The sequence below is a fragment of the Emydura macquarii genome, unplaced genomic scaffold, assembly GCF_026122565.2.
Source record: "Emydura macquarii macquarii isolate MOO-44397 ecotype Brisbane River unplaced genomic scaffold, CSIRO-AGI_Emac_v2 contig_3506, whole genome shotgun sequence".
Taxonomy (NCBI): Eukaryota; Metazoa; Chordata; order Testudines; family Chelidae; genus Emydura; species Emydura macquarii.
Window position 1 is genome coordinate 4,414,175 of NW_027133643.1, and position 138,364 is coordinate 4,552,538.

Sequence of the window (138,364 nt, forward strand, 5' to 3'; positions counted from 1 at the left end):
TACTTGGATTGCTATGTGGTGGCTAGCTCCATAGCCTTTGTGAAATGATTTTTGTGGTCTCAGAACAACTTCCATCACAGTTTTGTCCATTACCAGAAGCCATCACAATTTGTACTAATTAACAACTTTAAACTTCAGTTTCTCAACTGGCTGAAGACTGAATGAACAGCTATTCTCTGATGCAATGAAGTCTCTCACTCAAAATTAGTGACCTTCAGTAATGCCTAAAGAAGGATGAAGAACTGAATCTTTTTTTTTTTTTGTATTCCTCGCTTTGGGCCTGATTCAATCTCTCACTAGCATCATACATTGGTAGGCATACTGATTTCAGAGGGGTTACTTAAACCTTGGGGTAAAAGCAAAGTCATGCCCTTTGGTTTTTATAGGGCTTAGATATTGTGATAACAGACACAACAGTTTCAGTGTAAAGAGACTCATCATACTTCCTGGGCAATCCTAATTTCAGATTATATTCAATTTTCATATAGTAGTTCAGAATGGATGTTAATATGGACCTCAAACTGAAATCTGATGGTTTAGCCGGTGCAGCCAGTATGAGTAGGGTCACCTGCACTGAGAAGTGATGCAGTAGAAGGCTGAAACAAATATTGAAAGAACTGTTTTTCAAGTACAATAACCACATGGTTTAGATCAGCCCTTCTCAATCTATGGGGTGGGTCTGTGAAGGGAGGTGTGGAAATGTCTTTGTTTTTATATATATTTAAAAAAAAAACCAGCTTGGGCTGTCAGGGCTGAGAGGCTGGGGCTTGTGCAGAAGGGCTGGGCACATGTGGGAGCCAGGGAGAAAGAGGCCAGCCACAGGCTGGTCCCCTGGGTTTAGGCTCTCCTTCCTCAATCCCTCATCAAGAGGCAGTGAGGCTCGGGCTGTCAGCCCCAGGGTGGCAGCAGCAGTACCGAAGTAAGGGGGGGGGGTAATGGGGCACTAAGTCTCCTGTGAAAAGTGATATTGACAAATACCACTCTTCACCTTGTCACCTTTCTCTACTGATGCTGCTGCCTTCAGCATTGGGAACCCAGCCAGTAGCCTCTGAACTGGGTGGCAGTGTATATATAGGTGGGGGGAGATGGTGTAAAATGGCTACAAAGAAGGGGAGAGGGTGGGTGTCTGATCAAGTAAGTTTTGAGAATCACTGCTCTAGATTGTGTGGTTGTCATATGTTCTCAGGTGCCCAAAATACTTACCTTTAGGCACCAGACTAAAACCTATGCTCTGTTGCACTGTGGTGTTTATTTAAAGTGGGGCCCTGCTCTGCTCTTGTAAGTGATTATGTATTTCTTATTGGGCGGACCTGATTCTGTACTTTATGCTTTTACCTTTTTTTGGTTGTAAAACTTAACTCTAAGGGCTATCACTAGCCCTTCGTTTCACACCAGTGTGTCAAGGAGGAGAATCGACCCTATGACAGCTACTGTTTTTGTATGCAATTAGCATTTTATGTACTCAGCTTGGTGACTCGTGTTAGCCCTCCACCCCCATTCACCTAAGGGAGGAGGAGGTAAATTGTTTCTTTATGTGCTTTATCAACAGCATTGTTTAGGAAGTTCTTTTTAGGCCAGCCTAAGGATCCTGGGGGCAGTAGGACTGCATTAAAGTCACTAAGGGCTTGCTTTGATGTAAAATATTTGCACTGGGGCTGCTGTACAAAAAGGAGAGAACCCACCTTGACTGAGCGGGGGGGGGGGCAGTTATAAAACTATATCCCCCCCCTTATTTGCCTTGTTCTTTTTGAGCTGTGAGGGGAGAGGGAGGTCATATTTGGACGCTTTCTCCACAGCCAGCGGGGCTAACAACTGAGTTCTTTCAGAATGAAGGCTGAAATCCTCCCCTGTGCCCGGCGCTGTCGGTGCTGGGGTGTCAAGGAAAACACGCATGAGCATGAGACTCTCCAAGCCTGCCTGGCTCGTTAATGTGTAAGGCAGGAAAGCGGTGAGAGACAACGGCACAGTTAACAGGCCGGGCTGGCTGTGGCTGAATAGCCGTAGCCCCCGGTGCAGTGATGGGTTTGAGGGCGCGTGTTCCTCTGCAGCGCACGCTGCCCACGCCGGCCCGGCGGAGTAGCGAGGACTCGGCAGCCCTGAACCCCGGTCTGTAGGCGGGGCGAGGAGAAGGAAGCGGCGCGTTCGTACGGCCCGCCCTCATGGGGCTGGAGGGAGAGACTCGGCCATCCATTGCTCTGAAAGAGCCGCCCTGGGCGGGGCTCGCCGCATCCACTGCTCTGAGCGCCACTGGGGGCCCTGCGCCGAGCTCAGTTAGCCCCGCCCCGGAAGTGAGCGGCTGGCGCCTGCGCTGTGGCCGGGTTTTCCCGGGAGCGAGGCGGGCGGGGGGTTGGTTGGTAGGTAGCTACAAGCGCCCGGCTTGGCGGAGACAGGGGCGCGGAGAGGGCCGGGGGTGTCTGCGCTCCTCGTCCTTCCCCGCGCGGGGCCGCCGCCCGCCCGCCATGGTGCGGTTCCTGCACGTCCAGAACCGGCAGCGGGCGCCGCCGCCTATCTGCAGCGACTGTCCCGCTGTCCAGGTGCGGGGCCGCCCGGCTCTGAGGGGCGCTGCGGGGGGGTGGTCGGGGTCCCTCTTCCTTCTCCGGGCCGGGGTAGCCGGGGTGATCGCTCTGCTGGGCGCTCCGGAGCGCGGAGCCGCCTGCGAGTCACTGGGTTCGGGGCTAGTCCGTTTCTTTCTGGATCAAGCTCTTCTCCTGGGGTCCAGACCTCGGAGAGGTTCCCGCGTTAAAAAAGGAATAATTGACTCTGATAAAAGGCTGGGGGCGTTTGAGTTGTCACGGAGGTGGCCAGGGTGGAGGTCCCTTTAAATCATGCCTGTTACACATGACACATTAATACCGCACAAAAGGAAGTTAAACTGGACTGCTCAGGGTGGGAGATGAGTGCATTTGATATAGGGGTGGAATGAGGATGTCTGGCCTCTATTAACATGCAGGTTATTCTGTCTGACAGTTTATCTGGAGGAGCATCCACAATCAGAAGCTCCCCCTAAATGGATGCTTTCTTGGCTACACAGCAAGAGCATTTTCAGTTCAGAGTCTGAGACTGCAGAACTTTTTCATAAAATTCCTGTTGATGTCAAGGTGTGAAGGGCTTGCAGGTTTGGTTCCTTGAGGTCTGCCATAATAAGTGGCTGTCTCAATCTCTGTAATGCTCCCCCGTTGTGATATATATCAAGTTAGCAGTGGGGCTGGAATATTTTGCCTTAATCTGAATTAACCGTTGTGGAAGTATTTTGGTTGGCTATCATGTGTCTTGTTAAAGTGTGCAGGGTTTTTTATTTGTTTATGACAGGCTGAGGCATCTCCATACTCTTTACTTGACATCTGCTTGAAAGCACTGACTGCTGACTTAGAGAAATTTTGTACGGAGAGACAAGATGGAACACTATGCTTGAAAGAATCTGAAAGACTTCCCCAAGAAGTAGCTGATCGATTGCTACAGACTATGGCATTTCATGGTAAGACAACTGTCTTGGGATCAGCAACTATAGATCTGGTGTGAAATCTGGATGTCTGGCACATAAGCCATCTGAGTATTTTTAACATTTGAAATCTTGGAGTACCTCCTCAAACTTTCTATTCCACCGACATATATCATCTGGAAATCTGATCACCGCTACCTTCAGAAAGTTTGTTCTTTTACCTTGCCCCAGAAGTAATTTCTCTTGTCTTGATTGCATCTTGTTTCTACTTTTACATTTTCTCTTATGCTTTTCTTAAATCGCAATTCTCTAAATTTGAAGGCAATCAATATTTCCCCCCACCTATGATTTCCCCCCAAGATTGTAAAAGATTTTTATCTGTGTCCCCTCTGCTTCTCTGAAAAATGTGGGAAGGATGGAAACTTATTTTAAAATATTAGTTCACAGCATTTATTTTGGTTCTATCTTTTATGAAGTGTTCTAGGAAAGGTAAGGAATGGGGGGGGGGGGGGCAATAAAAACATCTCTATACCACCCCATGTTAGAAATCTGATACATTTTATCTCTTTAAATCTTGCTTCTTTTTTTCTTTCAGCTAGTGATGACTCTCTCTATCTGTTCATATTCTGATTTTATACTGACTATGGAGGAATTTATATAAAAATAAACTAGTGAAATTTTACATTATTTTCATAGCACACAGGCCTATCAGACTTAAGGAATTTAGAGCAGTAAAAAGGGACTTATAATTGTTTGCCATCCTGTAGATTATGAAAAAGTTGTGTGGCTATTTTGCGTATTCATAAGATTGTTATCCTTATCTGTAGTTTATATAATTGTCTGATGCGTCTCATTAAGAGTTGGAACCTATGAATTATCTGGTTTTTGAATGGTCTTAAATCATACTTTGATTAAAGTTCCTTAGCAAAGTCATGGGAATAGGACTTAAATATAAAAGCTTGGGAATAATTACCAAATTTGATGTATTTAAGTATTGTATATTGACTGCAATAAGGAAAGCAAGTTATGTTATCAGCTTGTGACTTATTGGTGAACTGGCTCATTTCTGGTTAACTAATGCCCTACTTGAATTGCAGGATGACTGTCAAAAAATTGTGGCTGAGTTGCAAACAAGCTATGGAAAATTGCAGAAAAGTCGTAATGGACCTTATTATTTGTGGTAATAAAGTCCATTATTACTTTTCTGCGATTTTCTGCTGTTAGCTGCCCAGGGCTGAGAACGGGGGCCCCCACTGTCAAAATTGCAGTGGATGCCTAATATTGCAGAATATGCAACTTCTGCAATATTTCAAGTAGGGCCTTCTGGTTAACTAATTTACAGTTACATTTTTATGTTTTCCCTTGTTGGCAAAGTAAAATATGTCCCAAGCTAGTCTGGTCCTCCTCTCAGACCCATGTGCGTGGTAACTGGAGCCATGTGCTTCTAAGGTCCCTGGGTTTGGGTAGGAACTGATCATTGTCTCTCAAGCATACTTCTTGGTCTTAGGTCTGGTCTATGCTTAAAAATTAGATTGACCTGACTTCATCAGTTGGGGCTTTGAAAGAGAACCATAGTTAGGTCAACCTATTCCCCAGCATTGACATGGCTGCCTTGACAAAAATATTCTTCCGTTGCCCTAGTTACTGCCTCTTGGAGAGATAGATTAACTACATTAATGGAAAACTCCCTTCTGTTGAGAAAGGGACAACAACAAAGCTGCAGCATCATAGGCTGTGCCACTATAGCGGCTGCATTGCAGACATACCCTCAGGAAAACAAGAAACATTCCCTCTCAATGTTACCTCACCATTCCTTTGAGTCCTGGGTTTGGTCAGAGTCCTTCAGCTCAGCAGCCCTTCCTGTTGTCTGGATTTCTTGCTTCTGGTGGTGGAATGGCCCCCCCTTCCTCGGAGAAGGAGCCTCCTTAAATAAAGTATCTTCTCTTTTGCCAAGTGGTCAGGCTGGGCAATTGCAGCTCTTCCAGCTATGTGTTTTGAACAGGGGATTCTAGCTGCCCTACTAAGAGACCGGTTTCTGCATAGAGCCCACTGCCTTTCGAACGCACCAGCCCCGACTAGCAGCAAGCCAATTCTTCCATTAGGATAGTCATTCATAGTTCATGGCCCTGGATAACTCTGTCATTATTAGCTCCGTGGGAGGTATCCCAGTGCCCAGAATAGACAGACAGCCCTTGGTAGGATTTGAAGGGTTTTCAGTTCCACCTGGATGTCTTAACCCAAGATGGAGGTTATAGACAAAATAGGGTTCACAAAACAAAATGAAGTGTACAGTTTGACACAGACATATCTCCCAAACTGTCTAAAGGCTGTAACTACCAAGGGAGGAAAGGAATTATTTAGGGTAGTATGAAAGTGTGATGTGCAACAGGGTTCAGTCTTCTTCTTGTTCAATGTGTATGTCACCTGCTGGTTGAGATGGAGACTTTTGACCAGGGGTGTCAAACATCCAGCCCGCGAGCCGGATATGGCCCACCAACCTTTTTGGTCCAGCCCCTGGCGGCAGCATGCGACCCTGCGACATCTCGCGGCGTTGTACTCTCTGGTGGCGTCGCGCGGTGTCGTGCGCTGCCGCAGGATCTGTGTACTCTGGTGGCAGTGCTTGGAGCGCTGTGTGCACGAGACATAGCGCTCCAAAAGGCAGGAGAGGGACAGTGTGGTCTTGGGGCATCGCGCAGTGCTATAATTCTTAATCATTGGTCGATTCTTTTAATCATAAAATAGTAGTAGTTGTAGAAGTGAATTTACTGCAGTTTTTATATCACTGCTATCTAGCAAATAAAATATAATTCTACATAAAAATGGTTGTGCCTAGTATTTCAATTTATGGTATGTATGGCCCACGTGAAGTACATTTAATTCAAATCTGGCCCACCATAGCAAATGAGTTTGACGCCCCTGCTTTAGACTGTTAAATTATTTTTGGTTTGGATGTTTTAGGAAGGACAAGTATCTTACAAAAGGTAAGACAATGAGTATTGTGATTTTTTGTTTGTTTGTTTGTTTTTAATAACCTTCATACAATGGGTAGGTACTTCCTATCATGGGTTTTCTGACATTAAATGTTTAGAAGTAATAGGATGAAACTAAGAAAAGGACAAATTAGGATGCAGAATCATCTCTTAAAGTCAGTGGTGGAAGCCCCTTCAGTTGGGACAATTAAAGCAAGATTGACCAGAACACTAGGAAAAAGCAGTGCACAACACATGCCAGTATTTAGCTGCTAATATTCTAATCAATAGAACTTATACAACAAATCATTAATTAAAAATTCTAACATCATCTCTTCCAGACTAACCCTGAGAATTCTGTCTCGTCTTTGCTTCTGCTTGCTAGTTGTGTTTTTTCTTGATGTTTCATTGGTTAACATCATGGATTAAATGCACACCATGGCTGAAATGATAAGAAATGCATTTCAACAGATGTTTAAAAGTTATACCATACTTTCTAGTTTAGGGAACAACTTAAACTTATCTTAACAAAATTTTCCCAACCTTTCAAAAAATAATTAAGGCTTGATGATCTAAATGTTGCCTGATTTTAAAATGGTCCTGTTTAAATATGTATCAGACATGATGTTTCTCACATTTTTTCACATAGGCCTGACTGTGTCCATAATTTCTTTTCCTGTAGAGTATGTAGAAATGATGTCCTGATTTACTAGGATATAGGTATAGGGTTGAAATTTTATAAAGCTAACTAACAGTGGATGCTTGAATTTGAGGGACAGCTAAAGGACCATTAATTTATTCTTTCCCCTTTCTCTTGCTCTTCTCACAAATACACAGTTGTGACCTTTAAAGGGGAATTTTTATGGTTCTGTTAGCTCTCTAACAAGCTGGAATATCAGAGTGCGTATCTACCATTTAACATGAAAATAGAATATCAAGGAGTTTGTACTTCAAGTTATAGTATGGTTTTTACTCACAAATACTTATTGTATTATGAACAGTATGGAACATGATGAAGATTTTTAGTCAAAATAGAGAGTTTAGCAAGCTTTAATGTATTTAATAACCGTATTTCTACCAAGCACACAAAGGTGAGGTGCCTGCATCCAACGTAAAAAAAAAATGTATTCCTTGCCATATACGTGTTCAGGATATAATACGTGTTTTTATTGTGAGGAAGGCTACAACACTTGGCCAGTTCACTGCCATAAGCCTCTTTGAGGATTCAAAACATGAGGAAGGAGAAACATCAAAACATAAGGAAGGAGAAACATCTCATTTCAAAATCCTAATGCAGAAAGAGTCCACCAACAGAGTGCACAGCTGGCAACTACAGCTTTATATTTTAGGACAGGCTGAGTTAGTTCTCACTAGAGTCTTGGCAGCAATGATGACTTGCTGCATAATTTTAAATTGAGAGCTGTACATATGTGATGATTCCAGAATTGTTGTATGTTCTCACTTTCTTCCATTTATTTTTCTCGGTTACCTGCTCATAGATTGTTTCATTACCTTCTAAAAATAATCCTTACAGTTTTCTTATGTATGATTATACCTCCTGGCTAAAGTGTATTGAACATGAGGAATGAAATAGGAGCACTTCTTTTTTTTGTTCCATTAAGTTGCTGTCTGCTGTAACAGACTTATTGCTGTTTCCCAATAGAGCTGCTGAATGATGGAACCGTGGGCATTTTCCGAGGTAACCAAATGCGCTTGAAACAAGCTTGCATCCGGAAAGCAAAAATATCTGCACTATCTTTCAGAAAAGCATTCTGCCATCATAAGCTAGTAGAACTCGATGCTACAGGGATGAATGCAGACATTTCTATTGCAGATATTGTAAGCGGACTTGGTAGCAATAAGTGGATCCAGCAAAATCTTCAGTGCCTTGTGCTGGATTCATTAAGACTTTCCCTGACAAATCCATATGAAAGGTGCTTCAGTCAATTGTCTGGGCTTCGTGCTTTGAGCATTACCAATGTTCGCTTCCACAATGAGGACTTAGTGGAGATTGCTTCACTTCCAAGGTTGGAAAGTTTGGATATATCCAACACCTCTGTCACTGACATAACTCCACTTCTTGCCTGCAAGGATCGACTTAAATCTCTCTCTATGCACTATTTGAAGTGTTTAACAATGACTACGGCCCAAGTCTTGGATGTTATACGAGAACTAAAGTATTTGAATCACCTGGATATTTCGGACGATCAGCAGTTTACATCTGACATACCTGTCTCTTTACTAGAGCAGAAAGACATCCTACCTCACCTTGTGTCTTTGGACATTTCTGGCAGTAAATACATTACTGATGAAGCAGTAGAAGCATTTGTCAAACAGCGACCTGCAATGCAGTTTGTGGGACTACTTGCTACTGATGCTGGATACACTGAATTCCTTTCGGGAGAAGGAAACTTGAAGGTTTGAGTTTAAAAAAAAAAAAAAAAAGACATATTTGCACGCAAAAGGAAGTGTGATCTACTGGGTTGAGTGTAGGAAGCAGAGCCAGGAACTCTGAATCCTAATCCCAGTGGGGCAAAGAAAGAATGCAGGAAGAGGAACAAAGATACATTATTTGACTCTCCTTTGCCCCACTTTTCTCTGACTGATCCTGTCCTCTTAAAGAAAGTAACTTTCTAAGAATAATCTAATAAAGGTCAAAACAGTGTGTGCAGTTAACAGTTGAGCTTGTTGAATATTGGGGATAGGAAAAAACAAAAATTTTAAAAAGTCATTGATTAATTCAATTAAAAAAACAAAAGAAATGGTAGGGTAACATTACTAGTGTTTGTCCAGCTCTGTTCTGCCATCAGACGGATAAATGAGCAAAAATTGAATTGAGACAGATAATTGAGTTGAGGTGGGATTAGTTTTGTTTAGTGGCCATCCTAGATGCATTTATCATCCATATGGAGCACTAACAAACTGCAGTGTTGTATCTGAACTATTTCACACTGCTGTAAGTAGAGCCTGGACGGAGCTCTGGTTTGAGGTATTTGAACAGAGGGCTCTGTAACCAAAGTATTTGCCTGGAGAATTTTCTAAGTGTATTCTTAGATTAGTACATGTGAGTTATATTGTAGCTAGATGACATTTTGCTCATTGTAACCTTGCATTTTGAAGGGTTTTGGATGAGACATAATTTATTTACACAATTTCAAAAGATTCAGTTTGTCGAAGGCAACATGAAATTTTCCAGTTACTCTTAAGTGTATTAACTATTGCGTGTTCCCAGGTATCAGGAGGAGCAAATGAGATTCAGATTTCTGAAGCTCTGAAGCGTTACAGTGAGCGGTCATACTTTGTGAAGGAGGCTTTCTTTCGTCTCTTCACCCAGACGTGTTTTATGAGAATAACTAAGCCTGAAATCTTAAAGGTAAAAATGAATTGCTGATGAGAGTAAATATTTTTAAAAGTGATCATTGCTATAGTATCTAGGTATGTGCATATAAAAATCTGTAACCCATTAGGTACACACCCCAGACTCTTTACCTTTCCCTTGAGATAGCTAATATGCTGAGTGGGGTTATTTCAGAAGTAAGTACACTTGCATGAATAACCTAGGGTACTATAGTCTCCGTTCCTGTTGATCATAGCTGTTGCAGCAGGTAACAAGGGAAGAGGTAGATTTCGAGAGAGTTCATGCTTCTCTCTTCCAGAACTTTAGAAATTAGGACCAATACCTTTTAAATGATTTGGAGTTAGATGGGGAGCCAAAGAAGACATGCTTTGTTTTTGTTTCCTCCATTTAGGATGCTGACTGCAACATGATGAACAGGCTGTAGCTTTTGTGGTCAGTTCTAGGTAGAATGTGTTGAGTAGTCTAGCCTATTAGCTGTGAAAGTCTGGGTGGTGCTGTGACTAGGTCTTCATCTGGAAGGAAAGGGTGCAATTTTGTGGTTAATCAAAGATCACAGAAGACATTCCTAGCCACTTCTTAGGTGTCCTGGAGAAGCAATGAAGGACTGCCCTTTTCCCATCCCCAGTACTCATTGTCTATGGCAGTGTTTCTCAACAACCGGTCCATGGACTGGCACTGGGTCCCTGCGATCTCCCTGACACAGTATAGGAAGCCTGCGATCTCCCTGACACAGTATAGGAAGCCTGCGATCTCCCTGACACAGTATAGGAAGCTGGTCCCTGGTATTAAAAAGGTTGAGAAACACTGGTCTATGGGATGTCAGATGCCATCAATAAATGGTGCAGTCATAGATTCTGCCTCATCCCCAAGGTGTTCCCCCCGTTCACTCTAAGCATCTCCATCTCCCCCCAAATGTAGTTTGGGTCACCGTCCTTTCACATCTTATCCTACTGTACTGCTCAGAGGGTGTCCTGTTGGGTTTTCTTGTTGCTTTCGGTTAAAAAACTGTTTAAAAGATTAGTAGTCATAATCAGAAATTCATCATGACTTGTACAGTGTAGTATTGTGACTGTCTTACAAAATAAGAGAGATGAGATCTTATTACATGAACATAACTTTTATATTTCAGCTTGTAATTACTGGAATGAGAAATCACCCCTTGGACTTGGCAGTGCAGTTAACTGCCAGTGCATGTTCTCTTAACTTAACTAGACAGGGTCTAGCTGCTGGCATGCCTGTTCGTCTGCTGTCCGATGTGATCCATTTACTACTCAAGGCTGTGGAAAACTTTCCTGAACAACAACAGGTAAAGGGGCAGGGAGCACAATTTTAATTTCCTTTTCCTAAGAAGGAGGAGGGCTATTATATAAAGACAGAACAAGTACGTTTCTGCTCTGAGAAGGCGTCATCAGCATTGGCGTACTGATGTTTTGTTTAAATCAAATGAAATGCCATGATCAGTAGAAGAAAAGACCAGATTTGTAGAATCTGGGTTTTTCCCCTAATCTCTCTCTCCCGCTTTGCATCAGTACAGACCACACTGAGACTGGATGACTGGTGCTCTCTACTCGCTTACTAGTTATAAAATGTGTGTGCCATTCATTTGAACATTCAGATTCCTTTACAGTTTTAATCTTGCCTTGTCATGTTTCTTTGATCTGTATTAGCAGATTTCTTGTATGTCAATTAATGCAGCATGAGTACACTTAATTACAAAGAAGAATAAATAGAGAATAAGTAATCTGAAATACATAGAAAGCGGTCATCTTGATTGCATGAAAATACAGGAAATGCAGCTTGGGCTCCTGGGAAAGTCAGGTTACTGACTCGTGTTACAAGGCATGTTTATTATTTTTAATCGATATTTGTGAATTGTTGTAACTGGTTTATTGCAATAAAATTACTCCTACATTTTAAAAAAGAACAAACAACAAAAAACTCTGCTTGCATTACCTCTGCAAGTCTCCTGCTTTTTCTATGCAATCAAATGTGGAGCTGCATCAGAGTTGACTTCCTATGGGAAATCTGACTAAAATCTCAGTTCTCACTGAGACATTGGCATCATTCACAGCTAGGGAAATACTGAAGCAATGACAGGCGTTTTAAACACTGTACTGGAAACAGGTATAGTTAGTCAGTAGATATTTACTAATCTAAATTACTTTTCAAGCTAGCTCTCCTCTGTACGTTGTAGACATCTCTCGCTGTATAAAGAGACTTGCAGTATTCTTGCTGTCAGATGCGTTTTTAGTATTGGCATAATTTAAAGAGAATTATTAGAAACTTGTCTTTCAGCAAGCAAATTAAATTGGTCTGGCACCAATTCAGTCATTGCTTCCTCCATAGCCATTTGATTTCTTTAATTTCTGTTCAGAGACAGGAAATAGCAGTTCTAATACTTGTAATTCCACATAGAGAGCTGATGCGTAATGCTCTCTGTGTGGGCAACTGAATTTGTGGTGGCTTGAGTTCTCCCACTTATTCCTATTCTCTTGTAAGTCAAAAAAGCTAACAATGCTAGGAACCATTAGGAAAGGGATAGCTAATAAGACAGTAAATATCATAATGCCACTATGTAGATCAATGGTACACCCACACCTTGAGTACTGCATGCAGTTCTGGTTGTTCCATATCAAGAAAATGGAAAAAGTTGCAGAGAAGGGCAAAAAAATTATAAGGAGTATGGAACAGCTTCCATATGAGGAGTGAGTAATAAAGACCTGAGGCTGTTCATCTTGGAAAAGTGATGACTAAGGGGATATGATAGAGGTCTATAAATGGTGTGGATAGGGAAGTGTTATTTACCTCTTTCCATAACCCAAGAACCAGGGATTACCCGATGAATTAATAGGCAGTAGATTTCAAACAAACAAAAACAAGTACTTCTTCACACAATTCACAGTCAACCTGTGAAACTTATTGCCAGGGAACATTGTGAAAGTCAAAAGTCTAATTGGGTTAAAAAAAGAATTAGGTAAGTTCATGGAGGATAGATAGGTCCATCACTGGCTATTAGCCAAGATGGTCGAGGTCGCAATCCCTTGCTCTGGGTGTCCTTAAACTTCTGACTGCCAGAAGCTGGGACTGGATGACAGGGGATGGATCAACTGATAATTGTTCTGTTCTGTTCAGTCCTTCTGAAGCACCAGGCATTGGCCACTGTCAGAAGACAGGATACTGGGCCATTGGTCTGACCCATTGGTCTGGCTATTCTTAGGAGATAGCATACACTAAGTAATAGTTTGTGGCAGCAATATTCATGTGCTTTTCTTTAATCCAACCCATGCTGATAGCAAAGGCTGTCAAAGAAATGCTTTAGATCCAAAGCTGTGATACAGCGAACTGTAATCTTGTAGGCTGGTCACATTCTTGCAACACAGAATTCGTACAGCTGATACTGACCCTTGGGGAGAGGTTAAGGCTGGTAATGGGGATTTGGACTGAGATTTTACAAAGAGGCCCAACTCTTAGACTTCTTTGAATAAGAATTTAAAAAAATCTCACAGCCAGATGCAATTTAACATCTTCCCCACTCCAAAAACCTCCTTATATGATAAAGTTAAGGAACAAAACTGGACTCATTAATACCATGCATTCTAGAGGAGAGTGCATTTTCAGTACTGCAGAAGCCTTCACGTTGTTTTAAGATGAATTGTTCATTGAATCTCAGTTCCATCCATGGCTGATTTAATTGTTTGAGTCTATTAATAGAGTACATGGTTCCCTAATGTTTAGTGAACTGCAAAATTATTATAAAATAAAATATAAGAGAAGCCTGCTATAACTTCATAAAATCTTTTTCTCTCCTCACAAACAGCTGCAGAAGAATTGCCTGCTTCTACTGTCTAGTGTAAGGATCCTTCAAGACGTTCCATTTAACAGGTAAGTGACAACCCAATAAATTGAAATAGGACGTCAAGCAGCATTTCAAATGTTTGGTACAAAAGTTTAATTCTCTCTCCTTTTATATTTTATTTTTTTATCATAACTTTCACCCTTAAACTTTCTTTTGCGGCTCCTCAGTTAACTAGACTTCTGAATTGTCATTAAGCTGAAAGTAACTCCGCTGAAGCTGATGGTGTTACATTTGTACAAAGCTGGTGGGAGATCAGACTGGGAGTAAAATCTTGGCCCAATTGAAGTCAATGGCAAAATTCTAATTGACTTCAGAAGGGCCAAGATTTCAAGGTTCTTCTTTGAGTGATTGCTCATGTCCATTCCATTACAGGTGAGTGCATGCCACCGTGCACGGTTCCCAGAACTTTTTTCCCCTTAGCAGACCCGTAGGGCCATCTCTGGTGCCCCCTGGAGTCCTGCGCACATGACGCGGTTTATGAGGCACTGCTGGCCCTATGCCCCCTCGGTTCCTTCTTTTTGCCTGTGACAGTTGCTGGAACTAGCCTTGCTCTCTGCAAGTGCAATTCCCCTTGTTTGAACTCTTTGTTGTTCGAAGTACTTTAGTTAGTTTTAAGTAGTTGTTAAGTAGTGTTAATTGTAGTTAGATAGGAAGTCCCTGAGGGACTTAGGATGGCCAGTCGCCTGGGTTTAAGCTGTGTGCCTCCTGCAGGAAGGCTTTCCTGCTCAGCGACCCCCATGATCAGTGCCTTAAGTGCCTGGGGGGAAGAGCACAGGAAGGATAAATGTAAGATTTGCAGGGCTTTTAAACCACGGACCCAGAAGGACCGAGAGATCCGGTTAAAAGCCCTGCTCATAGAGGCAGCACTCCGCCCAGCGTTCGAGCCGTCCCGCTCCATGGCACCGAGTGTTACCTTGGTGCAGAGTGCACCGCCGGCACCAGGATCGACTCGGCACTGAGCAACATCCCCAGTGCCAAAGAAGAAGAGGCAGAGTGCGGACACTCCCCTGCACCATCGGTACAGGCAGGGTTGAGTGCGGAGATGCATCGGCCACGGCCCCGTCGAGTCTTCTCCAGTGCCTGCATCTCCGAGCAGTGAGTCTCCCCTGACTCCTGGGAGTGGGAGAGTGCCCTTGCCAACGCCGTCGACACTGGAGGCATTTCAGGCGGCAAGAGCCTTGTTGGCCTTGCCCACAGCACCTCTGCCCCCATCTCCGCTGAGGGAGAAGGGGCCGATGTCCTGGGGCAAGCCCACATTGGTCCCGCTGAAGGGCAGTGGAGATCCCTGGTATGGGGAGGAAGATCTCCTGCCGGACAGCCACCAGGAGTAGAATGAGGACGCTCCCCCAGCAGTTGCTCCAGGTCGGCGTCGTCGAACTGGCCTGCTTCGACTCGGGAAGTGGAGTCTCCCTCTCGGCGTCGACGTCGGTCCCTGGCACTGGAGGCAGTGCAGGCCATGAGGTGGCACCAGTCGAGGTCTGCCAGGCAGGGCTCAGACAGCTCCGGCTCTGCATCCACGGCACCAAGTTTGCCCACACCGAGGCGCAGAACCTGGTCACCATGGGAGGATTCGGCACCGAGGGGCCACCTCAAACCTGGTCGCCATGCGAAGACCCTGCATCACACAGTCCCCGACACGGAACCCGGTCACTGGAGTCAGGGCAGTGCTCCAGACAGCCAGTGACGTTGCTGACTTGGCGGGTAGGGCCATAGCCTCCGCCATCTGTATGAGAAGGTGCATGTGGCTGCAGTCCTCGGGCCTGTCCCAGGACATGCAGCAGTCTATTCAGGATCTCCCCTTTGATGGGTCGGCCCTATTCTGTGATCAGACCGATGCGAAGTTGCACAGTCTGAAGGACTCCAGGGCCATGCTTCGCTCCCTGGGCCTGTACACACCCCAGGCTTCCAGGCGGCAGCTATGGTCCCCATCTAGACCGTTTCAACCCTGTAGAAATAGGGACAGGAATAGGAGGTTCAGAAGTAGGAATCAACCCCCCAGCTCATCCTCAGCCCCCCAACAGGGGTCTCCCAGGGGGTCGGACAACAGTTAAATAGTTTAGCTCTGCCGTTTGGCCTACCCACTGGTGGCAGACTCCCAGGGCAATGATGAAAGGTGTTCCATTCAAGAAATGTCCAGTCGGTCACCCTAAATTCTGGCGCTTCCACTGTAGGATGGGGAAGCCCGCATCAGTGCCGACCCAGGCAATCAGAGGCTCTGGTCAGAGGAGGAGAAGCTCCTGCACAGCAACGTGAAGGAGCTGAGGGCCATTCGCCTAGTGTATGAGATGTCCCTCCGATTCCCGACAGCCAGAGTGGGGCAGGTGCTGACGGACAACACCGCAGCCATGGTTTGCATAGACAGGCAGGGGGGAGAGCGCCCCTCGGCCCTCTGCAAGGACTCCCAGGAGTGGGGAACGATGAGGCAGATAGCCTCAGCAAGTCGTTCCCACCCTGCCATGACTGGCTGTTGCATCCAGACATGGTGGCGATGTTCTTCCAGAAGGGAGACCACTGCTCTCCCACCCTATGTTGGTCAGGTTCCTCACGGTGGTGGAGAGGCTCTACCCGCAGGTCTGTGATCCGGGGCCTCCCTAGGGTCTCAACCGGGTCCTCTCAAGACACACGGGGCTCCCCTTTGAACCCATGGCTTCAAGTCCCCTGCTCGTGCCTTCAGGAAAGGTAGCCTTCCTGGTGGCCATTACCTCAGCGAGGAGAGTCTCCGAGCTTAGGGCCTTGACCTCTGAGCCCCCTTATACAGTATTCTATAAGGATAAGGTGCAGTTGAGGCTGCATTCAGCCTTCCTGCCCAAGGTGGTTTCCCAATTTCATTGTAACCGAAATAAATTTCTCCCCGTGTTTTTCCAAACCACACAGTTCGGAGGAGGAGAGGAGATGGCATCTCCTCACGGGTTACATCATGCATCAAGTTCTGCGACCCGCAGGCAAGGGTGTCCCTTCCGGGAACCATCACAGAGCACAACCAGAGCTCAAGCGCCATTGCCCAGCAGACGACAGAGGACGTGGGATTCGGCAGAGCTGTGCTGACGGCAGCTGACCGGTAACTCCTACCCACCTCCAAGGTATTGCTTGTTAGTCACCTATAGTGGAATGGACATGAGCAAGCACTTGAAGAAAACAAGGTTACTACCAGTAACTGATGTTCTTCGAGATGTGTTGCTCATATCCATTCCACAACCCGTCCCCGCTGCCGGGGTTTGCCGAAAGAAGGGACTGAGGGGGCGTAGAGCCAGCAGTGCCTCATATATCACGGCATGCGCACAGGACTTCAGGGGGCACCAGAGCTGGCCCTACGGGGTCTGCTAAGGGGAAAAAAGTTCCGGGAACCGTGCATGGTGGCGAGCACTCGCCTATAATGGAATGGACATGAGCAACACATCTGGAAGAACATCAGTTACTGGTAAGTAACCTTGTTTTTCTAGCTCCCTGGACATGTTCATCTCTTGGAGGAATAGGCAGTGGCCTTGTATCACTTGAGTGATTTTTTTTTTTTTTTTTTTGATCTGGCACTGGTGTTAATACACTATTGATGACATTATTGTATAGCAGTGTTGTGATAGCCATAGTAGTTCCAGGATATTAGAGACACAAGGTGGGTGAGGTAATATCTTTTATTGGGCCAACTTCTGTTGGTGAGAGAGACAAGCTTAGCTCTGTGTAGCTCGAAAGCTTCTCTCTCTCACCAACAGAAATTGGCCCAATAAAAGATATTACCTCACCCACCTTGTCTCTCTATTGATGATATTGGCAATTGACTGCCTGGAGAGAGGGATGGGTGGAGGAAGCAGAAGGTACGAGTGGAGGATTCTTTAATCTCTGAGTGGAAGAAGGGGAACATTTCTTCAGATAAGGAGACAGGGTTCAGTGGTAGTTCTCCTGTTACTAACAAAGGCATCACTCATGCATTAATAGTGAGTTATTTACTGTTGCTCAGTTAATCATTCTTTAGATAACCTTTTAAAACGAATGAATCCTTTTTAGCATATTTCTTGTGGCCTGATCAAAGGCTTCCATAAATTAGTCTTTGTTGTTGCCCATTTTGGTGGGGAGGATATGCAAAAAAGAGGCTTGTGCTTTCCTGTCCTCTGGAAACTAAGTATGTTTCCTTCAGTTTCCAGAGGCTGATATGAGAAACCTAGATTCTGAGATGTAAGATGAAATTTAAGTTTTGTATAACTTACGGTTAACTGTCATAATCTAGGTTTGAAGCTGCCAAACTTGTTATGCAGTGGCTGTGTAACCATGAAAATCAAAATATGCAAAGGATGGCAGTGAATATAAGCTCTATTCTAGCTTTGAAGGTATGTGAATTTGGTAAATTTGGAAGTGTTCAAACTTTTGTTTTCTAATTTTCAACAGATTTTTCAGATATTCATTTAACATTTTTTGCTTGCAGCTTTCATCTGAGCAAACAGCTCAACTTAGTGCAGAGCTCTACATCGTTGTTGGGGTGAGTTCACATCGCTATGTGTCATTCTTTATCCCCATGTATTAAACCCACAATTGTACAGCACAGAGCATGATGGGGCTTAAGGTCTTTTGGTGCTTTCATAATATAGATACGAATGTCTGCAACTAGAATCAAAGCTGAAATCTAGAACCTTATTTTTTGCATTTTCTTTACAGGAACTTCTTGAAATAGTTGAACAGAAGACAAATCTGAATGAAGTAGATACTACTTTCATGTTTACACTTAGTGCACTTTGGAATCTCACTGATGAATCCCCTACCACATGTAGGCACTTCATTGACAACCAAGGGCTAGAACTCTTCATGAGAGTTTTAGAGGTGAGGGTGTAACTGTTTGTGGCAGATTGCTAGCATACGTTGAAACTCTATTTAATGATTACCTTTGTTTGTCTTGACAGTGTTTTCCATCTGATTCATCTATACAGCATAAAGTTCTTGGCCTTCTGGTAAGAGCAGAATCAAGTTCTGTTTTAAAAGAAACATTAGTTTTCTATTTATTTAACTTTGAATTAAGAAATTACCTGGAGGGCATGTTGACTTGGCTTAGTAAAAAAAAGATTTTCTCCTTTAAAATTTGAGTATCAGCTTGTATCCTTATGCACTAAGCTTCTCAGCATTTTTACACTACACTGGCGGTTTTCTGAAAACCAGTTTACAGTACATGGATTAAAATAATAATGACCATTAAGCAGTCAGGGCACTTTCTTCATTACTTCAGCAGAGGACAGGGGAGCAAGTCAAATAAGTGCAAGTACCCGAAAGAAGGTAAAGGTCCAATTCTGCTACTGCTGAACTCGATGGCAAAACTCTTGTTGAATTCTGGATTGTACTCAAAATTAGGTAATATAACAAAATATATACTGTAGATCAGGGTTTTTTTGGTTTTTGTTTTGCTTCAATTTGATTTTAGGTATGGAAGCTTTCAAAGAAACAACTGTGTTATGCTAGAAAATGGGAGGTATAAAGGTATCCTTCAGAAGAAATGTATTTATCATAATGCTTATGAATGTTGTATATGCTGTTTACCTTATGCACACTAATTTTTTTCACCTATTCTGTCTTACAGAATAATGTAGCAGAAGTGAGAGAGCTTCAGTCAAAGCTAATGTGGAAGGACTTCATAGACTGTCTCAGTGAATTATTGTGTAGTGCTGAGATAGAAGTCAGTTACTTCTCAGCTGGGATTATTGCTCATTTACTAACTAGAGGAGAGCAGGCCTGGACACTGAATCAAACCCAGAGAAAATCTCTGATTGAACAACTGGTACGCTGGCTAAAATTGATACCCTAGTTTTATCCGAGTACAATATTTGTGCTGTTTACTGTAAATATTACAATACTTAGTTTTGTATCTTTACAGCATTCAACCATTTTGAAGTGGCCAACACCAAAATGTAAGATGGTAGCATTGGTTGCCTACAGGTAATGAACTCAGAATGTCTTGAAAATATTAACTTGTACTGTGTTTCTGAAGTTCGTGTACTTACTGTATTTCTTCACCATACGGTTCTCCTTTATGAAACTCTGCTTGGGTAGCAGATCTCTTGGACATGTTCGAGTAGGTAATGGAGGGGAGAAAAGCCATTTTGGAGCATGCTGAAATACTGTTCTGATTGGTTCTTACCAGCTAAAATAGCAAATACCATTCTCTGGAACCAGATTTGAGTCCTACACTTTGAACTTCAACATCTCAAGCTTTTTTTTTTTTTAGGCGCATATGAATTGCTATACTGCATTACACTAGTGGCTTACAGTCTAGTATCCTGTCTGTGAGAGTATCCAGTACTTACCAGATGTTTCAGAGGAAGGTGCAAGAAACCCCAGAACTGAACATGTATAGAATAATTGACCTGTTAAAGAATGTTTCTGCCTAACTTTCATCAGTTAGAAATTGGCTTACGTCCTGAAGCATGTGGTTTTAGCTCTTTAAAATAATAATAAAACCCATAACCTAATGTAGTTGTGGATGCTCCCATTACCCGTATGGGTGTCTAAATTTTTATAAATCCTACTAAGCCGTTGGCCTCTCATTAATGAGTTCCATAGGTAGCTTTTGTTGAGGTTTTTTTGTTTCTATTTTTTCATTTTCCTTGTATCAGTGTTAAAATTCATGGTTTTCAGTTCTGTCCTCTTGTTTTCTTATTTAGAATATAAATAGGAACATAATTTTTTTCAATATACCATTAATTATTTTATATATCTTTATCCCTTCTTGTTCATTTACAGTCTAAACTAAACAGTCCCTATCTCTTCCTGTATGGAAGTCTTTCCATGCTGCTCATCACCTCTGACCTATTTACAGAATCGTAGAAATGTAGGGCTAGAAGGGACCTTAAGAGGTCATATAGTCCAGCCCCCTGAGCTGAAGCAGGACCAAGTAAACTAGACCATCCCTGACAGGTGTTTGTCTAATTTGTTCTTAAAGACCTCTGATGATGATGTGGATTCTACAGCCTCCTTTGGAAGCCTATTCCAGAGCTTGAACGATCCAAGTTTTTCCTAATATCTAATCTAAATCTCCTTTGCTGCAGATTAAGCCCATTACTTTTTGTCCTACCTTTAGTGGACATGGAGAACAATTGATCACCGTCCTTATTATAACAGCCCTTAACATATTTGAAGACTATTATCAGGTCCCTCCTCTGGCTTCTTTTCTCAAGATTAAGTATGCCCAATTTTTTTAACCTTTCCTCATAGGTCAGATTTTCTAAACCTTATTTCATTTTTGTTGCTCTTCTCTGGACTCTCTCCAAATAGTCCACATCTTTCTAAAATGTGGTGCTTAAAACTGATCACAGTACTGCTGCTCAGGCCTCACCAGTGCCAAGAGTAGTGGGACAGTTCTCTCCTCTGTCCTACATTCTCTGTAACTTGAAGTCTTTAAATCATGATTTGAGGACTTCAGTAACTCAACCAAAGGTTAGGGGTTTATTACAGAGGTGGGTGGGTGAGGTTCTGTGGCCTGGAATGTGCAGGAGGTCCGACTACATGATCATGATGGTCCCTTCTGGCTTTAAAATCTGAGTCTATATGATATTTCTGTTAATACATCCCAGAATACTAGCCTTTTTTTCCCCCCCAACTGTGACCACATTTAGACTACATCTAGATCGCATTTCCTTAGTTTGCTTATGAGAAGGTCACATAGGACTGTGTCAAAAGCCTTATTATAAAATCAAGATGTATCATGTCTGCTTCCCCCTGCCCGCCCCCATCCACTACGCCAGTAATCCTGTCTAAAGAGGAAAATTAGGTTGGTTTGGCACAATTTGTTCTTGTCAAATTACGTTAGCAATTACTTCTTACCTTGTTATCCTCTAGGTGCTTACAAATCAATGGTTTAATAATTAGTTCCACTATCATTCCAGGTATCAAAGTTAGGCTGACTGTTCTATCATTCCCTGCGTCCTCTTGGTTCCCCCTTTTAGAGATGTTTGCCCTTTTCCAGTCATCTGGAACCTCACCCATCCTCCATGAGTTCTGGAAGATAATTGCTTATGAAACATTTCTATTGCTGCTGCTATTAGAGAGTGACTAGAATGGGCCACATTATCCCAGAGGAGGGTGTATCATTGACTTCCATAATAGTATTATAATATCTTCAGTAGTACTTCCTATCCCATTTGATACACAGCCTCCCTCTTTAGTCACTTTTTTGACTGCCACGCTTGAATGTTTCCTGAGTGTTTATAGTAGAATCCAATAATGTGAATGAGAATACCTAAAGCTTAACATGCAGTGACCACATACTTACTCTGAAATAAAGGTATCTGGTATCACCATGACTTTACTGAAAATATATTTCTCTTTTTAACCCATAGATCCTTCACTCCTTTCTATCCATTACTTGACTGCTTCACGATATCTGGGGTTCAGCTGTGGGCAGTGTGGGCCATTCAGCATGTCTGCTGCAAAACTCGTATGTATTCAACTTTACAGTTTAATCTTTTAAAATGAAATTTGATGGTTCTCATGTTCACCTGTAAGCCTGTTGGATAAGTTTAACTCTTCATTCTTTGCTGTAGCTGCGAACTCTTATTCATTTAGGGTTTATTTTGGATATTAAACAGTATTCTCATTACATTCAATAACTCAAAACATTGTAACAACTTTGGATACAGTACATTGGTTTTTAAAGTGATCTGTCTTTGGGGACAATAGGATAGTAAATAAAATGGCCAGTCAGGATGAATTTTCTTTTATATAAATCTCACAAGTAAATAATGCAATTCTGCAAACAATGCATTCTCTTTAAATTGAAAAATCAATCCCTTAAGAGTTCACAGATATATTGTAACTAATGATTCTCATTGCTTGCTTTGTTTTTTCATGTGTGAGTTGGTGCATGTCATCCCTACCCATCACGTTGTTTTTGGGACATTGCCATTTTGCTCCTGAGCATTTCCTAAGGTTTTCTCCATACTGTCATACTGAATGCTAATTTTAAAGAAATTGCATTTAGGCTGTTTTTATGAGGATTACTTCTGTGCAGGGGAGCAGTAACCTAAAGTATTTGAGATGTGTTCATTTTGATATCCAAAATGTTTGGAAATTTATAATGTGTGGTATGTATACCAAGTTTCTACCTTTAAAGTGGGGGTAATGGCAGGATACTTGCTCTCAGGATCTGTGAGAGATGGGATCTGTGGCAACATTATACTATAGGAGTTGCAGTGAGTTGAAAAAGAGGATATAATTGAAACTGCTATTGAGCCAATGCCCCGACGTGTGTTCATTTCACTGTTCTGTTGGAGGTTCTCTGGGTTAGAGGAAACTTTAAAACTAAAGTCCTGACCTTATTTTTAAAAAAATTCTGTAATCTTCTTCAGAATAGGGTTTGACTTAATATTTCCTACAGTGTCAGTCTGGATGCTGTATTCATGTTCTCTTCCTGCCCTAAACTGTTGTGTAGCATCCTATATGCCTTATAGCACCTCAGAGGCAGCTCTAGCAGTGCGGAGTGAAGTGGTCTTTATAAATCTATAGTAGTTTATAAATTTGTAAAGGGGATTGTGGACTACAAAATCACATATAATGTACATCAAATAATTAAACAATCAAAGAGCAGTAGTGTATAGTCAGCCAATCTGCATATGTATGAACTAAAGTCAATGTCTAATTAGTAGCCTGTTTACAACTCAGTTTTTAATAAACTAGTTTGATTCAAAATCCTGTTTATCTGGGAAATGCTGACCCTCCCCTTTATACTCACCATTCTTAGAGTAATAAAATTATTCCCCAAAGCACTTCCTGTTAGCCTTATTCAGAAGTCGTCATAATGGGAACAGTCAGTCAGTCCATTGCTGAGTGCTATTTAAAATCCTATCTTAATATTGTGCATGTCCATTTAACTGCATCACAAAGTATGTAGTCTAAATATTGGCTGGAGTAAGAGGCAGTGTAACTGTATTTAGTTAACACTTGGAATTTTTCTCCTAATGTAAGTTGCCATTTTGGCACTCTCTTAGCAAAGTCTCTAATAAAGACAAACTCTCTTGCTTTCATTTCAGCTGCCAGGTACTGTAGCATGTTAATTGAAGAAGGTGGATTGCAGCACTTATATGACATCAAAGAAAACAATCAGACTGATCCAGACGTCCTGCGAATCAACACTGAGATACTAGATAGTGTAGAGATGCACATGATGTACTATGGGAGACCAAAGTGTTTAAAGAAGCCACAAAGCAAAGCAAATGGATAGCTGTAGGTATAACTAACTGTAATTTTTCCTTTGTTATAACATTCACAAACTGTACTGGGAATATCTGGTGCTATTGATCATGGCCTAAGATGGTCATTCCTATAAGATTACTGCTACTTGCACTGAGGAGGACTTGTACAGCCAGAGTCCTCAAGGAATGGCTCATTTTGTGACTTGACTTCTGAGGCAGGACATGAGGCTTTGGGATAGATTTTTAAGAGTATTTAAGGGTGCCTAAAGATGCAGATAGGTGTGTAGATTCTTCTGAAAATCCCACTAGACGCTTATCTGCATCTTCAGGTGCCTAAATACATTTACAAATCTGGTCCTTCACCCCTTCAGTTACTATTTGGAAGCTGCTCCCGTTTGATTTGTCAGGCAGAGCATGAACAGAACATTATGTGCTTACAAGTCAGCATTTTTTCACTCAAGTCTTTGTGCTCACTTCTCATTATGACCAAAGTGTGCCAATTCAAGGGCCATCCCCAACTGAGTCTTCAAAATCACTTGTTCTGTTTCTTGTAAGTGATGTCCCAGTTCTACTCTTGCTAACACTGGACACTATCCTATTCTTTCCACGCTGCATCAACAATAACGGGATCAGCTTCACTGGAGGTATGCAACAGGAACGGGCAGGAGACACTTTAAAAATTAATCCAAAATTAGGAGTAGAGAGCCTCTGCATCCCTTCCACCCCACCCCACCCCTCAAAAAACAACCCAAATCAAACAAAACTCAGTGGGCAAGAAAATACCTGTTCCCAATATAGTACCCAGAATATTTGGTCTCCTTACAGAAAGACGACCGCTTGCTTTAGTGTTTCCAAATTTTGTCTTTAGCAGTGCACACACTTCCCATTGACTTTTAGTGGGAGTGAAATACTAGTCTTGGGAGAGTAGAATTTGGCTGTTGTGCAGTGAATTATATCCTGAAAGAATTATAGTGCAAAATATCGCCAACATTGTGTGTAAAGCCCTGTGTAAATCTCATTGCTATGAAATTGTAAATTAAATTTTTTTTAACTATAAAGGGAATCTTCCAAAGGATTTTTAAAGTTTTCATATAATAAAATATAAAAGCAGGTCTAAGAATAGCACTTACATGTGTGGAAATTGGAGTTCTGTTGAACAATGGAGACTGAACAACATGCAAGTATCTTGATTAAAGTGTAATTGCTGAAGTAAATGGTGCCATAAATTCAGATTTCTGTTGTTTCAGTGTTCCATAAGTGTCAACTTTCTGGAAAGAATATGTGGATGAGGGACCCCTAAGAGGTTGCTCTCTATTGGCTGAGTACTGGGAAATTCCAGCATGGTTTCCCTACCCAACTCATCCCTCCTTTTTTTAATTCAAATCAAAGTACAGTAAAAATACATCACACTTACATGGTGATGCTGGATGTTTTGCACATTTATGGTTACCAAGGCAGCGAAGTAAATTTGATAAAATTCACTTTTGTCTCACTGTTTATGCTTTGTTCATTTTTTGCATTGTTCAGGTGAGTCAGCTTTCACTTTCAGCTTGTTAGAAATCTAAGTATTGTAGCACTAGTAGTGCAGGGCATTCTTCAATAATTTCAGTTAAGCCAGGTAAAGCCTTCCACTTGTTGAGATTCTTTAATTAAATTAATTTGGGGGTAGTTTTTAAATTCTGGAGCTCTGCTCCTAGGAGCTATTGTGGCAGTTTCAAACACCTAGCTAGGAAGAAGGGAACTATCAATTTGTGGACTCCTTTTATTTAGCTGTCTTTTAGCTGCCTACTATTAACTATATATTCCAGCTCTTGGCTTATACTCCTAGAATTTAGTGACATGGACTTCTAGAGACTAGATTTCTAGTTAATGACTTCAAACTAAGTAAAATAGTTTCAGGTACTACTCGTGCCCCTGTCTGGTTGATACTTTTTCCACTAACATTTTCTGATTTTTATTTTTTTTTTTTAAATGTGCATGGAAACTTCTGGCTATAATATTGCAGCAAGTTACTTGTCCTTAGCAGCACCAAGTATATTACAGCACACCACACAGAAAATTAAGGCACAGAGTTTATTTGTGGTGTACATACAACACAAAGTGGAAACATGAAATAACTTTGCATTCCAAAAATTGGTAATGAAGAGTTCTGAGTGTAACACTGCCAGAAATTAACTTAGGCCTGATCCCGTTAGGTATTCAGGCCTGAAGGGGAAGGCATATTACTGCTATTGCTATGTGTACTAGGTATAAGTCGTTTAGGCATTACGTTTGTTTACCCTTTTGACCCCTCTGTTGAAGTTACAAGCAGGTGGTGTGTTCATTTTAAGTGGGCACTATTCATCCTTTCATCTGGACCACTGGTCCTTCATTCACTGTGAACGTGTTCTGGATTTGGAACAGTAGTGAAAGACTCTCTCCTGCCCAGTTTAGGATACAATCCCAATCTCCCATATGACTCTGGTCATTCATAGCTTTACTAGTCCAAAAAGCATTGGTTTTTTTGTTAGTGAACCTGTACAACCTTATTTATCCTTTCACAACTGTCTCCTATGGAGTGTCCAGGAATATATCAGCATCCATGGCAAAGAATTAAACCTATAGAATTTAATATTTAACAATTTCAATAAGTTTAAGGTTGTGCTCCTCCTCCACTTTACTTCCTAAAGAATCATGCCCTGAAATAAGGAAAGCTTTGAAAGGCTATTCCCCAACATAGTGGGGTGGACGTTTCTCCCTGAAGGCAGCCATCCCTTCCTGCCGGTCTCTTGTAGGAATATTCTGCATTTTAAAAAAAAAAAAGCAGTTTCTTTTGTAAAGGTAGACAGTCAATACCGACTGAGTTAAAATCACTGTCAATATACTTAGAAATAAAAGCTTTTATGAATATTAAATCAACACCTCAGAGATAGGTAGGTCATCTGCCATATCTTACAAGGAGAAAAATGTAAAGGTTAAATAACTTTCGGTGCAGGGTACAGAATGTGAGTATCTGATACAGTGTAATAGACAATGCTATTGAGTTTAACGGAACTGTCCTCCATTACATATAGTAAGATCCATAAGCCCCAATTAACTCATTTTGAGGATATAAAAAAAACATTCTACTGGAAGAAAAGTCTTGCATGCTCCTGAAATACTGTTTTCAGCCTAACCAGAGGCCTTCCACTACAGTGCAACAGGAATCTAGTGTCCAACTCAGCCATCCTCAAAACCATCACAGTATAAGGGCCCATGCTAGAAATTGCATAGGTGGGTACATATGGCTAAATCTGGTAAAACATGCAATTCCTCTTCAGTAAAATCAAATTGGGGCCCTGGACCAAATTCAGTCTGAGGCAGAAGCAAAAGTCCAACTAGTATTTAAGGGAATCCTGTGTTAATGGGAAGGTAAAACTAAGAACCGTGTTTATGGGCTTGTCTATACAAGAAAGCTTATTGTGAAATAAGGCAGGGTGTGAATTTAAGAGAACAGCTATTCAGCAAAGACAGTGTGGACATTCTTATTCCAGAGTGAGTGCCTTTTTGTGATTTAAAATTAATCTATTTCCAAGCTAGTAGAATTAGTTGAACTAATTCAGAATACGTGTCTCCATAGATGATTATTACAGGATATTTATTCAGCAATAGCCACTATATAGACACGCCCTAAGAGACTTCAGTAAGTTTTCAAATGTTTGTATGAGTTTTAGCCATAAAACTTATTGCCTCATAGAAGTTGAGGCTATTACAGTATTTAAGAAATGTACAGTTGTGATTTAAAAAAAGTTTAAGGTAACATACCTGCGCATAACACATTCCCTCAATAGCCATCCCCGATGCAATATCCACCTGAAGGGGGAAAATGATCTCTGAAGCATTCAAACAGCAGTACGCTTTTGAGTATTTTCCATAATTAAATGTTAGTAATTAATACTAACTAACCCTAGCATTACTGTTTCAGTATTTACAGCTAATGTGGAGTCAGAATCCTGCTCTGCCAAACTGTTAATTTTGTTCATGCCTACAAAGTCAATCTTACAAGGAGGCTGATCCATATTGAAAACTGGGATTAGACTCCATTTACAGAACTTTGTCCATGACTGTTCTAAATATTTTTACTGCAATTTTATGAGTGGCTTCTAAGCTTTTTGCTTCATTGAATATTTTACAAATATTCTCTTGAAAAAAAAAAAAAGTTACCTCTATTCCTCTGTTTATTGCCACTTTACCCATTTTCACAGCTATCGGAGCCTTTAACAAGAAAAAGATAATTGAAGTCATTTAAGGGCACGCTAAAATGCAGTAGTTCATAGCTTCCAAGGACAAAAGGGACCATTGTGATCTAGTCTGACTTCCTGTATAAACAGTCCATAGTACTGCCCTAAAATTATTCTTCCAACTAGAGCTGGACAAACTGTTTTGCATGCTGTTTTCAGCAAAAGAAATGCAGATTTGGCAACAGTGAAACATTTTTAAATTCGTGTTTAGGTCTTTCTTGATGAGGACCTCCATGCCCCCGCACCCTAAAATGAAAATTCATTCATTAACTAAATTCATTAATTAAAATTCATTTTAACATTTTCAAAGAATGTTTCAACTTCGATTCAAAATTTTTTTTTTTTTTTAAAAAGGTAGAAGTAAAAATTGTCTGTTTTGACAAAATCTATTTGTTTGGAAATTTGAAGATTCAGTTTGTTTCACCCAAAGCAAGTTTTGGGTGGTGATTTTTTGTTTTTTGGGTGTGGTTTTTTTTGGGTGGTGGGAGAAACTGTCAGCGAACTGAAAAGCCAGATATTCAACCAGTTCTTTTTCCAAAGGGAGTCTCTTCTTCAGGAATTTGCAGTAAAGCTAATACTATATATAGCTTTAAAAAAACCTTAAGACTATCTACAATTCATACCATACTATGTACTTAAGTATTCAAGCCAAAGTTTTCAGACTAGAGTGCCTAAATATGCCTTCTTGCCTAAATGTGTGACCTGGTTTTCAGAGGTGCTGAATACCCACAGCTTGCACTGAAATAGCTGAAATGCGAAGTACCATTGAAAGGCGAAAATTATCAAAACAAAAATCAGAGCAGATTGAAAGTTCTCTCTATTTTAGGGATGGATGTGTACAGTGCCACCACTTTAAAGAGAGCAGTCCCAGTATATTATTTCAAACAGTGGATGATGGTCATATTTGTTTGATGCACAGAACAAATATATTCTGTACTCTAATGATAAGGAACCATTAGCTAAATCTCCCACCATTACTAACAGAAGTAGAATAAAACAGCTAATGCAGTGGGAGAAGTTGAAGGCTATTTTGATGGTCATACAGATCCCATTCATGAATATGAAACAAAAATAAATGTTCTGTTTCTCACTCTGAATTTCAAAGGTCTGCTTTTTCAGAGCTGGCCTCCTTTTGGCTGGTATAATGACACCTGGAGGTCTGATTGTGCCCCCAAGTCAAGGTAGTTAGAAGTCTACATTTCATCATTTGCACTTGCATTGAATTAAATCTGCTTAAAGAGAGGTTGGGTTGAAGATGCTTTTAAGAAAAAACAGTCCCCCAAGATTAATATTTCATAGAGCTAGCCAGATCCCACAAAGTAACCAAAACACCTTCTATACATGGAACACATGAGCCAAACAAACAATACTGACCTGAGGAAGAATTTCTTTAGCTAAAATTAATGCTCTCTGGTAAGCAGCATCCCCTTCATCATTCTGTGGCACTGAGTGGTTTACTAATCCTATTGAGAATGCCTGTTGTCCATCAATCTGCCTGCCAGTGAAAATGAGTTCCTTAGCAAGACCTATTCCAATATAGCGGGGCAGGCGTTGGGTTCCACCTTAAGACAATATATCACATGGATTTGTGAGAAACAAATAGCAAAAACCACTCATGTATTTTACCTGTTTATACAGGTGAACAACATGAAAGAGTGAAGTACCATGCACCCACCATCTGCGGAACTGAACATTTTACACATTAAGTTGCAGCACCTCGGTGGAGCGAACAAGTGTTCACCTATTTTCTAAATGGGAAAAAGAGGGTGAAATAATTTACCTAAAATCACAGGAAATCAGCAGCAGAGCTCCGACTAAAATGCTGGAATTCTGCCTCCCAGCTCCTTGCTCTCACTACTAGATAACACTTCCTTTGTATATAAAAGGATTTTCATTGAGTGCCCTATAGTAAAATTCACAAGTAGGTGTGAAAATATTAGACAGAAGATTTAATGAAGCTAGGTTACCTGCACCTGGAAGGAGTCCTCGGGTGGTCTCAATCAGGCCCATTTTAGCTGATGAAGCTATTTTTAAAGAAATTTTTTTAAAAGTTACTTTCTCACAACCAAAGGAAGCTGTTAACACTACACTAAGATCATTTTTCACTCAGAGAATGCAAGTGGATGACTAGCCACCTGACACCATTGACTTCAGTGGGAAATTCCTTTTACACTAAAAATGCATCATTTTGTTTTGAAAGGTATAAAATGTAGCTAAAATGAGTGTTTAATATAACTGCATTGATTAGTCACTCTGCTATTTCTATGGACTTGCATATGACTGGGGCATACCATTTGCTGGACATACTTGAGCTATGGATCTTGGCCTAAACACTTTTCTGACACGTAAGTTTGTTCCACAAAAAGAAGAGGTACATTTTGATGCCAGCTTTTGCTGAATAAAAGTCTGCCTAACGCCTTAGCACCAGCTGGTAAGTGCAAAGTGGAGCTCTAACGTTCATTCACTCTGGGCATTCTGCAGCCTCAGTTAAAGAACATCCTCAAATGCTAGTTCTTATTAATATTTTTAAGACGTAGGCGGGAGGCAAAACAGCTTTGAGAGGTCTGTTGTATAATCAGAAAATTTCTCTTTTAAAGCAGTTACCAAATGTCATCTTGGGAGATTTCAGGAATAAGATGGGTCTGGTTACAACATTGATAGACCCCTGCTGTTTGCGGATCGTAGATTGGATGCGGATACAAATTTTACATCTGTGCCGGTCTCTATGCATTAATTTCAGATAGTAAGAAAGGATGGGTACTACAGTTAACCAACCCCAACTACAAGTTAGGTGGAGATGAATCTAGACTTAAACATCCTTCCTAGATGACTGCTTCTGGGAAATTTGACTTTTTTTTCCAGGTAAAAGCAGGTTAAGGGTGTGATATGAAGACTCAGAAGGGAGATGGGAATTAGTGTTTTGCTGACTTCTTAAAAAAAACCTTCCCCATTAGTTTATATGCTGTGTGTACTAGAGATATTAAGCATCTTCATGTTGAGTAATATTAAGGAAAACTGGTAGCACTATGAGTGTTGTGTGGGGACACTTACTCTAAAGGCAAGGAGCACTGAAGAAGTTACAGTACTTTACTGGATTGGGAGACAGAGATTCTTACTCCCCCTGAAATGGATGCAAGTGAGGAGGAGGTTTTGGTTTTCTCTGAATTAGGCTTGGAATTAGCCTGAGGTCAGACTTGTGCACACCAGATCACTGGGTGATGAAGTAAAATTGTCACAATGCAAATCACTACATGATCAAAGATAATGGAGCTGTTTTGAAAAGATATAGCAGTTCTCTGATCTTGTGCACGTTACAAATACGTAGGGATGGCCCCATCCCTCTTTTGATGTGCTTTCTAAGGGGTCTATTCTCTTCCATCAATGTGCTAGGACCTCAGTGCCAAAAGTAGGAAGTTAGACCAAGCCAGGGTTTATCATTCACACAATAAACCTGCTGTTAGTGGCCATTAACCACATACCCCTACCACCAACAGGAGATTAACCCCTTCAAAAAGAATTTGTGTATCTCATGCTGATACTTCATCTAAAAATTGTTTCCCCTTTTAAACAAATAGTTTAATCTGCTTTCTCAAATAGTTAAATGTCAATACAATTCTAGGCAAGTGCCTATTCATTTCCTACATTACACAAGTTCCTATGTTAGCTTATCACTAAGGGAACCCAACAGCCTTCACCTTACTTTCAAACATTATTTAAAAAAAATCAGCGATTACATTAATTATCCCATATTTGGCAGTACACATACCTGCTACTCGAAGATCACATGCTAATGCCAATTCCAGTCCCCCACCCAATGCATAGCCTTCAATTGCAGCAATTGTGGGCATAGGCAGTGCAGCTATTAAAGATAAAACATTTTAAAGTTTAATGACAAAAGCAGTTTTTCAGTGACTGTTTCATGTAATTCCATTTCAAATGTGCAAAGTTTTGTATGATGCTGCTGCAAGGATTTTAGTAAGTCAAAAGGTGGAAGGAAACTCTTTTCAAATGAAAAAAGCTGCCCTTTTTTCCTTTGTCGTCTTTAAAAATAATTCCATATTATGAAGCACTGAAATGCAAAAAAATTTATTTTCTCAAACTAAGACTCTGCCTCCTTGGAGATAATTGGATGCTCACATTTAATGTGCTACAATGAAACTGTCAAAGAACAGGTTCCATGTTATGAGGCACTGTCCACATTCCATGTTATATGCCTAAAAATGATCAGCCCCACCTGCTGTCCAATTCAGCTGAACATTATATACTGCATTTAGTACTTTTAGGACTATTAGGTAACCCTCCCCACACCTATCTGAGCTAGGTGAATGTCATTCCCATTTTAAAGTTGGGGAAAACATAGGAACCTAGTGGTTAAGTATCTCTGGCAAAGAAAAAACAAAAAAATCCACAGTGAGTGAATAGCAAAGTTAGGAACAGAATCCAGATGTTATCTTGAAGTTCTTTGTGCTATTAAACACTCTCTCAAACATCCCTTGGCTCTTTGTAACATAAAAGTGCTATTTGGGTGCACATACTTTGTATAATACTTTAATCATCTTATTACTGTTACTTTGCTTGATATTCTAGTCAGATTCATTTGTGTACTAAACATCTAGCTAACATATCTCCCTCCAGGGATAACAAAACAATTAATACAAGAAGATAATTGATTGCACAAGTGATTGCACTCTTGCCTAAAAAGAGGTAAAATCTTCAAAGTCAGCTAGTCCAACTAGCAAATTGACTCAATGATCCAATATCCTTTACTATTCTATATTGGTTCTTGTGTCAAACCCATCCCTGTAGTCTCTGAGCATCTGCCAGTATCACGCATTAAGTGACATGATCAACGTCTGTCACGTGTGGTTCATTCTTTCATATCCTCTCCCATGGAGAGAATTGGGTGTGCTGTGAAGTGTTTTTTGTTTTTTTAAGAGTGTACATGCTGCTTTCATTTCTCTTAGAGAAGGCCGGTCCAAAAAGTGCACCTTGCACTTGGAGCAGAAGGTGTCCGTAGAAGGTTTGTGATGGTCCTTAGCTCCTTAGATGGAAGTTTGTTCCACAGTGCTGGGCCAGCCCCCAAAACCATCTCTTGCATGGACGAGTTTTACCCTTTTAGGGTAGGGATCCTTATAAAGTTTCCCTGATGCAGCACCACTCACTGGCCACTCTCCCCAGTGTGTGTGTGGCCATATATGTGTGTGTGTTTTATAACTGTGACCATTTACCAATTTCATCCATTAAACTTCTCAGCCTGTGAACAAAGTGTCCAACTTCAGTATCACTCATTTGTGCACGCTCCTTTAAGTCAGCACCTAAAGTGGGGAGGAAAACTTAGAATTCAGTGATAGAAGAAAGATAACACAGCACTTGCTTCTCCTGCATAGCCCTGTCAAGCACTGCTGCTCAAGTTCAAAAGCAATTTTGAGATGCCAGCTCTCCAGACTATTGGAGCCTAAGTGCATCCCTGGAATTCAAGCATTCAGACTTTAAGAATGGTTGTGGAGGGCTCAGCTCTGTTACAGTCTTTATTAGACAGTTCGTACAGCAGCACCAATTCCTGTGCTTAAGGAGGTTAAACCTCAAAATTAAACCTCAAAATCTAACTGGAAATAAATGGTACTACAAAGAGATAAGGGCTAGTCTTCAGCTTGTAGCTTGCTCTTCCGGCTGAGGTCTCCATTTTTAAAGCAGGAAGTTAGATATGCCTAGCCAGGACAAGGGAATGGTTTGCTTCTTGTTACCCTACAAAGTCAAACTGGTTTCCTTAAGTTTGTTTTTACATCTATTGCTCAGCATAGTCTAATCTGTACAACATAATTTGAAGGTATCTGTTTTTAATATCAAGTCACAGAATATTTGTTACATACCTGCACAAAACACGCCTTTTACTTCACTTTTAAACACTACGACACGGATCCTTTCATCACAACGGAGACTTTCTAGAGCTCTGAATAGCTTAATCAAGACGAGGAGTTAAGAAAAACAGAATGTGTCAAACATGTAAATTACTATCCAGGTCATGTTTAAATGACTGAAGATTCCTATATTTTGGTAAAAATTTAATTTCCTTGTTCTCTGTGGTCATAGGGATCTCCTAGAAAGCCAGCCTCAAGGATGGCCATTGCTCCACATGTGGTTTTTACAAACCACTCCTGAAACTTTTAGGATTCCCCTTTTCTCAGTCCCATCCACAGAGGCTTTTCTGCATCCCTGAATCTCCTTCCTTTTCAGGGTTGAGCCAGGCTTTCTCTGAAACAGATCAGTCTCCTATTTGACCAGAGGGTAGCTTATGACCAACACAAAGCCTCAACACAAAGGGGATAAGCGGTCTTCTCACTACTCCCCGCTCCTGCTGGCCTGGCAGCAAAGGACCAAGCTCTAGTCTCAGATTTGGATCTCACACATGGTACCTCACTGCAGTAGGCCTACACCAGTGGTTCTCAACCTGTTTACCATTGTGGGACACACAAGCGTCCCACAGTGTGTTATGAGGGCTGCATCCAATACTACCTGTATGGTCCTGAGGATTCTTCGTGGGCCACAGCTATTTGTTGATTGGGCCGCAGGTTGAGAACCACTGGCCTAGACCATCAAGATGTACCCAACCCGGGTTGACCACAAACAAGGGACCTACATGGAGCGTTGCTTTGGGGTGAAGTTCTGATACCTTCCAGTCCCCTTCTATTTGTTGATTCTGAAACCCAGTCCTACTGCAGGGTGGACATTAAGCAAACCAAACACACAACTGGTAGTTAGTCTAACAGTGAATTTACACAGGTTCATTCACTAACAGTATATTGTGTATTTGATTAAAATAATGCACTGGATGCAGCAAGGATTAGTTTGCCAAAGTAAATACAAGGGAGAGATTTCTGAAAGTAAGCAAGATGAGACCATTCTTAAGGCGCACACACATTTTTTGACCTGACAATCTGCCAGAGTCTCTTTAAGTGGAATCATTTAGTTTGATTAAAAAAGCCAGTTGAATCTTGCTCCCTATCTGGAAATAATTTTGATAGTTCAAAGTTCTCCTCTGTTAGGATATTAACAACAATAAATTCCTGCTTCTTCCTTTGGTGCATCTCTGAGTTTATTTTCCCCAGCTGGCAACACAACATGCTTTAAGTTCTTCCTCTTCGATGGACAGAAACTAAGGCTGAAAACCTGAGATCATGAATAGCCAGGTGCTACTAGTGCCCCAAGATGGGTGAAAAAGGAGACACTGCAGCTCTGTAAGGCACATCCAACAAAAACACAACAGTGGTCCTCATCTGTAAAATGGGAGTAACAATACTTAAACTACTTTTGCCAGCCTCTTCAGAGGGGTGAAAATTAGTATGTGTAAAGCCTTCATATTAAAAACAAAAAAAACCATAAATGCCCATATACAAAGTAACTGGGTGCTTAAGTTTTCTGTTCTGCAACTATGATGGTCATTTTACTTCTACAGGATACATTTAGATACTGATCACAGTTCTAAACAATGTTTACAGTCTAGAGACAGAGAAACAGCTATACTTACTTCATTAACAAGGGTTTTCCCCAGTGAATTTCTGGCATGAGCTCTGTTCAGCAGGATTTCAGCAATTCCTTTAGTAAAAAGAGAATTTCAGTTACATTTTGTTTAAAGGTACAATTTATATTTGACATGGCCAGTCTTCTGGGAACAATAGCCTGTATACTGTAGCTCTTCTCTTGAGACTTTGTATAAAGAGTTTTAAAATATAAAGTAGGCTGCTTAAGTGAGTGAGTTTTAAATAGAACAGGCTAGACCACATTTGTTAAATTCAGCATTGTAGAATCTTTGTGACTTTACATAATACTGCAAAAAATGTAAATAAATAATCATTTTAACTTAAAACAGGACCTCTTGTTCAGCTTGGCAGATGTGCTTTGCATTTTTTTAAACCTAAGAACAGAATGGATCCATGTAATAGTTTTATTTCGCAAGCTGTTCTGCTTTTCTCATGTTGTCTTCCTTCTTGGATTAGTTGTTCAGGTATTTTCCTTAATAGAGGAAACTTTCTTCCCATAACTACTGCTTACATGAGAAGAACAGCACAAACTGGACAATCTCAGTAATGGTTCACTCTCCAGAGCCATCTGGAAAATGCAGACCCATTTCTCACAACTAAGCCTTTTGTGTAATCACTAGTTTAAGAATCAGGAGGTCTCGCCTTGCTCAGTGTTCTCAAAGTCCAGCAAAAAAAAAAAAGCACACGTAGAATGTTAACATACAGCTTCTGCCTGTGTCATGCTGTTCTGGAAAGAAAAACAGTCTCAAAATGATATGCTGTAGTGAAACCATTTCCAAAGTCCTCATTGCTGCAGAACAGAATGGAGATATGGGTTCCATCTCCAATACCCCACTCATTCTGTGAGGATGGGCATTAATTATTACCCTCTCATTTATTTATAGGTATTTCTATTGCACTAATCACTTTCGCCAAGCTTCTCATGAGTGAGAATGAATAGGTCTCCCATTCTCACAGGGTGTTGTGAAGTATCATTACCCCTATTTACAGCTAGGTAAGCAAAGAAGAGCAGTGAATTGATTTGCCTAAGGTCACACAGGTATCTGTAGCAGAGCAAGATATGGAACCCAGATCTCCTGACTCCCAGTAACTGGCAGTTGTGAATGTGTACAGTTCTTCTTTTCCTGTTTGGACTCTTACTCCTAATTTCTCTAGTCCTGTCCAGCTCCAAATTCTCTCTATGATCCTGTTGCTGTTGTACATGGAGATGCACAATAAAATCTACAGTGTTAGTATTTTCTACTCTTTTAGAAGATCTCTACATTTAAACCACTGCCTTTGTGATTAGCTGGCTGGTGTGATATCACCACAGACTCATAAGTCAGAAGGGACTGATAAGATCATCATTTGTGACTATGGACCAGATGAGAGAAAAAAGTCATCTAGCAACAAAGATGTGCAGCAGTGGTATAGGGCTACAATGGAATCTAGCACTATGACAACTGTACAAAACCAAAATATGGTAGAAGCTAGAGAACCTATTTTGCAAATTCCAGAACAAGTTAACCTCCTTGAAAGCTAGTTGTGTGGAAATCTTACCTTATCCTCAAGTTGACCTGTAACTCCTTCCCTCCAACCCTAGGGTTTTCCCATCTTTGTTACTGTACATTACTGACAGAAAAAAATGAGTAAAGTGAATTTAGAAGACAGTTTATAGTCAAGTTTATTGCATGCTTCCTGCACAGCTTTTTCCATCTGTGTTGGGTCTTTGTAGTTGTGCCTGTCAGCCAGCTGTGGACCAAGTGAAGGGCACCATATAGGACAAAAAGATTATAGAGAACTTTATGGAATTTGCAAACTAATCAATCACCAAGCAAGGCGTGTCAGCTCAAGTACAAGTCAGTAAAGTTCCAACTGCACTAAGAAAAACTAATGAATCATGGGAGCCAGTTACAAGATATTAGTACCACATATTTAGAACATAAATCATTCCAGTAGAGTAGATGGATCTGAACAGTATTTTAACCAACTTTTTTAATTATACTTGAAGTCTTGCAAAGTCCAAGATTTAAGACTATTCAAGAAGACAGTTGCAATATGGTTTGTTCCTTCAACACAGGGTCAGGAGCTACCCTACTGTAACTAGATGCTCCAACTTGGTTGCTTTTGAGGGGGTAGATGGGAATCGTCTTTTGCCCTATGTCTGCTATAAATACATTAATAAATAAATACAGTTTGACAACCGTTCTGCTACCGGTTCCTGGTTCTGCTCTGTGCCAAGGTGCATGGCCCATACATACTGTGTGGATTGGCCCAGAGTGCTTTAGAACTGGGTTTCAAATAAATGCCAAAGTCCAAGTTCTAGCTGGACTAATGCTCCTTGTTATAATCTGGCTATTGTAGTTTACTCCTGCTTGGACAGGGCGGGCAGATCAGATCAGATCAGATCACGAGTTAAACTGGGCGGTGTGCTTTGTAGGTAAGCAGGGGCTCTCGCTCTACTTTGGGGTTGTTGCAGCTTCCCTGGAGGATAGCGGAACTTCCACAGCCTGCCCTGCATATTTATTTGCCAGCTGCGATTTTAAAGTAGGGAGGCGAGAAAGCACCTTTACAATTACTTCGTGCAGCCCGGAAAACAGGCGTTTTTGTGGGCCAAGACTTGAGTAGCGCAGTGGGAAAGAAAGGGACTGAGCTGATTCTCTCCTGCAGCTACCTCTCCAGGGGACGTAGCGGCCAGGCCAGCACCGGACTCTACTTCTCCTCCGCAGGAGACTGGAGGAAGGGGGGGTGGTCTGGACTCACCGCTCCTTTCCCCTCCGTGCACATTAACCAGGATCTCCTTCCCCGTGGACGAGGATTTCCTGCTGTAGCCGCCAGCCCCCAAGGGGTGAGACCCGCCGAGTGCCCTGCACCCAGCTGCGGCAGCAGCTCTCCCCAGCCGAAGCATTGTGCTATTTTTCAGGGGTTTCAAAGCGACAGCGTAGCAGCGGCTACTTCCTCCCACACCTACTTCCAGCCTACAGAACCAGTTCGGGGAGGAGTCCCGCTCAGCTGCGCCACCCACTGGCGGATCTGCTTCCTGCAGCCACAAGAGGACAAGGGACCCACTACTCCAGCAAGATTGCCACTGGCGCTTAGCTCTGATTTAATGGGAGAGGGAGAGGCCCCACGGTCCTACGGGGACAAAGGTTGCTGATTTATTTAAACGAGGCTGGGAATTAAGATCAGAAACGGGAGGAAATAGTGAGGGACTGCAAGGAGAGGTGACAGGTTATATAGACCTGAAGAACAGCTCTGTGTGGCTCAAAAGCTTCTCTCTCACACCAATGGAAGTGGATCCAATAAAAGATATCACTTCACCCACCTTGTCTCTCAGATTACATGAAAGACAGTTGCCATCTACAAAAACTATGGCTTTGATCTTGCCTGCCCTTTAACTTTAAACATGTTAGTCAGGGTTTATTAAGGATTAATTAACTAATTTGTCAGTGGAATCAGAATGAATGATTTTAGAAAGTATATGGAAATTAATCCAGAAGGAAAATCTCACTGTATCTACACATTTTTATACAAACATTTTAGTCAATTATTTTTTGGGGGAAGGAAAGATAAACTGACACGAGGAACAAAAATCTTTACAATTGATCTGAAAAAATGCTATATAAAATAGTAATTTTGTATTACAAGAATCTGATCCCAAAATATTATATTTACTGTGACAAACCATAGACATGCTATGGCTGTTACCATATGAATGGGAGGGGTGGGGGAAGATATATTCAAGGGCGAATGGAGCCTGTTCTGCAGCCATGGAATACAAATAAATTCTCATGTTAAAAATGGAGCTCCTGTGATGGGAAAATGAGGGGATTGAAAGCGAAAGAAACATTTAACTATCTGTCAGTTCAGTGGGGAGGGGATATATTTGAGCAGAAGAAGGGTCTCACAGACCATAACACAGGAGTTTGGGCTTTGTTTTCTTGTTCTGACACAGACTTTCCAAATGACCTTGGGCAAGTCACTTAGGCACAGATCCTTAACAGTATTTAGTATTGCATCGCGGGAACAATGCCCTCCGCTGAAACCCTTCCGCCGTTTGCCCCTTTTCGGCGGCAGGCTTTGGCGAGGGTGGGTGGAAGGGCACATTTCTGCCAAACTTGCTATTTGAATTTCACAATAGTTACAGATTGCAAAAGGCTCTTTACATTTCCTTGTTCACATTTAGAGCTATTTTGCAGACCTCATTAGGAAAAATGCCAGTCAAAGACGATAAAGTTAATTAATAAGAAAATGTCACAAACCAAAAAGCCCAGCAAAATATGAGAAAAGTGACACCATTGCAAAAATGTACACAAACAGTACATTTTTCTACTCATCTGCACCATAACTGTCATCTCTATAAAAGGAAGAATTTAATATACTGAGGAGCTACTCAGCATGAAGTGCAGCTAAAGGTTATTACACATGTAATACATCAGGCTATGTATTTTTTACTTCTGCATGTAAAATCAAATCCTATAGTTCTATAGAGCCTTTGACCTTGTATGTTAGCTATTCAGTAAGCAACTGAACATTTTTTGGAGAACAGAGTGGCCCACTCTTTATCCTTTAATTCTTAAAGATCAGATTGTCTTGTAAACGTCCCAAATTAATTTCTCAGATGTTAAAAGAAAATTGTCAAGAATACTGTGTTAAGCTTCAATGCTGTAATGAGATCTGCACAAATGGACCCTTGCAGTCAAATGGAGCCCCACTGAAGTCAATATGGTTCTGCGTGGGTCAAGCCCCGTGCAGATACAAAAATGTGGATCTGCATCTGCCAGAATAAACTTGTATCCGACCCCCATTTTATCCACTCCCTATTTTATCTGGGCCCCCACCAAACAGCTGACCGGTGGATATAAAGCAGATATCTGTGGATTTGCAAAGCTCTATGCATAAATGCAGGGATCTGCCCACATAAAACAGTGTACAGTTTCAAGGTTTTTGTTTGCTTAACTTTTTAGTTTATTTCCAGTTATTTGCACAGCCTTGAGAATAGTGTTGGTTAGTTAACTGCTGGTTTCATCAGACCAGTATAGGGAGAATTTTATACATTATTTTCAGGAATGTCACACCAATATAGTGACTTAAAAAACCCTCAAGGATAGAGTGCTGCAGTTAAACATATTTTATATTTAGATTCTAATTATAATCAAATGAAATCTCTCTATAGCATTTTTAATGCTCTCATCACTATAGGAACTATAGTAGTACATATGGTACCTCACCAAGCCATTCCTTATAGTCCCCATCAGAAGCACTCAGTAAACAAGTTGATAAGATCTCTTTAAAGAATCACAGAAGCTCGAGATAAAAAAGACCCATCAGAATTATTAGTTAAAGAATTAAAGAAAAATAGACACGTATGAGACAGGTGAGTTCTCATTCTCCATTTGTCGGATTGATTTAATATATATATATATATATATATATATATATATATATATAATTCCCCCCCCCACACACACACACACACACACCTGGACCTGTTTTTAGGGAGTGTTTTCTAGTGATTAGTGCAGGACATTGCAAATGAGGACTTATAAATTCTAATCCTAACTGTTGATGGCTTATGGGTTTTTTTTTATATCTTGTATTCATATTCTGATGCTTTGCAAATTGCTCCAGGGCTTGAAATGAAAAGGGAACACTTTTAAAAATTAATCCGTTAGTTTAATAAGTATAGTAAGCAGGCAAATTGAAAGAGTTAAAATATTTACACCATGAGCTCGGAATAGCTTTGTTGTTGCCTGTTCACCATGTGACTTAACTGAGCATCCGGTCTAGTTTGTAGTAAATGTCCTGATTTTCAATGTCGTACCAGGTGATTTAATGACATCGATTGTTTAGAGGACACTGTTCACACTCTGACCGTCCAAGGGGAACTTGAGAATTTAAAACGTGTACATGCTGGAGCACTTTTGTGGCACTGTTAAGTGCACCTCCTCTCTGTTGCCTGGCTCTGACCCTCCTCCTGTCTACCAGTCTTCCCATTTCTGACCCCACTATACCCACCTTGACCCCTTTCAGTTGCGAAATACACCCACTCCCCCCAGCAGTCATTTTCCTCTCACTGGTTACACTCCTCCTCTAAATGGTTCTTCCAGCGGTTCTGTCTGCAACCCACATCTCTCTCCAGCCCAGACAACGCAGCTGATTCTGCACAGGTCTACCCTGCACGCCTGAGGAACCAGGGATGCCAGCGAAGCCAACAGAGGCCTGGCTAGGCTACGTGGACTTGGTTGCAATGTGCAGGCGGCCCAGAGCTGCAAAGGTCACAGCCCTTGAACACCCTGCAGTCTGTGAGCGGATAGTGTAGTTCTACGTTAGTTGTGTGTGTGTGTGTGTTTGTGTGTATGAGGGGGGGTGTTTCAGTTCAAGTGAAAAGAAAACGCCTCGTCCCGAAATAGCCCCTCAGCCTCGGGCCCAGCCCGCTCACTCGTTACACGCTTTTATCCTTACAACCAGGTGGCTATTAAAACAACGCGAAGAGCCCCCGCCCCCCACCCGTGCAGCGTTGCTGTGCTGGTTCATCGCCCTCCGGCCGGGTCCGCAGAAAACTTTCTCCCTTGGCACCCTTCCCAAGTGAAGGGCCGTGGCGCGGACAGCCGCAGGCCGGCTAGCCATCGCCTCACGGCGTTAGCGACCCCGAGTCACCGTCAGCCGGCGGGACAAGCAGCAAAGCCTATCTCCCACCCGCCTCCGTCAGCGGCGGTTAAACGTTAGACCAGGGAGCTCGCGACCGCACCCTTCGCTCCCCTCCCCCCACAAGAATCCACAGTCCAAGGGGCCCCGAGCGGGCAATGGGATCTGCCGGTGGGAGGGGCCTCACGCGGCCCGGGGGCTGCCGGAGCTCACGCGCGAGCCCCCCTGAGAGAGGCGCCACACACAGCCGGCAGGGGGCGCGGGGCGGCGGTTAACTCGCCTCAGAAGGCACGTGACTTAAGCAGCGCCGCGGGGCGGGCAGCTGTCACACATTGCCCGCCCGCCCGCCTGCCTCTGCTGTCGGCCTTGGTCGGAGCAGCCTAGTCCTCAGAGACCCCCATCCCACAGGCCCCGTGGCTGGGCCCGCCCTGCAGCGGCTGGCTGGCTGCGACTCCAAACTGCCCTTTGTACCACTGACACCGAGGCAGAGAGTCTAAGGAGGAGACGTTTACCGCCTCCCTCCCGCAAAGCTTCGTTACAAGGGCGCTGCCCCTTTAAGAGAAGGGGCAGAGGCAAGAGATAGAACTGCGCGAGCGACGACCTTTGGCAAGAGGAGGAGTGCGCCTGAGTGGCTACGGGATTGGCGGATCGGGCCTCCCTGCTAGCGAGCGCGGGCGCGTCTTCCTCCTTCCCTTTACTTTCGCCCAGCCAGGGGCTGCTTGAGCGCGCGCTCCTCTCCCGGGCGCAGGATGGCCCCGTCCGGCAGAACGTTTGTGGTGGGAGTCGGGATGACCAAGGTACGCAGGGCGCCGGGCGGCACCGGCTTCGCCCTCACCTGCACCCCAGGCCTCCTGCGTCTCCCCCGGGCACCTGTCGGATGTGTTTCTGCCCCCTTCTCTGAGATGCCCTGCGAAGATGTGTCTGCCCCGCCGCCTCCAGCGCTCAGCTGGACCCGGACCGAATCTGGGGCCGGAGTCTGCGAGAGACCGGGACTGTGGGGGTGGGGTGGCCCAGCTCTCACTCTCCGCCCTCGGTGCCTTTCCCGCAGGGACGCAGCTCTCTCCCCCTCCGCTGCTCCAGCGTTTCCCTAGGGCCCTGCTACATAGCTGGGCTCCCTCCGCTGTCGGGTTTTAAACTGCTGCCCAACACCTCGGTACCAGATAGCAAGTGTGGAAAATTGAGACACTTTTTCGGGTTGTGTGTAAAATTGCGTATATAAGACAAAGCCCTTAACGTCAGGATGGTCTAGTGGATGGTCTGGACATCCTAACTGCGGCACAGGATTTCCACTCCCCTGATCCCTGAATGCTCTGAGGGGATGAGAAGGGGCCAGCTCCCTCTGCAGCAAACACCTTCCACTCACTTCATACTTGAACCCTCACACCGCTCTAGGCTTGACTCTCTGCCCCCTCCCCCCAACTCTCATGGTTAATAGGTGTCCCCTCCCCCCCTCAGGTTGGAGCCAAGCCTGTTCGTCTCTTTTTGAGTTAAGGGAGCATGTAGGAAAGGAATGTATTTTTCTGGATTTGATGAATCAGAAGACTTTCTTAGGCGACTGGATAATTGATATGGCTCCACTAGTAGCTGTTAAAGATCCATTCACAAGTGACCAGTCCTCAGGAATAAACCACCCAACACATTTTTGAAAGAAGTTCTTTAAAACTTATTTTACATGTGTAGTAAAATATATAATCTTTTCCAGTTAAGTTACTGTCTGTGGCACGGAACTTAATAGTGCACGAGTGAGGTTTTTCCTGTATCTGCTCTAATTGAATGTAGAACCTATGGAGCTATTGGAAAAACTTTAATTGCCCATCTCCACTGTTCCAGAGGTTGGGATTTTTGTCTACACTTAAATCTCTACAGCAGCATCGCTGTATTGCTTAAGTGTAGATACTACCTGTCGGTGCAAGTAATCCATCTCTCTGAGAGGCGGTAGCTAGGTCAATAGAAGAATTTTTCCACCAAGCAATTCCACCAAGAATTTTCCCTACACTGTGGTTAGGTTAGCCTGCGTCTCACTCCCGACAGATGTTGCTATGCTTATGTAAGTTCCCATTGTAGACCACTACTGGTTTCCATGTGTTTTAAGCCTCCCAAGTCTGACTAGAGCCTAGGCACTCTTCCTACCTTAGAGCCTCTGGACACTCTGTTGCGGGGGTGAAGATCCTCCTGAGAGCTTAAACCACACAGCTCCCTGCCCCTTCCCTGCAACCAGTGCCTCTTATCCTCCCCTCTGTTGCTTAAACTCACCCTCTCCCAGAACTCCAACTGAAGCTGCATACTTTCTGATTTACCTGTTCAAGGCAGTATGTAATAAAATGTAGCACATAACCTATCCAGACTTTGTATAAGATTCCTGCATTTTATTACTTTTTAATAGCATGAGACCCAAGTAGATCCTCACAAAAATAATAAACCCAACATGCATATTCCTGGCTGTTTTCTCACCACTCCACAGTGGTCTCTTGGCTGGGATCAAAGTCATCTGTGGACATCCAGGTCTTTCTGTTATAGAGCATGGCTTGGGTTCTGGAATTTGGAGCCTTTTGCTGCCCGCTGGTCTCCTCTGACTTTAGCCAGTCCACCACCCTTCCTTCCTCCTTCCCAAAACTTCCTTTGTATCTCTCCAGCTTATATGTCCTGCCACCAACACTTGTCTATTTCTCCTTCTTGGGGAAGGTCAATGAGTGGCCTTCTCCCAAGCAATCCCCTTGTGGCTCTAGGGCAGCCCTGCAAGCAACCCTTCACCTCTGTTTTTCCCTTTTTGTCTAAATAAACTAGAGTATTTTACAAGTTTAATAACATCCCTCCTTAAGGTCCGGTTTATTTACTTAAAGTTAAAAAAGAAACACAAAAGCCTTCCCTCCACCGTTAAGCTGGGCACAGCCCCTAAACTCCCCTGGTGTCTCAGATTTCTTCTCTGTTTTAGCAGGCTGCTCCCAGCCCTTCCTAGGTGGGGAAACCAGTTGGTCTCTTTCTGTCTCTCTGCAGTCTTACTATAGTTTCCTGAATTTCTTCAACCTCTCCCCTCCGCTCCTTATAGGAGAATCTGATCCCTGCTCAGTTGTAGCTATTTAGTAATCATGGTTGGCTGGCCCCAGGCCTCTACCCCTTGAAGGAACAAGCCACTGCTGTTATAGGGGATTTCTCTCCACTTTCCTGCTCTCTGCAGACAAGAGGAAATCTGGGTCACTGATTTGTAGCCTTTAACCTTCACTCCCATCCCTATTTTTTTTTTCATTTGTTGCCCCCTGTACTCACTTGCGGCCTGAGTTCAATGGCTCTTCCTCCTTCAGTTAAGGGGATGGGCCTCTAGCTTTGGGTAGGTCCAGCTGTCCCAATACCTTCAAATAGTCCAGATAAGAGGAAGAACTTGAAGCATCTTCTTCCAGCTTGAAGCAAGCCCATTTTCCCAAGGCACTCCCCTCTGAATGTCACTGAGTTCTAACAACCCACCCTGTGAGTACATGCTTAAAGGCTTTGTCAGCAATGGTGGATGCACACAGAGGGACATTCAAAATATAGCAAAAACAGCGAGAGTCCTGTAGCACCTTAAAGACTAACACATTTCTGCAGGCATAAACTATTCAAAATATAGCAGTTCTCATAGCAACAGCTTCCAGCACGTGCGGAGGAGCACATGGTTTGGACAGACATCCCTTAGGAGAGGATTTATTAAAGGGGATACTATATAGCCTAATAAAGAGAAGGGTATAGAAGTTGATAAAGTACAAGTAGGAACTGAAGAGAAACAGTCGAACAAAAAGAGTCCCATTCAGTTACATCACATGAAGATAGACAACTAAATACTGGCAAATTTTATAAGTGCTTGTATACAAATGCTAGAAGTCTAAATATTAAATGGGTGAGCTTGAGTGTCTGGTATTAAATGAGGATATTGATATAATAGGCATCACAGAAACTTGGTGGAACAATGATAATCAATGAGATGTAGTAATACCAGTGTGCAAAATATATGGGAATCACAGAGTAGGTCGTACTGGTGGGGGAGTGGTACTATGCATGAAAGAGGTTGTACTGTAGAATCTTTCTGGATAGAAATTGCATGCTTGAAAAAGAGTATAGCAGTAGGACTGGGCTACTAAACACATGACAAGGATGGTGACTGATTGTGAAATGCTCATGGAGATGAGAGGTTACAAAGACAGAAACTTAATAATGGGTATTTCAGCTATCACTATACTGGCTGGGTATATGTCACCTGAGGACATGATACAGAGATAAAATTTCTAGACACTGTTAATGACTGTTTCTTGGAGCAGCTAGTCCTAGAATTCACAAGGGGAGAGGCTGATTTTTTAAAATGCTCCAGAGATGATCCTGGCAAATACAGAACAGTAAAACTAACTTCAGTGCTAGGCAAATTGGTTGAAACAGTGTTAGGGAAGAGTGAACATGGCTTTTGTAAAGGGAAATCATGCTTCACCAATCTGTTAGAATTCTTTGAGGACGTCAAAAAGAATGGACAAGGGTGATCCAGTGGATAAAAGTGTACTTGGACTTTCCGAAAGGCTTTGACAAGGTCCCTCATCAAAGGCTCTTAAGCAACATAAAAACCAAGGGTAGGAATAAATGGTCAATTTTCATCATGGAAAGTGGTAAATAGCCGAGTATCCGAAGAATCTGTACTGTGACTTGTGCTGTTCAACATATTCATAAATGATCTGGAAAAGGGGGTAAACAGTGAGATGGCAAAATTTGCAGATGATACAAAATTACTCAAGATAGTCCAAAGCACACTGTGAAGAATTACAAAGGTATCTCATAAAAGTGGGTGACTGGCAACAAAATCACAGATGAAACTGAGTGTCGGTAAGTGCAAATAAATGCATATTGGGAAAAAATAATCCCAATTCTACATACAAAATGATAGGTTCTAAATTAGCTGTTACTACTCAAGAAAGAGATCTTGGAGTAACTGTCAATAGTTCCCTCAAAACATCTGCTCAGTATGCAGCGGAAGTCAAAAAAGCTAACAAATGTTTAGGAACTATTAGGAAAGGATAGAGATAGGACAGAAAATATCATAATGCCACTATATAAATCCATGGCATACCCACTCAATGTGGTTCTGGTCGCCCCATCTCAAAAAAAGTATACAGTATTAGAATTGGAAAATTTACAGATGTGGGCAACAAAAATGATTATGGTATGGCACAGCTTCCATATGAGGAGAGATTAAAAAGACGGGGACTGTCCATTTTAGAAAAGAGATGACTAACGGGGATAGACAGAGGTCTGTAAAATCAAGAATGGGGTGTGGAAAAAGTAAATAGAGAAGTGTTATTTACCCCTTCAAATAAAACAAGAACCAGGGATCACCCATTGAAATTATGACACTGGAGCTTGAGGTGCCAGCTCATGCCAGTCTCAGGCCTCACTGAACACTTACAAATACATAGCTGGAAACCAGTCTTGCTTACCTGTGTATTTATTTATTTATCAAAATGAATCATAGGGCTGGGAGGGATCTCGAGAGATCATCTAGTCCAGTCCCCTGCACTCATGGCAGGACTAAGTAATATCTAGATCATCTCTGACAGGTGTTTGTCTAACCTGCTCTTAAAAATCTCCAGTGATGGAGATTTCACAACCTCCTTAGGCAATTTATTCCAGTGATTAACCCCCCTGACAGTTAGGAAGTTTTTCCTAATGTCCAACCTAAACTTCCTTTGCTGCAGTTTAAGCCCATTGCTCCCTGTCCTGTCTTCAGAGGTTAAGAAGAACAATTTTTCTCCATCCTCCTTGTAACAACCTTTTATCGACTTGAAAGCTGTAATGTCTCCTCTCAGTCTTCTCTTCTCCAAGCTAAACAAACCCAGTTATTTCAGTCTTGCCTCATAGGTCATGTTTTGTAGACCTTTAATCATTTTTGTTGCTCTTCTCTGGACTTTCTCCAATTTGTCCACCTTTCCTGAAATGTGGCGCCCAGAACTGGAAATGATACTCCAGTTGAGGCCTGAGTAGAACGGAAGAATTACCACTCATGTTTTACTTACAACATTCCTGCTAATACATCCCAGAATCATGTTTGCTTTTTTTGCAACAGCAATACACCGTTGACTCTTATTTAGCTTGTGGTCTACCATGATCCCCAAATCCCTTTCTGCAGTACTCCTTCCTAGGCAGTCATTTCCTATTTTGTACGTATGCAACTGATTGTTCCTTCCTAAGTGGAGTACTTTGCATTTGTCCTTATTGAATTTCATCCTATTTACCTCAGACCAATTCTCCAGTTTGTCCAGATCATTCTGAATTATAATCCTTTCCTCCAAAGCACTTGCAACCCCTCCCAGCTTGGTATCATCCACAAACTTAATAAGTGTACTCTCTATGGCATTATCTAAATCATTGATGAAAATATTGTACAGAACCTGAACCCACAACTGATCCTTGCAGAACCCCACTTGTTATGCCCTTCCAGCATGACTGTGAACCATTGATAACTACTCTCTGGGAATGGTTTTCCAACCAGTTTTGCACCCACCTTATAGTAGCTCCATCTAGGTTTTATTTCCCTAGTTTGTTTAAGAGAAGATCATGTGGAACAGTATCAAAAGCCTTACTAAAGTCAAGATATACCACATCTACTGACTCTTCCCTATCCACAAGGCTTGTTACCCTGTCAAAGAAAGCTATCAGGTTGGTTTGACATGATTTGTTCTTGACAAATCCATGCTGACTGTTACTTATTAACTTATTATCTTCTAGATGTTTGCAAATTGATTGCTTAATTATTTGCTCCATTATCTTCCCAGGTACAGAAGTTAAGCTGACTGATCTGTAATTCCCCAGATTGTCCTTATTTCCCTTTTCGTACATGGGCACTATATTTGCCCTTTTCCAGTCTTCTGGAATGTCTCCTGTCTTCCAAGACTTTTCAAAGATAATCGTTAATGGCTCAGATATCTCCTCAGTCAGCTCCTTGAGTATTCTAAGGTGCATTTCATCAGGCCCTGGTGACTTGAAGACATCTAACTTGTCTAAGTAATTTGTAACTTGTTCTTTCCCTATTTTAGCTCCTGATCCTGCCTCTTTTTCACTGGCATTCACTATGTTAGACGTCCAAGTGCCACCAACCTTCCTGGTGAAAACCGAAACAAAGAAGTCATTTAGCACCCCTGCCATTTCCGCATTTTCTGTTATTGTTTTTCCCCCCTCCTTGAGTAACGGGCCTACCCTGTCCTTGGTCTTCCTCTTGCTTCTAATGTATTTGTAGAATGTTTTCTTATTACCCTTTATGTCTATAGCTAGTTTAATCTCATTTTGTGCCTTGGCCTTTCTAATTTTGTCCTTGCATACTTATGTTATTTGTTTATGTTCATTCTTTGTAATTTGACCTAGTTTCCACTTTTTGTAGGACTCTTTTTTGACTTCTAGATCACTTAGGATCTCCTGGTTAAGCCACGGTGGTCTCTTGCCATACTTCCTATCTTTCTTACACAATGGGATAGTTTGCTCCTGTCCTTAATAATGTCTCTGAAAAACTGCCGGCTATCTTCAACTGTTTTTCCTCTTAGACTTGCTTCCCATGGGATTTTACCTACCAACTCCCTGAGTTTGCTAAAGTTTGTCTTCTTCAAATCCATTGTCTTTATTTTGCTGTTCTCCCTCCTACCATTCCTTAGAATCATGAACTCTATCATTTTGTGATCGCTTTCGCCCAAGCGGCCTTCCACTTTCAAGTTCTCAACCAGTTCCTCCCTGTTTGTCAAAATCAAATCTAGAACAGCCTATCCCCTAGTAGCTTTCTCCACCTTCTGAAATAAAAAATTGTCTCGGATACATTCCAAGAACTTGTTGGATAGTCTGTGCCCTACTGTGTTATTTTCCCAACAGATATCTGAGTAGTTGAAGTCTCCCATCATCACCAAGCCCTGTGCTTTGGATGATTTTGTTAGTTTAAAAAAAGCCTCATCCACCTCTTCTTCCTGGTTTGGTGTCTGTAGTAGACCCCTACCGTGACATCACCCTCACTTTTTACCCCTTTTATTGTTACCCAGAGACTTTCAACAAGTTTGGCTCCTATTTCCATCTTAACTTCAGTCCAAGTGTATAGACTTTTAATACATAAGGCAACACCCGCTCCCTTTTTTCTCCTGCTTGTCCCTCCTGAGCAAGCTGTACCCTTCTATACCAATATTCCAGTCATGCGTATTATCCCACCAAGTCTCCGTGATGCCAACTATGTCATAGTTGTGTTTATTTACTAGCATCTCAAGTTCTTCTTGCTTATTTCTCATACTTCTTGCATTCGTATACAAACATCTAAGAAACTGATTTGATAAATGTTAGATGTTAAGTTGTTAAGCATGTGTTTAGTGTTTTTAAAATTGGTTTAGAAATTCCTCTGTCTTGAACAAGTCTGTTATGGTCTTGGGGCCTAGGACAGCTGGAGGCAGAGTCCCTTTCCTTATAAGTGGTACCAGATAGTCTGTGCTGAAGAAGCACATCTGAGAGGCCAGACAGAGACTGGGCTAGAGCCTGCCCAGACCCAGAGTTGCTTAAAGGCATGTGGATTAAGTCTGCAGGTCCAAACCCAGCTGCCTGGTGAGCATCCTGAAGAGGGAGCTTAGCCAGGACTGTGACAACCTCAATTAAAAAATCATCAGGGTCTGAGAAGTTGCTAATATAGTAGTGTAGGTGGAGAAACATCTTTTGAATAAGGGGTGTTATTAAACACAGAATGCGCTAAAGTACAATATTGTACAGGGATCCATTCCCTTTCACTGAATTGTTCTTCTAGCCTTCACTACAAGAGTGTTCTGTATGTGTAGTTAAAAAGAGGCTGGGTGTGGAAAATAGAGATAATAAATGTGAAGGGCCGGAGTTGGGGCTATAAAGGTGAGCATATGCAGATATAGAATCACATTTTAGTATTGATAATAGTGAACACAGATCATTTTAAAAAATTGGGAAGGGGATAATAATGGACTTCACTGCTGTTTTTAGCAGTGATGTTTCTGTTGATGTAAACATGGAAATAAAATCTTTTGCTGACATATTTTATCACTATTTATTAAACATTTGTATGTAGCACATTGATGTTTGTCTCTTTATAGAGAAAAAAAAGTATAGTCCCTGCTCCAAGAATGAAGGCTAGACATGACTTGACATCTAGGTTACATATGACATGATGCATAGTGAGATGCCATCAGGCATAGGAAAGGAGGCTTACATAAAATAACACTGAACTTGCTTACTTTTGTAAGGTACATATTATATGCACATACCCATAAAATTGTGTAAAAGGACAAAACCATTGTCAGAACTCAGTGATTGTATTAATCAATGACACTGATATTCATCCCATCTGCTTCTTCTCTCCTGTTCACAGAGCCAAGAACTCCCTGTCCAATCTCTCCTTTCTGGCCAGTTCAGAGCCAGCATAGAGCACAGCCTTGGTTCTTGGGGGGAGATGAGCCTCTCCTGAATAGTCTCTGCTCATGCTGTACCAATGGTGTGCAAACTTTTCCAGTCATACCCCGCTTACCACTAATGGAATCTGTCTGCCTTCCTTCCCATTACTGCACAGCCACGGCTTCCTCAGCAGTGGAGCTGGTCTGGGGGTAGAGAGGGAATGGGTGTAGAGCTGGGCTGGAGGCAAAGCAGGGGGTGGAGTGGAGCTGGAACTTAACAGAGTAGGGGCAGAGCAGGATTGGAAGCGTGGCGCTCCCTTCCCAGCTTCCACGGGGGCTGGCCAAGGCCTCACTGCATGCCCGCTCCCCAATGTTCCTCTGCATGCCGCACAATTTGGGAATCACTGTGCTGTACTATGTAGTCTCTGTGGAACAATGGTTTTGCATGGGCCCTCTGCAAGAGGGATCTCACCCTGAGGCTATGTCTACACTGATGGAAGCAAAGTCACCGCTGTCAGATCAACTTATCTGGATCAACTGAGTGATCAGTTAAGACCTGCTCAGTCAATCCAGAAATCGACACAGTTAAACCACCCCATCATGGTTCCCACGCAGTGCAGTGAAGATGGCGCGCAAAAGAGAAGCACAGAAGTCAACGGGAGTTACGCAAGTTCTTTGCGTAACTCCCGTCTACTGCCGCCTACTGCCGTCAAATCACCAAGGTAAGTGTAGACCAAGCCTGAGTGTTCACATATCTAAACATAATTTACTCATATGACACCCGAGTGTAGCAATTTGAGCAAAATGTCTGTGTTAATTTTAAATCTTGTTTTGCTTCTTGCCAGTTTGAAAAGCCTGGTGTGCGGGAAAATTTTGATTACCCTGACATGGCTAAGGAGGCAGGTAATTAATGGCCAAGATGACTTTTAGTTTTAACGTTTTATTTTTGAATTGTACATTTCACTCTTTGTCATAATAAAAGGACAAAGAGACAACCGATGAATATTCTTTGAGGAGTGTCCCAATGGGTGCTCCACTTTTGGGGTCCATGCAACCTGTGCCTGTAATCAGAGATTTATGGTAGCAGTGCCTTATTGGGTCACGTGTTGCCGCCTCATGCGGTTACATAGCACTGTGCAACATACCGTCCCTCAGTTTCTTCTGTGGTGCCTTTGGCTTGAATCGGAGCCCTTTGCAGTGCCTCTTCTCTCTACTTAGTAAATAGATACATGATTGTTGTTAGTTAGCAGTTAGATAGTTAATTCTACTCTTCTTTTACACCTTAATTTTTTTTTATGAAACGAAAAAAGATAATTACTATGTCACTAAGAAAATAAGTTTTTGTTTTCCCTGTTAGTGTAGTTTTTCCTTATTGCCTTCCTCAGCTTAGGACAGAAATTCCCTGGCATGCCCAACTCTCCAGGATTCAGAAATCCTGACATGCAGGCTCTCTATTCCTGTTTCACACGGATACACACAGTTTGTCCACTGCCCTGGCAAGTCATATATTCCACAAAAGTGCTCGCATTGCCGTAATCTAAATGTCAGAGCAAGGAAGGCGAGAGACCTCCAACTCCTTATGATAGAGAAATTCTTGCAACCAGCATCAGACCCCAAGTCGAGGATCTTCCCCCAGCCAACGGTTGCCATCAGCAGCCTCTGACGGAGGTCCTGCCACGAAAGCTCCTACTAAGGAGTCCTTGCTTAAAAAGGATACAAAAAAGCGCTCTCAAACTTTTCCACAGAGAGAGCCCGCGAAGAAAAAGTGCTTCTCAGCCAGCAAGACTTCAGTACCATCGGCATCGAGTGCGTCGGACTCTGAGATGCCAGGATCAGCCAGTACCACCAGTATCCAGAGAACAAAAGACCATAAGCGGGCAAGTGTTGATAAAGACTCAAAGGGCAAAAGCAAAGCCCACAGCTTCAGTACCTACAGAGTCGAAAAGACACTCGGCACTGAGCAGCTCAACCTATGGTAGTCAATGGCCCATGGTACCTATGGTGCATAGCACAAAATCTTTGGCACCGACAACAGCAACTTGTATGTCAGTACCACCTGTTATGCTGACATTGGTACTATTCCTCCCTGTACCAGAGCAGTTTGTGAGACCTATTAGTCTCATCTACTCTATAACCTCCACTCTTTGGTACTGATGTTACTCCAGCCCACTCGGTACCGAGTTTTCTGACCATTCCACCCAGGTTTGCCCCCCCCCCCCACACTCTCCAGTGAAGATGAGGAAGAAGGGGAAGGGCAAATACATTCACCTTGTCATTCCTCAACAGTTCACTCACCCAGACTAGGACCATCACACTCAAGCTATGAAGCACCCAGCTGGTATGGGCACCCTTGGGTGCCACCCTCTATTCTATTCCCACCACAATGGCCCTACTGGGACTCCTGGGCTATATACAGGGCACAACATCGGAACCCCCCCAGCCAACCAAGATCGAGGGCACCACAATCAACCATGCCAGGATGCTCAGAACCCCAAGAGGAGGTGACTGAGGAGACCAATGAAGCCTCTGATTAGGGAGACTCATCACCACCAAACCTACCATCATCTTCTCCAGATGAAATAATAATGCCCACACTGCCCACCACGGGGGATGACTTTAAACAATTTCAGGAATATTTCAGGGTAGCAGACTCCCTGGACATATCCTTGGAAGAGGTACCTGAATCTCAGCACAAACTGCTGGACAGTCTCCAAACAGCTACCTCAGCAAAGATAGCATGATGTTGTCATGGAACCTGCCAAAACCATCTGGCAGACACCAGCAATATCACCACTGTTGTGCAAGAGGTCGGACAAAAAATACTACGTCCCCTCCAAAGGACGCAAATTCTTGTTCACGCATCACGCAGCAAATACACTAGTGGTAGATGCTGTAAACAAAAGGGAAAAACAACATCATAACAGGACAACCCCCTATGACAGATTGGAAGAGACTAGACCTATTTGGGCATAAGGCATACTCATCCACTACATTACAATTCTGGATAGCGAATTACGAAGTCCTTTTATCAAAGTATACACACACGTGTTTTTCTAAAATGGCAGAATTTTTTGACAGCTTGCCAGACGAGAAAAAAGAACAATTTGCAGGCCTCACGCAACTCTGCAGACATGGCTACATCAATAGTCATGCACCTTGCATCATGGCTACATCTTTCGGGGTTCCCCAGAGAGGTGACTCTATGGCTACATCAATAGTCATGCACCGTGCATCATGGCTACATCTTTTGGAGTTCCCCAGAGAGGTGCAGTTGACTGTCAAGGATCTGCCATTTGAAGGCCAAAAACTTATTTGCAGCGAAAACTGATGAGTCCCTATGTACTTTGAAGGATTCATGGGAAGCTCTGAAATTGCTAGACATCTAAACACCTGCAAATAAAAAGAAAGAAGGCAGATGTTACACACACAGATTTCGCCCACCTGATGCACAGCCACACAGACAATATGACCAACGTCATAAACAGACAAACCAAGCAATGACAAATACCAAACCAGCCTTCGACGTCTCAACAATCTACTTCGAGACAGCAATTTTGAAGGTGTGGTTCAGAGCATGAGATATCCACGAATTCTAACTCTGGAAACACATGTCCTTTCCAGACCATTCAGAGATCGATGGTCACCCTTTTACTGAGTCTGGCAGAACATCAAAGTAGACAAATGGGCTTTGGAAATCGTTAAGATTGGTTACTTCATCCCTTTTATCTCCATCCCACCTACCTTCCCTCCCTCCCTGTCCCTCTTCAGGTTTTTACTCACATCACTTTCTAATACAGAGAAAGATGGGTGGATGGAAGCCCATTCTAGATCTGAGAAGACTCAACAAATTTGTCAGAACCCAACATGTCAAAATGGTGACATTAGCAACTATAATTCCAGTGCTAGAAAGGGGGGATTGGCTCTCAGCTCTTGACCTCCAGGATGCATATTTATATATAATGATCCATTTATCTCACAGAAGATTCCTAAGGTTCACCTTAGGTAAACAGCACTTCCAATACAAAGTACTTCCTTTTGGACTGTCGACCACCCCAAGGATTTTCTCGAAAGTTTTAGTGGTGGCAGCACATCTACGCAGACATGGGATTATGTGATATTCCCATATCTGTACAACTGTCTGTTAAGGGCACCAACACAGTACAAAGCAATAGAGGCCTCTCAAAGCACAATAACACTCATGAACCTAGGGTTACAAATAAACAAACAAAAGTCAACACTGACACCAGTCAAGGAACTAGAATTCATAGGGGCTTATCTCAACTGCCCAAAAGCTACAGCCTTCTTACCTCGACAACACTTCACCACACTCATTAACTTAATATCGGTGGTTACAGACAGCCCTCAAACATCAGCCAGAACATGCACACAACTACTAGGATACATGTCAGCAACAATATTTGTAGTCAAGATGGCTGCAGTTGGCTTTGAACAGTCTACACGCTACACAGGCACAGTCTCAACAGACACCTCACAATGCCACGCAAGGTAAAGGATTCTCTAAAATGGTGGACACAACCAAAGAACATCTGTACAGGAGTCCCTTTTCTACAAAGAGCTCCAACAATGACAACCATGGATGCCTCCCTAATAGGCTGGGGAGCACATCTATTCAACAACCTGGTCCAAGGCCGATAGTTCACATTGGAATCCAACCTTCATATGAACTTGCTAGAACTAAGAGCAGTCTGAAATGCATGCAGTCACTTCCTACCACTGATCAAAGACAAATCAATCTGGATTCTAATGTACAGAGTGGCATGCATTCTCTATATAAACTGCTAATGAGAAGCAAGATCACACTCCCTATGCACGGAAGCAATTCTGTTCTGGAATTGGTGCATCAGTCACAACATCAACATATCAGCATCATAACTTCCAGGATGTCAGAACACAACAGTGGATGCACTGAGCAGAGACTTTTCACAGAACCATCAATGAGAAATGGACCCTGGAGTTCTACACATGATATTCACACACAGACCTTTTTGCAATACCACAGAACACCAAGGGCCCACAATTTTGCTCCAGAGCGGGACTGGGATTCAACTCCCTAGGTGACTCTCTCCTCATCAAATGGGATGCACCCTTAATATACACTTTTCTGCCTATACCTTTCCTAGCCCGAGTCATTCACAAGATCAGGAGGGACAAATCCAGAATCATCTGAATAGCACCTACATGGTCCAGACAAACTTGGTTTCCATACCTCTCACAAATATCAGTGTGCCCACCTCAGTCTTCCTCAAATACCTGATCTCCTCTGACAAGATACGGGACACATCCATCATCCCAACCTGATAATTCTGCACCTCAAGGCATGGTTACTCCATGGCTCAGAGAATGAACAGCCTGCTCAGAGGAGGTAAAAGGCATCTTATTAAGCAGCAGAAGACCAAATACAAGGAAGACCTATACTCTAAAATGGAAAAGATTCTACACATGGTGCCAGAACAAACAATTTATACCAGCTTCCTCTCCTTTACCAAAAGTACTGGATTACACATTGGAATTTAAAAAAAAAATAGGGGCTCCATCAAATTGCACCTGGCAGCTATCACAGCTTTCCATGAGAAGTTGGATGGGATCATCATATTCGCTCATCCAACAACCAAATGATTCCTCAAGGGCGTTAAAAATACCTAACTTGAGATAAGAACTCCAACTCCAATGTGGGACCTCAACTTGATCTTACGTAGACTCATGGAAATCCCATTTGAACCACTTGCTCTTTACTTCATCTCTCTGTGAAGGTGGTCTTCCTCATTGCCATCATGTCCACTAGATATGTGGGAGAGTTAGGTGCCTTAATGAAAATTGTGTATGGAGGATGTGTCATTAAGGACAAGGTCACTCTAAGCCACACCCTAAATTCCTACCCAAGGTCACCTCCCCATTTCCTTTAGATGAACCTGTCCACTTACCTGTGTTTTTTCCAAAACCTCACATGAACAAAAGAGAAACAGCATTCCACACCTTGGATGTCTGAAGAGCATTAGCCTTCTACACAGACACAACAAAAACTTTTAGAAAATCACCAAGGCTGTTCATTTCTATAACAGAATGATCAAAAGGGGAAGCTATTTTGAAACAGAGATATTCAAATGGATATCAGGATGCATCCACTTTTGTTATAAAATATCAGTTTCAAGCCCCAATGGGGACTCACACACACTCTACGGGAGTACTTTCAACATCCGTTTCCTTTCTCGACAATGTCTCCATTGCAGACATTTGCAGCCACTTGGGCATTTGCCCACACCTTCACAAAGCACTAAGCTATAGAGTAACTGTCACCTTCAGATGCCCTATTCGGACTCTCAGTTTTATCAACCATCATGAGCACAACTCTGAAGCCCCTTCCTTCCACTGAAGGGTACTGCTCGACAGAGACCCCCCATGAAGAAAAAGAGGTTACTCACCTTGTGCAATAAGTGAGATTCTTCAAAATGGTTGTCCCTGTGGGTGCTCCACTACCCTCTCTCCTCCCATATTCTTCGGAGTTGTATATAAGTCATGCTCCTCCATGGTAGAGAAGGAACTGAAGGATGGTTGGTTGCACAGCGTTGTGTAACTTCGTGAGGTGGTGACAACACATGTGGGACCTAACCAGGCATTGCTACCACAAATCTCCGATTACAGGTGCAGGTGCATGGACTGTGTGGACACCTAAAGTGGCATGCCCACAGAGACCACTGTCTCAAAGAACCTCAGTTACTGCATAAAGTGAGTAACTGTCTCACATTCAAGGCAAGAAATTTAAAACCAATTAAATGAAATACTTTTTTACATAGTGCATAATTGACCTGTGGAACTCTCTGTTGCATAGTATCGGAGCCAAGAACATAGGATTCAAAAATGAATTAGATATTTAAATGAATAATACCATATGTAGTTGCACTAGCTAAAATTAATATGTATAAGTGATAGCAACTTTCATGCAAAAGCAAACCAGCTGATCACTTAACAGCCTGGTGGAAGAAACTTCTGTTGTTAAACAATGTGTACTAATGAAATCTGAACTGTGACACCCAAGAAAATGTTGGGCATACATCACAGATTTCAAATATTTATTATATTCCAGCATCATCATCTTATCTTTAGACCTTATGCAGCCATTTTGACACTTTCATTGAAATAATTACTTATTAGACAAAATTTTCTTGTTTTAATTATACCAGTCTTCTAGGGATTCCTGATATAGCAATGAGTCAGTTAGGATACATTGTTTCTTCTTTCAAGCATAGTGGGCCTTGAAGCTTGTTTCTGTAGTGCAGGTGTAATACTGTTTTTGTATATTGTTTACATAGATTCATACTATAATGTCTGTTCTTAGTGATGAAGAATTTATTTTGCAAGATTAGCGTCTACGTTTTTTAGAAATAAGAGCTACATTCAATAAACATTTCATTAGGTTTCTATGCTAGAGCATGAAAAGCTAAATTTTGTCTGTTCCTCCAGACTACAGAAATCTGTCAGAGTATTTAAATCTGGCTCTGTGAGGATCAGTAATATATTGGCACTTGATTTAACATCAATTGCCTCCCTATAACTTCTGTTTGGATCATTTTATCAAAAATGTTTTATTTGCTTTTCTAAAAGTTTTGACTGCTGAATTTTTAAAAAATTCTATCTAGGTCAGAAGGCTTTAGCTGATGCAGGTGTTCCTTACTCTGCAGTGGAGCAGGCATGTGTGGGCTATGTTTATGGTAAGTTATGTTACGTGTTTAGGGTGTGAGTTTGCACGCTTGCTAAACTTTGGTAACACTTACTAAACTTTATGCATATGAGGAGTCCCATCAAAGAGAATGAAATTTGGCCTTTCCTGTACAAGCCTTTGGAGAGGATTAACATTTGCTCCTCCTTTCCCATTCTTGGATCTGTCTTAGTATAGAGCCATGCTTAAAAACTAAGCATCTGTACAATTCTTTGCAAGTTTAGGGCCTCAAGATTTTTAATAAACACCGATTCAAGCCTTAATGACCCATAGAGTTTCTATTTATTTTAATCATTGGTAGATACAGATTTCAAGGAAACTTGGTACATGTATGAGCATCCTAAGTAGCTCCCATTATAAGATCAGGCCCTTACAGTGTTATCTTTTGTGTTTGATATCTACTTATGTGAGTTATACACAATTAATACATTCTTATAATTGTTATAGTAATGTCATTCATTGCAGTAGTTTAAATGACAGTATACCTTTGCTAGCTGGTGCCACCTCTGCAGGTTGAGAAATTATGCTAACCATTTTCTCAGGAGGCATTTCTGCTGTTTTTTTTCCCTTTAAGTAGTGTGAAGAAAAATATATAAAAGATACATTTATAAATTTTCTCTTTTGCAGAGCATGTATGCCCAATTCATCCTGCACTAGAAAGCCGATTAATTATTATTTGGGCAAAGTCAGGTACATTTTGGAAAGGAAAATGGTATAACAGGGAAGTTCAAAGGGAAAGTTAAAATTCTGAGACTTCTTTTCTTAAATCATCCAATTGAGAGTACACGGTAAAACAGACACTGACTGTGTAATTAAACTACTTCTAGGGGTAAGTACCACTAAATAGCCAAACAACATGGCAAAGCTCTCTTTAAAACAAATTAGGTCAGAAAGAGTGAATATCAAACTACAGTCTTTCAGGGTCATTCCAAAGAGGAGGATACAGGTTGAGCATTTGTGCCTTTTTTTTTTTTTTTTTTTTTTTTTTTTTTTTTGGAAGTATTGTAAATATGTGACATTTTATTGATGAAATAAAGAAGAAATAAAACTAAGATGGTTACATTTCTTTGAGAATTTGTGAATTTTTTTTTTGTAATATTAGAAAGTAGCCAAGAACTTTCTTAAAATAGGCTATTAAAGATTTAAATAGAAATATTTCTCAACCTCCTACAATGAAACATTACTAATCATATTAATTAACTAAGAGCTTTGCTACAAATGCTTAGAAACTTATTGAGTAATTTGTTTTGCCATTTAAGAGCAAAACTGGCATTTTGTGATCAAGAGAATATTAACACACATTTAGAGCTAGAACTGAAGAAATGAAAATAAACTCCCTAGATAATCACTTTTCAGAATTTTAACCAGCTAGGAAAAGGCAAAGGTAAACTGGAATCTGAAGAGTTAATTTCTTAGATTGACGAAGAGAACTGCATTTACTGTCTTGACAGACATTTGGTAATGAATACTGCCATTTTGGTGATGTGCTTAAGCACATAATAGGCAAGCATATGGTCCTTCTAGCTTGTTTTAATAGCAACTAATTTCAAATATCATTTTTATTTTAATATCATGCTCCTTTACAGAAAATTCATCCTTGCACACCACTTAATCACCTGTCTTCCAGTAAATGTGTTTGTGATTGACCAGATAATATGAGAAGAAGAACATCTGCTGGGATATTTAGGGGAATGGAGTCCCTGCCTTCTGAACCCAGCTTAGTTTGACTCTTAACCCCTTGTGATGCTTAGTATGTCTGGGAAACTAACTCCTCTAGTGTCATGAATGTATGTATCTGGAACAGGTATTGTACTACAGAGTTATTTGCACAACCTGGCAATATTGACTGGACTGCATTGTAACAATGTTAAGTGCTACTTTAGTTTACCTATTGCTATCAGTTGAGTTGGAAAAATATGCTCTTCAAAGATTTTAGCAGTGTCTTTTCTAGAATTAAAGTATAGCATTACACTTACATCATTGGAATTTTTGTTACTATAAGGCTACTCTCCACTTTCTTTTAAATATTTCATCTTTGTAAAGGTGATTCAACATGTGGTCAACGAGCTATCTATCACAATTTGGGATTAACTGGCATTCCTATCATTAATGTTAACAACAATTGTTCCAGTGGATCTACTGCTTTGTTCATGGCCCGGCAACTGATACAGGGAGGTAAGCTATGTTAGTTTAGAATTAATTAGCAGTGATGTAGTATATATTCATTAACTAATTTTGTAAATCTCTCTCTGAGACGAATGGGGGTGAAAGGGAATAGTATATTCTTCAAATTTTGTAAATTACATTTGTTCTGTTTCCATGGGCAGAGCTACATAAATTCTATGCCTGCCTCCTCAGAGTGGGAAGGATGATGGGTATTGCCTAGAACAGGGGTCAGCAAGCTTTGGGAAGTGGCGTGCCAAGTCTTCCCCCCGCTCCTTTTCCACATGACATAGGCCCAGCACCCTGGCGAGGAGCCACTCCATCCCCAAGCAGCGCCATGCGGCAGCCACTCCCCCCTCCCAGCCCATTCCCTTCTCCTGCCCCCTCCCACATGACATGGGCCCAGCACCACCAAAATTATACAACCCTGATGCATGCTGCTCAAAATCATCTTATGTGCCATGTTTGGCATGCGTGCCACAGGTTGCCGACCCCTGGCCTAGAATGATCAACTTTTGTCATGCCCTATGTGTGAGTAGGAATCCCTCCATCTGGAGTAGATTGCAGGATAGGAGCCTAACTCACTAAGCAACATCGGTTTAAGTAATCTAAATTTCTTTATGAATGTACTTTCATTTTTAAGAATAAAACTTAATGGAAGTGGCAACATTCATCTTTTTTTTTGTTCTGCATTTTCTTTACAAAATATTGACAATTTATGTTGGAATTATTAGTAATATTTGAAATTATTAATGTGGGAGAACATTAGATACTAATTTAACCATAAATTCCTTTATTAAGTCCAGAGCTCAAATGGTATTTTATACAATTGCTCTAAACATACCTAACAGCCAAAAAACCAAACCAGTCACTACACTCAGTACAAGAACAAAGTATTCATAAGCATGTGATCAGTATACTTACAAATCAGCCAGACCTAGAGAAAATCAACTCCAGCATGATCAGTTAGGGTCTGACAAAGAACCTTCAGATTTCTGGCTCTCTCTATACCTTCAGCTAACTTGCTAGCTTTAGCAAAAACCCAGTTTGAAGAAGCTTATCCTTGCTGCTTTCCTCTCTGCAAGGCCTTCCTTTCTTATTTTCTCCGCCTTCCTTGCTTACCAGCAGAACAGTGAGAAGGTGATGTATGTTTGTTTCTTTTAAGACAGTTTTTCTTTCTTTTTATTGCAGCTCTTTATTTTATTAATTACTTCCTTCCTTTCCACACTACAAGTAACAAGTAATACTGCACTGAAAATTCTCTTAGTTAAGAGGATCTAGGAAAGGGGAGAGCCTTTTAACCTTTTTATTGGTATATAATGATTTTTTTCAAGTTTTTTTCTGCTCCTTTTTTTTTTTTTTTTAACTAGAAATATTAGGTTTTGATTTTCAGTTTTACTGGTATGACTCTTTGGAGAACTGAAATTAGTGTAATTATGGCATCATGAGAGACTGAAACCTTGAACCACGGAGAGCAAAAGAGAGTTTTAGTCACTGTTTAAAATTTGTATTGTGTTAACTTAAATAACTCAAACCCTTGACTAACACTTCAAGGAAAAACTCTTTTTGAAAGATACTATATCTACTCCTCTTCAACTGAGGAGTGAGGGAGGGAGGAAGATACATGATATTCCTGATATTTCTGCAATTCAAAATATTAACTCTATTTCAGTATTTGTGGCTGAGGTGAGAACACGTGGCAATGTTAAGAAACTTATCTTTCAGCATTAAAATGATTCTGTGGTTTGAAATGAAGAAATCTGGTTTTGTAAGGTACATTCCTTATCTGACATCAGTAATTTGGGTAACCTCAATACCATTCTCATTCAAACTTGACTCAAATTCAGAAGTGAAAGAAAAGAGCAATGAAAATGTACCAATTTTTGTATATTTTTAGCAAAATTCATATTTACAATACATGATGTTTTTTAGACATTTATTCATATTTTAAATGTCACCTTTATTTTAAGGTTTGGCAAATTGTGCTTTGGCTCTTGGCTTTGAGAAGATGGAAAGGGGATCCCTTACAGCTAAGGTAAGTGTCTTTAAAGTATTTGCACCTTTTTTGAATGTAGTTTAGGAGTACAAACTTTAAAATGTATAAAAGAGTTCCAGGTTCCCATCTACACATCAATTAGTTTAAGATATCATCAGCCATAGATTGCTTAAAGTAAATAACTATTTTGATGGAAAAGTAAATAAAGGTACCTTTTACAATGGTTTATTGGGGAATATAAATAAATGTGCAAATCTTGTATCCACAGAAAACAGATTAGTTTCCCAGGAGATTAATCACTATTGGAAGACTAATAGTTCCTAACACCTGCAGTATGTGACCTAGATCAATGTTTCTCAATGAACTGTTGCTGGTCCCTGAGATCTCTTTGACACAGTTTAGGAAGGCAGCAAACCAGTCCCTGGTATCAAAAAGGTGGAGAAACACTGACTTAGACTATATTAAATACAGAATTGAGGGGAGGTGCATAAAATTACAAATGGTAATACTGAGGTACAGAGTGGTGAAAGTGACTTGCCTAAAATTGCACAGTTAGTGGGGTGGGGATGAGGGGAGAAGCCAAGTCTTCTGACTTCCAGCCCTATACTCAATCCAATAGACCCCAAATGCCCTCTGTCTAAAGGTGTGATTTTTTTTTAAAGGGCTTCCATAAGTCTTTTTCCCACCCCATCTCCTTATAACACAGTTGTTTTTCGGTTTTTGACATACATGGCCTCCTACACTTGGAAATCCATGTTATTTTAGAAGTAGAGATCCTGTATTCAGATGACTTAAATATGGGTGGGGAAGAGATGTCAACATGAGTCTATTTGCATAGACTGGTAAGAGTGATCCTTGACACAGTATATATAAACTCTACTTTCCAATAATGTTTAAATTCATTATTCTTCTAAGTGATAACATTATTCGAAAAGTATTAAACTTAGTTTTTCAATCTGGGAATAAAATTTAAAATATCAAATAATTTCTGAAAAACAAGGACTGCAACATAAATAAAATCTCATCTGTGCAACTTATTACCCACAGAACTGAAGCATCAGTTTTGTTATGTTATTGCTGACTGTCTTCTGCTCACCTGTCCTTTTATACAAATAGGCAGGTTATTGAAATTTAAAAAAAATCCTACTCAGGCAGTCCACCTGAGCTGTTACAAAAGATACCCTTTTTCTCAAAGTCCATGCTATTTTTGCAGGAATACTGTAGTTTATAAAGAAAAGGAATAATTCGCCTTAAGCTTGCCAATTGCTTCATTTACAACTATTTTTACTTTTAGTTCATGAACAGGACAAATCCAGTGGACAAACACATAGAAGTGATGGTAAACAAATATGGCTTGTCAGCAGCTCCAATAACATCACAGTTGTTTGGAAATGCTGGAAAAGAACATATGGAGAAATATGGTACTGTTCAAACTTGTGGTGAAAAATCATATTGCAGAATAATGTATTAGAAAGAGTGAAAAATTTGTTTGGGATCTAATTATAAACAGTTATTGAATTTCTTCCTTTTCACCAAGTACAGTAACTTACTGTATCCAACATCCACAACTAATAGTGTAGTAAAGCAAGCATCTTGATCAAGGGGTATTTTCAGAAAAGTGAATTCATGGGACAAAGTTAAACTTGTGGTGTATACACTATGCTGTACAGTAGTTGTGATAGTGTAAGGTTTGTGTCTATATAAGGTATGTACTGTAAGGTGGCTTAATTTTTAATTTCTTAGTTTTTGTGATTTTGTGCCTGGTATGGTTTGTGTGTAGCAATCTTAACTGTTTTACAACAACTTCTGTGCATTAGCCATATCTCAATTTAGACTCCCAGAGTACCACCACCGCAATTCCTTCAGCTGTCACCATCCAAAAGAATAGCAACACCATAATTGCTTCTAAAACTTAGTCTCTTATTTGGCAGCACATTTTACTGCCTGATGAGCTGTAGAACATATGGTATTTCAAATTTATTTCAGACTGGTTTATGGAAATAATTTAGAAGCCAATATGTGAATGTAATTAAATTACTGTGCAGTGTACAAATAGTAATATATAAACATACCTGTTCAAATTTGGCCAACAAATTGATTACTGTTAGCCTCTTTTGTATTTTCTATGTGTCTTTTAATGACTTAGAATCATAGAATATTAGAGTTGGAAGGGACCTCAGGAGGTCATCTAGTCCAACCCCCTGCTCAAAGCAGGACTAACCTCAGCTATATCATCCCAACCAGGGCTTTGTGAAGCCTCAGCTTAAAAACCTCTAAGGATGGAGATTCCACCACCTCCCTAGGTAATCCATTCCAGTGCTTCACCACCCTCCTAGTAAAAAACTTTTTCCTAATGTCCAACCTAGACCTCCCATCCTGCAACTTGAGACTGTTGCTCCTTGTTCTGTCATCTGCCACCACCAAGAACAGCCTAACCCCATCCTCCCTGAAACCCCCTTTCAGGTAGTTTAAGGCCGCTATCAAATCCCCCCTCACTCTTCTCTTTTGCAGACTAAACAAGCCCAGTTCCCTCAGCCTCTCCTCAGAAGTCCTGTGCTTCAGCCCCCTAATCATTTTTGTTGCCCTCCGCTGCACTCTCTCCAACTTGTCCATATCCTTTTTGTAGTGGAGGGCCCAAAACTGGACACAATATTCTAAATGCGGCCTCACCAATGCCGAATAGAGGGGAATAATCACTTCCTGTGACCTGCTGGGAATGCCCCTCCTAATGCAGCCCAATATGCCATTAGCTTTCTTGACAGAGTGGGTTAGATATCCAAGTTGAATACTTTATTTAAACCTACCTGAATTCCAGCTGATAATCTCTCATCTTGTAATTAAAACATTTACTGACCCAAACTCAGTTTTATTATAAAGAATCCTTAATATAATGAATCTGTTATAATAGAGACTTTAGAGCTAGTGCCATAAGAATTTGAACTGAATACAGCACTTGTTAATAAATTGTTGAGAAAATATTATAGCCTCTCAGTACAGCTTGACTTTTTTTTTTTTTTTTCCAGGAACAAAACAAGAACACTTTGGAAAAATTGCATGGAAGAATCATAGCCATTCAACTAACAACCCGTGAGTTCAGTATTATACTTTGGTAATGAAAATATTGCAAGAAAATCAAATTTGAAAGAGATTGTACAACAGTAAAACTCAAACTTTAAAAAAGTATAAAATAGACAAGACACTTTCCATTATATACAATGAGAACAATACTCCAGTATAAATTCTATGTTCAGTGCCTTACACTTTGTAAAATTACAGTATGAAAGCAATATAGTGGATATAACTATGATTAATGTCTTCTTCCAGAGGTTATGCTAAAATAAGATGTGTTTTTCCTAGGTATTCCCAGTTCCAAAAGGAGTACAGTTTAGATCAAGTGTTGCAGTCTCGCAAAGTTTATGATTTTTTGACTGTTTTACAGTGTTGGTAAGAACAGAACTTTGATACTTTTGTAGGAATAAATGTTGAAGTACTCTATATTAAAAACAAACTTTTATTTGCCACAAGATTACAAGCTGTGGTGTAGACTTTTTTTTCCCCAAATGCCTTACCATCTGACTTCAGAGTAATTAGATGCATTTTATAAATTAAAATGTAAATAAATAAAGCTCAAAAATAAATTCAACCTATTTTGCTCTAAATGTAGATAATCCTTAAAATATAACTCGCTAGGCTAAAGTATACCTCATTTTCCTGTTTTCAGATATTTCTCAGGCCCTGCATAGTCGTGCATTTCTGCTGCTGTTTAACAAGGTTTTTCCCTCACTGCCACCTTTCCTGTCCAGCCATGAAAGAAATTTTCCAAAGTCACCCAGTTCAGCAATATTTCTAATAGAAATTTGAGCAATATGTTATTTTAATTGAAGAAAACTGTTTCAATAAAAGATTTTGCTAGAAAAGTTCAACCAACTTTTTGATGGAAAGGTGATGTCAGCAAACACCTTTGGAATAGTTTATAGATCTAATTTGGTTACATATCAGTTGCTACGGACACGAATAGTGCTCTTTGTCTGGAAAATCACTGTTAATGCCGTGCAATGAGTAAATAATTGTTTTACTTTCAATTAGCCCAACATCTGATGGCGCTGCAGCTGTGGTTTTAGCTAGTGAAGAGTTTGTGAGAAAGCATGGATTGGAGTCAAAAGCAGTAGAAATTGTGGCCCAAGAGATGGTCACTGATCTTTCAAGTACATTTGAGGAGAACAGTTGTATTAAGGCGGTAGGTTTAAATTTTTTCTTTCCCCCTGCTCCCCACATTCTTATGCACATTGATCCTATTACTACAGATGTTTCCATGATAAAATATTCAAATAGCACATCCATTGTACTTCACTATGAAATAAAAATAATCTATGAACTGTACACTTTAAAAAAAAAAAAAATAGGCTTCTAGGACAAAAGATGCAATCCTGGAGTAATGCTAGGAAAACATTATATGTATGTATATGTATTAAGTGTAAAATTATAAAAAGTTTACTGGTACACTGCACTTTTTAAAGTTGTTTAGAACACCAAATTAAGAAGAGAACATAAAAATTGTGAGGCAGTTGCAGCAATCATTGACTAATCTGTTTGTGACTTGAACTCATGTATCTTATTTTCTTTTCAACAGAAGGGTTATTAACCTGAAACCCACTTAACCACCCAATGTGTGGTGAGCATTGCTAGTTTGATTAAGTTGAACCCAGAGGTAGGCCTAAAGTGCAAAGTCTGAATCTAGAGCTTTCTCAAAAGTTTGAGGTTATTGGCACCTGGAATTCTAGTAAGAGTTTGTCTGTTTATGTAAGGACCAAGTTTTGTCCTTTATAGCATAAGTCAATGGAGCTGTGCCAGTTTTCACCATCTGAGAATCTACCCCATAGTAATTCATCTCATTGAAGTCAGTGGGGTTGCATGGGGGTAATTGAGGGCTAAATCTGGCCCATTAGGTACAAATCAAATTAATACATTCCAGAAATTCAATATTTTCTAATCAGACTATTAGCATTAAATTCAAAGATGGCTGGCAGCAGTGGCACAGGTTACTTGCTAACAGATTTGAGGCCAAACTTTCAACTGACATAAGCATTTGCAATTATTCTGACATCTATGGAATTGTACCCATTTATACCAGCAATATATCTTGCCTTTAATGACTAAATAATTTTGGTTGAGTTTACTTTTACATGTGGTGAGAATGAGTGAAGGAGGAACGGAGGGGAGCCATCACTTAAAATACTCCTACAATGAAATTCAGAATTTCAGATTTCTTGCTGCAAATATTATACCACATAATGAAAATCTAAGGCTGCAGTATAAGGCACATTAATATTAGAATAGATTGAAACTTATAGAATCTGGGCATGGGTAACTGGATGTATCATTTGATGATTACCTGTTCTGTTCGTTACCCCTGAAGCACTTGGCATTGGCCACTGTCGGAAGACAGGATACTGGGCTAGATAGACCATTGGTCTGAGCCAGTATTGCCATTCTTATGTTTTTATGTTCTTAGAGGCCAGCTCATTTATAGCACACATTCAGGTCATATTAAAAGAACATGAATGTAGCGCACCAAGCATATTCTAAAGTCTTGAGCTGTGTAACTCATGCTTTATTGTAGGTTGGCTATGATATGACTAAAGAAGCTGCAAAAAGATGTTTTTCCAAAGTAGGTCTGAAACCTACAGATGTGGATGTCATTGAACTCCATGATTGTTTCTCAGTTAATGAGCTCATTACTTATGAAGCTCTAGGACTTTGTGCTGAAGGTAAGAACATTAATTTGAAGAATTTTAATGTATTAAAATGGACATTAAACATGTCTTGTAACTTTCCTGGTTGTTACAAACATTATTGCTGCTTTATTGCATGAATCTATCCTATATGCTAAGAGCATTATTCTGCAACTTCATAAGGGTGAACAAAAGCAAAATACTCAAAGTCAAAAATAAACATACATTTAAAACTGTATTTGGACCAATGACTCTATGTGGCAGTCTAAAGGAATATCAAAAGGCAAATTAATGCATCACAAATAATTGGTGCAAAAATTATGTGGTTAGCAAGTTACAGGGGTAGAGTTCTTTTAAAAGGAAGTTTGTGTGTGTGGGGTGGCGGGGGAGTTGATTCACTTTCCTCTCTTATTTGTGTCTCAGCTTCAGGTCCACCTTTTTCAGCTGCTCAAGCTTCTTCCTTGTTCCTAGACTTTTATTAATTGATCCTAGACTTTGAACTCCCAGCTCCCAGAAGCAGTTGTGATTTACAGAGAAAAACATAACTGAGAGTATGTCTACACTGACGATGGCAAAGTCGCTGCCATCAGATCAACCTTTCTGGATCAATTGAGTGATCAGTGAAGACGCGCTCAATCGATCCAGAAGTTGATGCTGTAAAGCCACCCCCTCAAGTGGTGTAGCGCTGTGTCGTCGGGAACGCGGTTCCTGTTGGCGCAGTGCAGTGAAGACACTGCGCAGAACAGAAGCACAGCAGTCAATGGGAGTTACACAAGCTACTCTGCGTAGCTTGCATAACTCCTGTTGACTGCCGCTGAATTGCCAGGTAAGTGTAGACCAGGCCAGAATCTGTTTTCATTGTAATTCTACCTTTATTAAATTAGTTATTGAATAAACTGAAAAGCTTATATAGTGTACTAAAATGTATATTTGATGGGCAGTGGAAGCAAATTAAGACCCTTTCTCCAAGCAATGTAAGCAGTTAGTGTTCATATTATTTGGTTATTTCACATATGTGTTCCAGAAGTTTTATGCACTAAATTTTCCTGGTTTTGGCTGACACAAAATATATGAAATAATGTCCAGTAGTAACAGTAAGATTAAGAAATGTACCATAAGGTGATTTTTTTACAACCTTTTTCCCCTTGTTAAATACTATTTTATAGGAAGAGCAGGGGAGCTGATTGATAGAGGAGACAATACTTACGGTGGAAAATGGGTGATAAACCCCAGTGGTGGTTTGATTTCAAAAGGACACCCATTGGGTGCCACAGGTAATGCAAATATAGATATTGTATTTCTAATGATTTTGAGATCTGCATGTGGAAACTTAATTTCTCCATCAGGTTCTGAAGGTATCCATGATTATGAACAGTGAAATATTTGTGTGGAAGGAATGCTGGGGTCTGGGAATATAATGTGTCTGTCTAATGACTTTTTTTATTCAGAGAAAGCATTCCAGTAAGTAAGACGTTATCTTGGTATTGGTTGTTTTTTCACTTGCAAAGGTCAAAATACTCTTTTGACTTTAGTCCAATGTTTCATGCAGCATGCAGTTTACTCTTGTTTGCCACCTTTGAGCTATAATGAGTTTTGTATTTGTCATATCTATTTCATTCGTTGACTAAATGAATAGTTCAAATAATAGAGGACAATAGGTGACATAACTTCTGCTTTAAATTAAATTAAAGGAACATTTTTTTTAAAGGAATGGGCTAGAATTTGTTTTTCTTAATTAAAATCCATTTTCACTTGACTTAGTAGCTAGGAGTACAGGACTATTTTGCATAGACCTAATTTATTTGTCTGGAGATACTAAATATGTTCAAGAGAGAGTTCATATTGTTGACAAAGCATACAGAGTTAAGATATATATTTTTCTTTCAAGACCTGAGTATTTACTACTTTCTTTTTGTTTCAATAGACTATACTAGAAATACATGTTTGTACTTTGCAGAGAGTACTTGAATATTTAGTTTACATTGAGATATAAACATATATTTTTCTGATTAGAGTCTACTCCAATCAAAATCAAGCTATTAGTTTTAAAATTTTGTAGTTTTATTTTATATGCAAAGTCTGTCTCCAGCTGCCTGTTCAAACAAACGGATTCAAAGAATATTAGGTGAGGTGAATATTACCTTCTGCATTATATAATTATAATGTGTCCCCAGAAGCCTCTTATGTTTATGCAAGTAATTTAAATCTCAGACTTCAACCAGTTTTTTCATACATTCCTTTGAAATTTCCAGTTTCATTCTTCAGCAGTCTTTCTCAGAAGTTTAATGCCTGTGGTGTTAGAAGTGCCATTTTAGCAAGACATATCCCAACTTTTTTTTTTTTTTTAAATTATTTCAGTTTTTAAGACCATCTGTATTTTCTCTCCGGATTGTAACACTTTAATGGGTTACATTAAATGTTTTCCATATGTATATAGGAAAGCATATTGCACATAACATAACAAGATGTGGTTATTTCATACCCATGTGTTTACCATAATATTTATATTATATTTGTAAATGTTGTAACCCTTCTTTGAAGATCTGTCCAGTTATAATTTAAATGCAAGATGCTTAAAATGTAAATCTTAAGACCATTTCTGTGGTGTTACATGATTCATAGACTCATAGACTTTAAGGTCAGAAGGGACCAATATGATCATCTAGTCTGACTTCCTGCACGATGCAAGCCACAGAACCTCACCCACCCACTCCTGTAATAAACCTCTAACCTGTGAGAAAACTTAAGGAAGTAAAAGAAAATTCTTGTAACTCACATATGAGAGCCACCGTTTGCTACTATTTCACTATCCTAATTTCCCATGCAGTTCATACAGGATATTTATATTCCTTGCTCTAAAGTTTTGAACTTTCATTATACCCACATCAGCTGGAGATGTCCTAATTCTTCTGTTTACTATTATACCTTTTAAAATGTAGATTCAATTTGTAAAATAACTTAGTGCTTAGTAAGGGGTCAGTAGTATTGGCTTGAATCAGACATAGTGTGATCAAATGCAAGTTTTCCCATTGTCTTTCCGCCCTGACTTGTGAATGCCTGTGATCCTAATCTTGAGCAGATACTTCCTATTTGTTTTTATTTGTACTAATGGGACCATATATTTGTCTTGTAAAATAACTGAGGCTTAGAGTTAGGGTTACCAGAACTTAAATCCTTACGGTCTGATTTAGATCCCTAACTTTGGTTTAACTCCAGTGTTGTTTCTAAATTCTTTGAGTCTTAATTGAACCCAGTGTAACACAGAACTGAATTTTGCCTTTAAATAATTTGCTGCATAATTTAACCCCCTATTGGGTGGAATTTGGGTAACTATCTCCCCATATTCTTGTTCCTTACAAGTCTAATTAGGGAGGTTTTAATTTTAACTGTTACATTTCAGTATTCTGATGTTTAGCTATAGTTAAAGCCATTCCTATCTGGGCTGGGGATTTCAAAATATTTATTTAGGGTTTGCATCAGATGTTCAGTTTTCAGTTAGATCGGCTGGCTATTCCCAGCAACATACCACTGGTTCTATGACCTACTACATTTATTTTCAGACAGTATGATTCTTGGATCTAAATTAATTTTATTTAAGTATTCTAATGATTACCCTATTTGGAAACAAGTAGAGCAGTTGTTAGTATGATTGGAGAAGAGGGAAACTTCTGAGGTAACTTACCTCAGTCTAAATATCTGTAGAGAATGAATTTTCAGCAATTGATTCTGTAAAAAGTGTGTAATTTGATCGTTCATGACTGAGAGGGTTGGTTAAAGGGAGTTAGAAAAACTGTGGGGGTGGGAAGCATTCCAAATAAATCAGAACATGAACACTTGTAGTAGGGTATCAATATTTAGAAGCACATGTTTACGTTGTATTTGATTTGTTGTAAATAAGTATTTTTCATTCTTTAATAATGTATGTAGAGTATTTGCTTATGTGTTCATGCTTGTCTTGATTCTCTTTCTGATTGAAAAAAATTAAAATCAGGGAAAACATATCTTGGTTACAAACTGCTCTTCTGTTCCCTTTAAATATTCCTAAAATGATCTGTTCCCTGGGATAGCTTAAATAAATCTGCCTCCTTCTCCTTCCCAACAATGTGACATTATTGGGGACACGGTTTGCAATGCCCAGGACTTGATGTGACTTCTCTCTCCCTCTTCTCCAGAAACTTGTGCCATTCAAACTATGGCTTGGTCTACACTACAGACTTTGTCAACCAAAGTCAGCATTTTGCGCCAAAACAATGGTGTACACACTGAAACTCCCAACCCCCGACCCAACTCCCCTGATTTTGCAACAAAATAAAACCACCTCAGGGAGAGGCATAGAGCTTTTTGGGCCAAACTTTTAGTGACAAAGCATCAATGTAGACACCATGGTTGGTTATGTCACAGTAAATAGCCTCCAGGAAGTGTCCCACAATGCCCAACCTGACTGCTCTGGCCTTCAGTTTGAACTCCACTGCCCTGCAACCATCTGCCCCATCTCCTTTAAATTCCCAGGAATTTTTGAAATTCCACTTCCTGCTTGGTTGGTGTGGAGAACTCGCATGGCAGCTCCATGCACCAAACCCTCTCTTGCTTGGAGCACACTAGAGCTTCTGGATCTGATTGATATTTGGGGAGAGGAGGCCGTGCAGTTCCAGCTCCACTCCAGCTAAAGGAACTACTATACTTGTGGTCAAATTTCTTGTTTAATGGCAGGGAAGGGCTATGAACGGGACACGCTGCGATGCCATGCAAAAATCAAGGAGCTGTGGCAGGGTTGCCAAAAGGCTAGGAAGTCAAACCATCGCTCTGGTGCAGAGCCAAAAACCTGCTGCTTCTTTAAGAAGCTGGAAGCCATCCTTGGTGACGACCCGACCTCCAATCCCAAGACACCTGTGGATACCTCCATGGGCTCAGGGGCAGTGATCACTGGACTCAGCCCCGACAAAGAAGTCTTGGATGAGGAGGTCAAGTTGGAGGACAATGCGGAGCAGGAAACCGAGTCATTTGCTGACATGGGGAGCCAGGACCTCTTCTTGATCCTGGAAGATTTGAGCCAGTCCCAGCCTCAAGCTCTGGCATGTAGGATGCAGGAGAGGAGGATGCTGCTAGCCTTCTGGTAGCTTCTTTCTCTATTCCCCTTCCCTTTAGGGAAGGCAGGGTTTAAGTGGACCTGGAGTGGCCCTTAATTGAGTCCAGGTGTCTCTAATTGACCTGCAGTAACCTCTGCTCTGCCTGCAGGGAAAAGGGCCTTCAGCAGTCTAGGGCTCACATACCACCCCTGGTATACCCTTTTGTAGCGACTGTGGGGCCTACTTCCGTTCCCTTGTGCACTCACGCATCCGGGCAGAGTTCCTCTGGGTGGCATCCGCCGGTTCCTTTGACAGCTTCTGGGAGCAGTGGGCGCTGTCCGGTACTCTCTGCTCAGTGTCCCCTTCTGGTTCCCTTCGTTTGACCCTTTGACCCTCACACCTCTTCTTGTTTTCTCATTTGTTGCCCCCTGCAATCGGTTGAGTCCTGGATCCAGTGGCTCCTCCCCCTAGGCTGGGGGAGGGGCTTTTAGCAGTGGGTGGGCACCCACCCTGGACTCAAATAGTATACCCTTTTGTAGCCGTCTGGTCTGGCTTTACCACACTTCCTTCTTCAGATGATTGTTTGAAGGTGAGGTGGCAGTGAATTTGGGTGAATTTTGATTTGGTGAATTTTGATTATTCTGTTCTACAATCAGTTGTAGATGGATATTCAGATATGATCTCTTGTCATAGTTAAAAATCTTTCTTCTAGTCCAAGGGTGAATGAGCAAAGTCCAAAATCTTGTTTGATATGATAGTGTACCTTAATCTGTTTTCAAATTAGATTTCAGCAAATGGAGTATGCAGTGTTGTTGTACCCGTGTCTGTCCCAGGAGAGTAGCGAGGCATGGGGTGAGCTAATATCTTTTATTGGACCAGCTTCTGTTGGTGAGAGATGCAAGCTTTTGCGGTTATGCAGAGCTCTTCTTCAAGATTGGGCTGAAGAAGAGCTCTGTGTAAACTCGAAAGATTGTGTCTTTCACCAACAGAAGCTGGTCCCATAAAAGATATCAACTTCACTCACCTTGTGTCTCTAGCAAATGCAATGACTTTTTAAAGTTTCTGTTTAAAAAAAACAAGACAAAACCCTTAAGATATGCTTGCTTCTTAGGATTTTGGTAACTAGGATTCTTTAAACTTTAATTTGCTGAAGTGGTAATATGATATAAACCTTATTGTATTTGTTGCTATTGCAGTAGCTGAAATGTTTTAAAATCTGCCTTCTCTGTGTTTGATTGTTTAGGTCTGGCTCAGTGTGCTGAACTCTGCTGGCAGCTAAGAGGTGAAGCTGGGAAGAGACAAGTTCCTGGTGCAAAGGTTGCTCTGCAACATAACATAGGCCTTGGTGGTGCTGTAGTTGTAACATTGTACAGAATGGGTTTTCCTGAAGCTGCAAGGTGAGCTTTCATCTATTTGTGTTTATATAAATCTGTATATAAAGATCATCAGAGAAGAGGTAGCATTATATTTTAGAAGACAGAGATTTTCTGTTTGAGTACAGCTTAAGTAGGATGAAATGTTTAAATGTGGTAGATCCAGTTTGATAGTGCTGAAAAGAAAATGTGCATATAATTGGCTGAATTTGCACATACAGTACAGTTTTTTCAGTACCCTATTAAATAGATTGTTTGGAATATGTTTGCTCCATTACTGCAGGAAAAAATGCAGTTCCTGTATGCAGAACTCTTCCTCAATATTTATGTGCAGCTACTTTTTCTGCAGTCTATTTAAACTTTCCCTGTGGTTTTGGCGTTGGTCAGGATAGCTGTTTTTTTCCTCCTTAATTGTGTTCTCATAAGTATTTGTCTCCATGTCCAAAATGCTAAATTAATTAAAGGGAAAAGGGATATGAAAAACTGGTACTGATACTTTGATATAATTCTTTTAAAACTCCAGACTTTTAAAAAATGCAATTAAATTGCCATAAAGCAGCATGAAAGCTTTAGCAATTCAAAATGCTCCAGTCTGCATGGGCGGGTCACTTTTACAGTTCCTAAGTAATGTGGTCAGTAGCCATAGATTTTTACCAGCTTTCTTTTTATTTGTTTAGACATACAAATAATTGTCATTTGGACAAGCAATACGGAATAAAACAGAGTAGCTTCATCTCTATTTTGTTCAAGAGCACTTATTTTTAGTACTGTAGTAGAAAATCTTAATTTCACAGAAAACATGTGAGTGGGATTTTGTTTTTAAACTAGCAAGCTCCTGATATTTTTCTTTTGAGTTCTTACTTAATGGAGTTTTGCCATTGTCTTGAAGGGGGTCAGGATTTCCATCCCTACTGGCAATAGAGATGCCTGTTTCAAAATCAATGCAGTGTAAGGTTTGTTACTACTTATTAAAGTTTGTTTACTGGGAAGGATTTAATAATCCCCATAATAGATTTTGACAGTGAGGTAGATCTTTGATGGCTTTGGTGATGACAGTTGTGGAATATTTGCATAGGAATTGGGGTTGGTGTTCATGCTTGTACAATATTTTTGCAATAATTGTTGTTTAAAAATGGTACTGAAGGTATAAAATAACCCGTGTTTAGGAACAAGCATTTGTATACATGTTCTTTCAACAGAGAGATAATTGGGATTATAGACATATGAGGGAGTTTCCATACAAAGAGAGATCAAAGGATATAGAATTTCTTAATTCAGATGAGAAGAGTAAGAAAAGATATGCTACAGGTATATAAATTAATTAAAGATATATGGAAGTCTAGTTGGGTTTTAATATTTTTCTGGTCCTATAGTAAAATGGGGTGGTAAAAATTAAAAGGGAACAAAGAAAATGTATTTTTAAAAAATTAATCAGGTAATTATTCTGAGGAACTCTGTCACAGGATTATAGAGGCCAAGAATTTAGTAATATTAAAAATAGTATATCTATATGAATAAAAGTATTGATAGTAGATGTCAGGGTCATCAAGTTTTCACTGGTGAACTGACTATCAGGTGGGGTCACAGAGAAATTCCCTCATTGTATAATACACATATTTAAATGCATTGTAGAAGTTTTATACCTTTCTGTGGCTCATCCAGTTTTGGCCAGGGATGTAGAATGCTATACTGTTGTAAAGGTGTAATTGGTCTGATCCTGTAAAACAATTCCAAACTGTTTTTATTTTTATAACTTTATATATAGTTTTAAATTACTAATATGAACAGTGATTGTGCCAAAATATGCCAGTCCATAAAAATAAAAAGATTTTGGTAGGAGACTTGCTAGAGTATATTGTCCCTTGTTTTCACTTTTAGCCTTGTCTAGAAAAATTGACAGGTTGGTTTATACATATGTAGTGTTATTGTGGCAGAGTTTACTTGCATTATAGCTCAAGTCCCATCTCCATCCCCACCCACTTAACTTGAGTGTGATGGCGCTTTTAATTCTAGTCGACTAGCCTGTCAGGGTATAGGCTACAGCTTGAGTTTCCATAACTTGTCAGGTGCTAACATAATCACTCTGTGCAGCTCGTGTGTTACTTTGTAGTATGGCTGTTCTCATTTGAGCGATGCTAACTTGAGTGTAGATAACTTGAGTTTACTTTGCGATGACAGACAGCCTAAGTAATGTATATGAGTGGTTTCCTTTCATTTCAGCACCCAACGCATCCAGGCTATTCCCACCAGTGCAGCTGTTGAAGGATTTAAGGCCCATCTTGTCTTTAAAGAGATTGAAAAGAAACTTGAAGAGGTAAATCATTTTATTTCTTTTTTAAAAGTCTGTTTAATGGGAGACTTCACTTTTTATTTGTTGCACTTTGGCTTCAGAGATGAGGTTGATAATCTAGCTTTAATTCACACCTCAAATCCTTCACTGCATGTATCCTTGTGTAGTACTGTGCTCTGAATATATGTGAATTCTGTGTCCTTGGATCACTTAGCCACCAAGCAATAAGTTAATGATGAATTGTAGGGTTTACTGTGAATGCCAAGGCTACTGTTAGATCCTTATTTTATTAGAGTTAACCTGAATTTTCTTTGGGTTTACTCAAACAAGGACTTGAGAAGTCTACTTGCCCAGAGTGAAAGTCATTCCAGGCAAGTCGCATCAACTTTTGCAGAATCTATGCGTGTTTTAAAATGAAAGATCTGACATCTTCTTAAGTCTACTAAGAGGATCACTGTGTGTAATAGAGGGAGATAATTGGTTGTCACTGTTGGGAATAGGGTGTCCATGTCCATGTGTGAGTGATTTGCCAGTCAGTGGGTAACTGACAGATATTGCAATCCTGTGCAGTATTTTTGGGGACCATTGTACTAAATTTATGAATGGATTATGTATGATTCTGTTCTACTGTCTGTGGGCGGGTTATCACAACTCCTCCCGGAACTAAAAACACTGGGAGGTAATAACCCAGAATATGTAAACAACTCAAAAGCACCACCTCTTGGGCTGTTTGCATATACTCCTTCAAACTGGGTTTTCCAGAGACTCTTTTGGTATAAAAAGCTGAACTGAAATAGGTCCTACGTACTGATCCAGCAAATGGGCAGGACCCTCTGTCCAAGGGGGCACCAACCCTTGTGGAAAGGTTGGAAAGACTTGGCTTATTAGAGCCCCATAAGACTGATGGGTGACCTCTGGTAAGGTTTTAGCGTGTGTGTGTAGGAACTTTTTATTGTTTTTGACATGCTTTTATTTTAAGACCAAAAAAAATGTTCTCTGCTGAGAAAGCTGCATGGTCACTGGTAAAAACACTGTCATTGTCTTCAGAAAGAAAGCATAGCCCAGGTGCTGGCCTTTAGACGGAGTGCCTTGCTGGGGATATTAGTGTATAACCCGGGGCTTGGCAGCCTTAAAACCCCCTGCAGAAGGGAGTGGGACAAGGGTCCCTGCCCAGAGACAGATGACGTCTAGAGAGCTGAGACCTCACTGAGCAGCATTCCTGGAGTGGACCACGGAGTGGGAATGCAGGTGCAGTTGCCCTGAAACTGACAATAATCACACCAGTAAATGGCTCTGTGTGCAGGGTGGAAGCCACACAAATACTAATTTGGGTTGAGTGAGTGTGGGGAGCTCCTGCCACTTCTACAGAGGATTTTGGGGATATGAGAGGCTGCTGTTACTATGCCTGCAAAATTTCAACCCATTCTCCCTCCACATCTGACAGGTTGCTGGGAGAAAAGATACTCATTACAGGCTTGATCCTGCAAGGTGATGAGTACACTGGCCTAATCTATCAGAGCACTTGAGCACGTGCTTAACTTTAAGCACATAAGTAGTCCAATTCTCTTCATTATCGATTATTCATTGTATCATTGAAACTGATGTGATTGTTGTGAATTTGCTAGGCTAGGCTTCTGGTACACAGAAGGTGAAGTGAGTTACAAAAACACTTAGAGTAACCAAAGACTATCAAACTGATCTTTGTTCTTAAAACAACTTGCTCCCTCTTGCTGGCAGGTGCTAGTAACTCGCTAGTTCTTCTAATTGGCCTTTCCAGTACTCGAGGTTTGCAACCATGGTAGCCCATTCTGTACCATCGTCTGCTAATCTCTTTGTGGATGAATAGTCCTTTTGATCCACACAAGATTGAAAGTTTTTATTGAGAAAATATTTCAGAAAAAATAACAAACAGGTAACCCATAGATTTTTAAAGGGGCAAAGTTATATAACATCCAGGGACTATGTGCAGGTTATCGGGAGGTGAGGGGAGTGGCTGGAAGTCCGGGGAGAATAACGACGGATAATCTGCGGGGTCCCGGATGGGGGGGTGATGGTGTAGGCGTTAAAGGGTACAAGGGAGTATATGGGAATGGGGGAGCGTCACTGAGTATGTTTATGGGTTACTTTTTGGGGGTTTTAACAAATGGAGTAAATAAGTCCATACAAAGTGGGGTGTCCCCCATTAAGTCCGATGCGTCAGCAGCCGCTACATCCATCCAAGATCATCTTTTTCTGCCTCGTGTTCTTCTGTCATCAGTTTTCTCCTCCAGTACCTGTAAACTTGCATCGCAAGCTGAACTTCTTAAAATGTTCCCTGAAATCAAAACTTTGTTATAAAATCTCTAACTTTTACTGAGTTCCAATAATCTCCACTACTTTTTAGCTGGTTATGTGCTTTATCTATGATATTTTCTGAATTCTTCTATCACACCATAATTAGAAGGATTGTAGTTTCATTATTATCTGTTGATTGAATGTCCATGGTTTACAGTTGTAATTTAACACAGACCAAATATAAGTTTTTTATGAGTTGGAATTTAGTCTTCAGATTCTTGTCCCTTCTCATCAGATGTTTATTCTTTCAGAATGTATTTTGTTGTAGCTGTTCTAGTGTTGACTTCAGTATCCAATCTTCTATCTTCTATAATGATACTTCCTAAATAGCAATACGTTCCAGAGGGGTAGCCATGTTAGTCTGTATACAGCAAAAACAACGAGAGTCCTGTAACACTTTAAAGATTAACAAATTTAATTTCTGCAGGCATAAGCTTTCGTGGCATCTGACGAAGTGGATTGCAGCCCACGAAAGCTTATGCCTGCAGAAATTAAATTTGTTAGTCTTTAAAGTGCTGCAGGACTCTCGTTGTAAACAGCAGTAATTTCTCACTTGCTGTACAGCTGTGCCATTCACTGGAATCTTGCATGTTTTCCCAGGATCATTGATACACCTATAATTTTTGTCTTGTCCACATTCAACTCTAGGTCACATTCTTTGCTATATTCATATATAATCTCCACTAACTTCATTAGACCTTCTTCTGAATCAGTCAATAGCACTGTCATCTTCATAGCAAATATTATTCACCCATTTTCCATTAATCTTAAAGCCTTCTATTTCTTCTATTAATTTAATCAAATACTTGCCATAAATGTTGTGTAATGTCACCGACTTTATTCCATGTTGTCTCACACCTCTCTTGACCTTTATTAGATTTTCCATTTTAATCTCCCAATGTAATTGCCTTCTGATTCCAGTTATAATTGCTTTATTACTTGGAGTTTGTTGGTCCCTACCGATCTTAATATATTGAGAAATTTGTAGTGGTTCTCTCAAAGTTTTTTTGGAAGTCAGTGAAACACAAGTATACTGTTTTCCCATTTCTATTGATCTTTCTAAGATGAGGTTCAAGTTCATAATGCTGTTTATAGTGCCCTTTTCATGTTTGATTTCATATTGTTGTTTACTTACTTCCTTATCAATTTTCCCTTGTATTTAGTCTTGAACAACTCACAAAAGGATCCTAGAGGCATAGGACACTAGGCTGATTGTTATTTAGTCTTTATAATCCATAGTGTTCTTTTTTGGGATTTGGATACACAATCAGATTGTAAAATCAGTCATATTCTTCATTATCTCTGCCAAGGCTTTTAACCCTTCATCCCCTATGTTTTTTAACAATTCAGCTGGTGTTTCATCACATCCTAATGCTTTTCCATTCAGAAATATTTTCACTGCTGTCATGATTTCTTCATCCATTATTGGTGGGCTTCCCTGAGTGATCTCTAGTTGAGGTTTTTCAGGCCTGTCTTCAGCATACATAGTTCCTTGATATATTTTCACCATTTCTTATTCTTGTCATTTAGAGTCTGGCAGATATTGTCTATTTTTGTCCTTAAGGGGTCATATTGATCATTTTTTCTTTAATTAAAGGCTTATATCTTTTTGATACAGCTCACTTTGTTCTCTTTATCCAATTGTTCAATTTCTTTGTATTTCTCATTCAAACTTTACTAATTTGCTGCATTTATGTGTTATTTTATTTAGTCTTTGGTATTCCTCTTTTTCTGTTGATCTTTGTGTATTGTGCTCACCAATTACTGTTAACAATTGTAAGCTTTTATTTAGTGTTTGTTGTTTGCTATCTTGATATAATGAAAGGAAAAGATCACATGGCCTTTCTCCAATCTCAAAGCAAAAAATATAATAGGATAAGTCTGTAATTTTCAGGTATTAATATTTACCTGTTTTATAATATTATCTTTGATCTTTGGTTTCAAACTTACATTTGTTAATGGCAGAGGCCTTGAAAGCAGTTATTTGGGATCTTGGAATTATTTATTCTGTCTGTTTTTAGTAGACTTTTATCAGTATGTTGGAAAAAATGGGAAATGATTGCATTAATTAAAGATATAATGTATTACCATTTGGTCTCAAAATTAACAAATATTCAACTTCCAAAGACTATATATTTATGTACAATATCTATAATGCATAGAATCAGGTTTGTGTGTGTTAAATTAAGCTTAGCAGATGAGTTGAATAGGTCTTTAATGACAGAAAAGTTGAAAGATTCATCTATTGCTACAGATCTATAAACATCTGTTAAAACAAATTATTTTAATTGTGCCAAAGACAATGGAATGAAGGGATTGACTTGTCCATCAAATTTAACTTGTGCATAATCATTACAGGAAGGAGAAGATTTTGTCAAGAAAATTGGTGGTATCTTTGCCTTCAAAGTAAAAGATGGTCCTGGTGGTAAAGAAGCAACTTGGATAGTAGATGTGAAAAATGGTAAAGGCTCTGTAGATATTAATTCAGGTCAGTGCTGTTCTCTCTCCATTGTGCCTTTTGGTATAACCTATACTATCAGAATGCAGCCCTCCAGTCCTTGAAGATTAGGTACAAAATATGAACTTATTTAGTTAAACAAGAACTGCATTATTTTTTAAATCCCCACTTCATCATTGACAGAGGAAGTTAAGTTTTAATACTCATTGTATATGGCCAAGATTAAATGGTTTTCTTATTATTATTATTATTCTCCTTCTTCTTCAGTCCTCATGTTTCATATGACACTTTTTTTTAAGGCTTTCCAGATAGATAGGCAGTATTTGAGGAGATTATAACAGAGTCATATGATTCTTGGAAGGACCAATGCCAGAGTAAAAAAAAAAAAAAAACAAAAACCGATAGCTATTACACCAATGGGTGTCCTAGAAATGCCTGAATGGACAGATTGTTCTTGAAACTTGGGGTGTGGCCATAATTGCAGCTGCAAATGGGAGCATGTGTGGCTCATGTCCAAAATTGCTGCACCCACTGATTACTCTTGTTTTCACTTAGAACTGGCATTGGTTGCTGATGATATTGACAGCCAGTGTCACCAATCAAAGACTCTACCCCTTCCTCCCCACACCCAACCCCTCAAAAAAAAAAGACCATACAAGTTAAATGGGATAAAACTGGCTTATTTGGATACTGGGCTAGCAGTCAGCTAACAATCAGGTTAATTTCAAGTCCCATTTAAAATCACCAGGGTTGAGGGAAGGAAAATCAATATTGTCTGGATGGGTAAGGGTACAAAATTTAGTGGGGGTAATTATATATACTGTAAGGTATTACAAAAAGAGTGGTAAGTATTTGATATTCTCCTTTACACTGCTGTGGAATAAAAAATGTGTTTGTTGAAAGTACTTTAGAGAATTGGATCGTTTATGACTTTTGTAATTTTGTCTTTAGACATAGATCTGCAACTGAGTTTGCAGAAATTAAGTAAGGTATTGTTAGTTTAAGAAGAAGATGTTTTCAGTCATTATTCATTCTGTTATGAATGGATTTATTAAATAAAAGTGCTATATAATGATACTGGTCTATCTTTTCTTATAATTAAAATCCATTCAAGAAAGTCTGTGAAAACTTATTGTGGTTACAGATACAGATGAAATAGATACAATTTTCAGCTGGTTTATGGTTAAGGAGATCTTGAAATCTCCTGGGGTTGCACTAATTCAGCAGCTGTGGCTGCGAGCTTTTTGTTGAGAAATGTACAAAAGGAAAACAGAACTTGCATGCCTCCCCTTGAGAAGCTCTGGGCAGGAAATGCATCAGCTTGGAGTTTGTGTAGTGATACATACCTCCAGGAACTGTCTCAGGAGAAAATAAACATCTAATCCAAGTTCAAGTTTTTATTTCTATTTAGAAATTAAGTTCACAATAAAAATCAAAAGAGTGAAACATACGAATCCAACTCCTGGAGTTAACTTTTAACTAATCGCATAAGGATCTGTTTTCCAGTGAATGGGGAATTAAATATAACTTTCCCAAACCTAATATGAAATAATACTACTTAGTTTTCAGCACCTTTCACAAATATTAAAATTCTCTATGTAATCCCAGGTGCAGAACAGGAAATGGCATTTCCCTCCCCTGCAAATGTGCATCAAGCTGGTTCGGGAGGGACTATCTAGAGTAGATAAGTCATGCCTATTTAAAGTGATGTTCTGTGCTGCATTTCTAAGGGTACATCTACACTGTAATAAAAGACCTGTGACACTGCCTTGGCTGGCTAGGGTCAGCTGACTCAGGTTTGGGTTGTGGGGCTATAAAATTGCAGTGTTGATGCTTGGGCTGGAGCCTGGGCTCTGGGACCCTCCACCCTTGCAGAGTCTCAAAGCCCAGCTCTAGCCAGAGTCCAAACATCTATACTGCAACTTTATAGCCCCTGTGAGCCCGAGTCAGCTGACCTGCGCCCGCCGCTGGTCTTTGATTAAAAAAAGATGTAAACACAAAACTCTCAAAGCAGGCGAAGGGAAGGCTTTAAGACGTGCTTGGTCCCTCCAGATCCGAGGCTGCCTGGAGGCTGTGGTGGCTCCCAGGATCTCTGCAGCACTGTATGTTGGATGCCACATCTGATGTTTCTCTCCCACACTTGGCACACCCCCTACAGTAGGGCTTCTGAAGAGGTCCTCAGAAGACCGTTTTATAGTTGTTTTTCTGTAGTGCCAGCAATAGGTAAATCCTCCCCTAACCTGCCAGGACTTTGAGGTAATTTATGTCTGATCCTTTCCCCAGCATAAAGGGGCTGGAGTGTGGTTGAGGATTTCTCCCTCAATCTTGGTTGAGATTAGCAATTGTGGATTATTGTGGTGGACTCTAATCCTTTTGGAATTGGACTATGATCACAATCTCTCTTTACAGGCCCCGGTCATCAGATATTAACAGCTTCCAGTTACCAATGACCTGGGTCTGATCTGAACCAGCAGTCTAGAGAAAGATTTTAAATCTCATTGCAATCCCCCAAACCATCTAATCCCAGTGCCCTTTATTATTAATTGATTTACTTTTGTAGCAAATGCTTTAATATTTAAATCTACGTACTGCCTGACTGTATAGGCTATATTGTAAATCCTTGCCTGGGACTTTTGCTGATCCTTATGTAACATGGTTTCTTAATCAGTTACTTCTGACACTTACCCTACAAATATTGGTTAGTGGTTATGTCATTACCTGCTGATGAGGCTTGCTCATATACATCCTTTCCTTCTACCTTCTGCAGAGCTCTGTTAATAAGCAGCATGTGACGCTATAGACCATGACTTTTTTTAATGCATTCCACTAGCCTATATTCTCAGGAGCTTTAATGTGACTCATGCCTAAAAGTGCTCCATCTCTCTTGACTTGAAGCTAAGCAGTCAAACTCTGTCTATGTTATATGTTACAGATAAGAAAGCTGACTGTACAATTACAATGGCTGATCCTGACTTGTTGGCTTTAATGACTGGCAAAATGAATCCACAGACAGTAAGTAAAATGAAGATGAAATGAAAAGATGAATCTCTAAATTTTTTTTAAAAATTTTACACAGACAATTTAACTGAGGCAACTCACTTTATGGTTTCCAGATCTTTTGGCTAAGTGATGAAATACTTCTTTTTGAAAGCATATTTTTGGACACTTGTTAGATCTAAAGGATAGCAAATATAGGTTTTTATGCTAATGTACTTCCAATATACTTGGCAGAATGTTTAGGTGGCAATCAGTTAGTCAATGAATAAATTTTCTGTTTGGAATTGCTTCATATTCAGCCTTATTTATAACAAGGCTACATGCTGAATAAATGAATAGCAGAAAGTATGCTAGTCACAGAACACCGAAGTACTCAACCATCTAAAGCAAGGCAGTTGTTGTGCCACAATTCTGAGATTCTGTAGGTACTTGCGTCATATATTTAAAAAATGTTATTCTCTCATTCTTGAAACTCTGCTTATTAAAATCCAGCTGTTTTTTAACTGTGCACTACTGGGACATTTAGAAAATTATGGACGTCCCACAGTTCCATAGTTGAGGTTGAATTGAGCATTTTTGCACTTATAGCAGAGATTCAACTAGTTTGTTTTGAAGAATACAGTATATCCTCACCAAAATCACAGCACTCACTTTTTTAATATAGACTAGAATTTTGTGAGAATTTACAAGCAAATATATTAATTAGTTTACAAGGAAACTTTATTACTTTAAAATGAGTCTTTTGAGTATTTAGCACCTAATGTTGGACATTATCTTTGTCCTGAATAATCTTAATAATGGAATAACACAGACGTTTTACATTTTTCTTATACTTAAAAACTCACTGAAATCTTGTGTGCAGGCTATATTTGAAGACAATTTTAGGATTAATGGTAATTATTTCCCTATTCTTCATAAGTGGAATTTTCTCCTTTAGCATGGCTGTGGAGGCGGGGGGGAATTAATGTTCATCTACCTAGAATTTCACATAGAACTGGTCTCTCAAAATGGCTGTCATCTCCCGTTATTTTCAATGGCATTGAAGTCATTGGCTTCTTTCAGCTGGTCATTTTGATAAGGGACTATTTCTCATAATGTTCCTCTCTGCCTTCTGATAATATAGGGGGCTATACTTATTAGAAACAAGTGGTGGCAGTGGCCAGTTTGACTGAGGGGGGCAGCAACGCTCTGTCTCATTGAGAAAACAATGGGAGAAGATGGCCATTGAGAAAGAGGGCAATTCATCAGTTTCTCTGATGATTTTTATGATCCAGCCTCTGTGACAGATAAACTTTCATTAATGAAATAAAGGCAAAAAAGACTATTAATCCTAAAAATTGGTTTTGAAAAGCTACATATTGTACTGGATGTACTTATCAAGTAGACCAGGAGAGGAAATTTGAGGTCTGAAGGTTTCAGGAGAGAGGGAGGGGGAAATTAGTATGTGTATGCAGCGCATAATGGAGTGCAGAAAGGAGGGAGAAACGGGTTGTGTACAGAGAGATATAGGCAGCCATAAGCAGCAGGAGAATTTGGGCAAGAAGAGAGAGAGAAGGAAACAGAAGTACACACTGTAGCTGTTTTGTGCCGCTCTGGTGATGGAAAGCATCTGTAAAAAAAACAAACCAAAAAACCAAAAACCCAGTTGTTGGCCAGTATGCTCTGTCCAATTTGCTCTGCTTCAGATAGTTATCAGAACATACTGGTGAATCTGGCCTAAACGTTTACATTATTTTTAATTTTAAGTTGATACTTTGTATTTTCAAATCATTAGAAATATCTCAGGGTAACATTATTTTTGGGTTTCTTGCTTGCGGTTCATATATAATACTTTTTGTCTGGTACTTTGTACTTATTATTATTAAAATTACTCAAGGAAATTCCTAGACTAAAATTGTGATAAAATAGAGTTAAGGTTGAATTTACCCATCAATAGCTTAGGATAAAATACATTATAGGGATTTTGTAAGTATTCCAGAAAACAAATGTTGCAAACCTAGGAATTCAGAGTTAACCTTACACTTAAATATCCATATACATGAAGGTATGGTAATCCAAACAACCTTAATTGTCCAGTAGTAACACAATATGGGGATGAGAAAAAAAATCCGTATCTTTAAAAATCATTTAAATCTGATCTGGCACCACATACCATAAAGAGCCTTTATCAGAATCATATAGTTACTACATGGTGTCACTACAGGGCAGTTAATGTTGTTTGGGAACAGTAGCACCAATATTGCTCAATCTGGGAAGTCTTTCTGATCTCCAGTGTCCAGTCTATGAATCACTTATGAGGAGGTTTCATGGCCTACAGAAAGGAAGCAATTTGAAAGGAAAGAAAGAAAGGAGTTAGCCATCCCATTTAATTTTGAAATGTCTGGCTTTCTTCATCATTGGTCCCCTCCAACAAATATCATGGTAGCTTGATGAAAGTAGTTTATGAAAATTAACTTCTGGCTTTCAATTGTACACTGGCTTTGCAAAGCTGAGAATATAACCAAAAAACCTTTTTTTGCCAAGCCTGAAAAGTTATTTAGATAGAATATTGAAGTCTTAATTGTTGCAAATGTTTCCAAATACTGTATACTTTTGCTTTCCAATATTACTATGTAATTTATGTCTGAAATAACCATCAACTCTGTTTTGTGGTCTGTAATTGAAATTTCAGGGATTCTGACATGTTTTTGTGTGGTCCAAGTTCTTCTTTATGTAGTGAAAGAGACTTCTGACATTTAATATACTTCATTGCTTAGGGCTGGTTCACACTTACCGCGCGATTCGGCGGCAGTTGACGGGAGTTACGCAAAGTACGCAGAGTAGTTTGCGTAACTCACATCGACTGCTCTGCTTCTCTTCTGCGCACTGTTTACATTGCACTGAGCCTGTTCCCATCGACTCAGCGCTACGCTACTTGCGGGGGTGGACTTACTCAGTCGACTTCCTGATCGATTGAGCGGGTCTCACTGACCGCTCAGTCAATCCAGAAAGATCGATCTGGCGTCGGCGAATTTGCCGCTGTCAGTATAAACGTAGCCTTTGATACTGCAATTGCTTAGCACTATATATAAACCTAAGGAAGAGGCTCACTCAGTCCTCTGGTCCTGAAAAGATTTACATATGTGCTTAATTTTATGTATGTGAGTCATCTCATTGACTTCATTGGGACTGCTCATATGCATAAATGTCTGCAGGATTGGAACCTAATTCTCAAAGGCCCATATTCAGATATTCTGTTCTCACTTCTTCACAGAGAGTTAGAATTGGCTGTTTCCATTATAATCCCATTTTGATTCAGTATTTAAAAGGTAAAAATGTAAAGCAGTCTATAATGCAACATTTTGGCATGGGAAATTGTTGTATGCATATGATCTTTTTTTCTTTCCTTGATTCTTTAACTGAGTCCACATGTAAGTGCTGCAGAGGTGATGTGTTTGGTCTGTAAAGAAATTACAGCCCGTGCCACAAAATCTTTATATTCTGAATTGCCCTACTATTTAAAAGCCTCGGAATATTAAGTATTAACCTTGGATGAAGTGGTGCAATAGGGACAAGACATCATCACCTGAAAGGATTAGAAGCATCAAAACCAAAGGACAATATAACATGCTTCATTTCATCTTTGCAGGCTTTCTTTCAAGGTAAACTGAAGATTTCTGGGAACATGGGCATGGCTATGAAGCTTCAGAACCTACAGCTTCAGCCAGGCAAAGCTAAACTTTGAATTCATTTGACTACACTTCACAAACAAGACTTGATATATACATTTGTTAAAAGCTAGAGTGGAACTAGACTTTGAAAATAACAGTGGTACAGGTTTTTCTAAATGTGGGTAATTAAATCCATCTTTCCTAAGCTTAATAGTGTTAATAGAGATTTCAGTACTGTCTTGCTGAACTCCACAAATCTGTCTATTGCAAAGTAAATATAGTAATTGTGACTTTAGGCTAAACTGAGGCACTCATAGTGGTTACAAACAGCATAATGCAAGGTATTATGTAAACAAAATGTGGTGTTAACCAGTTTGAAATGATTTTTAAAAGTCTTGAATTTTTTTAATGAGAAAAGTCACTTTGCTATCATTGAACTTTAATCTAACAAATTGCTTCTTACATTAAAATGATTTTATGGGAGGGATCTCTACAGCTACAGAACTCTTTGGGGGAAAAAAGCTATATAAGTAAATAAAAACATTCAAAATTAGTGGTCAGATCAAAACTTCCTTTGAGATTCACAGCATTAAATGTAATGCCTCATCATCTTGAAATAAGATTTAGGGGAAAATCAGCTAACATATTAAAATCTGCTTTATTTAAATACTTAATTATTAAACTTTCCTAGGGTTGATAATTATCTTTAAGTTCTTACCTAATACTGTAAAAAAAATTCTTATTCCTTTGGTTTCTGTTCTGGAGAAATAATGTATTCTGGTAAAATGTTTAATAGAAAATTAAATATGCTTTTTCTGTTCTGTGTGGCTTTTTTGTCAGATTTTATTTATAAAAATTATTTTATGGTGCATACTGTAAGAATTAGTGCGGCTATTTTTCTATGGACTCTATCAAGTAGGTGACAGAGTTGTCTGTTATCTACTGTAGGGTTCATTGTAGTTCTGAAAACCCAGTGTCTAGGTTCACATAATGTTCTGATTTATATATTTGTTAGCTAAACTAAACAAGCAAAAAGCATAATATATATATAAAATCAAAATAAAATTGATTAACATAAAATCTTCAAATTAATCTAAGTATCAGATAGATTAAACCATATCAAATAAACCTATACATCTTAATAAGCTTTCCCTAATAATTTGGAAGACAGTCTTAGCTATTAGTCCCAAAATAACAGGACATTGTCAATCTCAATCCCAACTGATATATTTGTCATAGCAACAAGGAGGGTCAGATCACTCCCAGGTTGAAGCTAATGTTGAGACTACCTCTCTGATGCCCACTGAGGCAACCCCTACCCAAATTAGAGATGATTAGGCAACAGCGCTCCCCCGTCCCCCCATCTCCTTTAAAACAGAGATACATGAAATATTCCAATACAATTCAAGATGACACAGCTTATTACACTTAAAATTCAAACTAAAAAATTAGATGAAAATAAGTTTCAGGATTTAAGCACATGACCCCTAACCCCTTAAACATATGTAATCCTTTAGACAGCAGTGATAACCTGTTTTAGGTGTTTGTGGAAACTATTCTGTCGGCATGTTCTCAAATTCTGTGGATTCTATCCACATGCTTCTACCAGCTCTCTGTTGGAGTAAAAAACAAAACAAAATAAAAAAGAAGCAAGGCATGTTAAGGTAGAGGTATTCCTCTACTAGTAAAAAATGGGAAAAGAATACAAAACTAAAAATGCTGATACCTAGAAAGGGTGGTTTTCATTCAGCTTCATGAGGCTGGTTTGTGGTTGACAAGATTAGCCAGTGGGTTTGTTAGCTCAGCTATTAAATGTCGAGAGACTTGTTGACTGGCTAGTTACTTGCTTGTAGATGCTGTATCTCAGACATTGCACATTGCTGCTCTCCTTCCCCTTGACCATTCGAGAAGGTAAAACACAGGCCTTTTTGTCAGGCATGGTGGCCGCCTATGGCAAGAGGCCAGCAGCCATAGCCAGAAGCAATGGTTTCTTCTTTGCCTTCAGTTTTTGAAGATTGCCCTGGCTGGCTACTCCGGGAATTTTTTGGCAAATCCAAATGAGTGACTGCCCGTCAGAAATCACTGCCATTATCCAATGAGGGGATGGTGGTGTTTGAATAGATCACCTTTATGCAAACAATTAACTGCCCAATTCTACTAATTTCAAGCTCAGAAAATTCAGACATTGAAAATATATCCAAATAATCCTCAGGTTCAGAGGTATTTTGACCCATTTGTCAGTCATGGGTCAATCCGCAGATGATATCTCAACTGCCCTAAACAATCCTTACTCAAAAATAATTCAAATTAGCAAAAACTGGAACTGCACTCATAGAAAGCAATCACTTGCATTAAATCATTAACTCATGGCTCTTCTTCTTAAGACTAAGCGACTCTTCCTGTTCTACAAACTTCCCTTTTACATTTTGGTACTCAGCAGATGAACTCTAAACAATTTTTGACACACCATTTCAGTGAAAGGTTGGACTTGAACTCTTTCAAAGCAAAAAGTCTTAAAATTTCAGTTTGGTGCTTCGGTTTTCATAAATAAGGCCTCTATCTGCTGCATAATATGTGCTCCTGATATGTAGGAACTGCACAGTATTTACTGGACTCTTTAGAATGATAAAGGAAAAAGACATACTTCGTATACACACAAGATAAATTATAACAATGGCACATTCTAATTGTACCTAAATTAAAATAATGCGGGCTACATTGTAGCATAGACTTATGTATCATTATACGTGTATAGACTTAAGCAGAACTCCACTCTGGAGTTCTGGGACTGCTCTGCTCAAAACTGAAGCCACAATGTGGCCCAGTGAAACAAAGTAATCACAAAATTGGGAATATTGCAATGTGTTTGTGATACTGTCAGTGTCTTCTATTAATATATGTACTTTCATGTTATCATAGTACCTTATGTCACCACTGTAATTCTAAATACATGAAGAAAAGAGAGTTAAATTTTATGGTAGGCTCAATCTAATGGTTTCTGAAACAATGTTTAAAATGGTTTTGTCCTAACTACGCTTGCAGTTAAAGTTGGTTTCCAGAGCTTGTTCAGCTGCCCCTGTCAGCAATGGATAAACTTCCTACTGTAAACAAGGTAGGTAATGAATTGATATGGATCACAGCAGTTGTTAACAATCAAGAATTGGGACCGACACACACACTTGCCAAAGGAGATGATGCAAATAGCATAAAATGGATATAAAAGGAAAACCTGTTTGACTTGCAAAAGAAATTAGCACAGTTTGGTTCACTTTTTTCAAGTACGCTGGAGAGGGATGCAGAGAAGAAACATTTGCCACTAAGTTGAAGAGCATCATGATCTGAGACCTGAGTTTGCAGAAAAATCGGGGGTTTTACACAAGGCCCGGGTCGTTCAGCTGGAGTATTGACCTTGCTGCAGAGCTCCAGAACAGCAGCCAAAGGGCAGAAATACTTTGGAAACCTCACACTCCTGTCTCAATCCTTCTGCTATTCTCCCCCTACTCATCTCCATATCATAACTTGTATTAAAGGAGGAAAATCCGTAAACCTTCTCCACTACTACGTTACTGGATGTAATGCATATTAGAAACAAATTTCCTTACTGTCTCTTTTAAAAGCCCTCAGGCTTAGAGAATTTCAAGTATCGTATCATCTTTTTGTGTTAGCCTGATATTTCCCCCCCTCTCCCTCCAATCTCTCTGATTCTCCCTTGAGGGCAGTGAAGTATTGCACTGGAAATGTTCAACTACTAGCCTCTTCTGCATAGTGAAAATGTAACTTTTGGCATCAAAAGCCTTTTAAAAAAAAACCCAAAAACCATTTCTCTAGGCAATAAGTTTAGGAGTTTGACTCCTAGTCCTACAAGCAGAAATTTCTACTTCAGAAGTTAAACTTATAAAGTTTCCCCTTCGCTTGTGGGCTTCAGTAAATAATCTTTTTCTTTTTGAAATGTCTTTTTTTTTCTTTTTTGGCCAACTGAAATTAAGTTGTTGATCATTTAACGTTGATAAACACTGTCAGAGCTGGCAGACCTAATCTTTTCATCTTTATATCTGTTTGCAAAGTCCATGTAAGTCTTTATATTTGAATTTTTGTATTAAAAATCTGCAAAACACATGTTTCAATGCATGTAGGAAATCAAATCCATGTCTCCAAGGCTGAGTTGATGAGCAGAGCTGTGTCTAACTCCAGCAGATTTGGCTTGCAGGAGTTTCTGTTAATATTTCACTTTTGGTTCATAGCCCCTGATTTCTTTTTTTTTTTTTTTCCCCCCTTGAATTTTGAGCCTAGCTGTTTTGCCTGGTTTGAATGGTTTCCACCTAAAACCACAGGCCTAACTGCACACAAATTATTAGTGATTTTGGGTGCCCAACTTGAGACACTTCAAAGAGGATATGATTTTCAGAGTATAGGTGCTCAGCGCTTTCTGACAACTATGCCACTTTAAAGTGTCTCAAATTGTGCACCTAAAATCATTAATTGGCTTTGAAAATTTAGGACATACATTCAGTGCAGGATCACAAACTTTTGAGAGTGCCTCACCCAAATACACATTTGTAAGAAAGCCCAAATCAGGCATATTTGCTAGAGCACTCTCCATAGCTGAATGAGTGTGCGTGTACAACAGTCCTGGGATATCTAGGGAAACGGTTTTCAGCTTCACGTTTCTGCAGTTTTATAAATTGTCAGATAGGGCTGGCCCTGTGATTAGCCTGGCCACATGGGCAGTGTGACATGGCCCTTGGGCAGACTTACACACCTGCATAGGACAGTTTGAGGTGAGAACAGGATTGGGCAGATGGATGGATCATTTTTTGTTATACTACTAGGAGTAGGGGCTCATTTTTATAGGGCAGATGGAAGGGTTTGGTGAGTGGTGGAGGGAGGTCAGGTTGCTTGTCACTGTGGTGGGGAGTGTGGATGAAGAGACTCAATTAGCAGGAGTGAGAGGAAGGAAGGTTTATGGCAGCTGGGAGTGCTGGTGGAAGGCCATCATCCATTCTTTGGGGCTGTGTAAGGCATATTGCAGGCTGCTGAGAGCAAAAGGTCTTGGTGACTAATACACAGTCCACACGAGCGTGAGGCTGTGTATAACCATCCACTTGCTATATGATCACTTCGTAGCTGATCATTTTATGTTGTAAACTCCTTGAAACAGGGACTATCCTCTGTTTTATATGCTGCTGAGCTGAATATCAGCTCTCATTAAATGGAGACTAATAATGCCCAGGACTAGATTGGCAGATAAAAGGTAGGGAAAAAATTCTCTTTAATTATGAAAAATCAAAACTTGAGGAAGCAAACCACGTGGAGGACAAATGGTGAAGAGCAACTCAATATGATATGGAACCAATTCCTACCATTCAACAAAAACCAGCTGCACCACTTACAGGAGTGACACCATGGACCATATTGTGCCATATATTTGTAAACAGAATTCCCCATTACCTTCAAGAGGTAGTTCTGCATAAAAACAGATGACTGAATATGGCCCTTTATGTGGGGTCACAACCCAGGAGATGGTAGTTGTTTTTTATAGGTACAGAAAAGTTGCCAATGCTACATCAAATTAATCAGGACATGTCAGATACATAATAGAGCAAAGTACAAAATATACTATCTGTCTATCAACTGTACATGGTCAGTTAAAAGCCACACATAGTTTTATTATTAGGAAGCATGAAAAAAGTATGTCATCTAAGAAAATTACGGGTCTGAACTAAAAGTCACTAAAATCCATGGAAAGAAGCCAGTGGGTTTGGGATTATGTCCTATAGTTTATGCCTTGGATTTGAATACCTGCCTCAGTACTAAATCACACTGGAAACCAAAGTTTTCAATCTTTACGAAAGTATATATGGCAATATACCTGATAGATGCTTTTATAAAAAGTTTGTCTTGGCTTCAACTTTTACTGATGGATTCTCTTCAGGAGTATCAACATTTCTGTAACAAGCCCAGGGTGACTAGGATGGAGGCAAAGGATGAGAGAAAGCAAAGGTAAGCAATTGTTTGCAACGTTTTAGACGGTATTAAAGTAAACTTAATCTAACTAATCCCTCTGTACTCACTCCTTCCGTGCTGCCCACGAGTGAGTCAATAATTCCATGATATATAATCACTTGTAGCTGAACTATTAAAATGTGCACATGTCTAAGATGAGCTGCCAGGTTATCCCACTGCTTGTACCCATTGTCGTCCTGGCCCCAGCCATCTCTTTCCTACTGTTTGTCTCTCACTTATCATGTCAATCTAAATTTATATCGTCCTTCTCCTAAAGCGTTTCCAACTGGCAGGATTAGAAGAGGTGCAGTCCAGGGAGAGGAGATCTATGATGGCTTTAAAGCCACCTTTGTGCCTTCCTGATCCAGGTCTGCTCCCGGGATTGGAGACACCCTGACCTAAATTGGACAGCTCTGGGGCCTATGTAAATTATGGCAGCCTCCTAGGATTGCCCTATGCACTACTGTGTGGCAGCTTGGCCCAATGTGCACCCTATGTCAGGACTTCCAAAAGGGTCCTTCCACAGTGCCTGTGCGAATCCTCCTCTGGCTGGAATGGGCTTTTAGTGGCCCTTTTTGCCAATCAGGCCTTTTTAACCTGGCATTAAGGGATCAGTGCAGAGGTGAGGAGCTCACCCCATAGATCTCTCTTATGTGCTAGATACTTTGCAGAAACACTTTTTGGGTACTGTAAAAATATGGTGCGCAGCAGCTGCCACGTATATGGCTAGCTGTGCTATTAAAAACAGACTGCTTAAGGATCCATATCTGCAAACCTGGGTGACCTGCGGAAGGGATTGTATCACACTTTAAATTTTGGTACTTAAGTTTTTCAGGCTGAAAATGTTCCTTCTAACAGGTGTTAACTGCTAATGTTATCAGTTGGGTAGGGCACTTGTAGAGGTAGGGCATTACACATTAAATGAGTTTGGCTGGAAATATTTTCTGCACGTATTCCTTAGCCTTAGATTGTGAGCTCGTTGTGGCAGGCACAGCTTCCTTGATATGTCTGTATAGGGGATCTGATCTAATCAATGGCTATAATAATTACAGAAGTCTATAAAGCACACTGAAGTCATGCTCTTCAGTTTGGATTAATAATTAGAGCCCTGCACAGATACAAAATTTATATCCGATCTGCAATCTGCAAACATGGTCCACGGATATCTGCAGATTTGCAGGGCTCTATTAATAGTGCACTATAGCAAACTCAGGCTTGGCATGATTAAAGGGCTGGTTTGAGAGAGGGTTTGTCTAGCAGATTCTGGTAATGGAAATGCAAAGGAACCGGAGGCTGAGCCCGTAGGAAGGAGCACTTATGGGGTGTGCTAGAAGAGGATAAGCAAGTGCAGACAGCAATAAATTGGGAGCATCTTGAATCATGGTTAATTTAAAACAAACCTCAGGAAAAATACCATTTCCAAGAGGGAGCAAGTCCTGTCCCCTCTCACTTATGTTTTTTTTTAAAAAGGATTAATAAATTGGAATGCCATCGACTTCCTGTTTCTCCTCCCCTCATAGTCTGATTTTCAGAGGCACATGTTACTCTCAGAAAAACTGCACCAGACCCCACCATAATTGTCTTCTGCTCCCTGAAAACAGATTGCTGCTTTGTGTTGCCTTTATTGTGTGTGGTCTAAGGGTCACAATGGGGATTATGGAGAAGGAGGGTGGGGAGTGCAGAATAAATCCTAGATCTCTGAATCATTTTAAAACGCAGCAGCCAATTTTTTTTTAAATAAAAACACACGCTTCCCACACTGACTTTTGGGAACCTGCTCATGGTCCAGGGTGGATCAGTTCCAGTTGATGATACAAGCCTGGAAGAAAAGGGGGACAAAACAACTTAACTGGTGTTAACTACATGTTCAGCTGGAGTCTGAAGGGAAGAGTCTTTTTTTGGAGCACAGCAAGGACCAAGAAGGCCCTTTTCCGAGCAGGGAGAGCTCGCCTGCAGGTTTCTTACAGGTACTGTACAGGGCACAGAGTCCATTCACACAACAGATTGTTTTCCTTACAGTATATCACCTCTTACTGGAATAACCCACTCCCAGTGCAAAAAAGCCATCACATTGCCTAGAAATGCTATTGCACTCAAAGCTAATTGTGTTATGAAGAGTAGCTCATCTCCCTCCTGCAAAGAGGAGAGTGAACAGAAAATGCAATGATCCTCACCAAAACTGATTGTTCGGGGAAGCGGGGGAGGAAGGGAGGGTGAATGAAATGCCGGAATGTGGAGGGGAGAAAGATTTACTGGGGTAGAAGGAAGGGTGTTTTTTTTTGTTTGTCTCAGATTTTGGAACTATATCCTGAGGTATCTGGGATTTTGCAGGCTTTCTCTAGTCCCTGAAGATCTGCTGATGGGGTGAAACCCAAGGAGAGCTAGAGAGAAGAAGAATTCATTAATTTCAGCCAGCCCCAACAGCAGGGTGGGGAGAAATCGAGATGTGAAACCCAGAATTTGACTTGCTCCTAAAATAAATAAATGAAGTTGCATTGACAATGTAAATACCATGCAGTGAAATGTTAAGCATGTATAGCCTCTGCTTCCATCAATTCCAGCACTTTAAATCGCTCCTCTTTTTGGCATCTTTTGCTGGTCTTGCAAAGTGTGCTGACAAGAGAGACGAGGTTGTTCCTTGCCCAAACCTTTATGTTCAGACTGGAGCTGCTTCCCCCCTTATCTCTGCTCACATTTTCCCATATGGTAACCTTGGAAAATTCTTCTCCTATTTCACTGGAAAGGGCAGGAAATTCTCTTTGGGAGACGGTTGCCTATTTCTCTCTCTAGTTTTGCTGCTCACATCTGGAAAGCATCTGACTTGGGAAAGGGAAAATAACTTTCTGAGCTCAGCGTGTGTAACTGACATGGCATGAACTAAGGGAGCCTTTGGGGGCAAGAGAAACGCTTTTCTCCATTCATTTGATCTCTGTCAACAACGGTGAGTTGTTTTTGCACTTTATTTTGTAACAGCTTAGTACACTGAGAGCATTGAACAGCTTGCCTTTTAGCTACATACAGCCTTTAGAAAGGACATTTAATGCAAATAACAAATACACATGACCTGCTGATCTTAAAAACAAATGAAGATCATGTTTTTTAAAATTGAGACTGGCTTGTAAGGCTGAATGTGGAGAACTGTAGACATGATGGTAAAATATACAGAACATGCTTATGCTGTTTGTTCAGATCATCTTCCTTACTGTATAATGTATGACTCCTGAAACTTCACTTGATTGACTGCTGAAGCACTGTACTGCTGGTACTGCAGTGGCTGATGGTAGCTGCAATGTGAAGGAGTAAATTTTGGTTCTATGTGGGACAATACGTAATGAAATCAGAAGGGTGCAGCCACAACCAGTGGAAACTCAGCACTGATTTCCCATAGAATTGCAATTTTGTTCTGAATCACAGGGCCTGATCTGAAGTTCACTGAAGTCTCTCTATTGACTTCAGTGGGCTTTGGATCAGGCCCTTAGTAAACTAATGGATTTGGGATTAGGCTCTTAGTGACTTTAATAGAGTTAGTCTCTTCAAGCTTTCTTTGAACTAAGAGAAATCAAAATCCATGCCCAGATTTACTTCCTGAACTTCGGGAGCAAGCAGATGTTCCTTATCCGAAGTGTCACTCTGTAGCACCTTAGCAGCTATCATTTCAAAGGCATTGCAGCAGAAAAGCACATATTGATGACAGCAGCGTGAGACTTCCTCTTACATATTAGAGCACAATACCAGATTTCACACTGTCACATCGCTGTATTTAACTGCTCTCTATGTAAACATGCACTCTTTTTAGTCCAAAAACTGTACAGTCAACTACAGCTCTGGTGTAAGTTGGTGCTACTGCATTGACTTCAATGTAGTTACACCAGGGCTGCCTCTGGCTGATGTGTGAAATAGTTTAATTAGTCCTTTTTGTCAGTTGTAAGAACAAATCAATATATAATTTAAAAAATCAGCAATTTTTGTTTGTCTAGCTTTTCAATAGTTTCATAAGAAATCGGTACAGCTTGGCTCACAGAGATGGATTGTAATAAACCAATTCACTGTGTCAGGTTTCCCAGGCCAGGTCTGGGAATAGAATTCTATCTGCCTCACTGCTAACAGACGCACTGTGCTACGTTTTGATCTCACACAAGTGTAAATCTAGAGTAATTCCATTCAAGTCCATGAATTTATTTTAGATTTACACCAATGTAACTGAAATCTGTCCCATTTACTCCTGGAGTGCCTAAAGTTCTGTTAAAAACAAAGACGCACACAGCACTTAAACATCAGGAGTTGGTCTGTTTCAGCTGCCTCGTGCTGGGGCTGCAGGGCTGTAAAATTGTGATGTGGACATGCAGGCTCGGGCTGCAGCTCAGGGTCTGGGACCCCACCAAGGAGGAGGGGCTCACAACTCAGGCTCCAGCCTGAGCCAGAATGTCTACACTGTGGTTTCACAGCCGGTAGCCTGAGCCCCACAAGCCCAAGTCAGCTGACCTGGGCCAGCTGGAGGTGTTTAATTGCAGTGTAGATATACCCTGAGTCAGCTGACCTGGGCTAGCCATGGGTGTTTAATTGCAGTGTAGACATACCCAATGAGTCTGAGGTCCAGATTCTCAGTTGCTCTAAATCAGTTGGTCTGCCACTTCACACCAACTGAAAAACCTGGCTCAGAGAGATTCTGAACTCAAAAGAGAAGCATTGATTGTCTGAGCTGAATGGAGTATTCGTGTCATGTGAAGAGTGACAACCCACCATGTGTGGATCTTGAAGGAGCAGTATCCATATGAACTAGCTGTCCAAGAAAGGTTGTTCCATGACCTTCCTTGTTTGGAGCTGGCTGGAGCATGAAGTAGATCCTAGAACACATTGTCTCCAATGCTGAATCCCCTGCAGGATTTAAAAAAAAAAAAAAGGGGGGGGGGGGAGAGAAATAAAATACAAGCCACTAGCAGCTCTTACTGGAAATCATCATCTATGAAACCTGAGAAGTGCAAAGAATGAAACAGAGAGCAGGGCCTGGGCCAGCTGGCTGATTTGGCAGATATTTAACTTCTGTTCGGGTTATTCTAACCTGCAGCAAGAAAGATAAAGGTTGAATGATAGCCAAGGCTCTAAGGTTCAGATCAACATTGCTGTCCAAAATCAATAGAAGATCCAGACCATATTTTACTTCAGTAGCTCAGGATTTCATTACTGTTCAGTGCATATAAAACAGACCAAGTGTAGGACCATCCTGACAGAATGAGTCACTATTTTCCAGCACACCTTGTTTACATTAACCAGGGTAGTATGTAATGATGGGAACTTACTTCCATATGCAAAACTTTCTGGAACATTATGATCAACAGTTACATAAAAATAACATTGCATAACCTCATATATAAATCTTCTTGAGGACCAGGTGTTTCTCAGTTTGAGAAAGGGAAAAAGTTACTTCAGTAGCAACGGCTAGTTCAGATGCTGCTGCTATGCCTGCAGCCCCAGGGGGCCGGGATACCCACTCTCGGGACAAGTTGAAACAATAGTGCAGTGGTTCTCAAACTGTGGTCTCTGCATGGCACGGCCCATTCACATGATCTTGACTCCTCTCCTTGTTTCCAGCTCCTCAATCGTTTTAAAAGAAACTGAAAATACATGAATGGAGAGTAAGGATGGGCCAGTGGTTAGGGTGTTTGTCTGGGACTGGGAAGCTCAAGGCGCAAGTCTGAGCTTTGTGACAAACTTCTCTGTGTAACCTTGTGCAAGTCTCTCTGTGCCTTAATTCCCCATATGGGGGTAATACTTCTGCCCTAGCTCATAGGGGCACTGTAAGTATAAAGACGGTGAGGTACTCAGATACTATGGTTATGTGGATCATACAGAGATACCTTAGCTGGACAGATGAAATGCTTTCCTAATGCTCCATCTTCACAGGGATGATATGTGATCACAAACGGGAGGGGACAGTGGGTCGGTATCTATGAAGAGTGCTCTGTTGAATCAGCAGTGCCACTGCTCTGTAAGTGAGATTGCTGCATTATGCATAAATAGTTAATAAAGTCCAGCAGAGGATGCTCAAGAATACGTAGCATACTTCTGAGTTTTGTAGGACCAATAAAACGCCTTGTGCACTGCAAATGGCTTCCTCTTGACAGCCACCTTCTGCACCACTGGTTCTTCAGTCTCTTTTAGGCACTTACTGTAGAATTCCTAGTCTACCCAGATACGTCTGTGTGCTTAAAGAGGCAGACCTGGTAGGCCCTGAGGCAAAGCATTGTGAGAAACAAATTAAACATGCACGGTTGTAATGCCATGTGGCAATAATACAGACGGGTGGAGGGTTTCCACAGCTGGAGAGGCTATCTGAAATAGGCTGCAGTGTTGCCCAGTCTCACAATTTCCATTGGGCCTGGGGTCAGTCCAGTGGTGATGCTAGAAACTCTAGTCCTCTCCTGAATTTAGCTGTGCCTGGAGGAGGGAACCCCCTCTGAATGGCTGCTTTCCCTGCTCCTCTGGCTCCTCTGGAAGGGCAGCCAATCAGGGCTGCTGCAGGAAGCAGGCTGAGCTCTCTCTACCTCCCTTCCTTGCAAACTGACACCCTTCTCGATGTGGGGTGCGGGTGGGGGTGGGGTGGAGGAGCAGAAATAGCTCAGGGCAACTCTGCTTCTTCCGTCCCTTCCTATGAGCAGAGGGACAGCTCCTCCCTTTCCCTCCCAGACTGGGAAGGGACGGTAGGGGGTGAAAAAAATGGGGGGGGGAAGGGAATCCTGCTGCAGGCCCCTGTCAGGCCTGGGTGAGGGGAGTGACAGAGTCCAGGAGCTGCACACGGAGCAGACGTGAGGCTGGAGGGGCAGCACACAGGGAGTTGAGGGGGCCGAATTAGTCGCTGGACAGGGGGACAGGTAGATGTTAGGGTGAGAGCTCCTGCAATGGGAGCCAGAATCACCTTAATCAATTTAGGACTGAAAAGAGAAAAGCACAATATAACTTTTTTTTAAAAATCTCATTATTTTTTGCCAATAGCTTTATTGTTGGGAGGCTGACTCATGATTGTTTAATCTGTGGGGCTGACAATACTGATGCTGAAAAGTTAGTTTGGTTGCCTGCATGGCAATTAGACCCATACTGCTATTTGGTGTGATGTTACTGTTTAAATCTCCTGCTACATGGCAGTCACCCACACAGGATTAGGTCCTTTACCTTCCATTTACAGTTTGGGTTGGGCTTTAAAACAGAGCTTGCAAAAATACTAACTCCCAATTTACTCTGATGTTTGTTTGGTTTCAGTGGAAATGCTTCTGAGCAGCAGATCCCTACTGGTGCTGTGGCTTTTGGTATTTAGCTACAACGTGATCCATGGTCACAATGATGAAGACAACGATTTTCTGGAAAATTCATCCAAATCACTGAATCCAGACCCTAATTTCCTGGCTCCAGACTGCCCTAGAGACTGCATCTGCACCCAGGAAGGAGTTGTGGATTGTGGAGGGATTGATCTGAAAGAATTTCCTATAGATTTACCAGATTCTACAAACCACCTTTCCTTGCAGGTAAAATAAAACAGCAGGGCTGCTCACCAAAACAGTAGGCTTGATTCAGTGCTGTCCTATTCCTTTGAATACTGCCAACACAGAGGACCTTTCCCCCAGACTCAGAGCCTGGGCTGTTCTGGGACTGGCTGAGGGTAGAGAAGATGTGTGGCAGGGCATCCTACCCTCAGCTGTTTCTCACTGCCATAAGTGTGGGCTAAGACAGGGGGGAGCACACATTAGACCAACCCTAATGGCTATTGGGACCACACTGTGCCCTGGCAGCCCACTGATGGTCCTTAGAGAATATTCCCTATCCCTATTTTGAAAAGCTGCTTGCGTCTCTGGCTGTCTGATTTTCCCTAGCTCTCCTGTCTGTTTCTTCTTCCACCCCCTTGGCTCAGAGGTCAGTGATCTGATCAGCAGAAAGATTCTGTGCCTGACAAATATTAATTACACTGAACTTTATATTAATTTATTTAAAAATGCTTTTTTCCACTCAGACAGTTATGTGAGAACTTTTAACTCTGGTATTAGTCATCTCCCAGAGACCTGGATGTGTAAGGGGAGCAAATGATCAGAGTCAGAGTGGTTTACCAGTGTCAACTTCTGGATCGATTGAACAGGTCTTCACTGACTGCTCAATCGATCCAGATAGGTCGATCTGACGGCGGCGACTTTGCCACCGTCCGTATAGACGTACCCTGAGTGTTTTTCAGGGTAGGCGTGTGCTTGTGTGAGGAAATATGTTCTGAACTTCTTAGGCCTTGTCTACATGGGAAAGTGTTACCATTGGACTCTCGTTCTGGAGAGTGGTTTTGTTTTGTTTTTTTTAGTTTCGCTTAAACCTCTTCCCAAGCAACATAAACCACACGTAATAAAGGCACTTGTGCTGGTGTGAGAGTGCCCACATGGAGGATTATACTACTGTAACTATACTGGTTTAAATTCACGCCTTAAATTATAAAAATCTAACTTTCCCATGTAGACAGGTCCTTAGAAGAATTAACTAAACACTGGACTGTCGGTAGCTTCATTTACCCGGCAAGGTTTTTGCAGAAGTTTAGTAAATTGCAATTTAATTAAAGGCATCTTTTCTCTCCCTTTAATCCATTGCCTGAGGCTTCTGGTAGAGCAGGGCAGTTGTGTTCAAGACAAGGTGATTAATGCTGGTGTCCATCAAGTCTCTGTGAAAGTCCTTAATCTTAAACCCTTCCCTTTCCTTGTATGACACAATGGTGCTATGTTATTGCTCCCCGTCAGACAAGAGTTTGATTGTTATTCATTCATAAGCTTTGAAATGTTGTAGTGCCAGGCCAGTGGAATGCATTCATACTTATTCTTTTTTACCATAGGGGAGCCAGATTGTGCTCTCAGTTAAAGCAGTATGAATCCAAGGTAACGCCACAGTCAATGCAGTGACTACAGATTCCCACTTGTGTAGAATGTACCCTGTGGTCCCCCACTACGTTTTTAAAAATATTTATTAAGTTTGATAAACTGATGGTGTGCATAGTTTTGCAATGGAAAATTCAGAGTTGTCAGCCAATGCACAGTTGTGGTCAGAAAAGTTGTAATGTAAATTGGCACCTTACTGCTCAACAGATCTGCTCCAGCTGTGTTCCCATTAGAGCTCCTTTACTGTCAAAAACAAAAGTTTAACTCCTGTTAGCTCACTAGATGGGTTATAAGTGGACAGGATTCGATGCTGTAAGCTCTTTGGAGAAGAGGCTTTAATTTTCTATATATAGCTCTTAGCCCCTGAACTGGCTGAGGCCTCTAGGTGCTATCATAATATACACATTTAATACTAATATGAATGCCATTCAGCCTTGTACATTATCAAAGAATTGTTAACTAAAGTCTGATGGCAGATTCTTTATTAGCGGTGACCCACCAGAATTAGAACCCAGCTTGACTTTCACATCCCATAATGAGTTTGCAGTTAGAAAAAAAATCCTTTTCTACTTATAAAACCAATCACATTTGATTAAAATCAAATCACTGACAGAAAATAAACCTGGGACTCCATATGCCAGTCTTACACACCTTTTTCAGAGTAGAGCTGCACTTTAATTACTTGCCAGCTGTTCAGTTAGGCCGGGGCTTGCCTCTGACTGAGAGCATTATAGGCTATAGAACCTGTTCCTCATGAATGACCAGCACGTGATCTGGATATTTCTAGGCATGATCCCAAGCTACAGAACTTGGCTCCGGATTTCAAACTCTGCTAACTTTGGGTTTGTCAGATTTGGGGTCTGAGTTTGGTCCTTTATAGACAGTTGTCTATTTTTAACATTCAGATCCAGATCTGGATTTTCCAAAAGTTTAGAGCTAGGGTCCTTCTCTGACTATTTAGCTGATAATTCATATTCTCCCTTTCATCAGAATAACCAGATAGAAGAAATCTTTTCAGAAGATCTTGCTCGTCTTTCCAGATTAGAAACACTCAATTTACAGAACAACAGGCTAACTTCGAAAGGTAAGCTGGAAAACCCAAGCATTAGAGTGTAGAGAGCCATTGACAAGCACTGCAACATGAGCTTATACAATAAGCTAGTTGGTGGTCACAAAAGGACAGTGTGAGGAATGGTGGGCATGCTCAAATGTTTATAAATGACTGGAATGCTTGACTAGCTAGCATCACTCCCTTGGCTAGCACACAAAATGTGGAGGCACTTCATCATCTGAAAAATAATGCTCAGTGCATAAAAATGCAGTCCCCCTTGTACCAAAGGAAGAGACATGGCAGTAGTATTATGTACTGTGGCGTAGCACGCACGTGTCCAGGAAACTCCCTCCAGTCCCTCGGGCACATCAGTGCAAATCCAAGTGGGATCCAGAAATGTCTGCATGCTGAACAAATTCCCTGTGACAGAGCCTGCTTCTTAATTCACTCCTTCAGTTCAATTCAGTTAATTTGATGTCTAAATTACTCAAAACCTTTGGAACCAAATCATTAAAAATAACATAACTTCCACCCTTCCTTTCAACCCACTTTGCTTGCTTCAGGCAAATTTTGCTGGATAAGTCAAGCATTCGCTATAGAACATTGCCATTTAGTTAAAAAGGAAAAGGCCAGATTCTGAAAGAGGGAGAAAAGAGAGACTGGAGAAGAACCACCTGATAATAGAGGGGAAAGGTGTGTGATTCAGAAATGGTTCTGCTATCCACACACTCAGGTGTTATCCTGTCTGTGACACGCACCCTGCTCATATGGATAACAGGAGCAGCCTCCTATTTCAGGGACATACAGGAAGACTTGATTGGAAGCACAGGGCCATTGTACATGGATAATGCACAGCAAAATGAACGTTATACTTGGTAGACTCAGGGCCTGATCTCGTTCCCTTTTAAGTTAAACTTCTTCCATTAACTTCAGTGGGAGCATGATTGAGCCCCAAGTTTCAAATATGCTCTGATTTAAACTATGTCCTTATGAGAAGAATTTTCTACAAGTTCATAAAAATAAATTAACCAAAAAAAATGTGGAGGTGAAGGGGAGGGAAGAAAATCCACATTTGATTCCCATCCTTCCTTCTGAGTCGGAACGGATATTCTGTGCAGTTAGTCATATATATCCCACAGCTTAAATCTGGTGCATTGTTTTACATCTTCTGATCATCACACTCATCATTAGAGGCCAAACATGTGCTTTGTTAATCTAGAGCCTTTTATGAATTTCTTTAGCCTTTATAATAATAGAAAATGAAACAACAACAAAAAGCATGAGTCAAGTTGTTTCAGTTGCACTGAAAAATGTTTAAAGCTTAAATTAAGGATATCCTTTAGGAGACAGAAAAGCCCCTGTAGCATTCTCATTTACAAAGGGTGCTGACTGTAAATCATTCCTGTTATTTGAAGGGCTTCCAGAGGAGGCATTTGAACAACTGGAGTATCTGAATTACCTGTACCTTGCAAACAATAAGGTAAGAAGGGGCAATGGTTTTCGGAGAAGCTTCTGGTGTTATTCATAAAGTTAAACATGGATGATTTTAAAAATAAGTTTGTGTTCTCTATGCCTGTAATGTGCTGACATGTGCAGCTCCAATTGAGACTCATTTGAGGCTGTCTACTGTTAAAACTTCCATCATACTGCAAAACTCTTAACACCCTTGAAGGACCCTCCGGTGTCAAAATGTCCACCATTGGGTCCACTTGCAGTATCCGCAGCGAATGAAAAGGAGAGGCAGGGTCAGCAGGGCCCAACGCCTAAGTCAAAGGAGCCAAAGAGACTTGACCTGTTTGGGAGGAAGGTATACGCCACTGGAGGTCTTCAGCTGCGAATCGCCAAGCAACAGGCAATTCCTCGGCAGCATTTCTGACACAAATTCCTACACAAGAGATTTGTAAGGCTGCAGCCTGGTCATCCATACACACATTTACTTCACATTATGCCATTACCCAGCATGCCAGAGACGATGTGGCATTTGGTATAGCAGTGCTCCAGTCAGCAATCTCATGAGCTCCGACCCCTCCTTCGTTGGTCTGCTTGGGAGTCACCTGCTTGGAGTCGACATGAGCAAGCACTCGAAGAAGCAAAAACAGTTACTTACCTTCCGTAACTGTTGGTCTTCGAGATGTGTTGCTCATGTCCATTCCAGGACCCACCCGCCCTCTCCTCTTGTCAGAGCCGATCGGCAAGAAGGGACTGGAGAGGAAGCAGGTCGGCAGGGCCCTATATACAGCGCCATGGAGGCGCCATTCCAGGGGGCACCTGCACCGACTCAATGGGTACCGCTGGGGGAAAAGCCTTCCGACGACAGTGCACGAGGCACACACACACCTGCTTGGAATAGACATGAACAACACATCTTGAAGAACAACTGTTACAAAAGGTAAGTAACCGGTTTTTTTCATGTACTAACTCATTTGACCCTGTAGAGTTTGAATAAGTCTAGAACCTGCACTCACTGGGAACCTGATCCATAGCCCACTGAAGTCAATAAGAACATAAGAATGGCAATACTGGGTCAGATCAATGGTCCATCTAGCCCACTATCCTCTCTTCTGACAGTGGCCAATGTCAGGTGCTTCAGAGGAAATGAATCAAAGGGTAATCATCAAGTGATGAATCCCGTTGCCCATTCCCAGCTTCTGGCAAACAGCAATCCTTGCCCATCTGGCTAATTGCCATTGACGGACCTATCCTCCCTGAACTTATCTAGTTCTTTTTTGAACCCTGTTATAGTCTTGGCCATCACAATACTCTATGGCAAGGAGTTCCATAGGTTGACTCTGCATTGTGTGAAGAAATATTTCCTTTTGTTCGTTTTAAATCTGCTGCCTATTCATTTCATTTGGTGACCCCTAGTTCTTGTGTTATGAGAAGGAGCAAGTAACACTTCCTTATTTACTTTCTCTACACCAGTCATGGTTTTATAGACCTCTCTCATATCCCCCCTTAGTTGTCTCTTTTCCAAGCTGAAAAGTCCCAGTTTTATTAATCTTTCCTCATATGTAAGCTTTTCCACACCCATAATCATTTTTGTTGCCCTTTTCTGTACCTTTTCCAATTCCAATATATCTTTTTTAAGATGGGGCAACCAGACCTGCACACAGTATTCAAGATGTGGGCATGCTGTGGATTTATAAAGAGGCAATATGATTTTTTCTGTCTTATTATCTATCCATTTCCTAATGATTCTTAACATTCTGTTAGCTTTTTTGACTGCTGCTGCAACAGAAAGACTCCCATTAATTTCTACATGACATTCAGTAATGACAAGTACAAAATATTACACCTCCTTCAGGAAGGAAAATCAAACGCACAAATATAAAATGGGGAATAATGGTAGGTAGTAACACTGCTGAAGAGGATGTAAGATGCAGGAGATAATCATTACGCTCTACTTGGCACTGGTGAGACCTCAGCTGGAAAACTGTGTCCAGTTTTGGGCGCCACACTTTTTTTTAAAATTGTGGATAAACCAGACAGTGTCCAGAGAAGAGCAACAAAAATGATAAAAGGTTTAGAAAACCTGACCTATGAGGAAAGGTTAAAAAAATTGGGAGTGTTTAGTCTTGAGAAAAGAAGAGTGCGGGGGGCCCTGAAACCCGTCTTCAAATATGTTAATTGATCACTGTCCTCAGTCCTTGTTTTCCATGTCCACTGAATATAGGACAAGAAATAATGGGCTTAATTTGCAGCAAGGGAGATTTGTTAGATATTAGGAAAAAATTTCTAACAATAAGGATGGTTAAGGATGGAATAGACTTCAAAGGGAGGTTGTAGAATCACCATCATTGGAGATTTTAAAGGCTGGGTTAGATAAACACCTGTCATTTATGGTCTAAATATACTCGGTCCTGCCTTGGTGCATGGGGTTGGACTAAGTGACCTCTTGAGGTCCCTTCCCTTCTATGATTCTGTGATTCAATGGGCTTTGGATCAGGCCCTAACTGATGGACTTTTTCACCTGCACACAGCGATGTTAGTGCACATAAAGGAAGTGCAGGTATGCAAGTATGCAAAGCTGCACACACACACTAGAAGGGGCTGGGTTAAGCCTCGTTGAAGAATAGGTCCTAACACTTGTTGTGTGACTCTCATAATGAACAATCAACAAACAACAAACTGAAAATGCCATAACATTCTTCATGGATTCCATTCCCGTCATCTCTAAAGGAGCTCTGCACATGCATAGCCCACTAGATATGAGTTCTGTGGATTTAGGAGAACTGTGGAATGAGTGGAAATAAATGTTAGACAGGAGCTAGTGAAACTGAGGTTTTAGGACATGATGAAAGTGTAATTCCCCTCCCCCTGATTTAGTGTGTGCTATGTGTCTACTACTGTTAGCAGCTACTGGAGTTACTCTTTTAACTCAAGTGGTTGGAGCCCATACTTTTAGTGGTTCAGGTCCCAGGTTCTTTCCCTGCTGATGACCCAGGGTAGGGGTCATGACAGATACTCCAGGCCTTGATGAAAAGATTGCGCCATCTCAACAGGGATGGAAATACCCTCTCTGACATCACCTTAGTCTGCTTGGTTCTGCAGTGAAGTCATTTTTAATAAACCCCACAATTACTTGCTATGGAAGGAAATGTGATGCCACAGAAAAATATTGCTTAAAGCAGCAGGTATAGGTCAGTGGGGAAAGCGGAAAGCTCAGCTGTGGGAGCCCCTTTCAGACAGAAAAAAAAAATTCAATTCACTATCTGTTTAACCACACTTTTAAAAAAAACGTCTAATCCTTTGGCCTTTAGGTTATACACAAGTGGCCAGATTCTGGTCTAAATCCTGCCAGGACAAATCCATAATAACTTCGTGGATTTCCATCTGGATTTCCCCTGGTGTGACTGAGCTCAGAATCTGCTCCTTAGTGCAGCTACATCACATTTGCTACTTTTTCAAGACACATTTCCATGTAATGATCTTGGCAGCGAGTAGCTCCATAAAAGAGAAGAACAAGCCATGCTGTGACTAATATTCCAGAACTTTGCAGTCCAACTTTTCCCTGTGTGACAAAACAAAGTGTTTGGCTTTTCCTGACACTGCTGCAGAGAGACACACATCCAAGATAAAAACGCAAACATCAGCAAATTGTCAGAAGCAGTTACAGTGAGAAGTTGTGGACCCACAAAAATAACATGTCTTCAGAAATCACGAGCCAGGACAAACCAGATTGGCTTTGTGCTGCATCCATGCTGCAATGGGAAGTGCTGCAGTTCAGGCAGCTGTGGTGTTAGGAGGAGGGCAGGGGTTTGCTGGTAGTTTATGCTTCTCATTTTGTGGAAAGAGGCTTGTTTTAGTTAGTGGCAGTTCTGATTATTTCACACACAGGTAAATTGGCAGGGTGGCTTTTTTTTAATTGGCATAATTAGACAGAGATGATGACTCCTAATAGGCTAAAATGTAGCCCTGCTATATTATAGGAGTATCACTCACCATAAGTAAATAACTTACACTGTCGTTTGTTATTTAAATTCTGTAAGAACACCAACAACAAGCCTGGTTACACAGCTTATGGGGACCTCATTTTTAACAAAAACCACACCTGCTGAAATGCAGGGCAGGCACTGAGCTGCTATATTGAGTACTAAGATCATTATCAACCCTTTGTGTCAGGGAGGCTTTAGATTTCTCAATGTTCCCATAGTGATATGAGATTCACTGGATCCACGGCTTTTCTGTTTGTGTTAGGGTTTGCAACAGGCAGGTGGAAAATTGGTTCCAAAACCTGAAGATAGTTTTTATGGCAGCACTTTAATCTCCCAGTTAGCAATGGATAAAAAACCGGGCAACATGGAGATGTGGGGGCAGCAACAAGGCTTCAGAGGAAATCACATTGGTTCAGATCCCTAGATTGCTGTTTGACAATAATGATAGGAGAGTTCCCAGCCACTGAATCTAGTTTAACTCTGTTAACAACTATGAAAACCAGCATAAATCTTCCAAAAAGCCAACCAATGAAAACTACCATTCCATACTTTTGTGATTACCCTAAAATAGTGCATTCAGCACACACTCCATCCTGTGTGCTGCGTTAGAAACAACAAAGGTTTGGCAAATTCATCATTCTGTGCTGGAGCAGACACAGCAAATAGCTCTCAAGTCAAACCTGCTATTGTCGGACAATTAAGGCCCTTGCAGTGAGTGCGTGTGTGTGTGGGTTTTTTTCTTAGTTGGCAATACCAGTAACACAAAACACACACGTGGTATGAGCATTTGTTAGGCCTGTCATGGCAGGTGAGAGAAAGGACAGTAATGTTCCGTCAGCTGGTCACATTTCCGTTTGTAGTAAGAGAATAGGATTTCCCTTCAGAGATGTGTTCTGTAATTTCAACAGGCTTCTAACCACCTCAGGTGGATGAAAGTGTAACTTGCCAAACATCAGAATAACTTGTTTATAGGCTTTAGAGAGCAGCTGAGTTTTTCTGATGTCCGCGTCATATCAAAAGAATGGAAGGCAGAGAGGTGATGAGAAGGCAATCTGATATTGACACTTCTGAGCAATGCTGTTCCTGGAAACATACACAAAGATCCTGAGGCTTTTCAAGTTCTAACCCTGGGACAGTTGTTGTGTCAGTTCTATCATTATTGCACCCCTTCCTTTTGCTTCTGCTACCTAGCTGTGAAAGTAAATAAGAAAGGGCTGCTTGCTTCTGTCTGCTAAATCCGAGCATGCCTTCTTAAACCTGAAATCTTCCTGGCCAGCAGCAGCTGTCCAACCCCAGATTGTTGATCCTGGAAGAGGAACAGACGCTGAGACAAGGATCTGAGCAGCTTAAACCTCTTTAAAAAAAAAAAAAAAAAAAGTGGAGAGAGAGACACCTCTCTGTTTTTTTTCTGTGTGGTTTTCAGTGGTTCTGCTGTTTCACTGTGTGCCCCACAGGACTGTCCAATGCCCTTGTGTGGTTCATATATCAGCTTTGACTCAGGTGACAATGTATGCAGACAGGAAAGCTTGAATCTGTATGTATGAATGATTTCCTATGTCTAATTTCTGTGTATTATACCATGGTAGAGAATGTTGCCTTATGACACATTGCCAGAGCTTCTTGATTAGGTTTGGTTAACATTAACCCACTCCCAGGAGATTGCATCTCCCAGGTCAGCAAGTGAGTACATCTAAAGCTAAAGGCAATGTGGTATCAGTGCTGGTAGTTGGGTGGAAATTACAGGCCTTTTACCATTATTTCTGATGCTGAAATGCTCCACAGGGGATAATCGATTTGGGGAAATGGCTCTTTTTGCTTGATTTGTGTCCATCAGACATTTTCAGGCAGCCTAAGGAGGGAATTACTGATGCAGGAAAGTAAGAAACAAATAAATGAAACAAACTTATTTCAGTTTAAAAAATAAAAGGTCTGGTGAACTACAAGGTGATAGAAACACTACTCTGCCAAGTGCACGCTTGACATACCAGCAAAAAGAGAAGCTCAAGTTCTTTAGCTATTCATTTATTTAAGAAGTCAGTCCAAGCAATTCTCTATTAAAATCTATTCTTCCCCAAGGCCCACATGTCGTGGTAATAATAATAATAAGCACCTTATTTCTAATATGAATTTGTCTAGCTTCAGCTTCTAGCCATTGGATCTTGTTTATACCTTTTGTCAGCTAGGTTTAAGAGCCTTCTACTACGAGAAATCTTTTCACCATACAGGTACGTATAGGCTGAGATCAAAACTCCTCTTAGCATTCTCTTGGATAAACTAAAATAGACTGAGCTTCTTTAGTCTCTCCTTGTAAAGCAGGTTATTTAGACCTTGAATCATTGTTGTAGCTCTTTCCTGAATCCTTTTCTATTGCCAACATTCTTTTTTAAAATGTAGACACCAGAACTGGCACAGTATTCCACTAATTATTCCACTGATGCTGCATACACTGCTGAAAACATCTTCCTATTTTTACTACTATTCCCCTGCTTATAAATCTAAAGATTGCTTTTGTTCTCTTCGCCACAGCACCACTCTAAGTGCTCATATCTGGTTGGTTAGTTACTTTGAACCCTAAGTTATTTTGAGTTGCGGCTTTCCAAAATGCAGACCTCCATTCTAAAAGCGTGACCTGTATTCTTGATTCCTAGATGTATGACCTTGACTTTAGCTGTTATTCAATAAAGTCTTACCACGTGATCCAGATCACTCAGTAGAACTGATCTGTCTTAATCTTTTACCACTCCACCATTTTTTGTCATCTGGAAAAATATAATTGCTGGTAAAGTTTGCAGGTCATTGATAAAGATACTGGATAGTGCTGGGCTGAGAAGAGAATCAAGCCCTGTATCTGTCTTGTTTGGATTATAAATTCTTTGGGACAAGAACATTGTATTTTGTTTCTCATACACAATCTGGGTTTAACAAATAAGATGTAACTGCTAATACACATCAGATATTTGCTTTTGTGCCGACATTATATTCTACTGTGTTGTTCAGAATAACACCCTGGTAACCTGTATCCTATTTTGAAGAAATTGTCAAACATGCATGGGACTTTGGAACTAAAGTATGGAGTAACCACCATGTAAATTACTTTCACATGGGACTCTAGCAGTGAGAGCAGTATGCTGCATTTTTTATTTTATATTGGCATAATATTTCACAGGAATTATGACCATAACATGAAGTGTATTTATTCTCTGAATCCTTGATTTCTTCCACCAAAATAAAGAAAAGAAAAAAAGAAGAAAAACTCTTCCAATGAAAACAAAACACATCCAAACATTCTGAAGCAAAAGTCTAGCGCCTTCCTGGAGAGATTATTTAGTGAGGACAGAATCCTCACTGTTTTTAATGAAACCACTTGAACTCTGTCGCTTCAAAGTAAATAGTCTACAAATATTCTGTTGCGAACCCAACATTGGTGATTAAGCATTTATTGCATTTAACTGGCTTTCCCCCCAATATTTGTTTTTCAGCTAACTCTGGCTCCAAAATTCCTACCAAATACCTTGATCAGTGCAGATTTTGCAGCCAATTATCTGACAAAGATTTATGGACTCACCTTTGGACAGAAGCCAAACTTGAGGTAAGGGATCAAGAAGTGAAAGGAGAAGTATGTTCTGTCGCTGCTTAGCAGAAGCGGATTGGTGGAAAGAACTGATTATTTTGACTGTTTAACAAAACTATTTTTGGCCTACAGATAAACAGTCCTCCTCCTCCAAAAGTTATTTTACAGAGGGGATCAAAACCACTCTCAGATGAAAGCATTCTTGTGGCTTTTGCTGGACATCACACAAACATACAGCATTTTTAATAAACCCATCTTCTAAATCTTTTTTGTGATGAGTTGTAAGGAGCAGCACTGATTAATCAAATCAGTGATTAACTGGTCAAATATCCCCAATGCCATCTTAGTTCGTTCACTGAAAGGCTATGATCAAGCTGAGAATATAATGCTGTTGCTAATGATGCAGCAGTATTGGATTGAACAATATTGACCAGCCCCCAACAGTATTTCAACCTTTTGTGGTTGGTTCTCTAGGCTCCATTGCTATTCTTTAATGATGATTTTTTAGGCTGGACTCCAGTGCAGTGCCACAGACCATCCTCATGTCAGCTGTGTGCATACAAGCCTGCTGTGAAATGTGGCATGCTCCAAAGAAGTTTTACCTAGTCTAGTCTAATCTATCTATACAGGCTCCATCACTGCAGTATCCATTGCAAGAGCATCCCCAGTTCCATTGCTGGTTGCAACGTGCACATTTGAATTGTGAGTGGCTAGCGCTGGTTGGCACAGTTGAGCCCAAAGGGTCTAATCCTGTAATATGCAGAGAGCCTTCAATTTCCATTGATTTCAGGGGGAGTTGAGTTAGCGCAGTATCTTCTAGGCTCTTAGTCTGGTAAGCTGCTACAGATACTTGTAAAGGTTGCATCAGTCACTCATCAGCCTGAGTTACAGAAGCTGCTAAGTTCCTGTATCACATTAAGTAGCTAGGCTCTTTTGAGTGAGTTTCACAAGCTCTCCCATAGCAACCATTGTTTAATACAGAATAGCAGCCCGTTTGTTTCTTGAGCTGGACTGATACAAGATCCTAACTCCAAGATTCAGTTGCTGTACTTTTCCCCCCAGTAAACTATGTACTTTCAGGCTCTGCTGACTTGGAATGAGAGATTTTCAGAAAGGCAAATATTTGCGAGTTAAAAGCATAGCTGACCACAGAGTGAATAATATCCTTCCCTGTGGTTCTGTTTAGCTTATGGAGATTTTGCGTTTCCATGTTGAGTCCAAAAAATCCCACCAAATCATCTCCATAACTGCAACAAAATCGTAGGACAAGTTAGAAAATGCAGCCTTTTTAATCACCACGTTGGACTGGGTTTCCTATCGCACTGTTAACCCGCCACCAGGATGTTAGCCACCCAGTGCCTCCTACCACACGTGCATAAACAAAGGGACTATAGAAGTAGGAGTAGTCTCCCATTCTTTATGACAGTGGGTTTTGGTAAAAACGAAGGGAGGATGGTTTGGACCTGACTGTCCTCTGACTTACACAGTTGTAAATCGCGAGTGACTCCGTTGATATCAGCATCATTGCACAGCTGTAAAAACTGTGTTAGAAAGAGGAGGTTAAGGCTCTATGTTTCCTTTTCCCTTCATTCTGGAGATAGAACCATTTTCCCCTCATCTGATAGATAAATTTCTTCCAGGAAGTTCTTAGGGAAGGGCTGACTGGTACAGAAGAAAATAAAAACCATATCTCCCCAAACTTTCATCTTAAGTTCAAAAGTCTTTCTTACAGACTATTTTTCATCTTCATAGTGGTCTTTGAACTCCTGAGTTTTGGGAGTAGAAATTTCGAAATAGCAACATAGAAGCTATTCTTGTGTTATTTCCGGCCTTCATGGAAGCAGAAGGAATGGAAATCTCCTGTGATGACCAAGCCTCAAGAGCTGTATAGTCCAACTTTGCAACCTCGAGACTTGATGTGCTTTAGACTAGCACCCAAACTTTGGGGTGTGTCTCTGAACAAAATATGAATTCTAAACTTTCTGATGTTTGGCCATCACTCCAATGGCTTCCCTTTGCCATGTGGCCAAAAACAGAACTGGACTCAAGCTGCTAAATTCAGATCCAGATTTCAAACATATCTAAGTCTCGCTATATACAGATCGCAGGCTTTGTTAAAGATGGGGCCATTTATGAAATATAGATCCAGGTCCAGGTTCGGATTTTGAACACTCCGCCATTTCAGAGAATGTTTGGGGCCAGTGTTTTGGTTTGGTTTGGTTTTGGTTTTATACTTGGCAGAATAAGTGATACATATGTTCATTTTTTTAATGTATCTTAAGAAAAGGAAGAAGATAGACTTGTTGGAGGCCCAGTACAATTTGAGTTGCTTGACCACTGTCCTAAAGGTCTAGCATAGTTTCAGTTGCTTGCTTGGCTATTCTGACCCCTGTAGCATGACAACGTCCAGTTGGCAGAGATGAATAGGACTACTGAGTAACCTTGTAGATGTCTCAGTTTCTGCATATCACGGCACATAACAAGACAAAATACATAACATGTATGCTCGCAGCTACACATAGGTAATGGTGATGGGAACAACAAGTTATCCTTGAATATCTGGGGGTACACATTTTTGTTGCCAAGGGGCATATTTTTACACCGCCCCTCCTATCACCAGATGTTGTTTTGATGACCCCAATTATCATGGTGAGAATGGAATGTAATTAAGGGTGAAAACCCAATGTAGGTAATTAGCATATATGAGTAGAGAGCATATATGAGTATTATAAGGAGTCACTATTTAGACAAAGGTGCACGCTCCATCAACACCTGACTCCGTGGGAGGTGCTGCTGATTGGACCAGAGGATCCACTGACTCCCTAGCAGGGCCCCTGAAGAAAGCTGTTCCTGTATACAGCCTTCTGTGTAACTGCTTATCTCTCAAGGCTTAGTGGGTATGATATATTGTAGTTAATTTTAGGCTTTGTATTTAACTAATATATTTATAGAAAACCTTGCACATTAAATCTTATTGATCTGCAAATCGGGTGTACCATGTCTCTCTGGTATTCACACTGATCATTAAGTGTCCAGTATCAACAGACTGAGGTGTAGATTTCAGAAGGCTGCATTGGGTAAGAGAGGAAAGCAGATCATGCTGCCTAATGCAATCTTTCTTTCTTTCTTTCTTTCTTTCTGGTAGATCTGTGTATCTTCATAACAATAAACTTTCAGATGCTGGGTTACCTGATAATATGTTCAATGGTTCTAATAATGTGGAGATATTGATCATGTCCAGCAATTACCTAAAGTATGTTCCAAAGAACCTGCCTCCAGCACTATATAAACTACACTTAAAGGTAAAGGAACCAACTTGCTGTATTTTCTTACATCTGGGATGCAGTGCTGTGTGTGTCTGAGATTTAAACTGCAAAGCCAGTCTCTTTCAGTTCACCTGGAAAAACTTCCAGGCCTATTGTTAGAATTCATCTGCTACGTTTGGGCTGAATGAAAAACAAGGCTGAGAGTAGCCAGTCTCCCCTGTACATACTCATTTGCTGGCATGAGATGTGATGGCTGTTTTGCAGAGCAACAAGCTGTTTGCCTAGATCAAAATTCCTTTTTTTTTTGTTTGTTTGTTTTTTTTAATATTTCCAAGGGAATTTATTGCTGGTGGCTGGCTGGCAGCCTTGCATGTCTCAGACCTGAAGGTAGCGAAACATCAGGCAGTCTTTGGACAGAGAGAGTGAATATTTTGTCATGTTGTCCTCACCCAGAGGAATCACACAAATAGAGCTCTGAAATTCCATGGATATCTGCTTCATATCCACTGACCATTTCTTGCTGATCGCGGGTCAGATGGTCATGGAGGTTGGGACTTCTGTGACTTCTGGGGCAGGTCTGGAGCAGCTGCCAGCCAGGGGTGCAGTGAACAACTGATCAGCTGTTAGGCGGCTGGCAGGGCTCAACAGTTCATCAGTTGGTAGGCGGGAGGGTGGAGTTGATCAGATGTTAGGCAGGAGGAGTGACTGATCAGCTCTTAGGCGGCTGGCAATGGTCAGCAGCTGATGGCGGGCGGGTTCATCAGCTGTTTGGGGTGGCAGGAGCTCAACAGCTGATGGAGGACTGCTGGCTCCAAAACAGCTGATGTGCGGTTGAAGATGCATTTAAATCTGAGAGAGAGAGGGCGGATTGCGGGTCTGGTAAAAATGTATTCCAGTGGATGCGGATTGGATGCAGAGCCACATATTTGTATTCGCACAGGGCTCTACACACAAAGGGAGGAGAGGGTGGATAAGTTTCTAAGGCCATTCAGTCTTCGTCCTCTTTGCTGAACCTGCCATTTGTGATGGTGTTTTTTCTGACATAATTGCATATCCACTAGGTACTGTCTTTGCTGACTAGATCATTTCACATAAGCTATATTGCCTTCAAGTAGCAATGACTTTTGGTCTCTACTGAACTGGCAACTGGAAAATTTGGGCCCATAATTTGGACCCAGCTCCCCTGGCAGAGGCAATGGTGGAAGTTGTAGTGTAGCTGGGCTCTGTTATTAATTCGGTGTCCTCTAATCTTGGTAAAATCATCTGTTGCCCATCTATACTAGAGATCTCACCATAGCTAACACTGCAGGAGCTGCAATCATGGAGAACTCTGGGTCCACTTGTTCTTAGTGCTGACAATCTCTTTTAAATGAAGAAGGCCCATAGCCTTTTATCATCTCCCTAAGCTATGCAGTCCTTTGTTGCCTGCCCTGCTTTCCTTTTCTTTGAAGGTTTCACCATTGACTCTCATGCAACTCTATTTAGGAACTTGGAGCTTGGAGAAAGGTAAAAACAAAGGGCCTGATCTCGTGCATTGCTGGATTCCTCCTTCACGATGCTGAGTGCCCACTAATCCCTTGACTTTAATGGGACTTCTGGGTACTCAGCTCCTTGGGCAATCAAGGCCCAGAGTTTGCCCAGTGCTGGATTTGAGCTGTCTTACCTCAAGCCAGCTGTGAGAGTGGCACTTTTGGGCCGTGTGGGGGAAAAGAGAAGGACTAGAGAGTGAGTTTTGTTCGCAAAAAGCACCATCTGCTGGTAGCGACACATTAACCTGTTGTTTTGACCAGTCAAGGGCAGGGCAGCAATAAATGAAGGACTGGCAGTCCAAAGGGAGGAGCGGGGTTAGTTTTGAGGTGACAGTCATGTTGTCTCTTTCCTCTCTCACTCAGCACTTGCACACTGGTGTAGCCCATTGATTAAGTAAGATATTGTATGAGACAGTGTCCAGTGATTCTTAGTGTACTTGAATTGTTTTTTGGGTCTGCCAAATTTTTATGCCTTATGTATCATAAAAGTGTGGGGGGCCACTTATAATTTCTGCTTGTAAATAGAGGCAACATTAAAAAAAACCCAAAAAACAAACAACGAGAGTTCTGCGGCACTTTGAAGACTAACACATTTAATTTTAGCTGGCATAAGCTTTCGTGAGGCTCAGCTCACTTCAGCAGATGCAGAGGTAGAAATGAGAAACATAGGATCATCATATACGTACACAAGTACACAAGAGACAACATAGTTAGTGTTGGCTCCGGGCCAGACAATGTGTAGGTTTATCTTTTGCTGTCCATTGGCCACTCAGAAGCCACATTAAGGGGACAAGGTAGATTTCTGGAATCTAACTCTCAGGAACTGTACCTTTGGGTAGTTAAGGAATATCGTTAGGATTGTAGAATTGGTTGGTCCACCCTCAAGGTAATCCCACTTTAGAGTGGAATCTGGTTTGCTGAGCCTAGATTCTTTGACCAGGGTTTTTTGATAGGTGCATAGATTGCTTGGTGGAGGGGATAGGAACCTGTACAGTGAGAAGGGCCCTGTTATTGGGCCAAAGCCTGCAATTCTCTTGCTCTGTCCTTAGTCAATGCCCTCGTGGGGAATTATGCCAGAGAAGTGAAAAAGGAATGCAGGATTTTGCCTACTGTTTGGATATTTTTCTCTCACTGCCTGATAATATCCCCCTGTAATATATCATACACTAGCCCTACTGATGCTCCATTGCTTCTTTTATGCCCATGGACGTGTGGCCAATGATGCTAACTGCTCAGAGTTGTGCCTGACTATTCTCTCGACTCAGATGCCTAATAATGTGCTTTCTGTGTCTCTAGAACAACAAGCTGGAGAAGATTCCCAAAGGAGCCTTCAATGAACTCACGGGCCTTCGAGAGCTGTATTTGCAGAACAACTACTTGACTAATGAAGGGATGGACAATGAAACTTTCTGGTGAGACTCTGCGCTTTACTGTATATTTCGGTTGATATGTAGCTGTTTTTTCTTTACATGTACCACAATGTACAAGGTTTCTATTATAAAATGTGTCATTTTACGTCTTTATTTACTGGGTCTATATGAGAAGGCCTAGCTTCAGGTGCTGCCACCCAAATGAAAACATTTTGGTGAACAGTTTGAACTGGTATCCTCCAGTTTCTTTAAACAAAGGGCACCAATTATCCTAGCTCCCTGGTAGCGACAAGCCCAATCACTCAAAGTATCAAGTGCTTCTTGGGAGAGGCCTAGAGTCATGCTGAAGTCAGTAAGCATTTAGGGCTCCACTCCTGTTGAAACCAACAGGAAGTGAGATCACTCAGCACTTCTCTGGACATTAAGGCTAGATCTTCAGCCCTGCTAATTCTCCTTTGGCTATTCTCACAGTGCAAAGCGGACTTGAAAGCTGCCCTAATTGTGCAGTGAAGGATTAACCTGGCATGGGTCTACCCCAGTGTAGGAGGAATGCTGGAGAATGCTTTTCTTTGTTGCTTCCCAGAAGCAAAATGACTGCTTTTTTACAAGCAATTTAAAATAGCCCTTTGGCTGCTCTATTCTGTGCCGGGATAAACTGAGGCTTTTGGGATCAGAGTATCAGAAAGCTACCTTTGCTTCCCCCATTGTGTGGAGTACTTGACTGGCTGTACCTGAGGATCTGGCCCACAGTACCCGTCCTGCCCATAATTTGCTATGTATTCTATAAACCTGTCAGAGCATGAAGAGAAAAAAAGCAACAACCACTTTATGCTTCACCGCTATCCTATAGCAGCCTCCCAATTGCATAGTAACTTACCTGTGGTTTTGCTATTTTAATACTGTGTAGAATAACGTGTGTAATATTTCTCATAATGGTTGGATGAGCACAGCGCAATCACTTTGGCTAAACCACAGATCATCTTCAGCAATGGGGATGGGGTTTGAGCTTTGTACTTAGTGGTCAGAGAAAGTTGCACTACAAAAAGCCATATTTCCTGAAGACTTTTTGGCCACCTAAAATGGAATATGGAAACTATCCAGTTCCAGAAATGCCTGCCTTGTAACACAGAGCTGGCAGATAATACCACTGATCTGCATCCAGTTGGTATCAGTGGACTAAAGATTTGTTTTAGCTAAAGTTGAGTCCTTGGAATCTAGTCTGAATAGCTTATACAAAGCAGATCTGGCCCTGAATTACTTTCATAATACTAGAAGGTCATGAAAAGTTCATAATCTTCCCGTAAGTCTCTGAGCTTATGTTGCCTCCTTCAGTGAGAACAATTCAGCATCATCTCAAAGTCAAAACTTACTTTTCAGTGTGAAAAATACCCTTTCATTTGAAATGAGAGACAGGAGTTAGTGTTGATTGTGATTTAGTCATTTTAAACTGACAGCAGAACTTTTAAATTTTAATGGTCTTTCCACTGCATCTCTGTGTCTTTCTGGTGGCATGCGATAAGTTTGATCGTTCAGCTGTAGTATTTCATATGTGGCGTCAATAGCGAGAAATGCAAAGCTGAAAAGCAGATCTCAGCTCCCTGACAGGTGACAGGCTCCAAATGCTTATGGAATCCAGCCAGTTCTCCTGCAAGCGTAGCTGGTGCTGGATATCCCTAGTGGCTAGTGAAGGAACTACATGCTCTGCTGTCCCAACTAGGGATACAACATCATGGACTGAAAGGGGGAAAAGTAGCAGTGTGGCCACGATGGGGGGGAAGAAAGTATTTTAAAAAGGGAGTAAATCTGGCAATTTACTTCTTGTAAATGTAGAGTGTTTTCTTTCCTGCTTTTCCAAGGAAACTGTCTAGCCTTGAATATCTGGATTTGTCCAGCAATAACCTTTCACAAATCCCAAGTGGCTTACCTCGAAACATCGTCCTCCTTCACCTGGAGAAGAATACAATTAAGACGATTGGCAGGGATGTCTTGATCCAAATTAGGAACCTTGAATACCTTCTACTTCACAACAACAAGTTAAAAGCCCGAGGGATCAACCCGCTAGCTTTCCAGGGCCTGAAAAAGCTGCACACTGTCCACTTGTACAACAATATGCTGGAAAGGATTCCTAGCGGGCTGCCTCGGCGCGTGAAGACACTTATGATCCTTCACAATCAGATCTCTGAGATTAACAGGAATGACTTTGCTACCACTTACTTACTGGAGGAGCTAAACCTGAGCTACAATAAGATCACAAGTGCTCATATCCATCGGGAGGCCTTCCGCAAGCTGAGACTGCTGAAGGCCTTGGATCTTTCTGGGAACAACCTCCACACGGTGCCTATTGGCTTTCCAAAGAACTTGCAGATTCTGAAACTGAAGGAGAACGACATAAGCACCATTCCAAGAAGATCCCTGGCAGGGATGACAAAGCTGAAGGAGTTATACTTGAGCAACAATAAACTGAAAGTCAATTCCATTTACAGGGGAGCATGGAGGGAACTCAATAGTCTCCAGGTAGAAACATCACCTTCTTTATTTGTATTGGTAACATGGATGTCCCTTTCCCTATTTGCTTGACCCAATTCAGGAAGCATTAACGGTAGATTCAGATTGGTCATTATTTTCTAGGCCTGCACGTTCAGTGCATGACCTACTGGTTCTAGTGTAGACAGGGTCCATTATCTGATTTTACAAAGACTTGTGGCAGACTTGTCCTCCTAAATAAAAAGACAGCCCCCATTGTTCTGTTCTCAGAGGAATGATATCTTTGGTCCTGGACCCTGAAGCTGTGTTGTATTTTCAACTGGATATTAGTGAGTCATGCAGCTAAAACTCCAGATGCCGCCATATGAATGCTGGGCCCCTCCCCCAAGGGTTTTAAATCAGCTTTATTGTGTAGAGCTATGAAGGGAGGGACACTGGGAGGCAGGGAGTGCATAAACAAAACAAACTGTTAATGCACAAAACATCCATAGCAGCTTACAGTCAGACAAGCCAAGCTGTAGGATTTAGCAGCTCAGCTGTGTAAGGCACCTGGATAGTAGTTAGGGGGCCTGGATTCAATCAAGGGCCCAGTCGTTTGGTTAATTGTCAGGGAAAGTTGAACAGAAACATAAGGCAGCAAGAACAATCATATTTGTGCTGTGAAAAATGATCTTGCAGTTATTTCAGTAGTTGAAGGATTTGTCTGCGTTTCCTTTTAGGCAACAGCCCATTCCAATACCATTAAAAGGTACTGCCCTCGTCATGTGACCACCATTTACTATACCTACATTAGTGCAGTGTAAGAGGGAGCATCTGTATCTGAAAGCACTGTAGGGATAAGGGATGCAAGGCACATGGGATGCTGGTTACCAGCATAAGGGTTTCAGACATTCCAAGGATTTTGATTGTGCCGCAGTTCATCTCATGTTAGTTCTGCTCTTGAATTCTATGGGGACGATACTGCATCAGACCCTCAGGTGGTATGAACTGGCAATGGACCAATCCAGTTTATACTATCTGAGGTCCATGGTTGTATCATACGTTTTTAATTAGCTAGATAACTTGGCGCTTTTAATGAAGGCAGGTAAATTAAAGTGTGACTCACTGTATGTTTGTATTTTAAAGCTGCTTAGTTCAAAGTTGGAACTTAGTTCTGAAGGTTGATGTTACCGAGGAAGATTACTGATGGTGGGATTGTTTCACTGTAGTAATAAAGACATTTATCCATCCTAACCCGTCTGCTTTCAAACAAAACCAAATGCTCTTAAGATCTTGAAGCTTTAATTATTAAGAAGACACAAGCTTCTGTTAGCTAGGGATCTGATTCACTACTACATAATTCTGGTTTTATGTCAATGTTACACCAGTGAAATTAATGTAACGCAGCCCCTGGAGTCCAGCCATATCCTACTACATTGTAAACTCTGTTCAATAAAAATGACATTAATATAACAGGCCCATTTTTTTCTTTGACTAGCCTCTAAGGATACAGTAAATTTTTTGAGTGGCTTTATTACTTACTTAGTTATTTCTCTTACAATATATAGCAATTTCTACTTCATTAATGGCTTGACCCTGTGGTTCTTACGAGTAGTCCCGTTGTAGTAGATATGACAAATTACAGCTGAGTAAGGCCCCAATCCTGCAAATATTTATCCACATGCTTCTCTTTGCAAATGTGACTATTCCTACTGAAGTCAATGAAACTACCTGCATGTGCAAAATTAAGCATTTGCTTATATGTTTGCAAGATTGGGGTCTAAATCCAGAAGCAGTGTACTGAAGTCACTGGAGTTCCAGATTTGCAGTAATGTAACTCGGAGCAGTGCCCAGATATTATGGCGATTGGTGCTACACAAGTATCTTAGATCAGGAGATAGAGAAATATTTGGCCTGTTTCTTTCAGTAAGACTATTCATGTGAGTAAGGGTTATGGCATGAGGCCCTAACTACTTTAACACAAGGGTCTGAATCAGAAACATTTCTTGCCATTTGAAAAGTAACTTTAATCAGTGAAGTTTTAAAAAATATCATCCAAGGAGTTCTATGCGTAATTGAAACCCAGTCTGTTTTTCATTAATTTACAAACAGGGTAGAACTAAAGCATGTGGATAGGGAGAGAGAAATGTAGGGGCCCTTAAATAAAGCAGCATGATCTCTGATAGGACACCACTAGATTAAATAACACTGTAGGAGGGCAAGACCCCCTTCATCTTTGACTGGCCAGAATCCTCCTGGCCACATTGATCTTGATGTGAAACCAGGGTGGAAAACAATAAAAATCCCTCCACCTTGAACTGAAACTGAACCTTTTTACAGGGTTGAAAATGCTCAATTAAACACACAAACACCCATGCTCAGTTATGCATGTACAACGCACGCACACAAACCCATGCTCAGTTACACACACACACACATACAAGAAAGCCTATTTTCAGTTGATTTCCTACTCAGATGTTCAGACCCAATAATCCTGGATAAATTTTGCACATGTACCTAACTTCTGGATGGTTACCCATAGTGATGGTTATCAATACCCATCCTTTTGGGAGTCACACATCACAATCTAGTTCACCAGTAATGAAATATAGTTGATGCTGCTAAAGTCTACATTCATCTTTTCAGTTAAAACCTTGCTATATGACTCTTCCTTTCAGTTATTAGATATGGGTGGCAATCAGCTGATTTCTATTCCATCAGACCTGCCTGAATCTCTAGAATATCTGTATCTCCGGAACAACAAGATTACCATGGTGTCAGAGAATGCCTTTGAATCCACACCCAACATAAAGGGAATTTTCCTCAGGTAAGGGCAATTTTCTACTTTGTCCGCACACAGGATGCTCTGCTTTTTCTGTTTTGAGATTGCTTGCTTCTTGGGGGAGTAAGTGGAGAAAGGCATTTAAAATCCTAGCTTCTCCTATGGGCAATTTGATCATACAGCAATCCAGGGTGCAGCTAGGTTTATACGTATGTGTGCACCTCATACACTCCTCCTGTTTTGAGTGATGCATCATTTTAAATTTCAGTGCTTATAAGAATGGGTCAGGCAGACAGATTAGAGAGACTATAGGATGTCAATGTACGTGCTTGTCGTGTGCCCAGATATAATCAGGAACAAAAAATTGGTAGGTCTAATTTTAACTCATTCAGCCTTGCCAGTGATTTTCAGCCCCGAATTTCTATAGTATAGCAAATAAAAGCTTGTTAGTGGTCTGTTGGCATCCAGGATTATAACTTTGCACAATATGTGTGTTGCTTTGATAGTTTTGTGGGGAGGGGGTGAGCCCATGATATGATTATAATGCTTGCATGAATTTATGGGTGTCATAGGATGATTGGCTCTCTAAGAGGGAGCAGGGTCCAGTGAATACCTGCTGCCCAGTTGAACTTAAGGGAAGACACCTTGGCCTTATAAAGGGGGAGACAGCTGCAGGTGGTTGGCAGATTCCTGCAGACACTGCAAGGATTACAAAGGCTCCTGCATGGCCCTGTGTGAGCAAAGGGAAAACACCAGTGGGGACTGTCTGTGGAGAAGGCCATACTCTAGGCATGGGGTGCTGGGAGAGCAGGAAGACAGACACACAGGAAGAAGAAGCTATATGACCAGTTTAGCCCTGGGGTGGAATGAACTTTAAAGAGATGACAGACCCTCAGAGAGGAGGGACTGGGCCCAGCTGAAACTGGGATGAAGACTTCGTAGGTTTGAGTTCTATTTTGAATGACTTGTGTAGCACTTAATGAATTGGACCCAGAAGGGAAATGTTTTGAATATCTGGACCATGTGGACTTTTAAAGGGGCCCTGAGGGAAGGGGAAATTGAGGCAGGCTTTTGCAGAGGTCCCTCTGGCTGCCAAAAGCAACTTAGAAGTGGCTGACCCTTTGACAATTGATCTCTGTAGTATTGCAGACTGATCATTCTAGTCCTGATGTTGTGTAATAACTGATTTTCAAAAAAATCGTTCAAAAGCTTGTCTCTCTCACCAACAGACGATGGTCCAGTAAAAGATATTACCTCACCCACTGTGTCTCTCCGATTTCTAATGTCTCCCATGAGTCTAAAGAATCTACGATGCAGAGGAAATACATAACAGCATACATTTGTTCATCTCCTGCCTCTGGTCGTTATCCTTGCTATAGAGGTAGGGGAGGAGGGAACCCCAAATCAGCATGCCATGCTTGCTGCAGAGGAGAGCTCTTACCCTTGGTAACGATCAGCAATATCACAGCAAATCTTTTCAGCATGGCCATTTATGCACTTTGTGTGTAAATATGCAGGACCAGCTTCTCAAGTGTGCTATGGCCACTTTACACAGCTCAGGCAGCACAAATAGGTCAGATCTCACACAAATGACATGGCCAGGCAGACACATCCCCCACTGCCACTGACCTGCACTGAACAGAACTCACCTGCAGAAGAGTGACCTGAAATGTAGGAATAGAAACCCAAAGGTTCAAACTAATTCATGGCCTGATATTCAGAATTTCAGGTTAATTAAGGACAGAGACTAGAGCTGGGTGAAACTTTCAAAATGAAAAGTGAAACTCACCAGCTTTCACTGCAAACCCAAAACTTCAGCCAAGTTCACTCACTCCTATAAACTTTTAATTCACTGAGTAAGTTTCAAACAAGCCTGGGCCAATTTATTGTGTTGCCTGAGCTCTGTTCAAATTCAAAACTCATGCGTTTGAAGTCCTACAAACCAAGATCTCTCCGTTTTCCATAGCGCTGACAGAAACGTAATATTTTTCTGACCTCTTGGCTCAGGAACAGATTACTTCTTCACTTTGTAAACTACTGCAAACCTTTAGATACTGCTGTCTATCCAGGATGCAGTTTAGATTAAATAGCATTGAACTAGAAACTCCACCAGAGGAAGAGTTTGTTTTTTAATTATATATTTGGTAGGAGCAATGGGCCACATACTCAGATCATCTACACCCAGTGTAAATCCAAACTGTTGTGACTAACTTAAATGGAGTTACTCGGGATTTGCACCAGTGCAAGTGAAATCAGTTTTTGGCCCAGCAAATGTATGTGTTTTTATTATTCGAACATAATGATGTTAGTAATACTGCTCAGACAGGAATTATAAACCCCCTGGAGAGTATGGAATATTTGATTAATCTGATATTTTATCCCTGAAGTAATGTGTTCAAAAGCCTGGGATGTGCATGGCATAGCGAGCTTTATTTGGTCTCATCTTATTCCTTTATATGCAATTAAACTGTTCTGTGTAACCCACAGATTTGAATCATTCCTTCCTGGATAAATTATTGCATACCAAGCAAATCAAATTAAAAGCCTGGTGTCTATGACTCCAGCTGCTCAGGCTTCTGAGAATTTAGTGAGCACTTGTATGCAGATCAGAAACCATATTTATATAAAAATGCGTATATATAAAACAGATATGCAAAACTGACTTGCTAAAGTATTTAGTAGGAGACCTTGTCAACCTAAGCTGTATTTCTCAACGAGAAGCCGTTAGTCATCATACCACTGTAAAACAATAGCATGTGCATCTGGGAATATTTAAGAGAATACAACAGTGAGCACATTCAAGAGTGATGGGCCATGCAATAAACATAAAGGAGTTTTAAAAAACATATTAGTGTGTTTACACTTAGGAAACAAAAATGACAGATGAACAATTGTTGCACTTGGTTGTGTTTCTGCAGGGAGCCTTTGACCACATATTTAAGGGGAAAAAAAATCTAAAACTATCAATAGATGTTCCTGTGTCTCATAGAGAGCACACTATATTTTGAGAGAGACATTGTAGGTGAGGTAGTATCTTTTACTGGACCAACATTGGTGGGAAGTACAAGCTTTCAAGCTTCACAGAGCTCCTCTTCAGGGTTGGGGAAGGAAACGAGTGTCTGAGCTAAATACAAGTTGGTATGGAGCACAAGGGATTTACTCTCACTGTAGGAGATCACTTAAAATGAACTGGGCAATTAAGGGTTAGGCAGCGGTGTATGTTACAAATTGTAATGAGCCATAAAGCCAGTGTCTCCGAGTCCAGGGTTTTTAGTGTCTAGTAGAGTTATGAATTTAAATTTTCAGGCTCATCTCTTGAAGGTGTTGTGCAGGTTTCCTTTGGAGGACGAGTACTAAGAGGTCAGACAGGGAGTGATCACTTTGTGAAAAGTGTTTTTTTTCTTCATGAATTCATTTGAGACTGAAATGATTGTCTGGTTTCATCCATGTAGTTGATGCTGGACATTTGATGTGCTGGATAATGCACACCACAACATCTTGTGATAGGCAGGTGTAAGACTGATGAATCTTGAAAGGTTTGTTGTAGGGGTTTTGATCATTGTAACAGTGGAGCTATGTCTGCAGGTTTTGCATCTGTTCTTCTGGCAGAGTCTGGTGCCATTTCAAATTGGTGCGTCCTGGTCTGTGGGGAACTTGCCTCTGCACAACATCTTCAAAAGCAAGCTTGGGAACCTAAATTCATAACTCTCTGCTACACACTAAAACTATGGACTTGGAGACACTGGTTTTATGGCTCATTACAACTACCTGTAACACACCTAATGCCTGCTAACCTTCAATTGTCCATATCATTTTACGTGGTCTCCTACAGCTGTGTTTCTCAAAGACAGGTCCATAGACTGGCACCGGTCCCTGAGATGTCCCTGACACAGTTTAGGAAGGCAGCAAGCCGGTACCTGATATTAAAAAGGTTGAGAAAGATTACCTCACCTATCTTGTGTCTCTCATATTCTGGGACCAACACAATTACAACACTGCAAACACACTACAAGTTGAAACTTAGGCCATGGAGCTGGTACCATTTTCCTATGGGAAGGAGAGGACGGGGTGCTGGGATAAAGAATTTGTTGGGGAAGCTTTCCTATACTATAATATGATTTTTCTCTGTTGTGTACAGATGTGGAGGTTAGGGGGAGGGTAATATATGGAATCTGGAACAACTGTTCTCTGATAATCAGATCAGTTGGAATCCCAGTGAACAGATACTCTGTGTATCACTCACATTTTCAGGGTTTCCCTGCTGTAAAAGTCCTTTGTGAACTGCGATACAATGAAAAATAATCGGGATATATAAGTAACTGCCTCACCTGGCTGCTCACAGATTATACCTTCTGTCTCTTCCTCTCCCCATCCAAAAGGGCCAAGTTCTCTGTTTTTTCTCAGTCTGCAACCAAAACTCAGTTTAATCATTGGGAGTTTGTCTGAGTAAGGACCATTTATGGACTACAGGACTTGGCCCCAGCATTTTGCCATCAGGCTGTTGAATCTGAGACTCTTTAAAAATGTCCCCCTTTACAAAGCCCTGCTCCCAGAAGTGTTATCTTAGAGTCAGGCCAATCAGCATTAGTACTTTAAGCAATGCTGCTTTTTTAGGCTGGTACGGTACTTCCTGGAGTGGTATCGTGTGCCAGGCTGAAGTTATGGCAAGTTTGTACCCAAGCTAGCTTCTAATCTTCGAACACCCCTATGTTGGATAGAATGGAGTACTGTATTTAGCATCTACAGAGATTATATATTATAACATAAAGGCAAAGTTCAAAATTGAAATCTAGCATGCTGCAGAGAACAGTTATTTTAAACACAATGGTCACACTTTTGTTTTGAAGGTATAATAAGATAGCAGTTGGAGCAGTGAAGGAAAGTACATTCCAAGGTCTAAAGCATTTACAGGTGCTGGACATTGAAGGGAACTTTGAATTCAGTGACAAGTCAAAGAATAGAGATAATTCAGAAGAGGAGGAGGAAGAGGAAGAAGAAGAGGAAGAATCAAGATAATTAAACAGACACAAGCAATCACGTGGTAGGTAACCATCCTACTATACCTACACAAGGGTCTAATCCTGAAACCTTTATGTAAGTAATCTTAGTTTACAAGAATAGTGCAATTAAAGTAAATGGAATTACTTAGCATGGGTAAGGGTTGGAGTAGTGGACTCAAAGACTCATCTTAAACTATAATGGGGGCAAAGATGGCACAGTCAAAGCTGATTGGAAAATTTCTCTTAAAAATACAACTGTGAATCTGGTGTTTATCACAAGTACTGGACAGACCCTAGCATCCTCTGATTATCCACACAGCAGATACAGCACTGGCAGCAGCAGCCCTTGCCTTTCTAATTTACCCCAATGATATGTCTCAGCTATGGCCTGGAGTGGGCTCTTGGATTGACAACGTCTCCAGACCATTTGTAACCTACATTGATACCAGTGTGGCTCTTTGATCCATTCAAGTAGCTGGACTGCATTTAGAGGCTTCAGTCTACTAATGCCGATAAGCTAATGGGCCTGGTCCTGTAGCTCAAAGCATAAGAGGCTCATGCTTTTAGATCCAGATGATGACCCAGCCACAGGGTCACTATTACATATTCACATCCAAACCTTCACCATCCCCTTCCAAGGCTGAAACAAGAATCCCAGTTGTAGTGGTGGTGGTATTTGGATAGGTAGCACTGTCCATTGTGGGCTGGGTTGAAACCATTACTACTCATTTCATGTAGGTTCAATGAAGAACCTCTAGATGATGACAAGTCCTGGTCACTACTGACCTGGGCTGATTTTGAGCTGGTGACCTATAGATGAAGAGCTCTGTATCTCATTACCAGTCTGATTAGCCAATTAATCTCTCTATTTGAACTTTTTTCTCTCTTCTATTGTAGAAGATAGGGTAGAGGAAGAGCGGTGTTTGGAGACCATTGATTATTTAAAAATATAACAGGGTTAAAAAAAATTAAGATAAATATATGTATAATAGGTCCATCAATGGCTATTAGGAAAGATGGTCAGGGAGGCTACCTCAAGTTCTAGGTGTCCGTAAACCACTGACTGCCAGAAGCTGGGACAGGACAACAGGTGATGGATCACTCGATAATTGCCCTGTTCTCTTCATTCCCTCTGAAGCATCTGGCACCGGTCACTGTCAGAAGATGGGATACTGGGCTAGATGGAGCATTAATCTGACCCAGTATGGCCATTCTTATGTTCTTCTTATTGTTTGCTGTGCAGTACTCTACTCTTAAAAAAAAAAAAATTCATAGGTGGGAGCGAGGCAGGGGTCAAGGTACATGCTAGCCTTTTGCCACTGGAGACTCAAGATCAAATTTGGATTTGGTTAGATGTAAAAACAAATGTGGTCTCCATCCTGGTAAACATTTTCATCTTAGAGTATGGCCCAGTTCAGTATTGGAAATTGTCTACTTGAGATATCAGTGTTGGAACAGGACAGGAGCTACTGAGAAAGCTAAAAATTAGATGTATGCCTGTGCTAAAAGTACAAAAGAACTAGTAGTCAAATTAATCATCTAGGAAAACAAATAGTTTGCATTTAATAATTTAGGGTACCTTAACCTTCTAATAAATACATTTCTGCTTTGGGCTGGGACACATCTGACTTCTGTCAGCATGTATTAAAGCTTACCGGGTTTTGAGTCACAAGCTCCAAAGTTATGTAACTCTGATTTTTGCCTTCCTCATATTATGTTTTGCAGGAAAACATATGGAAAATGACATATATTCCTGTATCTATATAGATATACTGAGAGCACTTAGTGAAACGTGCAATGAATTTTTACACCAAGACTATTTGTTATGGCACTGGGCCAGGCTTGATGAAGACAGCCTGTTATAGTGCCTTAATCAGGAAGAGATCCCAAATGCCATTCCAAAGCTTCCAATTCATCTTAAACAAGACTCTGAATCATAAAGAATTGCTCTGGAACGCACAAAAGCTGGCTTTTGTGTCTTCTATTTCTCTTCCCCTACTGTTTCCATCTATAATAACAATAAGGGACTGTTTTGAACACATATCTTCAGATGTTGGTTTTTTCACTCCATTTTAAGTGAACCATGTATATGCTTAGTCTCTTCTCCCACCCAGATCAGGTTGATAATTGATCAAGAGGGATGGGTATTTACAGTAGTTTCATCTCTGGAGCAATTTATGAGGCATCTTCATCATCAAGCATTAATAAGAACAACTAGACTGGATGAATCCATTCCTCTGATAGGACAATATGTATATTTGGATGAGGAAAGCAAATGAAGGCTGGATCCCACAGTAACTTATCCCTACTATCAAAGCCTGCAGTATATGCCCTTGTTAGAAAGGTTTTAAAATCAAATCAATCACTCTTGTACATATATAAAAAAGAAATGCATTTCTGCATTATAGTCCTTATCAAAGTTTCTGCCTTGCTGTTTTTTGTCCATGGAACATTTGTACAAATATCCCTGAATAGTGACCAGGTGCATGGGCCAAATAATATTTAGGAGCTGTACAGTAGTGCACATTCTCAACTAGATGCATATTGTATATCATACATACCTCAGGGCCTGATTCTGTGACCGTTAAAGCCAGTCAGAGTTGTGGGTACTCAGCACCTCTCAGGAGCAGATCCTAAGATGTCATTTAGGACAGCTAGAGGAGGGGTTCCCCATCACAGTGCAAGACTGGGGACCCAACCCTTGCAGGATCTTGGGCTCTTAAAACTGCTCCCATTTTTAAGACCCCATCATGTAAGTTCCTGAGTGCCTTCAGTTTCTATCAAAATCATGGAACAGACATGAAAAAATAAGCAAAGCATAAGGGATATGAGATTCTAATTTGTTTGTAATGTCTTTCATCTGAGCTATCTAATCAGCACAAGGAGGTCATTGATTCAGCGAGGTTTTCTGGCTGAGCACAGGTTGTTTTGCATACTGTGCTCCTAGGATTTATTTGCAGGTTGTGTTGGCTTGTTTGTACACCAGCTGTTTTCCCTCCTGGAGAAGGTCTAGTTATACATTCTCCCTTTTGATTTCTCCAGCACATGAGTTATTTCAAGACTTTGCCAGTTCTCAACGGAGACAATACAACATGGGCACTAATCACAGAAGAAAAAAAAAAAGGCAAAAATTACTTCCAGAACAAAGAGAAAACAAAAATCCAACATTGTTGTGAACAAGAATTACAAACATGAACTATAAGTAGGGGGTTGAGGCCAAAAAACACCTGCCAACCAATTTCTGGAATAGATTTCTATGCAGAGCTGCATGTGGATCACTCAGAACAACAGCTCACTCAGACTGACTGTTACCCCACAAAACAGATCAACTTTCACAGCACCCCCAAACTATTGAGAGTATTTCTAAGATAACACACAGATATCAGAGATAGTATGAGTCCCTAGACAGCACCCTCTGAAGATGTAAGGAGAGTAACAAAAGAAATACATGGTTTAAAATGCTGACTATATTTTACAAAGTTGTCTCAAACCAGCAACCCCTCTCTTTGCAGCCCTGGCAGATATTTAAGTTACCGTATGTACAAGTGACAGTGCTCTTTAGAATTTTTAAACAGTTTCTCTATACCTATTACTTTTGGAATGCAGTGATGGTAAAGGTGAGGTCCATCTAATAACTTATTTCCCCCACCACAAACACACACACACAGTCACGTGATTTTTTTCCAGGGAGTTGTTAAGCACCTTCTGATTCCCATTAAACTTTCCATTTCCTTTCAGAGGGCTCCTAGCAAGGGACTGAGTGCCCTCAACTTCCTCTGAAATCATCAGAATTGAGCATAGTCAACACTTCCCAGGACTCTGCCCCCTAGGGCAAGGGTCAGCATTTGCTGAGGAGGGCCTAACTTCAGTCTGAAGGCCAGAGTCTGCTTTCTTTTACACCAGTGTAAATCTGGAATAACTTGATTGAAATCAAAAGAATTACTCTGACTTTATACCAGTGTAACTAAGACCAGAATCTGGCCTTAGGCTTAAGGAGGCCACTGTCTACTCAACAAAAATACTACCCAAAAAACTTATTTTGTCCATCACAAGCTAAACTACTTGGCTGCTTAAAAAAGAACCATGGGTCTGATTCCTCATGGCACAGATCCCTGTATCATCATTTATGCCTGTGCAAAATAGACATAAAATTCTATCAAATCAAAATGGTAGGATTCGCCACTCAGTTTGCACAGGTCTACATGACTCCACAAAGGAGGCAGCAGTGGAGAATAAGGACCCCATGTCTGGATCCTTGGCTGTATTCCAGCTAAGTTTGCGTTACCCTGCCACCTCAGAAGGGCTAGAAGGTCAGCCTTACCAACCAGCTGGGGATTCTCTGGTTGGTGTAGAGCCAGCATGTTTGTCCCTGCTGTAGGGGTGTGGCTGGGGCAGAGGCTATGGTTGGAGTGCTGCGGTATCATGGAGAGCCTCATCTGGTGCAAATACCTCTGGAGGATTTGTCCCAAGGTTGATACCAGCCCCTGAAGCACTGAGGATCACAGGAACTCAGCTCAGCTCAGCTAGACCAAAGATCAGGGTCTCTGTTTTTTTCCATGTGACAAAAATGAGGATAGGCTGATTTCCAAGCTCTCTGCTTAAATTACAATATTGCACCAATAAAAGAAATATAAAATACAGACCAATATAACCATTCTAGCATATGACTTTGTCTTCCCCTGGGAGTTGTTCAGACTTTGGGAAGAAAGAACTGATGTTTCTTGAAACTGATGTGCATGTGTGGTTAGTGAAAATCTCAGATCTAGAAGATCTATCCTAGCAGCATTATTACTGAGTGTCCATTTCAACACACAATATGTATGCATGGCCTGTATGAGTGTGTATACAAATGAAGGCCTCAATTTAATTTTTTCTTAAAATCCATCTTCCATAGAGTTGGAAGACAATGTACAAGTCTGAAAAAAGAAAAATAAGATTTTTCTGAGTTTGAGCAAAATGCTTCACTGCAGCAACTGGACAAATGTGTTTAACAGATCAGGTTCATATAGAGAAGATGCAAATAAAATTGTACAGTATAAGGCCATGCATACACCAGTCAGTTCTGTGGTTTTGTAGACATGTAATGGTTTGTGATACCACCAGCACCATCTATAAAGTAAAATCCAGCCGCCAAAAAAGGGCTGATGCCATGCCGCCAAAAAGGGGAAGATGGCCTGAACTTTTCAGCAGAGGGTTTGCATGGCCCCTGTGAAGTGCATTTTATGAGAATTTGGCCCGTCATCATCAGCGAGTTTGACACCCCTGCCCTAGACCCTGTTATCTATTTCAATACAGTTATGGAATGAGACTCTTGTAGTTGCTGGAACTGTAATATTGGAAATGACTCAGTCTCTGTTAGGGGATTGGGAATAGGATGGGAAACTTTTCTGCTCCCTGGCTGGTGCTATGTGAGTAGTGAGTGAAAGTTAACATCTGAACCTGTTTTAGCCTATGTGAAATGAGTTAGTGGACTTTGGTCCACTGCGATGTTGCAGTAGGCCCTATATAGAATCTCTCTAACTACCTACTGAAGTTCTTATATTAACACCTAGCCAGTTTAAGTACATGAAAGGCAAAGTATTGAATAAGCATTGAAACTAACACTCAGACAACTGGAGTTAGCCCTCCAATTTAGTGTGAGGGCAAGCTTGCACTGTCATTACCTTTTGTGGATTTATAAGAACATTGTCATGGATGTTAGCCCAGAAAAATCTGACCTACTGAATTATCCTATGGGTAAGTCCTCACCAGCAAGACTCAATCTTTTGTCACTTTCCTTCAAACTGAAACCTTCTGAGGGATTCTGATTCTTCCTGGAGCTGCAAATATTGAAGAGGAACAAGGTAAGTGGTTTATTGTGAGATTTAAAACAAACAAGTGAGTTGTATGTATGTTCCTCTTCGCTTATGGGCTGCAGAGCCCCACTCTCCCAGAGAAATTTCTGCATACTCTTCTGCCAACAGTCTACACGTTCTCCTTAACAACTGGAGAATAGACCCATTCCTGCCAACAGCATATGGGCCAAAGCCAACATCTCACCTATTACCCTTCACATAGAGTAGGTAGAGAGGGAAATGTCCTGTTGGGTCAGCCAGCCCTAATCCAGTTAGGGCAGAACTGATCCCTAGACTATATTTTCCAGAATTTTTGCCTAGTCTATATATTACAGAAGTGCCTAAAGGCCACAATTGCAATTGGGGCCCTATTGTGCTATCCACTCTACAAACTCCTACAGCTAGATCAACAAAGAGGCCTTAGACTTTGCAATGCCTAAACTGGGCAATGGGAAATATTGAAGAGAGGAGTGGGGGCTAAGACCTATTGGGAGGGACCATCGTCTGCTTGGGATCCACTGCCATGAGTCCTTTCTCGGAGTGAGGTAAGTCAGGTCAGTCATTTCTTGCAAACAAATGAGGAACAACCCTTATACTCAGTAATATCAGGATGTGGGAGACCCACTCTGATGCACAGTAACAACTTGAATCCAGTTCTCTCGCTTCCCACGTGAGTGTCCTAACATCTGGGTGATTGGAGTGAGTCACTCTTTCTCTCCTGATAAAACTTTATATAAAATATTTATTTGTGGGAGTAGGGACTTGAACAGCTAATGTCCCAGATGCTGCCTTAAGCCCTGGGCTATAGAGTCATTCTCACACTCTTGCTTGCTGGCCTAATGAATATCTAAGTATTTTATACAAAGTGGAACAATTTCAACATGAGACATTGAATAAGGCCCTACTAGAATTGTACCTGGAGGTAAGATAGGCAGGGAATCACCTAGTTTGAAGATCTAGCTGGGGTTGGCATAAGCTAGACACCAGGTGTCTGAACTCAGGTGACTTTGCATATGCCCACTAGCAGAAATGTAGGTGCCATGGGGACTTTACCAACAGAAACTTAGGTACCTAGGGAATTTCAGTACCTAAAGAGTGTGGTGGCAACTGGATTTAGTTGCTTAATGTGGCATTTAGGTATCTAAATCTTTTTGTGGATCTACCCCATAGTGCAAGGGAGTCCCTACCCTTAAGAATTTATAATCTACAAACCACAGGAATTTCCTCTTCCTAGCAATCATCAGTGCTGTCCAGATCTCCAAGTCCCTGGCATCCTCTATGCTCCACAACTCAGATCTCAGCTCTGTTCTTCCTGCAACTGCTGCCACTACCTTCCCTCCAAACAATCTGCCTTCCTACCCCTCTTGCCTCAGATCAGACACTGTCCAGTCCTTCCACCCACTCCTGACACAGTTGTCACTCCTTAAATCCCACCATCTCTCCCATTTCAGCTTTGCCTCAATTCCCCACTCCTGCCTCATCACCACCCACGTGCTATCACCACCCACATTAACACAACCCTCCCAACTCAGCTCCTCCTCTTCATTCCCCTCTCAGAACTGCCTTCCCAACATCCCCCCACTGCACTGCATCCCACACCCTCTTCCTGCCAGTCCTCTTTAACCCCATAGTGCGCTGCCCCACTCTCACCCCCCCCCCACATTGCTCTGACACCCTGCTGCCAATGCACTGATTCCTCTCCTCTACTGCTCCTTCACCCCCCACCACTGATCCCCAGCTCCGCTCCCCTTGCCTTCTGGTGGACCACTAAACTCACCCTTGG

General features: G+C 40.9%; 4 protein-coding genes across 10 annotated transcripts; 3 read left to right on the top strand and 1 right to left on the bottom strand.

Annotated features, from left to right (window-relative positions):
* The first annotated feature begins 2,377 nt into the window (after positions 1–2,377).
* Positions 2,378–25,257, top strand: LOC137144984 (protein zyg-11 homolog B-like). 2 transcript variants are annotated; one of them, XM_067535521.1, is made up of 14 exons: positions 2,378–2,534; positions 3,310–3,475; positions 8,072–8,826; positions 9,641–9,781; positions 10,896–11,072; positions 13,584–13,648; positions 17,842–17,941; positions 18,037–18,090; positions 18,267–18,428; positions 18,509–18,556; positions 19,177–19,374; positions 19,471–19,532; positions 21,932–22,029; positions 23,621–25,257. In XM_067535521.1, the coding sequence occupies exons 1-14, from the start codon at positions 2,460–2,462 to the stop codon at positions 23,809–23,811; spliced, it is 2,292 nt and encodes a 763-aa protein (XP_067391622.1). In that variant the 5' UTR covers positions 2,378–2,459; the 3' UTR covers positions 23,812–25,257. The 2 variants fall into 2 exon arrangements, 1 of the variants encoding a protein (XP_067391622.1); XR_010917531.1 differs by lacking the exon at positions 19,471–19,532 and having other exon boundaries at positions 23,621–23,754.
* ECHDC2 (enoyl-CoA hydratase domain containing 2) lies at positions 6,469–42,262 on the bottom strand. Of its 4 annotated transcripts, XR_010917532.1 has the most exons (12): positions 38,322–38,542; positions 35,567–35,634; positions 33,912–33,999; positions 33,270–33,356; positions 31,808–31,900; positions 30,009–30,065; positions 29,416–29,603; positions 27,965–28,015; positions 27,566–27,613; positions 18,491–18,575; positions 10,089–10,278; positions 6,469–6,850 (listed from the first exon to the last, which is right to left on the bottom strand). XR_010917532.1 is itself a non-coding variant. In XM_067535524.1 (11 exons), the coding sequence occupies exons 1-10, from the start codon at positions 38,464–38,466 to the stop codon at positions 18,528–18,530; spliced, it is 873 nt and encodes a 290-aa protein (XP_067391625.1). In that variant the 5' UTR covers positions 38,467–38,542; the 3' UTR covers positions 6,470–6,850; positions 18,491–18,527. The 4 variants fall into 4 exon arrangements, 3 of the variants coding, with proteins under 3 accessions (XP_067391625.1, XP_067391626.1, XP_067391624.1); XM_067535524.1 differs by lacking the exon at positions 10,089–10,278 and having other exon boundaries at positions 6,470–6,850; XM_067535525.1 differs by lacking the exons at positions 6,469–6,850; positions 10,089–10,278; positions 18,491–18,575; positions 38,322–38,542 and adding exons at positions 25,837–26,563; positions 42,069–42,262.
* A 548-nt stretch (positions 42,263–42,810) lies between these two features.
* SCP2 (sterol carrier protein 2) lies at positions 42,811–90,204 on the top strand. Its single transcript, XM_067535522.1, has 16 exons — positions 42,811–43,003; positions 52,435–52,492; positions 59,245–59,316; positions 61,368–61,499; positions 63,458–63,522; positions 64,778–64,904; positions 66,507–66,570; positions 66,841–66,927; positions 67,570–67,720; positions 69,104–69,251; positions 70,382–70,489; positions 75,525–75,678; positions 77,875–77,968; positions 82,637–82,766; positions 85,669–85,748; positions 89,362–90,204. The coding sequence occupies exons 1-16, from the start codon at positions 42,956–42,958 to the stop codon at positions 89,455–89,457; spliced, it is 1,614 nt and encodes a 537-aa protein (XP_067391623.1). The 5' UTR covers positions 42,811–42,955; the 3' UTR covers positions 89,458–90,204.
* A 7,970-nt stretch (positions 90,205–98,174) lies between these two features.
* PODN (podocan) lies at positions 98,175–133,155 on the top strand. 3 transcript variants are annotated; one of them, XM_067535428.1, is made up of 11 exons: positions 98,175–98,327; positions 102,641–102,903; positions 105,271–105,364; positions 106,747–106,811; positions 114,246–114,355; positions 117,483–117,639; positions 120,429–120,544; positions 122,359–123,016; positions 125,644–125,792; positions 130,595–130,788; positions 132,473–133,155. In XM_067535428.1, the coding sequence occupies exons 2-10, from the start codon at positions 102,646–102,648 to the stop codon at positions 130,761–130,763; spliced, it is 1,776 nt and encodes a 591-aa protein (XP_067391529.1). In that variant the 5' UTR covers positions 98,175–98,327; positions 102,641–102,645; the 3' UTR covers positions 130,764–130,788; positions 132,473–133,155. The 3 variants fall into 3 exon arrangements, 2 of the variants coding, with proteins under 2 accessions (XP_067391529.1, XP_067391530.1); XM_067535429.1 differs by having other exon boundaries at positions 132,515–133,155; XR_010917520.1 differs by lacking the exon at positions 132,473–133,155 and having other exon boundaries at positions 125,687–125,792; positions 130,595–130,729.
* The last annotated feature ends 5,209 nt before the right edge of the window (positions 133,156–138,364 follow it).

Coding starts and splice junctions, on each gene's coding strand:
- PODN (XM_067535428.1), top strand. CDS start 102,646: ATGCTTCTGAGCAGCAGATCCCTACTGGTGCTGTGGCTTTTGGTATTT. Junction 106,812..114,245: donor TGTACCTTGCAAACAATAAG/GTAAGAAGGGGC, acceptor TTTGTTTTTCAG/CTAACTCTGGCTCCAAAATT. Junction 117,640..120,428: donor TATATAAACTACACTTAAAG/GTAAAGGAACCA, acceptor CTGTGTCTCTAG/AACAACAAGCTGGAGAAGAT.
- SCP2 (XM_067535522.1), top strand. CDS start 42,956: ATGGCCCCGTCCGGCAGAACGTTTGTGGTGGGAGTCGGGATGACCAAG. Junction 67,721..69,103: donor AGAACAGTTGTATTAAGGCG/GTAGGTTTAAAT, acceptor GCTTTATTGTAG/GTTGGCTATGATATGACTAA. Junction 77,969..82,636: donor TTGAAAAGAAACTTGAAGAG/GTAAATCATTTT, acceptor TAATCATTACAG/GAAGGAGAAGATTTTGTCAA.
- LOC137144984 (XM_067535521.1), top strand. CDS start 2,460: ATGGTGCGGTTCCTGCACGTCCAGAACCGGCAGCGGGCGCCGCCGCCT. Junction 13,649..17,841: donor CAAGACGTTCCATTTAACAG/GTAAGTGACAAC, acceptor GTCATAATCTAG/GTTTGAAGCTGCCAAACTTG. Junction 19,533..21,931: donor GTAGCATTGGTTGCCTACAG/GTAATGAACTCA, acceptor TTTAACCCATAG/ATCCTTCACTCCTTTCTATC.
- ECHDC2 (XM_067535523.1), bottom strand. CDS start 38,466: ATGCTTCGGCTGGGGAGAGCTGCTGCCGCAGCTGGGTGCAGGGCACTC. Junction 34,000..35,566: donor GGAAAACCCTTGTTAATGAA/GTAAGTATAGCT, acceptor GTCTTGATTAAG/CTATTCAGAGCTCTAGAAAG. Junction 33,357..33,911: donor AAAAGGCGTGTTTTGTGCAG/GTATGTAACAAA, acceptor TCCCCACTTTAG/GTGCTGACTTAAAGGAGCGT.